General features: G+C 42.0%; 3 protein-coding genes, 1 long non-coding RNA gene and 1 pseudogene across 7 annotated transcripts; 3 read left to right on the top strand and 2 right to left on the bottom strand.

Moving 5' to 3' along the window:
* Positions 1–326: 326 nt before the first annotated feature.
* Positions 327–18,069, top strand: etv5a (ETS variant transcription factor 5a). Of its 3 annotated transcripts, XM_086266351.1 has the most exons (14): positions 327–460; positions 682–744; positions 8,916–9,056; positions 9,231–9,324; positions 9,411–9,458; positions 9,765–9,815; positions 11,337–11,460; positions 11,553–11,855; positions 11,961–12,271; positions 14,703–14,765; positions 15,112–15,180; positions 15,396–15,565; positions 15,652–15,759; positions 16,102–18,069. In XM_086266351.1, exons 3-14 carry the CDS (start codon positions 9,009–9,011, stop codon positions 16,330–16,332), a joined length of 1,620 nt encoding a protein of 539 aa, XP_086122477.1. In that variant the 5' UTR covers positions 327–460; positions 682–744; positions 8,916–9,008; the 3' UTR covers positions 16,333–18,069. The 3 variants fall into 3 exon arrangements, with proteins under 3 accessions (XP_086122477.1, XP_086122476.1, XP_086122478.1); XM_086266350.1 differs by lacking the exons at positions 327–460; positions 682–744 and adding an exon at positions 7,099–7,370; XM_086266352.1 differs by lacking the exons at positions 327–460; positions 682–744 and adding an exon at positions 7,109–7,370 and having other exon boundaries at positions 15,652–15,753.
* Positions 18,070–21,735: 3,666 nt separating this feature from the next.
* Positions 21,736–26,265, bottom strand: LOC147311166 (uncharacterized; annotated as a pseudogene).
* A 3,558-nt stretch (positions 26,266–29,823) lies between these two features.
* Positions 29,824–49,223, top strand: rbm44 (RNA binding motif protein 44). Of its 2 annotated transcripts, none has more exons than XM_086266877.1 (21): positions 29,824–30,465; positions 30,606–30,654; positions 30,732–30,838; positions 36,302–36,376; positions 36,446–36,491; positions 36,561–36,595; positions 38,163–38,350; positions 38,451–38,650; positions 40,968–41,089; positions 41,199–41,554; positions 41,632–41,681; positions 42,899–43,048; positions 43,134–43,299; positions 44,423–44,457; positions 46,336–46,399; positions 46,579–46,657; positions 46,736–46,867; positions 46,952–47,019; positions 47,203–47,273; positions 47,973–48,177; positions 48,674–49,223. In XM_086266877.1, the coding sequence occupies exons 1-21, from the start codon at positions 30,273–30,275 to the stop codon at positions 48,965–48,967; spliced, it is 2,685 nt and encodes an 894-aa protein (XP_086123003.1). In that variant the 5' UTR covers positions 29,824–30,272; the 3' UTR covers positions 48,968–49,223. The 2 variants fall into 2 exon arrangements, with proteins under 2 accessions (XP_086123003.1, XP_086123002.1); XM_086266876.1 differs by having other exon boundaries at positions 46,333–46,399.
* Positions 49,224–51,342: 2,119 nt separating this feature from the next.
* On the bottom strand, positions 51,343–54,589 carry LOC147311164 (uncharacterized). Its single transcript, XR_015125348.1, has 3 exons — positions 54,498–54,589; positions 54,278–54,390; positions 51,343–52,625 (listed from the first exon to the last, which is right to left on the bottom strand). It is a non-coding gene; the product is annotated as an uncharacterized LOC147311164 (long non-coding RNA).
* Positions 54,590–59,938: 5,349 nt separating this feature from the next.
* itgb5 (integrin, beta 5) lies at positions 59,939–102,776 on the top strand. Its single transcript, XM_086265865.1, has 16 exons — positions 59,939–60,538; positions 61,214–61,299; positions 61,453–61,660; positions 61,781–62,030; positions 62,676–62,844; positions 65,086–65,247; positions 66,055–66,150; positions 66,252–66,341; positions 67,844–67,978; positions 75,079–75,253; positions 76,735–76,989; positions 94,893–95,115; positions 96,208–96,308; positions 98,572–98,691; positions 99,332–99,498; positions 99,676–102,776. Exons 1-16 carry the CDS (start codon positions 60,460–60,462, stop codon positions 99,769–99,771), a joined length of 2,412 nt encoding a protein of 803 aa, XP_086121991.1. The 5' UTR covers positions 59,939–60,459; the 3' UTR covers positions 99,772–102,776.
* Positions 102,777–121,896: the final 19,120 nt, after the last annotated feature.

Raw genomic sequence — 121,896 nt, 5'->3', positions numbered from 1 at the left:
TTTTTGGGGGTGCCTCAGCACCCCCAAAATGAATCAAAGCACCCCCAAAGATTTCTTACTTTTTTTTGACAATATTTCCTGTTTGTGTGACACACTACTAAAAATATAAAAAGCATACAGTACTGTACTTGTTTGAGACGTAACATTTTAACAACAAAAGTATAGATAACCCCCCCTCCCAAAATGGTTTGTTCCAGCTCGCCTCTCCCCTGCTCTCGCTCTAGTGCTCTTGCTGCCAGAGCGATGGTGGCTGAGAGCAACGAAGCGGAGGTGTAAGTGCCTGGCTTAAAACAGGACATATTAGCTGCATTTAACCTTCAGTTACTCTTTATATAATTAGGTAGGAGTCAGGCCAAGTTTCTTTTTAGCTGAAAAGCATTACACCCAGGTAACATGCAGTGTTGAAAACGTGTTTTTCAACACTTTTTGAAATTTTTTCAAAAAAAGGAGCCACATTCAGGTAAAAGTGTAAAATCAAATGATCCATCAATCAAGAATAATGTTGGATCAGTGTTTCAATGTTTATATCTTGTATTAGATGTTCATGTGATTTGGTTATCTGCCTTTTGGTTGAAAGTAGACTGAGAGAGGACTTTTTGTTAGTGATCTTAATAGAATTTTTTTCATATTAATGTAATTTTTCATCTAATTGAATACAATCTATTTGTGTATGATTGTCAGTCCGAAGAGGGAGAGAGGAAAGAGGGGAACGTGAGGAGAAAAGGCACGGTCAGGAAGAACCAGGTAAGAAAACAGACAGGGAACAGTGACAGGCACAACACAAACTGTTAAACTGACAAAGAGAAAAAAACTCATATAATCTGGAAGCTGTGTTCTCCCTATATTAAAGCTGCTGTACAGAATCTGCAAAACAAACTGGTTTGAAACATTTTTGACCCTCTTTAACAACATTCCAACATAACATTATAATTGGGGAGATTACAATTAATGATATATTTTTATGTGGTTCAGCCACAACTCTACTAAAACCTCAGTCAGTAATAGGTAGGCCAACTTTTGGACCGTCCAGTTGTCTGTATGACTGGTGCAGTACATACATCACATTTGCACACTATCAGAAAGTGCCAAACGTGCCCTGGTGGAGTGAGGAGCTGTAAAGAGAAGCAGATGCTCTGTTTATATTCTAAAAATGTTTTAAGCTTGTTTCAAAGATTCTGTACAGCAGCTTTAAATGTTTTCCAAAAGCACACACACACTTATCAGTGTTTCTCAAACTTTTTACAGTGTGTACCACCTGATAAAAATGTCAAGCTCTCTTAAGTACCACTATGAATGCATGAAAGTCATAAATCTTACAACACAAAATTATTATTATAGACTCACCTGTTCTCAGCTGCATTTGAATAAAGCACCAAATCCACACTTTAAGCTTAAATTTCAAAACTTACATTTAACTACTGATTTTATCTACTGTTCTGATTTTATCTGTTTTGATTTTATATACTGTTGTTTGTTTGTTTGTTAATTAGTTAGTTAGTTTATTTGCTTGTTTTATTCAATTTTAAATCATGCTTTTTATTTGTTCTTGTTTCTAATGTCTCTGTAAAGCACTTTGAATCACCTTGTTGTTGAATTGTGCTATACAAATAAACTTGCCTTGCCTTGCCTTGCCTTATTATTATTAAATTAGTAAAATTAGTATCTGCAATAAAGATTTTTTTCATACATGGTTTACATTCTACCACAGGCAAAGTTGCCTCCATTTATATAGTTTTTATTAATATTTTGTAATAATTTATTTGTAATAATTTCGCCTTTCTCACCCGACGGCACGGACACGGTCGGGGCTGAAAGCCGACAGCTCGCTGATTCTGATGTTTCGGCAGGTCCACGCTTTGTGTTTACGCCCTTTTTACGCTGATTCTAGAGCTGTTAGTTTGATCTCTCCAAACAATACTGACTGAACCAGCAGCAAAAGAAGATCCAAACTATGCTTCACATAAACACCGTCATGAATTCCCTCTGACTTTTACTGTTTTGCTTCCACCGTGATAAAATCACACTTCATGCACAGCTCTCTCTCTCTCTCTCTCTCTGTATACTTCAAGAACAGTTTCCCGTCTAAAAATCTGTTTTCTGCATTATTCACTTGCTTGTTACGCACAAGTCTATGGTTGTTTACTGCGCTGTCGGCCGCTGTTTTTTTTTCCTTTTTCTTACTTCTGAAAAGAAAACCTAATTTCTGCTGTTCAACAGGCTTCTGAACAAATTTCAACTTTTTTAAATTATGCAAAATGCAAAACGCTCAGCTGTGTCTCTAATAAAACAGCTGTAACGTCAGAGGTAATGTTCATATGTTGATTAATGGTTTTCTTTCGTTTTTGATGTACTGCAGAATATTTTTATAAAATCCCAGGAAAATCACCTTTATGTTTTTCTGTGTTTTATCTTCAGCTATTTTGACACAAAGGCATCTGCTGTGATGCTCACACCTTTGATAAAGTCTTGCGAGTATCAGCTTCCTTTTTATAGATACAAAAATATGTTAATGTACTGATCTGAATTATAATATTTCTGACTGTCTGAGGCAAAATTTCCCAGATTCAAATTGAATTGAATCGAAACGAATCGTGGATCAAATCGATTCGGGACCTTGTGAATCGGAATCAAATCGATTCTAGGAATCAGTGACGATACCCAGCCCTAGTTGTTTCTATCCTAGACACAGTTTGGACCTTACCATTGTGCTCTTGTCTTTTTGTGCAATAGATCAGATATGTTTACTGATGACCCAGTAAATACTTTTCTGATGAGACTGTATTTCATTAGAACATGATGATCCTTTTGTACTCCCACATAATTCAAAGGGCAATACAGCAAACTATACCTTTTTTATTTATTTATTTTTATTTATTTTTTTGCTTACAAGTAATCAGGACTGGGGGGACTGGCCTCCCAGTCCCCGGCCAAGAACAATGCCCAACAGCAAACTAAGCTTTAAGCCACTCCTACCCAGTGTTGGTCAAGTTACTTGAAAAAAGTAATCAGTAACTAATTACTGATTACTTCCCCAAAAAAGCAATCCCGTTACTTTACTGATTACTTATTTTCAAAAGTAATTAATTACTTAGTTACTTAGTTACTTTTTAAAAACACGATTTACAACCTGAATAGGTGATAAAGTGATAGATCTTTCAGCCCAATTCTATTTTTTCTGCATAATCCATCATACAAAATGTAATCAAATTGAAAAGTCTCTTTTTTTTAACTTGTTTTATCAGTTTTAATCTTTTAACTTTATGCATCAAGCAAAAATGTAATTATATGCAACATTCTCTGAGTTGAATAAATTAGTTTAACATTTAAACCTATTTTCTGCACATTCCAGCACATAAAATAAAATATTTTTTGTGTTTACACTCACTCTTTCAAATAGATGCAAGTAAAACACAGCAGAAAATAAATAAAGTCAAAGACTCAGCGGTCCTGTTGCTCTATTTTCGCCTGTAAAGCAGGACTGGGGTAGGCGGAGGTTTACCCTGGTGCAGGTGTGCCGCGGTCAGTTGAAGAATCCGCGAGTTTCTCTGTGAATTTCCCATTACGTCGTTGCGCACTCGGTGCTTGCTTGGAAGTTTAGGGTTTTTTTTTCGCTGTAAAAAGTTTTCTTCCCACGCACAACGGACGCTAATGTTTTTGTCACTTTTTATGGAATCAAACTCAAAATAAGGTCAAAATAACGCTTTAAACGCTGCACGCTCATACTCTCTCCCACAATCAGTAATGCATTACAAGTAACGCGTTACTGCCCATCTCTGCTCCTACCTGACTAGCTACTGAACATTTTTCTTGGTTTCTCAGCGAGGTCATGTCTTGCTTTTCACATCCGGTGTCAAAACACCAAGATTTTCTTGACTATACTATGTGATATGTCACACTAACTCTGTCTCTCTCTTATATACAGTCTATTAGCTTGGGTACACTTTTATTTTCTTTAGATCTTGCTCTGGTCTGATTGTATTGTATTTAATCTCATTTTGGCTTCATAGCTGTGAAGCTCTTACTGAGTAAATGTGGAGATGTTTTTAGCTGAAAATCTAAATAAAAATAACCAACAAAATGGACAAAATTCATTTAAGTACTAAAGACAAACTAATTCTGGTAAGTCAAATTCAGAGACAACAGAACAAACAAATGCTGGATGAATGATGATGAATGATCAGAGGTTGCGGGGACACTGTTCCTCGACAGTCTTCACCTGGTGTGGTGAGGATCAGGATTAGCACCCAGGCAGAGCCACTGACCTGGCTGCTATGCCAGTGTACCACTAACATACAGTTACTGGTACAGTGATGGGAAACAGAAAGCAGGGATGCTGAATCTTGCCCCATTTTCATAACACCCACTGCCACACTGGCAGTCATCCAGAGAGAGACGTATGTACACAAGCAGTGTGTCACCCTTTTACATATGGCACATTTATTTAAGGAAAGAGTAAGAACAGCAACACAATGTGCTTGCTCTCCACACGCCTCCAAGTGACCACCCACCACATCCTCACCAGCAAAGAGGTGCACCATACAGCGGACCTGCAGGCTACTGCCTTTGAAATATGTCCTCTGCTATTTAATGCTTCGCACACATGTACAATTAAGTCTGGCAGTGGATATTTTTAAACCCTCTCACCTCCACATTATTCAGCGTGACATTTCCAAAATGAACCCATGTGATGAAAGACAACCTTTTTGCCTTTGGCTTGGGACTTCTGGACTGGCCAGTGAAGATAGGGCCCTGTCGACTACATGTGTTTGTCTTGTTACTATTATTGCTTATGCAGCAGCTTCTTAATCTCTCTTTCATGGCTCCAGGGATTTGCTGGGGATTATAGTTTTCATACCAGCTGCTGAAATTTGTTTTAACACTGAGTGACGTTCACGTTGGGATAGTTTATTTGAGGGATTCCTAATTTGGTGAAGGAAATGATGGTGTCAATGGTGATTTATTTACAACCTCTGGGTTTAAATAACCAGTCCTTCATACAGATATTTCAAAATCATTTATGAGGCTATATTTATTAAAAGCTTTAAAGACCTCTCATAAGAAGGTGCAGTTTGAAAAGCCTAAATAAAAATTGTCTTAGGGAATAATCCTGATGTGCAGTGTTGGGAAGGTTACTTTTAAAATGTATTCCATTACAGATTACAGAATACATGCCCCAAAATGTATTCTGTAACGTATTCCGTTACCTTACTCAATGAGAGTAACGTATTCTGAATACTTTGGATTACTTAATATATTATCATGCTGTTTACAACTACGTGAATGTACTATTGCTGTGATTTATTTCTGTTACTGAAGGTCCGCGGCTCCGAACCCTAGTAAAGGGACCTCTGGCTAATACGGCGGGTTCTGTGTCGGGCTCGTAGCCGAAAAATAGCTTTACTTTGTTGTCTGGGTCAACTTTGCTTGCCTATGATGCTACATTCTTTAGAGCTATACCTGTAGCATTCTGCCTATTAGCTTAGCACAACAACAACAAAAAGGCGCTCTCTCACCCAGGAAACACGCAGACAGAGAGCGTCACCCTGTAACCATGGCAACCGTAACGCTGCCGCCTGGAACAACAGAACGTAGCTGTCAAACAAAACCCAAACAGTCCTGACCCGCGACAATATGAAACAGGGAAGTACTGCCGTGTAATCCATTTATTTCAACAAAGTAACTGTATTCTAAATACCACCTTTTTAAACGGTAACTGTAACGGAATACAGTTACTCATATTTTGTATTTTAAATACGTAACGGCGGTACATGTATTCCGTTACTCCCCAACACTGCTGATGTGTCAAAAAAGTCGCCCCATTCTGCTTGTCCTTATTTTCAATTACATACTGTGATATTTTTGGATGTCATGGGAAAAGAAAATGGACAAAATTTCAAATGATAAGATTAGTGTGTGTTCAAGAAACATGCAAAGCTAGTCCAAAACCAAAAAACAAACGGTATTAGAAATTAGCATAGTTGGTTCTCTTTAAAGTCACTGCAATAAACATCATAGAGATTATTATTCTGTTATCAAACTGTAGGACAGAGCGACTTTCAAGGAAATGCCTCACGAGAAAGAAAACCAAAGGACAACAAATGGTTAAAAATGTGAAAAAAATGAACTTATATGTAATAATACATAATTACATTATTATGTATTAATTTAAATTATTAGTAATTAGTAATTATAAATGATAATAGCAAAGACTTTTCTTTTTCCTTTTAGGACAGAAACGGAAATGACGGGGAACAGAGTGGTTGTGAGGGGTAAATGTTTGTATGTTGCTAATAGGATAAGATTTTTCAGAAAGAAAAGCTTCGTAACCAAAAAATACTTACAATGTAAAAAATAAATACACAATATTAATAACAAGAATCTACAAGATGCAACAGAGTTACAAACTAAATGCTTAGAAAGCATTTGTCTATATAGGCTGTGTGTTCATCAAAGCTTCTTGCACCAGTTACATTTTACACTAGCATGTTTTGCCTATTTCAGCTGCACTTAACTTCAGCGCTCTGACGGTGCTGCACATTTGCATTGCCAAATGGTTATTGAGATTGATATATAATATGTAAATAATGCTGCTGATCCTATTTTTTGTGAGATAATTCTGTAGGCTCACCAGACGCAAACTATACACACAGTGTCATGTGCACACAGCCATGGTGCAACAGTGTTGCAGCTTTTCATTTCATTTTTAAAATTTATTCGCTGCCATGAAACATTTTCTTATTCATTATCCATATTAATCCTCTGTCATTTGCGTCATTCTCCTGAAAAACTAATCTGTTACATTACTATGGTGTTAAATTTAACTTTAAATGCTCTGTGTCTCAAAAAGCACAGCTAATATCCAATTTGTTCTGACAGCATAATGATCTATCATTATATAGCACAGGAAAAGGTCACGCTGACGTCGCTCCGGCACCCTCTGTGTAGGTTTCGATTTTTTGTATATTTCCACTGCAGCTGGCCCTTTAACAAACACCTCTTGGCATTGATGGTTGAAAAAATGTGAATGAAATCCAGCCATTCATAAAAATAGGCCATCACTGCGCTGTGATTGGCCAAGCCGAGCTTCATGTATAAGTCATGGCTCCGGAGAAACCATTGGCTCTTTACTTAACGGACAGATTAATTCCACCAATCAGAGTGCGTCTCTTGCGTGCTGCTCGAGCCTAGGGGAGAATCGACCGGGCCATTAAAGAAAAAAAGCTCAGTCAAGTTTTGCGAGTCGAAGGGGACACATCAGTCTGTCTGTACGCAGGCGAATACAGGATTCTCGACACGCTGTTTCTTATTTCTGGATATTTTATCTTACTGTTTCGAAAAAGGGGACGTATATATATATATAGACAAACAAGGTAGGCTACAATTTTTATTTTGGCAAAAAAAAACTTGCTTTTGCGAATCCCTCGTATGGGTACATGTTTTTCTAATGCTCTTTTTAGACTACGAACGAGCGCAACGCCATCTTAACCATTTTATATCTACTTATATCCGAGTGAAATAGAGTCGCTGTGCGTGTTGTTTTAACCCAGCATGTGTTGGATTTGACCCCTGGTTTATCTGCGTGGATGTTAGCTTTGGCTTATCAGCACGCTCAGGCGACTGTTTGTGATTTTTATGAATGGACTGGCCGCTTTTTTTCCACACGGATCGAGTTTCACACCATTGAGAAAAACAAGGGAGGGCTTGGTGGGTGGGGGAAGGGCGGGTAGGAGGCGGCAGCAGGGGGGTGTCGGGTGAGCGTAGCCCCCCAGTCCCCGGTCAAGGCTGAAGTGCAAAAAGTTTTCCAAAATATGTTTTCTTCTTTTAGGGAAAGGTCTGGAATGCGCCGAATGAGAGTTTAAGTTTTTTTTTTCAGTTCTGCTAAAGCTGCTTAAATTTGTCTGGTTTTGGCATGTTTATGTCGCACATCGTATTTCACGTTTCTGAGCACCAGCCTTGTGCCAAAACCGACTGCGGTATGCCGCTGTACTTAACGATGGTAATAAACGCTGTATGTATTAATTTCGACACAGCGCGCTTACTATAAAGACAAAGAAATATTCAAGTATACTGTCTGAATAAAAATATTTGAAACGCCTGCTTCGTGCGTACAACTAAATTCTCACTTCGTCTAACAAATCAGTGTGAATGCGGAGGCAAAATGGAGAAAACAAATGCGCCAACTTAGCTTAAAGTTGAACAAAAGTCCCACGTGACATGCTGTACAGTGAGTTCTAATGTTAAAGGTACTATTTGTGCTGGGCGCCTGTAATTATTGCCCAGCAGCTATCCTTTTATTCGTCATCCATTAACGGGAGATAAGAGGAGTGAGTCATGTCTGTGTGCCGAGGGAGAACAGAGGGCAGCGCTCCTGCCCAGTGTTATTGTTTAAAGGGAACTAGTGTCACTAACGGGATGATACTGGACGCAGGGGAGCGAGGAGCTCTGCTTCTGCCAATTGGAACACCACCATTGTCACCCAACAATAGCTCCAAGCTTCTGTAAGACACTAATCAGCTCTGTGACTGGCCCATTTTCCTATCTCATTCAGGAAGCTTTGAGATTTAAAGCATGCCACAGACATCTCTCCAAGTCTTTTACTCAAGATCTCCAAGCTGATTATAGTGGAAAGTAGTGCCCACAGATGGTCAATGAGTGTGGCTTATATAACCATGTTACATGTGTTCTTTAATGATTGTGTTTACATTGGGCCTCTGTGGTTCAAAGAGCTGTTTTGTAGTTCAGATAAAGGGCACAAGAATATAGTGCAAGTACACGTATACATTCCTGTGAGATGAAGTCAGAGCTCAGAAATGACAACAAGGTGTACCAGATTGTAAAATTTGACCGTAACAGTCAGTGCTTCTGAGAACAGGGCTATCCGAGCAGGTTTGTGACACATGCTGTTTGTTTTCCAGTGACCCAGAAAGTCGCTCGACGCTGTCGCTTTAAAGCGAATACCTCCCCCTCCCCTTAATTTTGTGAGCCCCCACCTAATCGACGCAGATAACATGGACGGATTCTATGACCAGCAAGTCCCATTTATGGTCCCACCCAGTGTAAGTGGACACACACAGCCTCATCACACTTTCAAACATTATCTCGACATCATGATTGGACCCCACCCCCGCCACACGCACCTGCCCTGATAGTAGATCATCTGCATTGTCCATCGCCTATCTTCTGGTGCTGCGTGACATTTCGCATTTCTTTGTCTCTGTCCTCTCCAACAGCACAAATCCCATTTGGAGGAAGCAGCTCACAGCAGGCCTCTAAACGATAGGAAAAGGAAATTTATTGACACGGAACTCGCCCAGGACACGGAAGGTAACAGCATTGGTGTCGATCAGCATTTCGAGATAGAAGCTACTGTACTTTATGATTAATATCTTTTTTCTTTTTCTTTTTTTAAGAACTCTTCCAAGACCTCAGTCAGCTCCAGGAGATCTGGATCGCAGAAGGTTTGTTCTCCATTTGTTTTTGCTCAGAAACCCTCAATTCTTCTGGTAGAAGTTACATCAGTAGAGTCATGTGTTATGTGCCACTTTGTTTCCAAATAGTTAACAGGATGAAATTGGTAAAGTTATAACATCAAAGATTAACTGTTTCCGAGTTAACCTTCAGAGCAAAGTACGACTTGTGCAAACTGCTGACTCAGACCCTTTTTTCATGGGGCTTTTTTTTCATGTTTGTTGGAGAGTAGGACACTTACTGTGTGATGTGTGTATTCTTCTAAAACATGCTACATTTTTCCTGTGCTTTTACAGCCCAGGTGCCTGATGACGAACAGTTTGTCCCAGATTTCCAGTCAGATAACTGTGAGTACCTGATATTTGTTGTTTATCTCTGAGTCCTACTGTTGTCGACAGTCTTGTATTCGTCCTGGCTCTAACTAGTGAGCCTGGGCAAACCTGTGCACAGAGTCCTGCAGCGGTGGCACTTCAGGCTTAAAAACCCAACTGAAACTGCAATGTTTGCGTCTTAAAGATCTGTCTTATTCCTCCTACTGTCTTTTTTCCCCTCTTGCTGGTTCATGTCTCTGTCTTTTGTCAGAACGTCTTCACTAACATCGCTCTTTGTCTTCAAAAACACAGCTCTGGGAAAAAGCTGCTCTCTCCTCCCTCCCTCTCTCCCGCTCCTCCATTTTGAGTTTAATCAGCCGATTGGCATGGGGCATCACATGAGCCAAGCTCCTAATCTGATTTCACACTTTCCCGCACTCAGGCCCTGCTGCTGAAGTGGGCTAGATTCCAGTGGATAGAGCTGCCTGTTACAGTCCTGCTCTCCACAAATCATGTCTTTCAAACTGTCTTCATAGGTCATTTTAAAGCTGCAGAGGACTGAGGCAGTGTATATATGTCCAAGTGGAGTACCCCCTCCAGTTCTCCTATCTCTGAGTTTATGTTTTGGTCCAGCGTGTGGGAGGTGTAGACAGGGTGTGGTTAATGTCTCATTGTCAGGGCTGCCTTTCTCAGTTTTGGCCTCTGTGGTCCACCAGCCTGCAGAGGTGGAGAAAATGGAGGTCGATGCATTGATGAGTTTTCATAGAAGGCTCCATCCAGTGTTGTAAGCGCTGTAAAATGCCGCTGTGACGTAGTCTTTGACCTTGTGCTGTCAGTATGCCGTGTGTGTGTGTGTGAGAGAGAGAGAGGGGCACTTGTTGTTGTTGCCAGGCTGCAGCTTGTTCTCTCGCACAAGTTCAGCGAAACCAGCCTTTCCAAAGTCGGCAGGACATCACACGGTGAGCCGCTCCTTCGCTTGCTCAAGTTTCAGAGTGCACTCGGGGGAGCTCACGTGCCCATTGTTATCTCCACACAGGTCCATCAGCACGCCGAGTGATTTATTTGGCTTGTGCTCCCCTGTGCCTGGGGATCTAGTTTCTGCCTGGCTATTATGTGGCGCCCCGGAAACGGCGGCCGATCGGCAGAAAGCTGCAGCTAGTGTCTAATGGTTACAGCACAGGAGAATGAAAATCATTCACAGCCATTACATTACAGCTCCACTGATTCATCAGTATGGGTATTGACAGCTGTAATGGGAATCAGACGAGAGGTTTGATAGCTTTTGTGTGTACAGCGCAGTTAGTATCATGCTACCTAGTGATGGTGGATAGATGGTTGTTTTCAGTCAAACGTCATTAGGGCAGATGATAAATAGCTGCTAAGTGGCTCTGTCAGTCGGGGGAATACAGACATTGTCCATGCATCCATTTATCCCTCACTTCCAAATCTGGTTAAGAGAACTGCTGCACTTATGCTTATGGCTTCAATTAGGTCATATCTGGAGTTTATCTAATGCACTCAGTCGTGTTCCTTGTCTCTGTGTCTCCTCCTGTCTAGTGATGTTTCATGGCCCGCCACCAGCCAAGATCAAACGAGAGCTGACTCCTTCCAAAGAGCTTTCTCCTTGTCACCAGGACAGGAGTCCCATGCCCTACGGAGAGAAGTGCCTTTATAGCTACAGGTATGTTGTGTCATTACGTTCCACATCCCTCTCTAAATGAAGGATTTCTAGCCAGTTTTATGTTGACCTCCGTCCCTTCTCTTGATCCCCAGTGCCTGCGACAGGAAGCCCACTCCCGGGTTCAAGCCACTAACTCCCCCCTCCACACCAGTCTCTCCTTGTGGCCCCACCAGCACAGCAGTAACCCACCCACTGAGTGAACAGACCCCCCCTCTGCACTCCCATGTAGCTAACCCAACCCCAGGCGCTCGTCCAGTGCACATCCAGCAGTCTATAACAGCGAGCACAGCCCCTCCCAACGCGCAGGGCCTTCCAGTCAACAACCACAGCCCACCCTTTGCCGTGCCCTGTGCCCCTGTCAGCCAGGATGCCAACAGCTTCACACCTGAGCACAGGTGAGCCTCCACAGATGAACTTTGCTGTTGCATTCTGTGATTTTGATTTATTTATTTTTTGCTTTACTTATTACATCGTCTCTCTACTTCTTCTTCCGTGTGTAGATTCCAGAGGCAGATGTCAGAACCATGTTTACTTTTCCCCCCATCTGAGAGTCAAGGGCGCCCCCAGTTCTTGCCTCAGCCCCCCAGCAGCAGCTCCAACAGCCTGCCACGCGATGGCCGGCCGCCATACCACAGGCAGATGTCAGAGCCATTGGTGGCTGTGCCTCCCCAGGGTTTCAAGCAGGAGCTCGTTGACCCACGATACACAGAGCAGGGTGTCCCCGCCATGGGACCCCCGGGCCCTCCACGTCAGGCAGCTTTCCACCCCATGGCTATCAAACAGGAGCCTAGAGACTTCTGCTTCGATTCCGGTGAGTCAAAGGGCAGCACTTATAAAATATGTGAAGCGCTCATCACCTTTCCTTGTCGAGTTCTCTGGGTACCTTTCTCTGCGCATCATTTGCAAGCTGTGTGAAAGCAGTTGTTCAGGACTGCAAGTAGGGCCAACTGAGAGCGAGGAATGTGCCTGGCCATGTTTGTTCTGGGCATCAGCACATGCTTGTTAGTTTTAGTATGCAGCAGAGGTCTGGACACGGCTGCTCATTTTAAACACACAATTATCCTCAAAGCCAGAGTCGTGCCAGTAAAAGTGGCTCTTCTAGCTCAACATTAGCTTCCAAGGGAGGGAGAGAAATAAGTGGGTCACTCAGCCAGGTGCAGAGAACCTTGTCTTCACTGAGCCTACCTGGAAAGGATCTGGGCCAGTGCCCAAAACGGACAGCAAAGTTGGCTCTAAGGGCTTTGAAATTGTCAGCTTGAGGCCAAATGATGCTGCTCCTCTTTAAAAAAGTATCGCTATGAGTGAGGGCACAGAGGCTGCTTGCTCACATGGTTTAATTCAAACAAACCAGAGCGACTCCACGCCCACACAGCCAGCTGTTATCCCTGCTCTGTTGCATTAACATCCCTGTTTCCTGAAATTCGGCAACTCTTTATTTATTTTTTTTATCTTTACCCCGTCACTCACTTTGTATTCCTTTTCTGTGTGCGGGCACATCACTGGCTGGCTGGACTGTGATGTAATGACAAATCCTCTTAGGTTCTTATAGCCTTTAAATACCTACGTCACAGTCCCCTCATATCTCTAGATGGAGGGGACATGTTCATGTTGGGCATATCTACATATAATTTATTCTCTTCTGAGCGTTTGCAAACCATAGAAAGACTCCAGTCTTTTCGAGAGAGGAGACCAACTCTTTCAATTGCCTTCAACATGCTTTAGAGTCGCTTCTATGTCAAGGATAGATTTTCCTCAGATGAGCTGTGTTCCTCCACTAAACAACATACATAAATATGTAAGTGAATATAGTGTCAGATAGTATTTTGCTGGCTTTTGAGCTAAGCTAGCTAGCTGGTACATTGGTATTGAGCAGTTTGTCTCCTTTGGCACATAATGTTTATCCAGGAGAAAGCTAGTTTTATGTATTGAAGCTCATCAGGCCAAACAAGAATTTGATCACATGAATGTCGAGGGAAAGCAGTGGTCAGAAAGGCAAAAGGACATTCAGTGCATGGAGTTATTTTGTTTTTGGGATCAAAATTGAGCTTAGTGCTATTTTCTTCTGAGAAATGTTAGCCAACTCTGGCTTGCCTGTTTGCAAGTAGAAATTAGTGGCTTTCTACAATGGGATAAGTAACTTTTAATATGCCACATTTGGGACTCTCACACAGCAAACTACTGTCTTGAGTGGATAAATTCCGTTAATTAATCCAAACTCTTGAAGTCATCTGGAACCTTAGCTGGTCATGTCCAGATTATTATCAGCCAACTGATAATAATGGTACTAGCCATTGCATAAATCCCAAGATTTATGCAACTAGCTGGCTATAGTCACATTGCTTGTTAACTCATTCACTGCCATTGACGTCTATAGCCGTCAATTGCAGTGAATGAGTCAATGGGTTTAACTCATTCACTGCCAATGGCTGGCAGTGAATGAGTTAATGTCATGAACAGGAAAATCGCATTTGAGTAGAAATGCTAGTTGACTACGACAGGTACAGGTATCTGGTAGGGGCTGGTTCGTGTCCAGGTCACTTATATTAATACTTGCATGTGCCCGAGTCTCACGGGTGGACGGTGTCATGCATCACTTTTGACTGATGCTAGCTTGCACACGTTGCAAGCACACCTTCAGTTTACTTAAAGATTATGTATGTTATTAGTAACAGCAGCTGCAGAGCTCCTTTAAGAAACACTTGTTTAAGATTGATGTCTGGTTTTCTTATCAGCAGACAGGAGACAGAGCAATGGAGGTTGTGGTGTGGATGGTTAGTACACTCTGCAGAGATGCTGAAAACGGAAGGCAGGCTTTGACCCCTCAGGGGGAGGAACTGGCGTAACTTGATTGTCATTGAGATTTAATACAGCCACCATGGTGCTAATCCTATTTAAAGGCTTGGAGGACATGCAGGGGATGTTGAGTGCGGTGCAGTGTGCTCTGATCTGGGCTTTAGCCCACTCAAATGTGTAAGCAGACTATGCATTTTTCTGCACAGCTGTTGGACCTCTAGATGAACATAGGCCATGTGTGAAGTGGAGCGAAAATACAGTAATACATTAATTTAGCCTGGACAAAATTAATGTAACCACAACTCTGCTGAAGTACAGCATCAAAGCCGTGTGTCTTTGTGCACAGTGGCCTGAATATATCCATCAGTTGTTAGGTGGATTTTGATGTTTGATGTGAGAACGAGGGTGCTTCTGGTCTAAATTTAGTCTTGTATTTTCTTTGTCTACAGAAGTGCCTAACTGTCAGTCATCGTTCGGGAGAGCTGGAAGCTTCTACCAAAATAACCATGACAGTAAGTTCAGCTTCTTCTCTGCTTTTGAATCGTTTCACATGTGAAGTTTCTCCTGTGACCCTCACCCTCACGACTTACTGAGCCACTGAAAGCGCAGCATGAGGTGGAAAGAGCGGTCAGCAGCATTCATGGGGAAGTGAATCTATCAGTCAATCCAGATGCACATGCACAGTACATTTCTAATATCACCAAGGCCTTAGTGCGCTACATCCATACAAGCAGCTCAGTTCTGTTGCTTTGCATTAAGCTTGGATGTCTGGACTGACCATGGTCACTGGCCTTCATATCAGATCAAAAATATACTCACTCTCATCTGCTGGATTTCTTCTTTTCTCTTCTGTTCCAGGCTTCTCCTTTGACAGAGATGCTCAGCTGTACTTTGATGATACATGCGTGGTTCCTGAAAGATTAGAAGGTAAGGAGAAAAACAAAAGCAGTATTATACGCCCTTAAAGCAGTGGGAATTTTCTACACGCTGCCTAATAAACAAGCGCGCTTCACCATCTGGCAGGAATGTCTCACCACACTGTGGCTGTGCTGGAGAACATTACTGATTGAGCCTTTCTCTTTTTTTCCCTCCTGCTTGGTTCCCCTTCGGCCTCTTTCAATTCCATCCTCTCCTGCTCACAGGTAAAGTAAAACAGGAGCCTTCAGTCTATCGTGATGGGCCTCCTTATCAGCGCCGCGGCTCCCTGCAGCTCTGGCAGTTCCTGGTCACCTTACTGGACGACCCAGCCAACGGCCACTTCATAGCCTGGACTGGTCGTGGGATGGAATTCAAGCTCATTGAGCCCGAGGAGGTCAGTCCTCGCCTTTGTGCAGCATTACTGACATCCTTTGGGACGTTTGTAATCTACAGTCTTTATTTGTCTCTTGTCGTCTGTAGGTGGCTCGTCGCTGGGGCATCCAAAAGAACAGACCTGCCATGAACTACGACAAGCTGAGCCGCTCACTGCGTTATTACTATGAGAAGGGCATCATGCAGAAGGTAAAGGCACGTTCAGTTTTTTTTTTCTTCCCTCAGCAGCTGCGTGCTAAATGAGGCTAATATAGTGACGTTGATATTTAAATACAACCATGAGCCATCCTCTGATCTTAACCACTGGTAAATAGGCTCTCGTGTGTGTTTGTTTGATGTTGTCTGACTCAGTTTGAATTAGTGCATTAAAATGAACAGAAATCATTTATATTTTAATTTGAAAAACACAGAATAATGCTGAATTAGTTTTTTAAATCAGGTTACTCAGTAGCGCAGAGGTTTTGTACAAATAAAATGACACGTTTGTAGATCTAAAGCTCTTTATTTGATCTCAGTGTGTTTTGTCTCGTTGCTCAGGTGGCTGGTGAGCGGTACGTGTACAAGTTTGTGTGTGACCCCGAGGCTCTGTTTTCCATGGCCTTCCCCGACAAACAGAGGCCCAGTCTTAAGGCTGACCCAGACAGCCTGCCGGGGCTCGACGATGACACCGTGCCCCTCACTCACTATGACGAAACTGCTCCCTACCTGCTGGACGGCGGGGAGCAGTGTGTGGCAGGCCTGCCCTTTCCAGATGGTTACGGCTACTAAATGAGCAGTGGGGGTTCCCCAACTCACAAACACACATGTACATGCAAACACTCCCAATAAGTCTGTCGGCGCCCAGTCTTTAGAATCCAGAGCTGGAGCTGCAGAGCTACTTGGATCAACATCCTGGCACTCTGCTCCTTCTTGGTTCCCTCTCCTGCTCGCTGGAAAATAGAACTCTGTTGGCTCCTCAGCTGAGAATGAAGGGAGAGGGCGGGAGGGGGCCTGCGAGGCTCCCCTACTTGCACCATCAGAGAACAAGAGAAGAGAGGGTTGTAAAACCAGTGATGGTGAACTGGACTAGGTTACTCAGTAAGATAGGCTGCTGTTGCTGTGGAGACCAAATGAATTGTGGCCACAGGCAGCCAACTTTAGGTGGACTGATAGATCTCCCACCCCTCCTTTTGTAAGAGATTGGAGAAAAAAAATTGTTACACTTTTGATTTTGTGACAATCTGCTCTTCTTAAAACAATCAGTATAAACATGACGAATCTAATGAGATATTCTAAACTTCTTAATAGTTGCCTTTATGGTCCCCAAGTTATTCATGTCACCACATTTGAACCATGAGATCCGTGAAAGGGCTTTAAATGCATTAAAACTGATTGACAAAACACACAGCATATGTTGAAAACATTTCTGTAGATAGGACAACCTTGTTTGTTTTTGTTTTTGTGCCAGCTGTTTTATGATTCTGTTAAGACTTCAGAGACCCAGAACTCTCAGGTCCTTTCTGAGGCGTTGCTGTATTTCAGGCTAGTCAGTTGGTTGGGCTGCTCTCTCGTGTAAATGTTCTTTAACTGTTCTGCCCGTGTAAGAGATTGTATCCGCTTCCCTTTAAAGACTGCACCCCACAGTAAGAGCCTACGGTCTATACAGTACACTCCTCATGTCCGTTCATCACTGCTGGGTCTGTATTGCTCAAACTTTAGCATAGAACTCCCATCTCCTTTTTTTCTGTTCTTTTTTTAAGCCTAAGAAGTTGTATGATAAATGGTCACATTGCTCATTGTTTTTTGTATTTCTGTCTGGGTGCTTAATGTTTCCTTGGCAGTGTACTAGTTCCTCTGATGCACCAGTATGGCAGGAGCATCAGGATGCTGCATGCAAAAAAAAAAAAAAGAAAGAAAAGAGGTGAAACTTGGACATTTGACACCTCTGCCAATCACAAGCTGTCAGCAGGAGACCTCTGTTTCTCTTTGCATGGTGTAATCTGTTCAAGACTGTGTCCACTAACATATTGCTTTACTGTCATTGGACAAAGAAGATATTTGTGATATTCTCTGCAGTTTTTTGTGTTTATCTGTTTCTGAATGGGGGCAAAGACAAACTTATATAAAGTATATATTTTTGCTATAAGGCTGCGTTTGTTTTGATTTTAATGTATAAGCTGTATAGTTTTGGCTCTAATAGAAATGTACCTTTTTTTTACAAAAACAAAACAAAAAAATCTTTTCTTGTGATGCAACTACTGCAGACTACAACTACTCTTTTTTTTTTTTTTTTGTGTTGGGTTGGAGAAAGGCTGAGATATTATCTTGCCTGTAAAATGTATGCGTATAAAGGCCAGAGTACCAGCAAAGGCCAAAGTGAACACGTGTTCTATCACGTAATGCAACTCAGGCACAGGGTTTGTCTGCACTTGTACAGGCTTCAGCTCCCCCCCCTCACGATGTGTTTCTTACACTGCTGGCTTTCTGATAATCTGTACTGGGTACAATAAACAGTCCTTAATGCTTCACTGCCTGCACTTGTGGTGTGTTTCTTCTTTTTTCCCTTCTCCTTCCATCCACCCACTCCTACTCCTACTTGCAATGAGCCAGTCAGCTGACTGGCTGTGGTGGTCTGGCAGTCACTGCTTGACCTGGCTGATGTGTGAGTCACATGCCTCTCCTGACTCTTTCTGCTGCATTTCTTGGTAAATGATTACTTGCTTAATCCAAATGTGCTTTGAGCAATGAAAAAAGGAGACAAAGATATACATGCATTTTTTTTTCAATGCTATATTTCAGGTTAAGGCTTTTGAACATTTTTGGTAATCTGTTATTCAATTTGTTAAATATTTAGTCCATTGAGACCTGTGTACAAAAAACATACAGTACAACTTGAGAATTCAGACAAGTCTGCATGAAGTTTATTTAATCTGCAGTTTAACCTGTGTCCGCATCGCTAGTTTAAACAATTGTCCTGTTTGTGCTAATAAAAATGTATAGGTTCTCATTCGGCACTTAAGTTGAGAATCACCAGTTAACCTAACATCCATGACTCGGGACTGTGGGAGGGAATCAATTGGCTGATTAACATTAACATTGGCTGATTGATTCAACCTAGGACCTGGGGTCCTAGACGGCTGTAGGTCAGGAGGAAGAGCAGGCCATTGATTAATTGTAAGGTTGGATGTTCAGTCGCTGACTGCTCCAGTCTGCATGACAAATATCCTTGGGAAAGATACTAACCCCAAGTTGCTCCATCAGAATCTGGATGTCTGTGAATGTTAGGCAGAGAGCACTTATGAATAGAAAAAAGTGCTTGTGTGAACGGGTAAATGAAGCATGTTGCACTTTGAGTGTTCATTTGGAAACGAACTACAGTATATAAGAATTACTATTAATTTACCGTCTTACTGTGAGCGTAACAGTGTTACACATTTTTTCAAAGTTACAAATACACTGTCTCTAGATTGGCAGTGTGGGATGGTAGTTTCCATCTTTAAGAAGGGGGTTTGGAGGGTGTGCTCCAGCTACAGGGGATCACACTCTTCAGCGTCCCTGAGAAGGTCTATGGCTCATAATTTTTATAGACAGACTTTCTAGGCATAGCCCGGTAGCAGAAATTTTCCACTTTGGTGGCCTCAGATTTCCATCTCTGCTTTTTCCAGATGATGTGGTTCTATAGGGTTCATCAGGTGGCATCCAAATCACACTGGAGTCATTCACAGCGGCGAGGAATGAGAATCAGCACCTCCAAATCTGAGTGTCCACAGCCAGAAAAGCCAGAAAAAGGTGGCAGGTCCACTCTGGGTCAGGGATGAGATCTGGCCCCAAGTGAAGGAGTTTATGCACTTCAGGGTGTTGTTCACAAGTGAGGGGAGAAGGGATTGAGAGATTGACAGACTACAGATTGTTATTCATGCATTCATTTCATCACGATTGGACTACTGTAATTCACTGTTTACATGTCTAAACAAAAACTCCCTGGAGCGTCTGCAGATTGTCCAAAATGCTGCAGCAAGGTACTCTCATGTAACACCGTTGCTTATACAGCTGCATTGGCTCCCCGTTGAATTCAGAGTCCATTTTAAGATACTGGTTCTGACATTTAAAGCTCTTCAAGGACAAGCACCAGCCTACATCATTGAACTTTTACAGCCCTATGTCCCTAGTAGGTCCCTGAGGTCTTGTGATCAGGGCCTACTTGTTGTTCAGCATACAAGGCTGAAAACCAAGGGAGATAGAGCTTTTGCCACTGTGGCCGCCAGACTGTGGAACTCTCTTCCTCAGAACTTAAGATCTGCGGACTCAGTGATCACTTTTAAATAACAACTTTTTAGAATTGCATTGTTAACTTTTGTCTGTTTTTGTTTTATACCTTGTGAAGCATTTTGTGATTTTTTTTTTATCTAGAGATGTGCTATATAAATACAATTTTACTTACTTACTTACTTACAGTGATGTGACTGCTGTACCAGTCCATTGTGGTGAACAGAGAGCTGAGCGTAAAAGTGAAGCTGTCTATTTACTGGCCAATCTACATCCCTACCCTTTGGGTAGTGACTAAACAAATGAGATTGTGATAGAAATGTCAGAAATGAGCTTTCTGCGAAAGGTGACTGGCTTCTCCCTTATACATATGATGAGGGAGGTGAGATGAGGGCTCTGGAGCAGGCAAGGACACGCTGGAGAGATATTATCTCTCGGCTGGCCTGGGAATGTCTATGTATTCCCCAAAATAAGATGAAGGAGGTGGCAGGGGAGAGGGTGGTCTGCTTAGGCTGCTGCTCCCACCTGGCCTCAGATAAGCAAAAGTAAATAAATGGACAGATGGACAGAAGGATGCCACATCTTTTTATAGAAAATAAATATCGAAAATCACTGAAAAATTATGCGGCAGGCTAGTCTTAAAAATGGTATTGAGTAGTTTCTGGCCCGCAGGTGCTTGTATGCATCCCTGACAACATTGGTGCACACTCTTAATCTGGAGTTGGGCATCACTGAGCTCCTGGACTATCTGAGGTGCAGCCTGTAGAACTCCTTCCAGAGGTTTTCTATTGAACTTAGTTCAGGAAAGTGGTATCAATTCTTTCATCCTCCTGGAACTGCCTACATACTCTCACCACAAAAGGCCAGGCATTGTCTTGTACCACGAGAAATCCATCCAGATACCTGATGGTAGTCAGGCTTCTGTTGGCTAGCCTGTAGAGTTCCTTGCATCCCTCTACGGAGATTTCCCCCTAGATCATCACTGATCACTACCAAACCAGTCACACTGAACTACATCACAGCCAGCATAATATTCTCAACAGCTTCTCCAGACCTTTTCATGTCTGTCAGATGGACTCAGATTTACAGGCCATGCTCAGAATGGCTATTATTGTATACTATGCAGACCACATATATCCCACATATTCCACATATGCTCTTCCTGCTATCATTTTGGACCCTGCCATTATGTGCTGGATTGTCTCAGGGGCATCTTTGCACAGCCTACACCTTGGATCTTACCTTGTGTGGTGGACTCCAGGCTTTATTGATCTTGTGGTACTGTGATAAGGTGCTACCTGTGCACCTTGCCACTAAATATTCCACAGTCAACTGTTAATCGTCTTTAAAGTGGAAGCAATCGGGAACAACAGCAACTCAGTCGCAAAGTAGTAGGTCACATGAAATTACAGAGCGGGGTGAGTGGATACTGAGGTGCTTGTACGCAGGGGTTGCCAACTTTGTGCAGAGTCAATCGCTACAGACCTTCAAACTTCATGTGGCCTTCAGTTTAGCTCAAGAACAGTGGATAGAGATCGTCCTGGAATGGGTTTCCAGCAGCTGCATCAACCATCACCAATTGCAATCCAAAGTATTGGGTGCAGTGGTGTTGAAGCACATATATAGACCTCCTTCTTCCTCTTTAGAGCAGGGACTTGCATGGACCCAACCTCAGCCGACCCAGGTAGAGACAGAGGAACATGCAGGTGCCCAGTCTCCATTGGCCCAGGTAGAAGACCTGATATGGATCTGGCATTTCTCGTTCTCAGCACTGGGAGTGGAGAGGAGCTGGCATGGTCTTTAAGAAGCATAATTTACTTTGGCTCAGGTTTGTGGCAGTTGCAACAAGAACATGCTTCCTCTTTGAAGATGGAAAAATGGTGGAATCTGGCTCAGGCAGGTGGCTAGCTGCTGCATATTTAACCGTTAAATATGGAGCTGAGAACCAGTGACCAGGGAGGTGAGGCTTCTCCTGGACCACGCAGTGGGAGCCCTCACGGCAAGTTCCTCTGAAGATGAGTCACCGTCCTTTAAAACGAAAAGGAAAAGGAAAAAAGGATCAACTGCTGTTATTCATGAAGTTCCAAATCTGTGGGGTTCAACTATAGTCAAAGCGTAGTAGTATTATGATTTTTTTGACCCAAATGTAGACTTGGGAGGCAGACTGAATTTTTGAAAATGTGAACCTGTTCATTCAGGCTGTTTACAAAGTCCAAAAAGCAAGGCAAAACTGAACAGACAAGGGAAGGTAACAAAGAGCACGCCATAATATACACAAACGCCCTGAGGGCTAAGCAGAGGAATGCGACAGTTCCAGAAAAAAACAAGCAATGTAAAGACAAGAGGAATTAAAATTAAATACAAGAAACGAAAGGAAAGAGAAGAGATACATGACTATGAAAATAAAACAGGATGTGAGAATTATAACTAATGGAGAAAGGCAGAGATCTAAATGGACTTATCCTAGGGAAACTGACACAAGAAGGCAAGACGGGGAACACTGAGGGAATAAAACAAATCCAAACTGGAACTAAGACCAAAAAGAGGATGTGACCAAGGGAACACAGGAAGACGAAAAACAAAGCAAAATACAAATCAAAGAGATAATATTTCATAATAAACAGGGCTTCACAGTCTAATCTCAAAAAGCTGCATCAATGGCCAGGACCACGAGGGAACTGCTAGCCTGTATTTCTACAGTGTCTGACTTATAATATGGTTAATGGGTTAAACTGCAACTTTTCTCAAATTCAAGTATATATCCGATAGTATCTGTGAAGCTTTAGACTCAGACTTTGTTTCGATGGCCAGCAGCACTCTGCGTGGTGATGAGTCAGAGCCTTATCAAACCACGGAGTATAAAAGCCGAGCTCTGGCCTCCACTCGCACAGCCTGGTGCTACTTTTCATTGATTGAGAGAGCAGAGTGCCTTTGAATGCTATGAAAGGCCTTTTAGTGAGCTCCAGGGAGGTTCCCCTGCCTGATATCATGTGTATATATGAGTATCGTTTCTAACAGCACTCATAATACATTTTTTTATTAACCTCTTTGTGTTTTCTTCTGCCTGAGGAAAGTAGCTGAAGGAAGGTTTTAGTTGACTAGAATGTGACAAGTGTACAAAAGTTCACTTAAGATGGGTGAATGGCATTGAGGTTGTTGATCACAGCTGAAATTGAGAACTGGGGAGATTAGTTGTTGGACTTTTAGGATGGGGCAACAAAAGGCCGGAAAAGTTAGTGGTTAAGATAACTGGGCAGTAACATAACTGGGTAAAAAAAAACATCATCTAAGAGAGACATGGTTTCTCAGAAGAAAAGCTGGACAGAGGTTCACCAGCTGCAAAAAGAAAAATCCCGGAACAATTTCAGAATAATGTTCCTCAACATAAAATTGTAAAGACTTTGAACATGTCATCAGCTACATAATGATATAGATGATATTGTCCCTTGGGTAGAGAAGTTGCTCTACTCAAGGGACAAAAATTAATATTTAATGCCTGTGATTTTCACTCAGGTGGCACTGCATTAAACACATTCTGTTATGCAAATTGCTACATGGGCTCATCAAAACATCTAGAAATCTCTGAACACTGTTCACCGTATCATCCATAAATGAGAGTTTTCCTGATCCCAAAAACACTGCTGCTTTCTCTCAACCAAAACTAAAATGCACTCAGCCAAAGTGAAAAACTGTTCAGTGATCTGAAGAGCCAAAATTTGTTTTTGTTTTTTTTCTAAAAGGTGGATAGAGTATCCTATGGCCTGAAGAGGAGAGGGACCATCTGGCTTCTTATCAGCGCCCAGTTCAAAATCCTGAATCCTGCATTAGCACATCTGGAATACTGCCATCAGTGCTGAACAGAGATGGGCAGTAACGCGTTAAAAGTAACGTTACAAGTAACGCGTTACTGTAATACGATTACTTTTTCAAGTAACGAGAAAAGTAAGGGATTACTATTGCAAAAAAGGTAATTAGATTACTGTTACTTTCCCGTAAGCACGCTGCATTACTGCGTTATTAAAACCGTGATTTTTTTTTGCGACAGTGTCTCATGACAATGACTAAGCGAGTGCGATATTCGTGGCAACAGCTGTGCAGATCAACAATGGATAATATAAGGAGTGCGGGAGAGAGTATGAGCGTGCAGCGTTTAAAGCGTGGAAGTACTGACCTTACTTTGAGTTTGATTCCGTAAAAAGTGACAAAAACATTAGCGTCCGCTGCTCACTGCATTGGAAGAAAACTTCTTTTACAGCGAAAAAAACTCCTAAACTTCCAAGCAAGCACCGACAGTACGCTGCCACGGGAATGTGAAACTGCCAGATCCTTCCACTGACCGACACACCTGCACCAGGGCAAACCTCCGCCTGCCCCACTCCTGCTATACAGGTGAAACTAGAGCAACAGGACCGCTGAGTCTTTGATTTGATTTATTTTCTGCTGTGTTTTACGTGCATTTATTTGAAAGAGTGAGTGTAAACACAAAAAACTATTTTATTTTATAGACTGGTATATGCAGAAAATAGGTTTAAATGTTAAACAAATTTCTTCCAGTCAGAGAGTGTTGCATATAATTTAATGTTTGCTTCATGTGTAAAGTTAAAAGATTAAAACTAATAAAACTAGTTTCAAAAAGAGACTTTTTCATTTGATTACATTTATATGATGGATTATGCAGAAAAAATAGAATTGGGCTGAAAGATCTATCGCTTTATCACCTATTCAGGTTGTTAATCATTTTAAGTAATTAAGTAACTAATTACTTTCGAAAATAAGTAATCAGTAAAGTAACGGGATTACTTTTTGGGGGAAGTAATCAGTAATTAGTTACTGATTACTTTTTTCAAGTAACTTGACCAACACTGGTGCTGAACGACATATACAGGCCGCAAAAGGTTGATTCTGCTCATCTGGACGTAGCATTTTCAGTGGGACATATGCAACATCTGCTCCCACATGATGAGGCGTTGCATATTACCTCAAGACAATGCTAGACAGCATGTTACATGTTTCATGTATTTCAATAGCATAACTACATAGTTGAGGCTACTTGGTGAACTGGCTAACATGTTTATGGCTACCACATTTTCTTGAGTTGGAGAGAGATGTTTTGATTTCTTCTGGTCAAGCCTCATACATTACTATGTGTTAATAGACCTCTCCGCATTGCATCATACTTGTTATTCATCTCTGGCTCTCTTCCACAGCATGTCTTTTGTCTGGTCTTCCTTCTCTCACCCCAATAAGTCACACCAGATGGCCCCGCCCCTCTGTGAGCCTGGTTCCGCTGGAGGTTTCTTCCTGTTAAAAGGAAGTTTTTCCTTCCCACTGTCGCCAGAGTGCTTGCTCATAGGGGGACATATGATTGTTGGGTTTTTCTCTGTATGTATATCCCAGGAACAACATCGGAGATCTCCAGAAGAGCGCAGGAACAGCTAAGATACTGCGCAGGTCCCTGTCCTTTAAGCTCGTGTCCTCTACCAGAGGCCTGGGAGCTTGAGGGTCCTGTGCAGTATCTTAGCTGTTCCCAGGACTGCGCTCTTCTGGACAGAGATCTCCCCACGTTGTTCCTGCAATCTGCTGGAGCCACTCGCCTAGCTTCAGAGTCACCGCACCTAGTGCTCTGATTACCACTGGGACCACCATTACCTTCACCCTCCACATCCTCTCGAGCTCTTCTCTGAGCCCTTGGTATTTCTCCAGCTTCTCGTGTTCCTTCTTCCTGATATTGCTGTCATTCGGAACCGCTACATCGATCACTACGGCCGTCTTCTTCTGTTTGTCTACCACCACTATGTCCGGTTGGTTCGCCACCACCATTTTGTCCATCTGTATCAGGAAGTCCCACAGGATCTTAGCTCGGTCATTCTCCACCACCCTTGGGGGCATCTCCCATTTTGACCTCGGGACTTCCAGGTTATACTCGGCACAGATGTTCCTGTACACTATGCCGGCCACTTGGCTATGGCGTTCCATGTATGCCTTGCCTGCTAGCATCTTGCACTCTGCTATTATGTGCTGGATTGTCTCAGGGGCATCTTTACACAGCCTGCACCTGGGGTCTTGCCTGGTGTGATAGACCCCAGCCTCTATGGATCTTGTGCTCAGAGCTTGTTCCTGTGCTGCCATGATTATGTGCCTCTGTGCTGTCTTTCAGTCCAGCTTTGTTCAGCCACTGGTAGGATTTCTGGATGTCAGCCACCTCCTCCATCTGCCAGTGTTACATACCGGGAGGGGCCTGTCCTTCCATGATGGTTCCTCCTCTTTCTTGGGTTTTTCCTGCCTGAGGTATTCACTGAGCACGCAGCCAGTCATGGCTATCTTCCTGATGTATTCGTGGATGTTTGTTGTTTCTTCCTGGACTGTGGCTCTGACACTCACCAGTCCCAGGGCTCCTTCTATTTGCTTAGCGTACAGCCTCAGGGTGCTGGACTTGGGCTGAAACCATCCATGCATGGTCAGGAGCTTCTTGGTCTTGATATCAGTGGCTTCTATCTCCTCCTTTGGCCAGCCTATTATCCCAGCAGGGTACCTGATCACTGGCAGGGTGATCTTTGACATGTTTATCCAGATCTTTCTGCATGTTGTAGACCAGCGGTCCCCAACCCCCGGGCCTCGGACTGGTACCGGTCCGTGAGTCGTTTGGTACCGGGCCGCGAGAGTTGAGGCTCAGGTGTGAAATGTATAGTTTTCAGGGTTTTTATCGGTTTTCAGCGTTATTTTGTTATTGTTTTTATCGTTAACTCGGTTTTCCTGGGTCTTTTCAGTGTGTTATCAATAAATTTTCTTTTTTTCGGTACCGGTACTAGTTTTATTTTGTTGAATTTATCTGCGACACCTTAAAGGCCAGTCCATGAAAATATTGTCGGGCATAAACCGGTCCGTGGCGCAAAAAAGGTTGGGGCCCGCTGTTGTAGATTGTCAATGGGTCTGAAAATGACCACCTAATTCTGAGGTGCTATATAGTTTTCTTTCTCCCAGTTACAAACCTGCTGTCCATGATCAAAAATAAGCCAATGCAATGACTGTGATTCATTTCACAGGAGCAAGTGAGGCCCTGAAAAAGTCCTGTCACCTTTGAAACACCTCTTCTTGTCCATCACCACTTAAATTACTTGACAAAGTTGAACAGTAAGTTATGGGCAGGGTGTCTATATGTTTAAGGCAGCATTATAAATATCACTCCAAATCAATACACAAACAGAGTGCTTGATACACTGCCTTTGGCTCCAACAGAGAGAAAAGAGAGCAACAAAATGGGCAGTCCTCGCACATACATACAGTACACAACTGTGAGCTGTTGCATTTAAGTTATTGAACCAAAGCAATTCATTGTGATGTGTTTTCTGCTGTGAGCTTTCAGATGTGTCCATCCACACAGACACACAAAGAATCCTTAAACTGTAGTTTGAGAGGATCACCCGCACTGTTCTGGCTTCAGTTACTGAGAAATTTGGGTCACGCTACCAGGGAACAGCTCAAATCTTTCACAGAATTTGGCTAACATGCTGTGTTTCACACAATGCTCATTACCATGGTGAGACTTTAGTACCAAAACTCTGTTGCATAACTGATTTCTCACAAACACACACACCACCCACATGGCATTTAGTTCTGATTTTTAAGAGGGTCATGCTTACTTTACTTTAACCATTTCTGCCCTCTAGTGGACAAATTCTACTAAAGCACATAAAGTAAGTACTAGGGCATCTGGTTTACCTTCTCATTTGTAATTAAATGACTAACACGATATTGTGCACGGTATGTGTTTACTGTACAGCCAGACGTTTGACAGCCATAACCAACAAAAATAAAGGCTCAGAGTCAGTACTTTAAGTAACAAATATGTCCTGAGTTTGTCATGGCTGAGCAGCTCCTATAGGTGTAAAGTATAGGTGGCCTGTTGCACACCGTGTACAGTGTTGATAAAATGTATTTGCCCCCATTCTGATTTCTTATTTTTTATTGTTTTATTAGTGACACTTGCATGTTTAAGATCATAAAACGAATTTTTATGTTAGAAAAAGATAACTTATGATAGTTAAATTATTATATATACACTTTATCTTAGAATTTTGATTTCAGTTATTAAGAGAAAAAGCTATCTAAACCTACCTGACCCTATATGAAAAGGTAATGGATGAATAGTTCTTGAAAACATGAGTAATTTTCTCTAGCCATACTCAGGCCTGATTACTGCCAGACATGATGAATGAAGAAACCAAGTAGGCTAAAACATAAAAAGAAAAGCAGCACATCATGGTACAATCTAAAGAAACTCAAGAACAGATGAGAAACAAAGTCAGTGACATCTATCAGTCTGGAAGGAGTGGCTGTGGACTCCAGTGAACCACAGCGACACCTATTATCCACAATGGGAAAGACTTGGGGTGGCTGTAGCTCAGTAGTAGAGCAGGTCATACTAATTGGAAGGTGGATGGTTTGATACATGGCTGCTCCAGTCTGCATGCCAAATATTCTTGGGCAAGATACTAACCCCAAGTTGCTCTCTGAGTGTGAACATTAGGTAGAATGTACTTGATCATAGAAAGCAACAACAGTATCCATAGGTGAGTTTCAAGATGAAACCCACTGCTGACCAAAAACAACACAAAGGCTTGTCTCATGTTTGCCATTAAATGTCTTGATCTCCAGGACTTTTGGGTAAATATTTTATGGACCGATTGAACAAATTTTTTTGGAAGGTTTGAGTCCCATCACATCTGCCGCGTTCATGCTCAAAACTCCACCAGTGGGACTGGATTGACATATTAACTTTACACAAAGCAATGTGAAAGAGTCATTGCCATCGAACAGCTGATGCAGTTTTTTCTGCAGAGGGTGGCACAATCAGTTATCATATTTAGAGGGCAATTACTTTTTCAGACAGAACCAGATAGGTTTGGATAGCTTTTGTTCCTTAAGAAATGAAAGGACCATTTAAAAACTGCATTTTGTATTTGTACTTGCATTGTTGTTGATATTGAAATTAGTTTGATGATCTTAAACAAATACTTAAAAAGAAATTAAGAGGGAGCAAAAATATTTTCACAGCACTGTATCTGTTTTTTAGTGTAAGCCAATCATGTCGGCACCATTGCAATGCAGTCTATTCCCAGTAAATTATTCTAAAATATAATGTACATTTTGTACAGTTATGTTAAAAAATATATATATTGCGTTTGTGCCCCATATGTTTTTCAGATATTTAAATCTGGTCTTGGTCTTATGTTTAAATATCATGCCACTGAGAGTGAAACAAGCAAATTAACATGCTGTCCTTTGACCTCACAAGTCTCACTCCTCATCCCTGCTGTTAACACCATGCTCATTACCTGAAACTTTGGCCATGTTTAATATGGACATTACCACTGTCCAATATACATATGATAGTAAAGGAAATGAAAACTAGTGATGTGGGATACCACTGATTTCCTTTCCAATTAGATATTAAGTAAAATTCAAGGTAGTATCTGATACTGATACTTTGTACAAAAACTACAAATTTTGATATGGATACAATCAGTACCAATAATTTTAAAGTATTCGGGCAGCTAATTGGGGGAGAGTATGTGCCACGACTTATGAGATGAATTCTCAATTTCCAAATTCTGAACACGTTTTAATCATCACTGTGATCGTTACTTTCCACAATAATTAGTTAACACAAAAAACACACCTTTCACCTTTTCATGTGTTTTTAACTGAGCTTTTGGAGACCTGGAATTTAAAATTTTCTGTCTCTAAAGCACACACAAAAAAAGATTCGGACATTTTTCATATAGTGCATGTTTGAGGTTTACTTTTTCCAAAGAAATAATTAACACAGTTAAAATCAAAGTATCGATCCAATCACGCTAGTATCGATCGATCCATGAAAACTGTACTTGAATTGTATTAGTTTTTCTCAATGTTCAAATAAAATTGTACTGTGTATAAATACATGTAATCCCGCCCCTCAAAAAAAGTTATCTGCTGAGTGCTATTCTCAACTACCAGACTGAGGTAAGTGACAACAGGGTAAACTGACTGTCCTTCGCCTACAGAACTCGCTGCATGTGTAAGAGTGTCGTAGGAGGAGAATGTTAAAGCTCACAAATGGCAATAGCGAAGATTAACTAAAGGTAAAATTAGAGAGTGGACTATTCCTGTACTTTGACGAACCAATCTTTCTCCGGCATGGCTAAAATGAAGTGGAGTGAGAAAATATATCTTCCATTATTGTAGTTATGAGACAACTGAAGGCCTCGAGAGTAACGCGGGGTTTGGATGTAGCATAACTAACAAGTTAGCAAGCTAACTCCGAAAACTAAAAGGAGAAGCGTATGTGCCTTTTTATTTTCAGAAATATTAAACGAGAAACCGAAAATTCAAATGCTAACAGATAAACATTAGCTTTGCTTAATGCTAACATTAGCCGTCATTACGTTCACGTGTTTAGCTGACGCCATTTCGCGGTCATAATGGAGCCGTGCTACACGCATGACCCGTGGCGGACGTCGTGGCCTGGTTACGTTTGGGCGACTGCAATAGACACCCAACCCATGACTTCTTATCAAACATCGTGGCGTGGCTTTCACGAGGCACCTCATTACTCTGCGGATGTGTGGGCAGAAAGCAGTTTTTACAATCCTTATATTAAAAGACCCAGTCCACGTAAGTATAAAATCATGGGTAAAAGTAATCCCAATTTATGTCCTAGCGCAATGATATTATTCTGTGTCCAGGCTTTGTGTTCTGTACCGCAAACTTGACCAGTAACTACATTTTACTAGTTTGTCATTTGTTTGTCTTAGCGTCGGTTTCTGCATCAACAGAGGGGCGCAGGAAGTTCTTTCTGGACAGGTATGTAACCACGACAGTTTTGTGTCCAGCTAAATAACCTGAACCAAAAAAAAAAAGAGACGTGGTTCTGCTTTCAGGTCTGTGTATGATTTGGTGGCTGCTTATCCGCAACTGGCCTTAACTGACTCCAAGCTGCTGGGCTGGTATCTGCGTTTGTCACCCGAGGACAGAAAGCTCATACAGGGTATGTGTCGGTACTCCCACTACAGCAGTCCACAACAGTGTTGCCAACTTCTCAGTAAGGAAAATCGCTATTGGTTGTCCTAAAAGTCGCTAGAACTCGCTAAATGACGTCATCGCCTAATTTGCATAATTGGTCATGCTAATCTAATTGTAACTTATGTTGTTGGAGAGAGAAATAACATCGTGGAAGAGACAAAGTGAGTAAAAAACGTCCTAAATGCATTTAGAGTTTATTTAGAACTACAAATTAAATTTCTTTTAGCAATTATTGGGTTTTTTTTTTTTTTTTTTTTTTTTTAAATGTCACAATTCCAACCCTGCTCCTTTACCCGGGCTTGGACCGGTGTTCCAGATCTACTGGCGTTTAGATCAACTGGCGTTGGTCGAACAGATGTGTGGCAGTCTTGCGTTTCAGGAGCTGCTACCGACAAACCAGCAAAAAAACGCCAAATGTGTCATCTGTGACACTTGTGAGGTTATCTCAAACACACTCCGTCAGTCTTGATGCTGTTGAACAACAAAATGTTTAAAAATGTGGCGAGTTTACCTGGTGATATCCTCATGCGCGACGCGATCGCGAAAACAGCAAACAAGTAATACCACGCCGATGTTGTTCACAGGACAGCAAGAGTAAACGATCGGGAGACTCTAGTCGTCGTTATCGTTCCCCTCGCACGGTTTATTTCTCCGAATTCAGCGTTTTTGCTTCACAACTACAGCTGCTGTGTGATAGTGGATCTGCTACAAATTGAAGATCATATGGAAGTTTTGGAAATTAACCCTTGTATTATGTTGAAAAACAAAAGTGACATTGATTTTGTTGCGGGTCATTTGACCCGTACTGTGTAAATCCACTCAGAATTGTCAAGAAACTGCAATAAACTGCAATAAAACAATAGCAACTTTATTTCCCATCAGATTAACATGTAGAACACAGACATACAACAGTGACTTTCCATAACTATTTTAGGAACAATTTGGTTTTTCGTTCTTACAAACACATTTCTGTTGAACTTGCCCAGCGTTCTCAGTTTTTCAATGCTCAACATTTTCGATTTTGTCCACATGATGGACAGAATGTAACTGTGTGCTTTCTGCAGATGTACTTCTTGCATTTCTCACAAAAAGTGCTTGTTTTCAAACAGGAATCTTCCTAACTAAGATTTAAAACAAAAGATTTCTACGTCTCCTCCAGTCTCACAAACAGATGACAAACCAAGCGACACACCTGAGTCACTGACTTTCTTAAATCCATTCACTCTCACTGGCTCTGTTTATTACTAATCACTGTGTAACTGCTGTGAATTCAAAGTAACTGCCGTCTCCTTACAAATCTTCATTGGATTAACCACACTTATACAGACTGTATATAACTACCAACTCTCCAGCCATGTTGATGGATTGCCTATATTGGCTGGAAATATTAATTTCCAGAGAAAGGACACAGACAGACGATGCTTACAGGATGTGATGTGACAACACTAATGAAATATTGATGTGTCATATTTGTCCAAGGTGTACTTCATTGTTATGGAAAAAGAGAATATCAAAATCATGATGACCAATTGGAGTGGTGATTTCTATGACTTTGTGTATATAATTTGGGATTTTGAACGAATGTAGGCCAATAAGGAATATATGATATCATTTCATTCTTTTCAAAGGTTTATTTGCATGACGCACAAACAGACACAATTGAAAGGTACAAATGTATCGTGCATGACACGAATTCAAACGTGCTGCAGATGTGTGTCACAAGTTGATCTGGCTGTAGGCTGTGGCACTTGGCCAGAGGTGGCGCTGGTTGACTCGAGTCCATGTTAGTGCACAAAGTAAACTGCTCGCTTTAGTTGTGAAGCAAAAACGCTGAAATCGGAGAAATAAACCGTGCGAGCGGAACGATAACGACGACTAGAGTCTCCCGATCGTTTACTCTTGCTGTCCTGTGAACAACATCGGCGTGGTATTACTTGTTTGCTGTTTTCGCGATCGCGTCGCGCATGAGGATATCACCAGGTAAACTCGCCACATTTTTAAACATTTTGTTGTTCAACAGCATCAAGACTGACGGAGTGTGTTTGAGACAACCTCACAAGTGTCACAGGTGACACATTTGCCGTTTTTTTTTTTTTTTTTTTTTTTTTTTTGCTGGTTTGTCGGTAGCAGCTCCTGAAACGCAAGACTGCCACACATCTGTTCGACCAACGCCAGTTGATCTAAACGCCAGTAGATCTGGAACACTGGCAAAAGTGACCCGAAATAGGCACTCTGGTGGAGTTACTGTGTGTGTGTTTATAAGTAATTTTAAACCTTGTGATCCACAAAACAGCATAAGAGTAAAAGACATAAAGAGGTCAAGAAAGATGTGAAAGAGAATGTATTAGGGCTTATAGTACTATGCATGTCTTTGCCACACCACACCATATTTTGCTTTCAATGCGCCAGTTTCTTGTAATTGCCAATGTGATTTTTGGGCAGCAGACTTCCAGGCTTTTTGAATGACTGTCTTTTTGAAAATGTTTTATTCCCCCAACTATAAGCTTTGATAAAGCTTATAGTTGGGGGAATAAACTTTTCTTTTGATAAAAGAAAAGTTTTAAGCCAGTCTTGAAAGTAGGGAGTGTGTCTGTCAGGATTCAAACTGGGAACTGGTTCCAGAGAAGAGGAGCCTGAAAACTGAAGGCTATGCAGGTTGAAAGCAAAGCGCTGTGATGGGGTAAAATGCCCCTATGAGGTCTTTCAGATAAGATGGGGCCTGAATATTCAAGATCTGGTATGTGAGGTGGATTTTAAATGCAATTCTGGATTTAAGAGGTTGCCATGAAAAGATGCTAATATAGGGGAAATGTACTCTCTGTTTCTAGTCCCAGTACTCTTGCTGCAGCATTTTGGATTAGGTGAAGGCTTTTTGGGAGCATTTGACCTGATAATGAATTACAATAGCCCAGCCTAGCTGTAATGAACATACAAACTAGTTTTTCAACATCACTCTGAGACCGGATGCTTCCAATGTTATGCAGATGAAAGAAAACATTCCTACATTTTATTTATTTTTTAATGCATGTTGAAGGACATCTTTATGCCCTCGTCAGGCTTCATAGATAAATAAAGCTGCAAATCATCTGCATAGCAATGAAAATGTATTCTGTTTTTTAATAATGTTACTTAAGGGACGTATATGTTATGCTAATAGTACTGGTCCCAACACCGAACCCTGTGGAACTCTACGATTAACTTTCATATGTGAAGACGGCTCTCCATTTACATAAAGCATTGGAATCAGATGTAATTCAGACTATTTCCTTTATATATCAGTGGTGTGTTCTAATCACTGCAGTAAAATACTGTGGTTGGTGCTATTGAATGCTACACTGAAGTCTAACAGGCGAGGCAGTCCACTATGACGGGCCATAAAAAGATCATTTGTTAACTTTGCTAGTGTTGTTTCTGTGCTATGATGCACTGTGAATCCAGAACGAAACCATTCAAATAAAACCATTCCTTAGTGGTAGATGATAAATGTGGTTGCACTCACCTGTTCACTGCGCCTGATGTTGATGAGCAGAAAGGTAGGGTGAGCATGAGGCAAAACTTTCTGTTGACCGCAGCTTGATGTATTTTAACTGGAACTTGATGGGTTTTTGTATATTTGTGCACTAATTGATGCCATAGCCTTAATTGTAAGTTGGCATTGTAATTAGTGCAGTTATTGGTAAGTTGCAGTTATTTGTTTGTGCAATCTGTGCATTTGTTTAATAGTTAATCCCATGTGCTGATTTATATATTGGACAGTTGCATGTGGAAATAAAAGGAGCAAATGGTACAGAAGTGTATTTTATGTGTTTATTGTTGCGCGTCATCTGTGTCCTCATGTTTAGCCTGCCGCGGCCATAGGTTGGAGGAGCCGCAACAGCAGTAATTCTTTCAAGACTTTTTAAGATAAAAATGGAGGTTAGAAATTGGTCTGTAGTTGGCTAAAAAAGCTGAATTGATTAAAAGCTTTTTAATTAGTGGTTTCATTGCAGCTAAAGTGAAAACCCGTGATACACATCCTGTTAATAGAAACTGATCATATTTAATAATTGATTAATAGTAGAACTGAAGAGTTGTGTTGGAATGGAGTCTAAAAGACACAGTGGTTTAGGAAAAAATGAATTAATGAAGTTGTTGCATGTTCTTTTTATCTAAGGTAAAAGAGGGTTTCGGTCCCAATCCATGTTTTTCTCAATCCAGAGAGATGATGCTAACCAGCAGTACTAGTGGTATTTGTAAAAGAGAATGTGCTTCTGATTGGTCAAAACCTGTTGAGAAGTGCGGTGGTTTAGACTTTAGCCCAGGGATGGGCAATTCCAGGCCTCGAGGGCCGGTGTCCTGCGGGTTTTAGATCTCACCCTGGGTCAATGCACCTGAATCACATGATTAGTTCGTTACCAGGCCTCTGGAGAACTTCAGGACATGTTGCGGAGCTAATTTAGCCATTTAAATCAGCTGTGTTGGTTCAAGGACACATCTAAAACCTGCAGGGACACCGGCCCTCGAGGTCTGGAGTTGCCCACCCCTGCTTTAGCCCATTGTTCTCCTCCATTGGGTGCAGCTTCACCTAGGGATGGACACACACAGACTTTTCCCTGACCTGTTACCCAGTTTCATGCGCCTAAGGTACCATCTTACTGTGAGCGCTACTGTTTCTGGACCTTGCTCCGGTTCACTACCGCATTCCTGCACAGAGCCTTCCACAAAGGCTACACAAACAACCCTTGATCATGGGAATCTATAACTTTTCTTCTTATTTTTATTTGGAGTGCTCAGTATGCAATTAACCATTAAAGTGATCTAAAATTAATTGCAGTCCCCATATAATTTGCCAGCACAGGTTTTGTAAAGCAAACTTTTCTAGTCCTCACAAAGTTAACTCGGAAAGATCAGAGAGAAACTGTTAAACTAAATATAAGCAGCTACTCCAGTTACTGTACTTAATGATATATCTGTGGGGAGGTTTTGAATTTTTTTTTCTTTCTTTAATAGTTGAAACTAAAAACAAAACAAAAAAACAATGTTTAAATAATGACACTTAGCCAAAACAAGCAAACTTAATCTGGAAATAACTAATCAAATTACAAATGAAAATACAGAACTTTGATAGCTGCTGTCAGTACATGATTGGCTAATATGTTTCCTGCTTCAACTGGGGAGTCGGGGGAGGGCAACCATTCAGAGCAAATGCCAGTTAACGTAACAAAGTTGTTCTGAGAGAACCATACAGACACGAGAAGAGCATCAAAACTCTCTAGATTTGTAACCTTTGTAACAAAAAATATCACCTAGAGTTGTCACATTGATGAGCAAATTAAATAACTGGTAGAACCGTTCTAACAGTTTCAGCATTTTTGTGTATAGGTGTAGGCACATTTTCATGCATTGAAAATGAATTGTAGTTACCTTATCATGTTTTTCTTTTCCCTAGAAGGAGGAGGGTTTCATCAGTTCTTGCAAAGACATCCTGCCTTAGAAATACATAGGCATCATGTTCATGTGAAGGGTAAGTATGTTATAGTACTAAAATCTTGCACTAGGTGTGCTCAGACTAAATTTATTTTTAAATTTACAGATGGCAGCAGTCCTGCCCAGTCAGCTGTGACAGCCAGCCAGCACGTGTATGTGTTACTGTGAAGACACATATCAGACAAGTTCTATCACTTCACTAAAATTCATTTTCTTTACAGGTTTACAACTGCAGGAACAGAGATGGATGGATGTGGTAATATAATCATCTCATACACTTGAGTCAGAAAACAGAAACCCCTTTAAAAGCATTAATCAGATTGGTTTGGACATTGTGCTATTGGTGGATAGTTCTGGGACTCTGCCAATTAAAAAACATAACTAATATTCATTCTAAGGACCTCTTCCAAAATAGATGGTATTTTCAGCTCCTGTCCATTAGCTGTCTACCTGTTTTACTTTATTTTTAACTACTTTTTTTGCTTGAATTTTTTAAATAAAAATTAACAAAATGAATATTTAACATGCCTGTTAGTGACCTTGTGCTTTGTCAACGTTTGGTTGGCGTCAGCACAGTAAATGGATACGCATTCCAGCACATTCAGCTGTCACTAATGCTGCCGGTGCACTCACCTTCTGGCTTCACTGGATGTCTCTGACTTAGACAGATAATAGCCCAACTCGAAGGTGTGATTTCCAACCCTCTACCCATTTTATTCTCTCATTCCAACTTCTGTTGGGTTCCTCAGCTGCTCAGCCATGGAATTGGAAACCAATTCCACGAAGCTTTCTACACACTGTTCATGAGCTAATCTGAAGGCAACATGAAATTTGGAGGTCTGTAGCAACTGACTGTAGAAAATTGGCAACCTCTGTGCACTGTGCGCCTCAGCTGCTGACCCCACTCTGTAATTTTGTGTGGCCTATCACTTTGTGGCCAAGTTGCTGAGAAGTGCAATGACTTGCACTTCTTTATAATACAGCTAACAGCTGACTGTGGAATATTTAGTATTGAGGACATTTCATGACTTGACTTATTGCAGAGGTGGCATCCTATCACAGTGCCACACTGGAAATCACCGAGCTCCTGAGAGTGACACATTCTTTCACAAGTGTTTTGCAGAAGCAGTCTGCACTCCTAGATGCTCGATGTTATACGCCTGTGGCCATAGAAGTTATTCGATATGCTCAAAACTTCTTCTTTTTTTTTTTTTTTTTTTTTGTTCTTTCAGGCCTGCCATCAATAGCTCTCGTTCTCTCTCTCTTGTTCTTTCCTTTTATTTTACAACCGAATAACACTTAATAGATATTAAAATATCTATTAATTTAGACAGGATTTTATCTTCTGTGTGAAATCCATTGCCAAGAATCAAAATGTAACATGCATGTCTCTGGGTTGTGGAAAGAACCCAGAAGAAACTCACACAGGCACATGCAGACCATGCAAATGGACCAAGAGGAGTTAGTTAAGTGATCTAAAAACGATAATCGTGCTGAAAGCGGGCCACAGTTGCACAGAAAGATGACTTTGAAGAGAAGATCTTTAAATCTGGAATCGTTTTTTAATTAGTGAAGTCCTGGAACTTTCGGATAATTCCTGGTATAAGTTCAGGTTACTCATCCTGCGGTTGGAGATATCCCACAGACAGGCAATGACAACAAAATTGTAGTAAAAATAAATTTCACAACACGTCTTAGTATAGAACAAGGCTTATTTCTTGTCTCAAACTGTCAAATTTAATGAGTATTAATTGAAGATTACCAAGTTCCATTCACATACTTTCAATCTTGTAACAGTTCCATTTGTTTGCTTTTTATTCAAGAAACACCCAGCACTCACCTGGACTTGGAGATGCTCCCCAGTAGGGAGAATTTAACTTTGCTTGGCTGTAACAGGAACGAGCATCAAGAAAAGCTGTTTGGGCAGGCTCACATGCCTGTTGGCTTCAGTGCAGCTTGCAGCAGCCCCGTCACACAAAAAACAAATGATCAGAAGGCCTGCTATAGACCTGTAAGTGTGTTTAAAGAGCTTTAGTTTGTGTAGTCAAAGTTGTATTTTTTTTTTTTTTTTTTTTTTTTTTAAAAGACAAATCACTGTTGTTATTTGAAAGGGACTGCCACTGTGCCAGCTGAATGAAGATAGGTACTCATTTCAAACGGGCAGCTGTGCAGCTGTGTGCAAGGAACCAGCCGGCCTGGTGAGCGTTTCTCTGGACACGGACCTCGAGGTATGTCGACAGAGGAGAAAGCCTGAGCCCTGGAACCAGATTTCAGGGCTACAAGGCCAGAGTGCAGACTTCAGTCCATCACAGTAAGTATGCATCTTATTTCACTGAGTCTTCGACTTAGAGCAGTGTTTTTATTGAGTAGGTGTGAGTCATGTCAGGACCTGGTCCTGTCCAAACTCTTCATACTTGAGACGTTCTTGGATCCTGTTCAGTAATGTTGCTACGGTATGCTGAGCTCTACTAATCGCTGAGAATTGTTGTTATGTGTTGCATCCTTCTCCCAATGTTGCTCAATCTTCAGCCTTGGTGAGGCTCTTACTGCTTCTGTCTCTCTGGTGTACCTTTTCGAGCTGGTAGCCAAGGCTGGCTTGGTTTAGCAGTTTCTAAGGCCACAGGTGTGGACAGTTCTTAGGCCCCGCTTTTTACATTGCGCCTTCCTGCAGTTCCGACAGTTAGCTTACTTCCCTTCATGCTCCATCTCCACTGAGGACACTGTTCTTTGTGGCTGTTCATCATAGGATGGACTAGAATAGCCCTTTATTGTCAATGTACATGTAAAATGAAATTATGGGTGTTCCACACCAACTCTGCAGGAATAAAATAATAAGACATTAGGAATAAATGACAAACAGGAGAAATGTAGACAAACTTCTTGAACAAAGTTCTTGGAAACAGTGCAAAGGACTTCGTCTGAGTATAGATTGTATGCGAGTGATGAGCGTTACTCAGACTGTGGCTCAGATTGGTGAGGTGAGTGGGGGTAGTATTTGTTAACAGTCCAGGTGAAGAAGCTGTTAGTGAGTCTGGAGGTGTGGGACCTGATTGACCTGAGGTGCCGACCAGACGGTTCACACAAGTGGTGAACGGGTGCAAGGAGTCACCTGTGAGGGCCCTGCTTTTCCTGAGACAGAAGGATCTGGCGGTGGCCTGCAGGGGTGGCAGAGGGTAGCCAGTGACTTTTTTTTTTTTTTGGGGTGGTATTAATTACCATATAGCCAAATACATTGTGACAGTGGCCGTTGACCGTAATGCTGCATTCACATCTTCTGGTAGACTTTCATCAGGTACTTTACGTAGGCTTGGTAATCAGCCACTGAGGATCCAGGTTTCCAGCTTAGTCATAAACTTCAGGTCAGCTGCTCTTGCATTCAACAGCAACCCACCAGTTGTTCTTAGAGCTTGGTAACCAATCTTGGAGGGTGGGGATGTTGATTTCTCAACCCTTGAGCTGATGTCCTGGGTTCCCTTTGCTGTAGCATTTGTGTTGTACCTCATCAATCTCTAGTTGTGATAGCAGTTGCTTCTTCTGGATGTTGGAACATTGAGCTACTATCTCACCCTTAGTCTAGATGTTTGGTGTTACCAAAGCCATAAGTTCCACATCCTCTTCATGTAACCCCTTCCCCTGGGATTACATGCATGGTAGCATTAAAACAGCTATTCAACACCTCACACAGACCTTGTTAATATGAGCAACAGACAAGCCAGTATGGCTTGAGTTAACTGTAGCACATACACATTAGGTAGCATGGAGGGCCTAGCCTACCGTTTACTGGATTTGAACCCCTGACCAGCAAGAAGGTATTCTGAACCATGATTTTGCCACATAAGTGCAAATGACAGTGCATACCTGTTACCAAAGGCACAGAGGCTGGTGTATACCTGCCTGCTGCTCTCACTGATGTAACTCTAGACTGGAGCAGAGCCCAGCCCCTCTGAGGAGACTAGTTTCAGACCCTAATATGTCAGTTGAGGTGAATCAGCTACATCTACTCTTTCTTTCTGTCAAACTCTCATCACTTCAGTTTCCTTCCATACCAGACAGATGACATTCCCTTTTCCCATGGCCAGCTTGAGTAATCAAATTGCAAGGGACCTGCCCTTGACAGTGACCTGAAGCACCTTGCACCGGACCCCTACGCCGCCTCTGGCGGATGGTGGGCCCACAGGATGTGTGTTGCATGTCTAAAATCCATGTTGCTGCTGACAGTGTCCAGCTTTTTGACTTCAGCTTTGGTGCTCCTGTCTGTCTACGGACATCTACTTTAAACCAACTGTGGATTTAAATTATCCCCAACTACAGAGTGAATGAATTTATTTTAGACATCGGAAAGAAATGTAAAAAATATTTAAAGTTACCTAAATCTGCAGCATATTCAATGTCGTGCATATGTTGCCCCCTTCCTGATTTTCTGTTATTTGTGTTTGTCAAACTTAAATATTTGAAATCATCAAACAAAGATTAGATATTAGACCAAAATAACCCAAGTAAACACAAAATGCAATTTCCATAGACCAAACACTCTTACACCACTCTAATTATATTTACAAGAACTTGGTTTCTATAACAGCACTACCTGTTAGGCTGAGAGTAATGAGTAACATTATTTGATGTTACAGGTCAGAATGGCCAATGGCTACCAAAGAGTCTCTCCTAGACTCCAGCAGTACTGACAGGATTCAGATGATTGATCCAGAGTACACCGATGGAAGCATTGTGCAGGCAGTGGAGCCAGAACAGGGTAAGTTTCCTCTGTGCCAAGCTGAAGAAAACACCACAAAACATATATGCAGAGATGAGGATATGCATGGTACTGACCATACTGCAATCAACTCTCTTAACCTTTGAAGATCAAAGCGACACCTTTCATAGCCTCATGGCGGATGATAAGAGCATCCTTGTCTGTCTGGCTAATGACAGTCTGAAAGAACAAAACCGGAGCGGTCACTCGTGTCCAGTCACCACTAATAATGATGTTACAGCAGAAGCCAGCACTGAGACCTTGAGGTCATATGAGTCTGCCACCAAGGTAAAAAGTGTAGATAAGCACACCTCCCCTATGCCCTGCGTCCCCACCTGTGATGCGATGATTGGCACTGAGGTGGTGCAGTGCCTGTCAGTCTTTACTCAAACTGAGGACCTGGAAACAGCTGACAAACACATTAACACTGAAGTGCGCATGGCAGATCTGGACTATATCGCCAAGGTAAGATTGGAACCCAAACAGCTGTCATTCATAGAAGCTCCAGCAAAACATTTTTAAATAGTCTATTAATATTTCAGGAATTTCTCAAACTGAAGAAAACACAGGAAGGGAAAGAGAAAACAAAAAGGTGAAGTATACGCTAGGGCTGCTCAATTAATCGAATTTTAATCACGATTACGATCTGGGCTTTCAACGATCATTAAAAATGACTGAGCCGATTATTAGCCCCTCCCTCATTTATCCGCGACACCTTAAAGGCCGTCTGTGAAAATATTGTCGGGCATAAACCATCCGTGGCGCAAAAAAGGGTGGAGACCGCTGATTAAGAGGACCCGAGGGAAGCTCGGAAAGCTAAGCAGAAGTTATTTGGAGAGTGACTGCTGTTGGTTGAAAAGAGAGTTTAAAAAAAAAAAAAAAACTTCAGTGGTGTTGCACACCATTTTATATTATTTTTTTTAAAGTCATTGTTAACCCTTTAAAGCCGGTCAGAGCAGCATGCTCCGTTTTGCGTAACTATTTTTAAATCCCTGTAGAACCTGAACCGTGTAAGCTAGCGCAATAATTTGTTTTGCATATGAAACCGGAGGAGTTGTACTTACATCTGATGCCATCAGCTTGTCCTAGGTCACGGTTTCGTTCCACATATAGCTTTGCAAAAATTGCATAAAAAGCGCTTGCAGGAACAAAAACATAATATTCCAGAAACAGGCTTTGCCGTTCCTATCAGCTGTTCGTAACACTTCCCACAGTAAAATGATGCACATGCTGTTTTCTTTGCAAATTTGCATCATAGGATTGTTTTTTGTTTTTCCTGCAGTATATAAAAATTGCTGTATCTCCAAAATAAAACTATGAAGACACTCAAAATAAATTTCCTGTTGTTGTAAACTATTTTTTGCAACTTTATTGTATTTAAAGTTTTGAGGGATAAACCTCTTAAACTTCTCCAAGTAGAAATATATGTAAACAAAACAAAAGCGATTTTCAATTTTTTTTGTAGTTTATTGCACTTTTTTGCAATTTATGTAATTACTATGGACTTAATGCATACATATTATTAAAATATGGGCTATAACAGTTGTATTGATGTATAGCAACTTGAAATGCTCCCACAAATGGCACTACAGCATGTAAAAAAAATAATATAAGCTCTGGTGGACTTGGTTCTATGGTAGGTCTTAAAGGGTTAAATAAATGTCGTCAAATAATCGTGATCTCAATTTCAGTGAAAATAATGATTATCATTTTTGCCATAATCGAGCAGCCCTAGTATACGCACGCATGACCTGTTTATGCATGATCTGTATAGTATAATGTGTGTATGTAACCCCCCCCCCCCCTCAGTGTTGGCGGCAAGTTGAGAAAAGAGTGTGAGTGTATGGACCGTGCTCAGCAAGCAGAGCTAGCCCTCCTGGCACTGCAGTACAGCATATGCAGACAGCACTGCTGGAGACTATACTACACCTCTACTGAGGGAAACCAGCTCACCCTAGTGTAAGTATGCACCAAGTTACAATATGTGTCTGAGCCTATAAGCCTCTGTCTGAGACAAGAGTTTTTGTCCTGAATCTCACTGCAGGGCAAAGAATCCTCCTTCAAACATTATATCTGCTCTCCAAAAACTGGAGTTGGACTATAATGAGATGAAGAGTAAGATCCAGGCAGGGCTTCCCCTGCAGCAACTGAAGCCTTTATCTGTTGACTCTGGCGAGATACTCACAGGATCAAGTTACATCCCTGCACAGGTAAACATTAGGGGTGCAATGATACACAAAATTCACGTTTCGGTTCGATACTTTGGTGTCACAGTTCGATATTTTTTTGATACAAAAAAATGTTCATGCCTTTTTTAATTTGTCATTTATTAAAATTATAAATATTTTCTCTCAAAAGTACAGTTTTTAAATTTTAATGTTTCTGAAACAACAAAATAATAAAGAAAATAAATCTATCTGATCGAGAAATCGCTCATCTTTGGAAAAGAGTTTATTACAGAGAAATGGCTCTTTCCAAAATAAAAGCTATACTATATGCTTCTTCTGGGCTATATTCTCAGCAGCATATTAAACATATCAGGTCCCCATAAGGAGAATCATGTGCTAACGGCTGTCTAAATGACTCGTAAAGTTTGTAGTATGCGTGCTTTTTGTTTTGTCTGCTTCCACTTGTCTTTGCACTAGGATGATGTCGGCGTAAATGTGCAGTCATATTCGTTGTGTTCCCACTAGTGCTGTCGGAGTTAATCTCGTTGAAATGACATTAACACCATAACGCGGCAAATCTCCGTTAACAAGTTACCGCAGATCGCCCCGTGCGTGGGGCTGGACGACGTCAACACGTTAACGAGCAAACTGCGCTAACGCACTAGTTCCCACCAATTGAGCATTGCGTGGCACATCCGACATACTGTTTTACTTTAGTCCATGACACGCTTACCATCAGGGTCATACGTCACATGAAAACCAAGATGGTTCCAAAGGCCAGATCTGAATGAGGGTGGGGGAGGTTCAGTTTCGGGTAGCGTTGAGGCATTTGCCATGTTGCAGCAAGCTTAGCTTCTGTCTTGCTAGCTTGCGCTGTGCTAGTGGATCTGCACTCGACAGTGCAGCCTAGGCAGAGTAGTTGAACGCAGATCCACTGAGCGCTCAACACAGACGACATCGTCAGAAGAAAAGTTGATAAAATAAATTAAACATGTTGTATTGTTCGATACATATGCGTACAGAACCGAAAGCACTGTATCGAACGGTTCAATATCGATACATGTATTGTTGCACCCCTAGTAAACATCTGCCAGCTCTGTGGTGGGGCTGGGTGATGAATTGGACTTTATTTGGAAATAACTTCTTTTTCTGTCTTCCTGTCTAGATCATTCGTGAAGTTTTGGGAGAAATCTCATCTTGGTACATTAAAACACATGTGCACGCGCACACACGCTATCATTTTGCTATCTTAGTGAGGACATCTAATTGACAGAATGCTTTCCCTAGCTGCTCACCCTAAACATAGGTTATGGTTTGGCATTCATTTTTTAATTGTAACCCTGACACTAAAACGGCATTTTGAGTCTCAAAAATGCCTTCAAACTTGTGGGGACGGGCACTTTTGTCTTCATAAAGTGACCGTGGCTTCCCACAAGTATAGTAACATGTCAATTTTGGGCCCCCACAAAGAGGTCTAAACAGGTACACCGCGTTCCAAATTATTATGCGAATTGTGTTTAAGTGTCATAATGATCGTTTTTCAATTAAACCCATGGATGAAATTGTGTCTCAGGGCTCTTTGGATGACTAAACTCAATCTTGGACACCTGTGATCATTAGTTTGCCTGGTGAGCCCAATTAAAGGAAAACTACTAAAGAAGGATGTTCCACATTATTAAGCAGACCACCATTTTCAAGCAATATAGGAAGGAAAAATGATCTCTCTGCTGCTGAAAAGCATGAAATGGTTGAATGCCTTGGACACGTAATGAAAACCTTAGATATTTCACGAAAACTTAAGCATGATCACCATAATGTAAGAAATTTGTGGCTGAGTCAGAGCACAAATGGGTTCGTGCAGATAAAGGCACAATGATGAAGGTTTCTGCCAGACAAATGCATCAAACTAAGAGAGCAGCTGCTAACAAAGCAGCAAACACATATTTGAAGCTGCTGGTGCCTCTGGAGCCCTGCGAACATCAAGGTGTAGGATCCTCCAGAGACTTGCAGTTGTGCATAAACCTTATATTTGGCCACCCCTAACCAATGCTCACAAGCAGAAACGGCTGCAGTGGGCCCAGAAGACTAATTTTCAAACAGTCCTGTTCACTGATGAGTGCAATGCAACCCTGGATGGTCCAGATGGATGCAGTGGTGGATGGTGGACAGCCACCATGTCTCAACAGGGCTGCAACGTCAGCAAGGACGTGGTGGAGTCATGTTTTGAGCCGGAATCACGGGGAGAGAGCTCGTTGGCCTCTTTTGGGTCCCTGAAGGTGTGAAAATGACCTCTGCAAAGTATGTGGAGTTTCTGACTGACCACTTTCTTCCATGGTAGAAAGAGAAGAACTGTGCCTTCTGCAACAAAACCATCTTCATGCAAGACAATGCACCATCTTATGCTACAGCGAACACCTCTGCATCATTGGCTGCTATCGGCATAAAAGGAGAGAAACTCATGGTGTGGTCCCCATTCCTCCCTGACCTCAATCCTATTGAGAACCTTTGGAGCATCCTCAAACCAAAAAATAAGAGGGTGGGAGGCAGTTCACATCCAAACAGCAGCTCTGGGAGGCTATTCTGACATCCTGCAAAGACATTCAAGAAGAAACTTTCCAAAAACTCACAAGTTCCATGGATGCAAGAATTGTAAAACTGCTATCAAATAAGGGGTCCTATGTTAATATGTAGCTTTGACCTGTTAAGATGTTTTTGATTTCAGTAAAATTGATCTACTAATGCTGCAAATTCAACAAATGACCATTTTCAATTCTCTACTATCTATAAAATGTTTTGAAACTCTGTGCGTAATAATTTGGAACAGTGCATTTTAAGTTTATTATTTTTGAAAAACACTTTTTCATTGGCAGTTTTGTTGAGTAACATTTGAGTTGTACTCTAATGGTTGACTCGAAAATTATGCTGACTGTCATTTGAATCGACTATTTACAAAAAATAAGGGGAAAATATCATTTGCATAATTGGAACGCGGTGTAGTTGTATGTTATTTTGCTTCAGCTATTGAGTAGATGAGACCCCCCCCCCAAATAATGACAAATGTTTTCTAATCCAAAGCAGCTCCCAGGAGAAGCTGGATGCACCAAGTGGAGATGGTGGACGTCCTGATGCTCAAGGCGGAAAGGTTCTTCACATTGTTGTTTTTCACGTCCTTTTTTTCAGCTTGGTGTTTTGTTTTTGTGTGTGTGTGGGGGTTTTTTTTGTTTTGTTGTTTGTTTGTTTTTTTTTTTTTTTTTTTTTTTAATTTCCTGTATTTGGGCCTCATTACCATGAACAAGTCAACTTTTCCCCCTCTTTTCTCAGGTTGGTCAGGAAAAGGAAAAACTCAAAAATAAAAATGACAGTACAAGGAGAGCTCCTACCCTCATCCCTCAAGATGGAGGTTCGAACCATAATGCGCAGAAGCGTCTGTAACCAATTTATGAATACTGGTTATCTGAGGAATTCTTTTTGTGGACAGGGTCTGCGGGTCAAGAGGTGAACACAGGTGAGAAATGGTATGATGCTGAGGAAGAGCTGGAGCTTCCAGAAGATGATGTAGCTACTGCTGTGAGGCAGGACCCCACACCGGTGACGGCACATGTGTCTGATGGTGAGAGAGCAAACAGTGCATTAGGGCTGAACGTTTGGAGAATTAAAATTCTAAGTAGCTGCAGTTAAGTTGTTTTCATTCCAGAATCAGCCAGTCAGGAGGCCATGAGCTCCGTACTGTGTGTTTCCAAGCTGCCCAGCAATGTGACGGAGGTGAACATTTACTCATCAATGTTGTTTGAGTAGTCATTTAAAATTCATTGTTTTTTTTCACATTGGAAATTTTAATTGACAAGTTAAATTGTGTAATGATCCTTTTATGTAAAACCATTGTACTGCAGTGTGATTGCCAGCAGAGGGCAGTGTAGACTTTAATTGAAACTTTGTCCCTGTCAGAGTGACATGATGCTGTTCTTTGAGAAATACCATCCCACTGAAGTCAGCATTTCTGCTTTAAAGGATTTGAGGTGAGGTCCTTTTTTCCCCACTATTCAGGCTTATGCTTGTTTTATTAAGTAGTCACACATTCAGGTCTTTATATCAATTCTTTCCTTAAGGAAAACATTATTATGGGCCCAGTTTCCCTGTGTTTTTGGCTTTAAATCGTGACTCCAATCCTGAGTATGAATGCTTTAACTGCATCAAAGTAAACCTGCATGTGTTTGGCTGATTCCAGGTGATCTGTGATATTATCCTGTCATATTTTTTGTGTACTGCTGTCAACACATTACTTTACCCTTGTGTCCACTCCACCTGCAGCAGGTCTGTTTACTCTTGGGCCACCAGTTTTCTTTAGGGAATTATGTTTTGCCATGTGGGATTTCTATTCTTGTTAGACTGGCAGTACTCACCCTGCTCCATGTAATCGCTGGAGTCACAGTGGTGTGCAAAGTGATACAGTAAATCATCTACCTGGTCAAAAGCAGATGTTAATGTATTGCTTGTAATGTAAAAGTCCAGTAGCAATGTCATGCTAGTGTTTATCCAACATTAAATGACACTGAGATTAGAATTAAGTCCTGGGCTGTAATTTTATACAAAACTGTAAAATGTTACATTTCTACACAATTCTAGAAGGTTTACTTATGTGTGGTTGTAGCAGCGAATTCTAATGCTTCACAAATCAGCACACGCATGCCAGTTTAACAACTCGCTATGTTCTGAAGATTTGCCATAGTTATGTTAAGTGGCCCCCAGTCTGCTGAGACTGCAGTGAAAGAGCTAAATGGATGCAGAATGCAAGGTCGCGTTTTACATTTGGAGCACATCAGCAGACCCACGAACAACAGCCAGAACTCGGCCTCTGAACCTGATTCCTCACAGGACGCTGCCAAACCACAAACCTCCAAGACTGACTCCAGCAGCACTGAGGTGAGCAGACGAGCATTAGGCATTCTAAAACAATCAAACTTTAAGTGTGCATTCAGATCTTTGTTAGAAGCAGAACATACAGTCCCGATCAAAAGTTTAAGACCACTTGAAAAATGGGGGGGAAAAAATCTGATTTTGCATGGTTGGATCTTAACAAGGTTCCAAGTAGAGCTTCAGCATGCAACAAGAAGAGCTGGGAGTGGGACACAACTTTTCTTTTTTTTTTTTTTTTTTTTTTTGAAAGCATGCAATTCATTGAAAACAACACTTAAACTGAAACGGGCTGTTTTAAAGCTGAGCAAAAGTTTGGGACCACATACCCTGTGCAAGGCTAAATCTGTGCAAAAATGTCTATTCATTGTCATTTTCTGTCAGCTGGCTTGTTTGCCATTTTTCAAGTCTTAAACCTTTGATCGGGACTGGATCTATGCTTGTTTGTTTTGTTTGTTTTTTGAGTGCATTAATATGGAAATGTGTGCTCCTCTGTTCTCTCCAGCTGATAACCCCGCCTCCTGTTAAGCCCAGCATCAGGAACAGGAAGGTGGTGTGCATCTCCCCTACAGCAAAGGGAACCTTTGTGCCACAACACTATGGCACCATGAGCAGCTTTGATACTCTGATAGCAGAGCTGACACAGCTCCACCCAGAGGTGGGGAGGCAGAGGATTGTGGATGCTATGCTTGAGCTGAGGGCAAAGCATCAGGGCGTCCTCTGTGGCATGCCCCTCAGGACCATCAGGGAGATGATATCTGAACTTCTGACCAGGCCGCAGACTGCTAAGCAGTCATAATAAAGAAACCAACAGCTCTGATTTGTTATGTGACAGAACCTTTGATTGTTCATTCCATCATATTATTTTTAAGAAGAGGGAAAAGCTATTAATCAGCCTGCTATAAAGAATATAATTTTTGATCGAAGAGAATTTATGAATCTCTCAATGTTGCTGCCTTAAAGTTAGAGGCATGTTCAGGCTGCTACTTCTGTTATCTGGCACGTGAATTCGTTTGTTTTCTGTCATTAAAAAAAAAAAAGCATCCTTTGAAAAATGTCTTATCCTCTTTGTTTTGCCTTTCTTTAACCAAGTATTAGCAGAGTCCTAATGTCGAGGCTCAACACTGTGCAGTCGTCTTAGTAGATGTGAAGGGCTGTAACTAAGGCACTTATTCTGAAGTAGTATCTAAACTAGCTTTAATGTCCGCTGTCACCAGAACTGAAAGACTGTCTAGAATATATATATATATATATATATATATATGCAAACTTTAAATTAGATTTATTTTTAACAAATGGAAAAGGTGACTGTCCTAAAAAAAACAAACAGCTTTTTAATTCTGGAAGTTCTTTTTCTAAGACTGTCTTCTGGTGTTGACCCGTAAATTTCCACTCTAGCTAAAGTTAACAGTGAATATAAATTCTAAAACTGAATATATTACATAGTGTTACCCCCCCCCCCCCCCTCTCCACTATTAACAAATGGTTCCGCCAATAGCGCTGACCGCTTTCTTTTTCTTTTTTCCAGTAGCAACCGATGCTTATGATTGTGTCAGAGCACATTTTGAATCAAAACCTTGGGCATTTCACACAGGTGGTTGGTTGTTACGCTCTGGAAATGGAATGAAGGTGTCTGTTTTTAACCTTCTGGGGTACACGGACACGCAGCACCTCCAAATCACGAGTGATTTAAGCTGACATAAGCTGCAGCTTGTGTTGAAAGTTCGGAGTTCAAAGTATACACAAATTTAAAAATGTTAATGACAGACCACTAAGTCCACAGTTATGATTAAATATATATATATATCTGAGCTATGATCTTTTTCTAAATATTATCGTCATGGTAAAAAAAAAAAAAAATATGTTCCTGTGCTACTGCGAGTGTAACTACCGCCCCTCCCCCCCTTCCCAGCGCAAAGCACAAGGCTGGCGTGCGGAGTGAAGCGGGAAAAAAGTGCGACTGAGATATGGAAGAAATATAGTATCATCAGAATTCAAGTATTTTTAGACATTGAATTTATGACACTGAATTTTTATCCTCCAAATTTCCCTGCAAAAATATTCACCTGCAAAAAATTCACCTGCAAAAAATTCACCTGAAAAAATGATGAACTTTAATGACCCAAGCCAGAGCAATCAGCACCAGATGGAGTCGAGTGGCTCTCAGCCAATTAAATTACGCTGTTTGATCACATGACACCGTTAGCCAGCAGTGTGTCTCCTAAAAGAGAGCTGTTTAAAGAATCAGAATCAGAATGGGGTTTATTGCCAAATGTTGAGCAGGTTTACAACATTAGGAAATTGCTGCGGTGCTTCAGTGCAAACATGCTGTCATAAATAGCACTTAAATAGACATGAAAAAATAAAAGTAGGGATAAGAATTAAAAGTGCTACGTGGAAAGATATGTGCATGAGATATACATGAGAATAAGAATTAAGAGTGCTACGTAGAAAGATATATACATGAGTGCAGGTGGTGATCAGTGCCAAACATAGAATGATGCAGTGACACAGCGTAGGGTCATGTGTTAGTGGCGGGTAGAGGAGAAAGAACACAGCCCTGAGGGGAGCCGGTGCTGATGGTCCGGGAGTCCGAGACATTCTTTCCCAGCCTCACATGCTGCTTCCTGTCCGTCAGGAAGTCAGTGATCCACCGGCAGATGGGATCAGGCACATTCATCTGGGAAAGCTTGTCTCGGAGATGGTCTGGAAGGATGGTGTTGAAGGCAGAGCTGAAGTCCACAAACAGGATCCTGGCGTAGGTTCCTGGGGAGTCCAGATGCTGCAGGATGAAGGTGAGTGATTAAGTTTTTCTCCTAAATAGAGATCATTACAGAACGCCTAGTCCTACTTAAAATCCCATTTATTATTATTATTTTTTTTTTAATCATCTACTCGAACTAAGGAAAACGTTTGACTAACTCAAAGACAATTTCCACGCCTCCCCTGCCTGACTGCAGAGGCAGTTTTGAATTTAGGAGCGCCAAGATGGCAGCGGCAAACCCTGGCGGCTCTCCGGTGAGTATATATATTTTTTTATCTTCAAGTTAAATCCGTTGCTCACGTATAAAGTACACAGATGGGGTCTTTGCTCAACTCGTCTGAGGCGTGTCTCACTAAGCGCTACATGCTAGCATCCTGCTAACCGAGCTACCCTTTACATGCTGTGCTTTAGAAAATAGGATACTCGTTAAAAAAATACTCCGCAGATATTGATAGATAGACGAACACTGCAAATATAATGTTGGAAACGAGAACGGCCTTTGGTGAAGGGGTAAAATACACCATGAATAGAGCCATAGAGTGAATGGCTGCCATGGTTGCAGAACAGCCTGATTTAATGACAAGAATGGGGAAGAGTGAGGTGAAGTGAACCATAGCCACAAAACACGGTCAGACAAGGCGGCAAAAGGGCAGTGATCTGTCCGTCAGTATGAAGTTGGTGTGTGCTTTGGTGAACAAAAACTCCAGACTGGTAGCAGGAAGATGGGAGACTCGTGTTTCACTGGAATAGTGGTGAATTAAAACATCCTTTGTTGGGGACATTTCGGTGTAAATGCATCCATACAGGCAAGACAGAGGCAGACTAGACAGTGAAGAAAACAAGGCAAACATTAGAAATATAAAAACGGAAATATAGGATGAGTCGGGGATGAGTTCCTGCCCCAAGTGGAGGAGTTCAAGTATCTCGGGGTCTTGTTCGCGAGTGATGGGAGAAGGGAGCCGGAGATCGACAGACGGATTGGGGCTGCAGCTGCAGTAATGCGGACGCTGCACCGGTCCGTCGTGGTGAAGAGGGAGCTGAGTGTAAAAGCGAAGCTCTCAATTTACCGGTCGATCTACGTCCCTACCCTCACCTATGGCCACGAGCTGTGGGTAGTGACCGAAAGAACGAGATCGCGGATACAAGCGGCAGAAATGAGCTTCCTCCGAAGGGTGGCTGGCCTCTCCCTTAGAGATAGGGTGAGAAGGTCGGCCATCCGGGAGGGGCTCAGAGTAGAGCAGCTGCTGCTCCACATCGAAAGGAGCCAGCTGAGGTGGTTCGGGCATCTGACAAGGATGCCCCCTGGGCGCCTCCTGGGTGAGGTGTTCCAGGCATGTCCCACCGGGAGGAGGCCCCGGGGCAGACCCAGGACACGCTGGAGAGATTATATCTCTCGGCTGGCCTGGGAACGCCTTGGTATTCCCCCGGATAAGCTGGAGGAGGTGGCTGGGGAGAGGGAGGTCTGGGCCTCTTTGCTTAGGCTGCTGCCCCCGCGACCCGGCCTCGGATAAAATCATATGGAGACAATATTGGACACAAAAAATATATAACAATTTAGTTAAATGTAGCATTAACTCATAAGTCTTGCTAAAGTAAACCTTGTATTCTGATTCATCACAGCAGCAGTTCAGTTGGATGATGTCAGCAACTGCAGCAAGTGTCTTGCTGACTGAATAATTTCATCTTGCATAATCTGAAACAAACACATAAAGACAGAAACAATTTATAAATTAACGTTCGATAAAATCTAAGAATTAATCATTTATTAGATACCAATATGAATATGTCTACCATAAAACTTGTGTGGAGCGAAGTTACATTCAATCAAGATGGTCTGGCATGCTACAACTTTATAGTATTCTGGCTACAAGTATACATACCCATCTTGTACATGTTTTTTAACATTATTATTGTTATTATCCTACCCAATTATGTGTTTCTTTTAATCAGAGTATGCTGTTTTAATGACTTTACAATATCATTTACATTGTGTTCCTTACATTTTCCCTAATTGTATGTTATATTAATCCTATATTTCCATCCATCCATCTTCATCCACTTTATCCGAGGCCGGGTCGCGGGGGCAGCAGCCTAAGCAAAGAGGCCCAGACCTCCCTCTCCCCAGCCACCTCCTCCAGCTTATCCGGGGGAATACCAAGGCGTTCCCAGGCCAGCCGAGAGATATAATCTCTCCAGCGTGTCCTGGGTCTGCCCCGGGGCCTCCTCCCGGTGGGACATGCCTGGAACACCTCACCCAGGAGGCGCCCAGGGGGCATCCTTGTCAGATGCCCGAACCACCTCAGCTGGCTCCTTTCGATGTGGAGCAGCAGCTGCTCTACTCTGAGCCCCTCCCGGATGGCCGACCTTCTCACCCTATCTCTAAGGGAGAGGCCAGCCACCCTTCGGAGGAAGCTCATTTCTGCCGCTTGTATCCGCGATCTCGTTCTTTCGGTCACTACCCACAGCTCGTGGCCATAGGTGAGGGTAGGGACGTAGATCGACCGGTAAATTGAGAGCTTCGCTTTTACACTCAGCTCCCTCTTCACCACGACGGACCGGTGCAGCGTCCGCATTACTGCAGCTGCAGCCCCAATCCGTCTGTCGATCTCCAGCTCCCTTCTCCCATCACTCGCGAACAAGACCCCGAGATACTTGAACTCCTCCACTTGGGGCAGGAACTCATCCCCGACTCATCCTATATTTCCGTTTTTATATTTCTAATGTTTGCCTTGTTTTCTTCACTGTCTAGTCTGCCTCTGTCTTGCCTGTATGGATGCATTTACACCGAAATGTCCCCAACAAAGGATGTTTTAATTCACCACTATTCCAGTGAAACACGAGTCTCCCATCTTCCTGCTACCAGTCTGGAGTTTTTGTTCACCAAAGCACACACCAACTTCATACTGACGGACAGATCACTGCCCTTTTGCCGCCTTGTCTGACCGTGTTTTGTGGCTATGGTTCACTTCACCTCACTCTTCCCCATTCTTGTCATTAAATCAGGCTGTTCTGCAACCATGGCAGCCATTCACTCTATGGCTTTATTCATGGTGTATTTTACCCCTTCACCAAAGGCCGTTCTCGTTTCCAACATTATATTTGCAGTGTTCGTCTATCTATCAATATCTGCGGAGTATTTTTTTAACGAGTATCCTATTTTCTAAAGCACAGCATGTAAAGGGTAGCTCGGTTAGCAGGATGCTAGCATGTAGCGCTTAGTGAGACACGCCTCAGACGAGTTGAGCAAAGACCCCGTCTGTGTACTTTATACGTGAGCAACGGATTTAAATAAAATTAAGGTTTCAAAAGACAAACTTGAAGATAAAAATATATATATACACTCACCGGAGAGCCGCCAGGGTTTGCCGCTGCCATCTTGGCGCTCCTAAATTCAAAACTGCCTCTGCAGTCAGGCAGGGGAGGCGTGGAAATTGTCTTTGAGTTAGTCAAACGTTTTCCTTAGTTCGAGTAGATGATAAAAAAAATAATAATAATAAATGGGATTTTAAGTAGGACTAGGCGTTCTGTAATGATCTCTATTTAGGAGAAAAACTTAATCACTCACCTTTAAACAGCTCTCTTTTAGGAGACACACTGCTGGCTAACGGTGTCATGTGATCAAACAGCGTAATTTAATTGGCTGAGAGCCACTCGACTCGATCTGGTGCTGATTGCTCTGGCTTGGGTCATTAAAGTTCATCACTTTTGCAGGTGAATTTTTGCAGGTGAATTTTTGCAGGTGAATTTTTGCAGGTGAATTTTTTTCAGGTGAATTTTTTGCAGGTGAATTTTTTTCAGGTGAATTTTTGCAGGTGAATTTTTTGCAGGTGAATTTTTGCAGGTGAATATTTTTGCAGGGAAATTTGGAGGATAAAAATTCAGTGTCATAAATTCAATGTCTAAAAATACTTGAATTCTGATGATACTATATTTCTTCCATACTGAGAGAAAGGAAAAAACAAAACAAAAAAAACCCATGGCTCCCAATAAGGAGCAGGCTTGCGTCGTTCACTCGCGACCGACACATCACTAGAAAGAGAGAGACAGCAAGTTTTGAGATGTGAGAGATTTGTGACGTTTAGCGTATAGTTAGTGCACTGTGTTGTCTTGTGTAGTCGTTGTTTTTTTGTTTTGCGTAGCAGTGAGGGCACTAATGAATGTCACAAAGGCAGATTGCAATGTAAACGCTGTCTCCAGGTGGAAAACCAGAAGAGTGATACACCTCCTGTTGTCAGGCCTGCAGGGTTTATCCCTGTGGTGGTCTCTTCTGTATTGTGTTTTTATTGGCACAAATAATTTGTGGGACATCTTATTGTGACACCTGATTGTTATAGTTATAGTAGTATTTTTCAGTTGTTGTACAAAATTTAAAAAAACAACAACAACAACAACAAAAAAAAACCATGAGATGCGTGGGCTGAATTACTAGATAAATAGTTGCATATAACTTTGTTTACAAAATGTATACATAACTTTACAAAAATTACTATTTATATTTCCATTTCAAGTTCTGAAAGTAATTTACTAAATATGTCTGTGGGTTTCACAGTAAAAAAAAATACTACGGTACTAGGATTTCATGTTTTTTGTGTGATTTCAGATCAGTTGTGTTAATACAGAATGTCAATGAAAAAATTACTGTAGATTCAGACACATGAGGTTGTGCTGAAAAGAATGATACCAAGCAAGGCAAGGTAAAAAATCAAATCAAATAAAACCATTTGAAGGTGAAATACAAATGTAAAATCAAAAGTAGTCAAAAATGGCCAATTATATTTTGCACCTCAGAGTCCAAAATATAATCCCAACAAATCGTGAAAAATAAGGTTTTCATTTTTGTTCATGACAGTGTAAATTTGTGTGAATTCAAGCATGTACCAATCTGATTTTTTTCTAACAAAAAAGTGAAACTTAAGTTAGACCTGTGTTTGTAAATCAACTGCCCCATGTTGGGTTGCTTTCTGGATTTTATACTTATTGGTAGGGCAGGGCAATATGGCCAAAAATATTTATCACGATATATATTTGAAAATGTGCGATAACGATATAATTGACGGGAGACAAAATACTTTACAACTCCACAACTTTATTAGTGGGGGAAAAAAATCCATCAATCTATTTTCACTCAAACAAGCTGCTGTTTTTTTATGTGCATTAAAGTTATATAACAATCTAACAGTGCAAATGCAAATTCCTTGATGACAGTTTGGAATTTCCAGTGGATATTGGCCGACATATCCTGAGCATAACCATGTATAATATCCACAGAACTTAAAAAGAGGTTATACACACAATGCGGTAGTATTATGTTGAAGCACAGTACATATCACTCCGCGAGGCTCCTGACTACAGTAGCTGTAATTAGGGATGGGTATCGTTTAGGTTTTATCCGATACCGGTGCCAAACCGGTACTTTTGAAACGGTGCCGGTGCTTAAACGGTGCTCAAACCGGTGCTTAAAGAATGGAGAACACAAAATTGGTCCAAAAACCTCTCATGTTCAGCTGGTTTTTTGTAAAAAGATAACAATGTTAGCCTTTTCTGCAGCTATGGGGCATATATGGTATCACTCTTGGCTGGAAGCAGTGCTTAAACAATGGAAAAAACACAAACTTTGTCCAAAAACCTCTCATGTTTAACTGTTTTCCACTTTTTCTTTGGTCATTTTAGCCTTTTTGGCCAGGGTGAAGGGAGTATCTGCCATCAAACAAGAAGACAGCATCATGTAGCTATGATGATGTTTGCTAGTTCACCTTACATGCATTAATGTAATAACGTGGTTAGCCTACTCAACGGAAATTACACACGAACAACATTAAGCTACTCACGCAGAGAAGAACGGCTGCTGCTGCCTTCATCATCCGTCATCATTTCTGCTGCACTGGCAGGGCTAGGGGCCAGGACTCTCCTCTTCGGGTTTTTGGGGGATGTTGCTAACTCCGGGTCCGATAACAGGCACCACACCCGCAGTAGATGCGCTCGGTGTGAGGTCTCACAGCAAGCTATCAAATACGGCACATTTCTCGGCTTTTAAAAAAAAAAAACGCTATGCGTTGCCAGGTGTTTCATCGGATTTGAGGTGTTACCTCCTTTGACAGTATCACAGTATCAGCTTAAAGCACTTGTTGCTGCTGAGTTTGCATATTTTGCTGTGAAGTACAGCCAGACTTTTGACCGCTTCGGCTTGGGAGTTTTTAATCTGTAGCTCTGCTCTAAAAGAACGCAAGTACCTGGCCCCGCCTACTATCCTCGGAAACGTAAAATGATTGGCTAGAATCTAAAGTGTATCACAGCTCAGGAAAAAAAAAAAAGCAAATGTGCGCTGCTTTTCGGTCTGGTTACTACAGTTTATGACAGGTACCGTTGGTACCCATCCCTAGCTGTAATGCTCCGACAATCCATCAAGCGGTGCAGCTTCATAGCTTAGCAAAGTCATACTAAAACATTTTTTGACAGATTTTTGAGCGCCGTGTACCACATAAAATCAGTTTGGTAATAACAATGGCCCGCTTGCATGCGCTACCAAAAAATGTGCTTTGGTGTGTATCTGACGGACGCAGCTGTTTCTATGTGTTTGGACCTTTTGTCCACATGTAAACGGCTTTTCGAATCACCGAAAACTGACATTTTTTAAAACTCCTTTTTTGCGTTAACGTGTGGACCAGGAATACAGAGTTGGTCACTCAACGTGAAAGGTATGTGCCATGTCACGCTGTGCGCCACGCTATTGTTTACATGAGATGAATTGCAGAATGGCAGATATTCAGATTAACAGTATTTTGTCTCTAACTGCAGGTTTACACGCTTACATACTACATTAATGTCCCTCTATTTAAAAAGGCAGAGGCGTCACGGTGCAATTATTTTACGTGTAGTTGTTTTTTTCCTGTGTAATAATATTCAACATTGCTATCGATACATTTTTCAAAAAATGCCTCTCTGTGAAAAATGGGTTTAAAAACATAAAGAATTGTGGGATACTGTTTGTCCGTGATTTGAACCGGGGGAACAAATTGTGGCAGGATCAGCCTGATATTATTTGTATCCCGCTGTAACTTTACTGTATAAAGAGCTAACATCTTGAAAATGTCAGGAGTAGTTAGTCAAGAACTAAAAAGTGTTTGTGAACAAAAAATCCAGAATGTGGGATACTGTTTGTCAGGACTTGGACAGCCCAGCGCGTGCTCCCGACACAGGGGAAAACCAATTCTGCCGGGGAGACCTACCTTGGCACTTGTGCAGGTGAAGCCAAAGGAAAGATATGCTTCACCATATTTTCTAGTATTTGGCTTGGAAGGAAGTTGGTTTGGAAACATATTTGACGATGCTTTATCTTCTGCTTTGAGTTTGTGTGGGAGCCCCATCAAAAACCTGTCCTTTATGGTAGCAGTGTCCAAGCGTTTTGTTTGTTTGTTTGTTTTTAATTCATTAATTGCTCTGCGCTCGCCTAGGGAGCGCGCCCCACACTTTGGGAACCCCTGGAAGAATCAAATCAATCAAATCACTTTTATTGTCACATCACATGTGCAGGCACACTGGCACAGCACATGCGAGTGAAATTCTTGTGTGCGAGCCCCACAAGCAACAGAGATGTGCAAACACAACAACACAAACGAGCAAAATACAAGAATGGCCAACCTGAAACTAATAAATATATGTACAATATATAATAGTGTATGCATTTCTGGATGTGTATACTAAATATTTTCCTACGTGTGTGTGTGTGTGTGTGTGTGTGTACACATTTTTACAAATTAAATAGTAAAAAATAATAATAATAATAATAATAAAATATATAAAATATACAGAGTTGAATATGTGCAAAACAAGTGGCATTTATATACAGTGTGGAGTGCATAATGTTGAAGTTCCAGTAGTGAAGCTGAGGTGTCTATGATGTGTTCAGCAGTCTGATGGCCTGGTGGAAGAAGCTGTCTCTCAGTCTGCTGGTACGGGACCGGATGCTGCAGAACCTCCTTCCTGATGGAAGCAGTCTGAACAGTTTATGGCTGGGGTGACTGGAGTCCTTGATGATCCTCCCCGCTTTCCTCAGGCACCGCTTCCTGTAGATGTCTTGGAGGGAGGGAAGCTCACCTCCAATTATCCGTTCAGAGCACCGCACTACTCGCTGGAGAGCTTTGCAGTTGTAGGCGGTGCTGTTGCCATACCAGGTGGTGATGCATCCAGTGAGGATGCTCTCAATGGCACAGTGATAGAAGGTCCTGAGGATGCGGGGGCTCATGCCGAATCTTTTCAGTCTCCTGAGAAAGAAGAGGCGCTGCTGCGCCTTCTTCACTGTTTTGTTTGTGTGTACTGACCACGTAAGATCCTCAGCCAGGTGTACACCAAGGAACCGGAAGCTGCTCACTCTCTCCACAGCAGCGCCGTTGATGGTGATGGGGGTGTGTACTTCTCTGCACCTCCGGAAGTCCACTATCAACTCCTTTGTCTTTGCGACGTTGAGGGTGAGATGGTTGTCTTGACACCAGTGGGTCAGGGCGCTGACCTCCTCCCTGTAAGCCGTCTCATCACCATTGGTGATAAGACCCACCACTGTAGTGTCGTCCGCAAACTTCACAATGATGTTGGAGTTGTTAGTGGCTGTGCAGTGGTAGGTGTAGAGTGAGTATAGGAGAGGGCTCAGTACACACCCCTGTGGAGCACCAGTGTTCAGTGTGATGGGGGATGAGGTGATGCTGCCCAGTCTGACCACTTGGCGTCTGTCAGGCAGGAAGCTAAGGATCCAGCTGCAGAGGGAGCTGCTCAGTCCTAGATCCTGCAGTTTCCTGTCCAACTTCGAGGGAACGATGGTATTGAATGCTGAGCTGTAATCTACAAACAGCATTCTCACATACGTGAGAGGAGGATTATGACAAGAGCAGCCTTTCCTTGTCCATGCCTCCCAGCTGAGGCTTTCTGTGCATTCACCGCTAGATGTCCCCACGTGGTCGACATAATGTGGTGCCGACAACTCCATAAGGCAGTGAACGGGTTAAAGCAAGTGGGCGGAGATTCCAGCTGGAAGCAAACCGAGAAAGCAACGCTCAAATCTGGAAAGGAAAATCACAGTTGAGCGCAGTTTTTGTTCATGTAATTTGGGACGGGATTTTTTCCTCTTTTAGCGATCTTTGAGTGGATTTGAAACGAGAGGTGCTATGAAGCTGAAGTGTGAGAGCAGTTGTCAGCTGAGGGTAGAGTAGACGTGGAAGGCTGCAGAGGCGTCAGACACCGAAGCCTGAGTTAAGAGAGCAGATCAACAGGACGGTGCAGAGCGCTGACTCTCACACTTGAAGACAATGGAACTGCTGTCCCTCACCTCACACGGATCATTCACTGTGATGAGCCCCAAACCCGCGTGTCTGTGGATGTGAAATGGTCTAAACACGCCACACTGTTTTGATTTGCACGGATCAGCTGGACTTATTCTGGTGAGCGCGCTGATGGGAGAGTAACACGGTGCCATCGGTTCCCGAAGAGATACGAAGCCGGTGTTTCCCTAAGCCTTTAAAAACACCCACAGGGACACCATGTGGAGCCTCGGGACGTGGATGTTGCAGGCGGCTCTGTGCTGCGTGCTTCTGCAAACAGTGCTGCCCAGTGCCAGAGGTAGGACGCAGGACTGTCTTCTTCTCAGCACAAATCACTGCCTGTTTTTGCAGCGGCCGTTGGGTTGTGTTTGGATCACACACGCGGAGCTGGAGCTCCTCGAAAAAACACTTCGAAGCCTCTGACAGTGATAAATGAAAGGACTACAGGCCCTCGGATAGATAAGGATTATTTTTAACTGTGAATCATGCAAAGCTATTGTGGAAATAAGATTGGAGCAAGATAAGATTTTTTGTTATTTATTCCCCATTCAGTGCCAAGGAAATAAACCTTATGTCACGCTTACCTTTAAATGGCCACACAGTCAGTCAGACAAATGTTTGAAACTATTGATAAATTTAATTAAGAGCTCACAAAGGCCATGATCACTCCAACTGATGTTCAGCTGCTAAATCAGAGCCTCCATGATTTCATATGAACAAGCAGCATGTTAAGAATATTGGCTGAGATTTTCATATCAGTTCTTTTTTTTTTTTTTTGTTACATCCCCAAAAATCAATGTTTGCATCAGCCTCCAAATTCTGTACTCAGAGTTATTCTAATAAATACGGAAAAGATGGAAATGAGCATCTGTTGAGGGTCTGTTTCCTTGGTCATTAATTTGAAATAGAAGTGCAACCGTGATAGGGATGAAAGTAGAAATCTAGCCTCTGCTCTGTTCCCGTCCCCCCTCAGGTCTCAACATGTGCATGAGTGGCAGTGCTACTTCCTGTGAAGAATGCCTCCTGATTCACCCCAGTTGCGCCTGGTGCGCACAAGAGGTATGGCTTAGTTGATCGATTATTTTCATCATGTACATTTACTTGTACAGGTCCAGTGAAGTGTGGGATGCATTCAGCACTTTTTTTTTTTTTGACCTTTTGGAAGCAGTATGAGTAATCAGGAATCTGAGATTTGTTGCTTTCTATATGCAGGATTTTGGAAGGGGGCGCAGTCTGACATCACGGTGTGACTTTAGTCAAAACCTGTTGAAGAGAGGCTGTGACGAACACTTCATTGAATACCCAACCAGCAGCATCAACGTCCTGCAGAACATACCCCTAAGTTCAAAAGGGTCTGGGTCAACCCAGTATGATGTGGTCCAGATTATGCCACAGAAGATCTCTCTCAGCCTGCGACCCGGTAAGAATCATAAACATTTCATATTTAGGATACGAGATAACCTTGGAACATTAAAAAAAAAAAAAGTAATAAAAGCATCTCTTATAAATAATGCAAAGCTCACTGATTTTTTTCATGCAGGAGACCAGACGTGGTTCAGCCTGCAGGTGCGGCAGGTGGAGGACTACCCGGTGGATCTCTACTACCTGATGGACCTCTCTCTTTCAATGAAAGATGATCTGGACACCATTCGCAACCTGGGCACTAAGCTAGCCCACGAGATGGGCAAGCTCACCAGCAATTTCAGGCTAGGCTTCGGCTCATTTGTGGACAAAAACATGTCCCCGTTCTCCTACATGGCACCAAAGTACCAGGAGAACCCATGCAATGGGTAAGTGGTGGCAAAAGGAATCGAGCTCTATAGCTGTAGGTGAAAGAGATTTACTCTGTGGCCACACTCTGTTTTTGCACCTTTCTGAATCCTGTACTCTGCATCTTTTTTCTTCATATTTAGAAGGCAGATGGAATAATGTAGTTCTTAAAAATGGCCCTAGTACTCCCACGGTCCCCTGGGGCTGGTGATGCAGGCAAACTGAAAGGGAGCAGAAGTGAAAGAGTAGAGAAAGCTGTGGTACACAATGTTTGCCCTGGAGGTGCGGCTAACTCTGTGCGCATCACTTCCCATTTAGGTTATGGCCTGGGCTGTGTGTGTGTGCCATGTTTAGATATTTTTGTGAGTGTGTGTTTGTGCATCAGTCACAAAACAATAAGGCACTTTAGGGAAAAACTAAAGCGATTCCTGCTAAAAGATCTCCCTTCTTTCATAGCTATCCCATTCAGTACATTAGAAAGAGTCTACAAGTACTGTATATGAAGTGAATCATAAGATACGCCATATTTAACATTTAAGCTTCTCTTCAACACAAACAAACCGTCAGAGCCAGGATTTATGCCTTTAAAGACACTTATTGTGTTTTTTAATTTCCAAAAATGTAAATAAAATCTTAACATGCAGTGTGTCTGTCACCCTGCACAGGTACAAGCTGTTTCCCAACTGTGTCCCCAGCTTTGGTTTCCGCCACATCCTCTCGCTGACTGACAAAGTGGACCGTTTTAACGAGGAGGTGCAGAAGCAGATGGTATCTCGCAATAGAGACGCACCGGAGGGCGGCTTTGACGCCATCCTTCAGGCTGCTGTTTGTAAGGTGATGATCTTTTTTTTCTTGTAGATGTTTCCATTCGCCCACCCCTTCTGTTCATTTATGACTTCATACTTTTATTATTGGCCTAGCTTACACGTAAGCTTTCCTTTACATGCAGTTAAATGATTTGCTTGTATTCATTTGGCTTATGGTGTAAACTGTATGCAATAACCTGAAGGAAGAGAGGATTATTATTATTATTATTATTATTATTATTATTATTATTATTATTATTATTATTATTATTATTATTATTATTGAGCAGTATTAGGAGATTTATCCAGGACTTCATCATTTCTTTTGTACATGTGCTCAGAGGTTGTTTGTAGAATATGAAATAATTAATGAACCCCACATGTGTGAACTGTTTACGCTAAGATTGCATGTGTACTGTTTGTGAATGGGGCCCTTTTTTAGTAGCAAAATCCAACCGTGTCTTTGTTCTGTGTGAAGCTGATGTACCTGGAGAGAGCCCACACAGGCATGGGGAGAGCATGCCTGTGTGGGCTCTCTCCGCGCAGAGAAGTCTCTGAGCTTGGCTGGGAGTCAATCCTGATGTTAGTGATATTAGTGAACTCAGTTTCTGTTTTACTGTAGCTAGTCTTGCAATTGTTGACTTTGGCAGTGAGAGAAACACATGTAGGCTATGCACTTGTGAGTTAGCATAAACATCACATTGTTTGTATTCTGAGGGGAAGAAAAAGTTGTCCTTCACACATTAGTCCACAGGCGTTTAGATGCTACTGAGAGTCAGGGAGGTCAAATGTTGCGGAGTTGCACTACAACCAGCTCAGTGTTCAATACATAGAAAAAAGTTTCATAAAGTATGTTTGTGTAGTCTTCTATTGCACCCTTTGAAGATTTATTTGTTCACAGTTGGTAACAGGTCTGAGGGACAGCTCCTGTGAGAGCAGCCCCTGTGACAGGCATCCTGCCTATGTGCTTGTTAATTAAAAACATCGGGGGTGGAGATGACAGGAAGTACAGTCTGGTGCAGCTGGTTAAACATGAGGATGAGTATCTTGCGGGCCCAGTCATATCCCCGTGTTCCTCTTCCAGTTTAATTACTTCTAAAGGAGGACCATGACTCCTTCCAGTTGGCTCCTCTGTTGTAATTTACTTAATTTGCACTGTTTTAGGCCACTACTGGTCATTTATCAGTCTCACTCACTGAGGCAGTTTTTTATTTAGGTTTTTATTTACAAGCAGCATAAATGCTTCCTCTTCTACAGTACATCCACAATAACAGGAAAGGCCACCCATCACACACCTAGATGTAGATATCAGTCTTATGACACAGCTGTGGTTCATCTTCAGAGAGGCCTCTGATAGGTGCATCCACGGTTCTATTGTGCACTGCACAGGGCAAAAAAATGCCGAGCCCTCTTTTGTCATTGGCTGAAAAGCTGTTGTCACGCATCAGTCAGCACTCTGTCAGCGTTCTCGGTGCCCCCGCCTGTTGTTTCCTGTTGATAAAAGCAGAGAAAAGTCTGGCTTGTTGTACAGTAGTGGACTTGGGAGCACATGAGCTGTGTATCATTGCTAAGCTTTACCAGTCTATCAAAGAGTCAGCATCATGTGATTCAGACGTGGGTCACTTGTTCTTCGTGACAATGGAGTTGGAAGATGCGGAGTGAAAACTGACATCCAGCTCAAAACTCCTCTGACGTTTTTCTAATTTCTCTGCACCAACACTTAAATAAGAATCACTGAAGCATAAAAAGGCATCTAACTCAAGGGAGGCCCTTTTCAGCTGTAGCTTAGAGGCATAATGACCATATTATGGCTGCAATTGGCAGCTTGGTATATCTCGGCATGTTTTGCAATGTGTCCTTTAAAAAAAAAAAAAGAAGCAAAAGAAGCTGACTGAAGGTCAAAACAATCTAGAGCAAATGAGCACTATCTGAAAATCATGTTTTTAAGAAATAGGAAAAACACTGTCTGCTGAAGCCTCCTCAGGGCTGTGTAGTCTCAAAAAGCAGTTATTATTAAGTAGGAAAATAGCCACAAAAGCTAAAACCATGTTGTACCTCTCTGTAAAGATGCACATTTTAACGTGGGGGTCTGTGGGGATCATTGGACTCAGTCCCATTAGTGGAACGGCACTTTTCAACATTTCTGGGTTGGTTTCTTTTTCAGCCTTGGAAGCTGCTGCTTGGTTCTAATGATGTTGGCGATTTGGATGCTGGTATTTGTTTTTTGTAGCTAGAATTAGCTCCATTAACTTACTCCTCCCATTTACAGGAAAAAATAGGCTGGAGGAAAGAGGCCCTTCACCTGCTGGTGTTCGCCACAGACGATGTACCTCACCTCGCTCTGGACGGCAGGCTCGGTGGACTTGTCCATCCCCACGATGGACAGTGTCACCTCAATGACAACAACGAGTACAGCGCTTCCACAAAGATGGTAAGAAGACTGAAAATACAAAGTAGTATTCAGGGTTCAGGAATTTTCTGTACTGTGGTTCATATTGCTGGTGTTCAGTAAACGTCAGGTGCTTTTCACTGCAAAGCCCACCCGTGAACAGATGCTGGAATTTGCAGCATTTGGTCACTGAAAGGCAAAAAAAATATGACATGATGAACATCCTGCATACTTTCAAGGCTTTTAGGATAGTTTGCTTCCCTTTTCATGGCCTTCAGTCTCCACCCAGCTTTTAGCCACACTACATTACTAGATTTGAGTACTTCTTTTTTTTCTAACTAATTCAGTAAATAAGTAATTCACTAAGTTCTCAGGTAAGCAGGTAATCACAATAAAATGCTTATTAATGACAAGAGCCCGTGAATGGTCCAAATACACAAACAAACCTGGAAGGTTTTACAGGAGCATGCAGAGATGTGTGTTGTTGTTGTTGTTTGTTGGATTTTAAGCATCCTTGTTCAAATAACAGCTGATGAAGAGCAGTATTGGTATGAGATGCGTTATCCTTCTGACATCAGTGGATTCGTTTCTTATATTCGGTAAAACTGCACAAAGACAGGCTTTCAGACACAAGTTCATTAAGGATTTCTGTAGATGCCAGAAGACTAATGATGTAAACATGGATCAAAATCATGTGAAAGGCACTCGCTTCCATTTAAAGTGGAAATCATTTATTTGTAGCTCTGGTTTATTGACCCCTTAAGACTTTTTGATGCTGTTTCATGGTGAACTATACTCTGTACATATAGAGTTGCCTTGCACACTCCAAATCCTTCTCTCTTATTCCAGGACTATCCTTCTCTGGCGCTTCTCGGGGAGAAACTGGCAGAAAACAACATCTTCCTCAACTTTGCTGTGACAAAAAGGCTGTACGTGATCTACAAGGTACTCTGAATGTTTGTCTATACAAGCTAAAGATCACACATTCTAACAGTATTTAAAATCTTAAACCATCAGTGGTGCCTCCTGTTTTTTTTTCCCCAAAGAATTTTACTGCACTCATCCCAGGGACCACAGTAGAAATCCTTGATCAGGATTCCAAGAATGTCATCCAGCTGATTATCGCAGCCTACAATGTGAGTAATGCAAATCTGTGCAGCTGAGCATCTGCTTTCCCGCTGGTGGGAGTGAGAAACCATAAACCATACCGTAAAAAAACCATAAGCAACGTAATTTGTGTGTTACCGATACGTACGTATACTTAAAGGTAGCCGTGTTACAGGCGCTGTTCGAGGGGGAAAAAGCTTTTGCAGTATGTATTTTTGTATGTTACCATAACGTTTATGTTACCATGTTTATGTTACCTTACGGATTAAATTAAACGTTAAAAATCCTCACGTGTAATGTTTCTGTGTAAATATCTCATATTACAAGTGAAACGCATACGGCTTAAAATCCGGTGCGGCCTGTACAAGTACAAAATTGATTTTCTTTCTAAAATTAGAGCATGCGGCTTTTAATCAGGTGTGCTCTGTATTCCGGGATTTATGGTACTTCCATGCTTTAAACGCTGCATGGTCGTACTCTCTCCCCCACTCCATCTTATCCATTGTTGATCTGCACACATCTGTTACCATGGACATCACACGCACTTGCGTCATTGTCATTAGACACTCTCACGAACAAAATCACGGTTTAGTAACGCAGTGTGTTTCGGAAAAGTAACAGTAATCCAATTACTTTTTTTGCAATAGTAATCCCTTACTTTACTCGTTACTTGAAAAAAGTAGTTGGATGATCCTTTGCTGCCCATCTCTGCTTATATGTTTAATACTTTCCTCTAGTCTTTGAATTATTTTTTGTGAATTACGTGACAGTTCAGTCTCCCCTCTCCTCTAATGAAAGTTAGTCAGCCTTAGATCTACATCAAGTGTCGAGTAAGCAGCGACCTCTGAGGCAGACGAGTGAAACCAACCTAAATTGCAGAAAGTTGTAGTTCCTTTAGTGGCAGAAAGTTGTGTCAAATGCACACTTGACATGCTCAGTGTGTAGAAGCAATGCTGAATGAAGCGCTTTTAACTCGGGGCCTGTTAACATTCCAGCTGCCACGTTATATCCACCTCTGAGGTTTGATCGATGGACGGGCTTTTCCAAGCACCGTGAGGTTCCTCCTCAGGTCTGACTGAGGGACAAAGCTGCTTCATGCTGTGATTGTGTTAAGGGTGATGAAAGTGCAAGTGTGCGAGAAAGAGAGAAAGCGAAGGGTCGAATGAAGTCATGCTTATCCATGTGCACCAAAGAACTCTCCTGATTTGTTCCTGGCACTTTTGCATTGCAGCGCTGAATGAACAACTGCAAACTGAGCAGGCAGCTGTGGTATTTCTTGTCCCCACACAAGCCACCTGCATCCATGCACAGCACTTGATGTTGTGGTGAGATTGGCTATAAAACAGTGTCTAACCAGAGAAATGCTTTCCTCCTGTTTCACTCGGTTTTCCACTTAGATGCTCAACTACTGTTAAAAGTGCAAAAAGTCCTGCTGTTGATGGCGTATTTTACTTGACCTTAAACGTTTCTGTTTTAAACCCTGGGTTTATTACCACATATGACTGAACTCTCCTGGCTGTGTTCTCCTTAGAACATCCGTTCTAAAGTAGAACTGTCAGTGTGGGACCACCCAGAGGACCTCAGCCTTTCCTTCACTGCCACCTGTCAGGATGGAAACCCACTGCCAGGCCTCAGGAAGTGTGCTGACCTGAAGATAGGAGACACTGTGAGTTCTTCTCCACGCTTACCTCATGTTATAAATGTTTCATGTGTCCTGCTGGCCCAGAAAACGTCTGAGTGCTCGCTCACACGCTTTTATTCTCTTGGATTATGAAATTCAGTCTGTGATTTTTAAGAGTTTAAAGAGAGAAGCGATTGCTTTTTCTCCATTGGATGCCTGTTTTTGAAGATTTCCCAATGTGTAGATGTTACTTGGGCAGAGCTGCACAGTTACAACAATAACGCAAATCATTCAGACATTTCAAGTCTTTTTATTTTTTCCATCTATGGGAACCAAAAAAACTGCAAAGCCCTTAGTCTTATTTTGAAGGTGAAGTTGCAGATAAGTGTTTCACCACTTGCTTGCTGTTGTGTCGGCCCTTCACAATTCAGCCAGGTCTTTAGATCAGTGTACATACTGAGTGGTGCTCTGAATATAGCGGATTGTCAAACAAATGAAGGTTTTGATTTAGATCTCTGAGCTGCTTTTGCTCTATCTGAATTTGTTTTTTGTTTGTTTGTTTGTTTGGTTTTTAAAGCATCTCTGCTGCTGTTGGGCGTAAACATCTAGAAGTTGCGGTCACATGATTGGGTGTACATATCATGGCACACCTAATCTATATCTTTCAGTCTAGGCACAGGCACAAACTCACGACTCACATCCTGTTTTCATTTTTGTTTTATTCTGGAAGTTCAGTCGGGAAGTGCCGATTACTATCTCAGCTGGGAAAGTGATGTTTACAGCACCAAAATTACTTGAAAGCAAATGACAAAAGTAGGGAGGAGGAGAGTTTAAACAGCGATGTTATTGACATTGATTGTGCATATCATATGGCAAATGAACTTTAACCTCCTAGGACCTGGCGTCAGCATATGTGGACATCACATTTTGGGTTGTCTAGACTACAATACAAAATTTTGCTCTACAAGGGCCTGATATCTCTTACGAGGACATTATCCTGCCACTGTTCTATTGAAATTTTAAACAAATGTCCTCATATGTAGATATCAGACCCTTGTAGAGCAAAATCAGGTAAAAAGATAATTTTTACATTCATCTGGTCCCAGTCAGACCAAATAGCAAAGAGAAATTAAAAATGCATGCCATGAAAGAGTTCGGGTCTTGGGAGGTTAATATCGTCCACATGAAAAAACTGGAAGAATGTCCATATTTGTGCACAAACGTGATTCCTAATCTGTGGAGCTTGTAGCAAAAGGCAGGATAGATGGAAACAGTGTTTGAGAATGTAAGACATTGCACAAAAAAATAATGATTTTCGAAGTATTTAAAGTTGCTGGTGTCAGAGTATTATAGAGAGAGACACATCAGTCAGTCCTGAACTGAAATCAATGGGAGAGTTCAGCAACGGCAAAGATGGAGGTTCAAGAGGGGAAAAAGCTTGCAAAACATATTTTAGGGTCAAAGTTAATAAACTTTATATTTCTTATTTTTTTTGTTTTGTTCAGTTTTGACTGGTATTTATCTGCATGGACAGGTAAATGGACTGATTCTTATACAGCACGCCACATTCACACAAGCACTATCTTCTATGCTTTTCTTTTCTTTTTTCAAAGTGCTTTCTAACTAACCCATTCACACACTCTCATACTCCAATGGATGCAAGGATATTTGGCATGCAGACTAGGTGGAGCCAGGGATTGAACCACCAGATCAGTAGATGACCTGCTCTCGCTCCTGAGCTACAGCATGTAGTTAACTGTCCCGAGCCACTTAAAATGACTGAGTACTGTTATTTTTGTTGAAAGTAGGTCATAGCCCAATTTAAGATTTTCCAAAATAAAATCGACAAACCGCAAACAACTACATTAAAAATGCCATCTACGAAAGTATACTTCTTTTCAGCACACTTCAGCTTAATGTGACACAGTTCACAAAGTTAAACACAACCTAAAAAAAGTCCCTGACTGCTTCTGCCAGGGATCGAATTATGTGCAGCAACATGCAGCTCTGATGGAATGGAAAACATTCATTTTGGTTCATGTATTGGAAAAGGTCACTGCTGGCAAATTTGTTTGTTTGTTTGTTTGTTGAAGTATATCATTTCCAGTGTGTGGTATAGTATCTAGGAGGCTGTCTAGGATCGTGTGCATGTTTTGGTTCTTAATGGTTTTTGGTACTCAGCCTGAAACAAAATAGTGGATGTTATGTTAAGGTTTCAAGTGCCAGTATTGTATTTTTATGTTTTTTGTCAATTAAAAAATCGAATTCTTTTCAAAATAGAGGACCCAGTCACCCTAAAATCATCATATTTAATACTTGATGGGTCATACTTGCACTGAGTTCCTGCCTGAATGCGTTCAGCCAGAGGCAGCATCTGCACACTCTTTGCGTCCTACCTGGTAGTTCCTTCTCAGGTTCCACTGCAGACGTCTTAACACCTACGGCCTCTGCCTTTAGTTTAAACTTCAGCAGGTGCACTGCAGTTCAGTTAGTGATATCAGGTGATTGTTGACGGTTACTTGCTGAAATAATAATAAATCTGAGTACACAGCAATGCCAAGTTATGGCAAACGTATTCTATTCTGGCCAAAGTGATATTAATAATTCCTGTCAACACCTAAGCAAACAAGAAAACGCACAGTGGGACCCTCTTGGGGTGACTTCCTGTGAGTTGGAATTGAGACTGGATTCAGTTCACAGTGGATATAGCTGTGGGAAACACATTATGGTTCATCCCCGTCTCTATCCTGTGTTCAGACCAACAGTAGTACTGAAACAAAAACCCAGCTCACCAGTCCCTTACTCAAACTGGACTTTCTGGATTTTCTTCCTACCTGCTAGTAGTACCTGCTGCAGCATGCCCTGTAGCAGGTACTAGACTGAAAAGTTTGTTAAGATTGAGAAGTTTTATTTTTAGTCTTAACTCATCTTAAAGTTAAGACTTTCAGCAATTTTAAGATTATTTAATATAAAAAGAAGATATTATATTGATAAATATACAAAGAATAGAGTGTAATTAAATCTTCCAACAAACTCATGCATACTCATAAATCAATGCCTTTGAGCACTGGTTTGTGGAAACTGCAAACAGTTTCCCTATATATTTATATTATTATATATATTTAAATACAGTGGCAGGGAAGGTTTTTATATAGAGCTTTTATACTCGCACTCAGTGCCCTCAGACATGCTCATATATTCCCAACAATGTCATGATTACCTGCAGATTAAACATGCAACTGTTGGTTTCTGGACAGCTGACAAGAACCAGCTAAACAACAATAACAGCTGGTTATAAGTTTACATTAAGCTTGCTAATGTTAGGCTCAAGGGTCTTTCCCTCAGTTAAACAGTTTGATTACGTTCTCACGTCGCACAGGAGTTTATTCACCAAGTATCAGAGTACAATGTCAGATCCACTTCAAGCTGCTACCCTTCATCTCCTTTCACTGCAAAGGACAAAAGACATGAGCAGGCCTGGCTTGAAATTCCAGTGATTTATTGCTATATTTTTTGCATTTTTTTAGCTGGTGTATGTTTAACCTTTATAGTCTATGAGAGGTTGTCTCTTATGTTAAGCACTTTGGTATACCGCTGGTTTTTAAATGTGCTCTATAAATAAAGATTGTTGTTGTTGTTGTTGAGCAGTCCTTCTGGGTTAGCTGAAACTTAGCTATCTGGTTATGCCAACCTCAATACTTCATTGTGTTAGTCCACGAACCAGTTTGTGACATTATAGTATTTACATCCATCTTTTATTCTGAGTTAACCAAGGTGAGTTTTTTTTTGTATGTTTGGTGACAACATACAGAGTAATTTTAATGGACTTACACTTTAACATTTTGTGTTACTTATGTGTTTTTCACAGCCTTGCCTTTAGCAGTTGGGGGGTCTTTTCAGGTGACAGGTGGTTACAGTACATCTTAATTGTTTTGAGTTTTGCACTGGGCTCTTCGTGGCAGTCACTTTGTATTCTGTACAGGCCTCAATTGAGATCTGAATCTTTTGAAAATGTTAGCGAGGGGTAGTTTGATACATGCGTCACACAGCGAGACTTCAGCAGGGTAGAATGCTTCTCTGAAAACCCCCTGTGCTCTTCTCTTGGCCACTTTATTTTCCTGGGAAAGTTTTGGGATGGGAATGAGCAGTTTAGGGTCATTGTGTCAGGGAAAAAAAAAACTCAAAACAGTGAATGTAAGGGAGCTCTTGGGTGATGGGGCTTGCTCATGTCTTTTGTCCTTTGCAGTGAAAGGAGATGAAGGGTAGCAGCTTATTCTGCTTGGGGCTACGTTTCCCAGTCTTTACTGAGGGAATGGGCCATTGCAGTGCCCAGGTGTCAGTCACTGGGACCCTGTGAGTCTGTGACGGAGCTTGTCGTCGCATCTCAATGACTTTGCACAAAAGTAGGCATGAGGAGGCCTGTGAAACTGCACAGCATGAAAGAGCGAAGCTGGCAGCAGGAGAAATGCTAGCTGGAGTATAGTTAAAGGAGCATGGTTTTCACTGTTTCATTCACACAACTGCAGGACTGAAAGGGCTCATGCATATGAATGAAAGTCTGTGCTAACATACCACGGGTTTTCCAAATGAGGCAGAAGCATTTGAACCTGGTTATGTGTGGTTTTGTTTGACCATAACCACTGTTTTTATCCAACTTAACTGAATTCAGGCAGTCATAAGAATTCCATCATCAAAACAGAGCTATCCACAGCAACGCTGCTGTGTTTTTCTGCCAGGAAGAAATTCTTGGTGAAACTGTTGGATACAATTTTGTCACTTCCCCATTCTGACTCCCTGCATCTCTCCTTGAATTGGATTAAACGATCAACTACATAGTTTTCTCAGTGAGCTCGGTCTTTCTGCACCCATCTCTCCTAAAGTGCCCTACTACGACTTCCTCTCACATTTTTGCCCATTTCCGTTTCAGCTTCATAGTTCTCCTAACAAGCCACATGACTGGGTGAACTGGCCTCCTCGCGACTCACATTTACAGTAAATTTAATTGTGTTCCTCATTAACTTGTTAATGTTAGAGTAGAGGGGCTTTTTGGGCAACATGTGATGTATTCTCTTCCTGTATGCTGGACTAATGTGACAAGCGTTCCTCTGGTGCATTCCCCAATGGTACTGCGTCATATCGTCTTTTTTATCAAGCATCATAAACAAGTGAAGGAACACACAGAACTGGCTATGTAGCTATCTGTAGCAGATGTCACTAATGTCATCCTTTTTCGTTCAACATCATGATACTACCAAAACTAACGTTTGCCAACTCTGGACAGAATCTAGTTTGCTGCCTCTAATATGAAGAGCTGTTTTCACTTGTTTCTTTCTACACTAATTATTTGCTCGCTAAAACGCAACATAATACTAAATAATAATAAAAAGTGTACATTTAAAAAACAAAACAAAACCAAAACTGTATGGTTATCACATACATTGGTTGCCTCTGTAAATGGTTTATGCCTTCATAACAACTCTATGAAGAGTCTGTTTTGTTTTTTCATCACATCCATTTGGAATTTGTTGATGTTTAAAGCTTTAGGCCTTGGGCAAGATGCTAACCCAAAGATTAGCTTGTAGCTTATTATACAGACGAGATGAGAAACTTTACATTGATTGCAAGTTTACATAGCCCTGGACTGCTTGATTTGTGGTTGCTAAAGATGGTTGTACCCCCCCCCAAGCCTCATCCCTTCACACCAAAACAACACCAACAACCACCACCATCATGTCTCAGTTTCTCTAGCACATATGCAACAGGATAGGTCTCAGGATGAGATGATCCAACTTATTGAGTCATGATACTAATATCATGATACAGATTTGTCCCTTTTGAGGAAGAGGAATCATTCTTTCGAGGCAACATCAAGCGTGACATCATCTCACTTGACCACAGTTTGCTCAAAGCTGCTGCAAGCAAACAGCACTTGCTGGTGTAGCATGCCTTGAATGCCTCCCTAAGTCTCCCAACCGCTTTGCTCCCCCCATGCCTGACAGAGCAAAGGATTGGTGCATTTCTCTTTGTGCGAGACATCAAATTTTCAGGTGCTTCTAGTTAGAGCTTTGAAGCAGAAAATGTTGCATCCCCTCTGGTCAGTTTTCATCTTAAAAACAAAATAGTTAAGAATTTCCAACCCTCTTCTCTCTTTGCCAGCTGCGTGCACTTCAGACTCACTAATCTCTTAGCCTATCAGTGTAAAAGTCAGCAGGGTGTGTTTATCAGATATGGATGTGAACACCTGCCAATTACTGTTGAACTCTGGCTGTTTAAGTCTGTGAAGGTTCTCAGTTATCCAGGTCATCGTAGTCAAAGGAGCTTGCAAAGAAAAGCGTCTGGACTTCTTTAAGTTACTTGAAGACGTAGGTTTATATCTTGGACTCTCCACCATTTGACCTTAGAACTGAAGAAGCTTCTCGGATGAGAGGTGAAACGTCTTCAAGTAACTTAAAGAAGTCCAGACTCTTTTCTTTGCAAGCTCCTCTGGCTGTTTAACTTCATAACTTTTGTTTTTATTTCTGCTCCACAGAACTCAAGGACAGAGCCAAACCACTGGAACACGTATCACTGTCCACTTTGTGCTTCTCTTTATGAGACTCTGTCATACACTTGTACAGTCTCTGGATCATTTAAGTCCAAAAAAACTCTTGTCAACAGGACAATTTTAATCGCAGAGAAAATTGAACTTTACACTGAGCCGACTGTCAGGAGAGTGCCAGAAAAACAGACTTATGTTTGATGATAAAGGCATGCCTGGGGTTTGGTTTCTCTTGTCATAACTTCCTTCCTCAGAGCAATCAAATGGGTGTAGATCTCCTGTCCCAGTTTCTCTGCAACTGAGCTATGTAAATTAGTCTCTGGAGTGAAACAAGCCCACTGATGTAAATGTGACACCACGGGGTCATGTGCTGGCTGGCTGGCAACTCACTGTGTTTGATGCAGGGTGGGATCAGGTCATTTGGGAGTAAGGAAACAAAAGCTGAGCAGAGATATCAGAGATAAATAAGGCCTCATGAGGCTGCTACTTTTTAAAAAAAGCACATTTGACCATTTGAACCTGACATGAACTTCCAGCGAGTGAACAGGAGGTCAGTTTGTCAGTATTGGTATCTTTCCTTTCTGAGAACATCACTCTGTTTTTTAAGGTCTCGTTCAACGTCAGTGTGGAGGCGAGGAGCTGTCCTCCCCGTGGGACTGACCGCAGATTCACAATCAAGCCGGTGGGCTTTAAAGACCGCCTGGAAGTGGCCGTGGATTACGAGTGTGACTGCGGCTGCAGCCGGAATGCACAAAACAATAGCGTCATCTGCAGCTCCATAGGTATAACTTTAACAATTCATATTTATTTACTACTTTTAAATCTTCATTTATAATCTTCATTTATGATCATGTAAGAGTTTTCATGTTTTTTTTGTTTTTTTTCCCGAACTTCCAAGAAGAATAACTGCTCATCTTTTCTTCCCCTTACTCCACTTGGAAATTTGACTGATAGTGTTGTTTACTGTAAACTAAAGTGTACAGGCCAACATATTCGTGCTGCAGGAAACTAAAGCTTGAAGGAACATGTGGGAATCAGTCCAAAATGACATGACCCCTTTTTACATTCAGTCCTGCCTTTTCTTTAGTTAGATTAAAAAACACGAAATGCAGAGAAACCACTGCTGCGCTGCTTTCTGAAACACTGTTAGGAGGTTAAAGCCATTCATCCAAATGGCTCTCAAACTTAATCTGGCATACATCTTACAGAACTGCCTGCTCCAACCCGTATAATCTGCAGAACAACACAAAAAATAGGTGAGAAGGTGAGAAATGTTCAACATTTCAATCACAAGCATGAGGCAAATAAAGTTTATTTGAATGTGCTAACTTCTGTCATTAGCCAATCAAACTGGGCTATGAAAATCCAGAGAATGAAGCAGTTTTTTGAAAAGCTTGTTATTAATTTTAAAAACAATTATTACGGTCCCCATTAGATGCAGCAATTCTTCCTGAAGTCTCAAATCTTTGCAACTGAAGGTGAGTTGAGGATTTTGGAGAACACAGTTACAGTGGCTAGCTTGGCCAAACCAGATTTGGCTAGCCTGGTTTATACACATTGTGAGTTGTCATTAGCATGTTTGGGAGTAACTGGTTATTGTTATGACAGTTACACCAGTAAAGATGGTCCCAGATGTCAGGCATGTCAGGTGTTAAAACACAGGGACCAATTGGTTGTTTCTGATATATTGTTTGCTTTATGCTAATGCCTGTAAGCTAACAAAGAACATCAATGGAAATCTAAGCGAACATTCAAATGTGACAAAATAATTCCTCAGTATAACTTAAAAGTAGACCCTTTAAGCTCATTTCCAGCTCCATATTTTTAGTAGCTTTGCATTCACTAATATAAGTAATACCTAAGATATCTTGTTCTGTTCATTCTTTTTCTGAAACAAGCTGTTTTAGCTTTTAAACTTTCCTTTAATTTTAACCTTTCTCTGATTAGCAGTAGCTCCTCGCACACAGTGCATTTCAACAGCAGGTCGGTGGCGCTTCTGCTCTCACAGCCAAAGCCGTGTGCCTGAGATGACCATGGGGTACACCATTAAAAACTTCTGCTCTCACTGACCTTATACAGAGCAAGAGTAGAAAAGAACTCGGAGTCTCAGTGTGTGGAGCCGTCTTAGCTTTTGGTTGTACATATGCTGACCTCATTATTTGAATCTGACTATGTTTAATATGAGCAGTCATGACTGTAACTGTGTGTGTGTGTGTAACAGAAATGAAGGAAAAGTGAAGTTAAAGAAACCTTTTCCTTGCAGGTACTTATAACTGTGGGACTTGCCAATGTGAGCCCGGCTACCTGGGTGCCCGCTGTGAATGCCAGGAGGGTGAGACAAGCAACATGTTTCTCAGCGCCTGCCGGGAATCCGAGGGCAAACAGATCTGCAGTGGACGAGGCGAGTGCAGCTGCAACCAGTGCCTGTGCTATGAATCGGAGTTCGGAAAGATCTACGGCAGCTTCTGCGAGTGCGACGACTTCTCCTGTGCTCGACACAAAGGCATCCTCTGCTCAGGTAGGAAGACCTCCGACATATTCCTTCGAGGATCGTGCTTGCAGGGTGATGTTAGGGTAATTCTTGTATGTGATTCTGTGGAGTTTCTGTACTTGTCATGAAGGAGTAGTTTGAGCTAAAGCTGGCGAGAGACCACACCTCAGAGGGCACTGAACAGGAACACATCAAGACTCTTTAGATCTGAGATGCTTGTTGTGGGTTGGGTAATCCACATTAACAATAGTGAGTCACGTCCCATGCCTGCTCTGGGTGTGTCTTGGTGATTTGACCTTGTCCTGACCGCATTGAAACCAACCCAGCTTTTCTGGGTAAACTCAAACAGTCACCTGCAGAGCTGCTCTCTTTACTCACCAAACTAGATCAAAGGAGCAGCTGCAAAAGTAATGGGTCTAATGTTCATCTCCTGTTTTCTTTGCCGTCTGCCTCTGGGGGCATGTCTGTTGAAAAGATTCAGTACATGTTTTCTGTTGGTGTGGAAAAAGGAAACCAATGCGTGCAACAAAACAGCAGTTCCTGTAGTAGCCACATAAGAAAAGAGGACCAGTGGTCCTCTGGTAGGTGTCCAAGGGGTAAAGAGTTAAATGTGGTATCCAGAAACCAATGCACTGTGACATCATTTAGTTGCAATCAAATCTTAGCTAAGTATTCAGACTATATAAGAAAGATCTCTTGTCCTCTCATTGACTGTCCCAGCTGTAATCTGATGCCCAGAGAGAACCAAGACTTGGTATGAAAATCCAGGTTTGGCTCAGGGTGTATCTGCCGTTGTGTTCCCAAAACACTCGGTCCAAGACTTTGAGTTCTGATGTGAGACCTCCTGGCTGAAGGAGACCCACTGGCTCATCCCCAAGCCAACGGCTGTTCCTGTGAAACCACAGAGAGCGCTTTGTGCCAGTGGGGCCGGCTTTGGCGCGATCCTGTTACACAATGCCTGCCTCTATTTGTCTACAGTCAGTAGAAACAGAAGTCTTTCGTTCAGTCAGTGGCGAGGCTGGACACGCTCAATACACAGATGCATAATGGCTGTTTGTTTGTACTGATCGTCCATAAGCAGTCATTAAATGTTAACAGTCCACTACCTTCTGTCCCTCTCCTCCTCTCTCCTGCCTTTCTCCCTGTGTTAAACTGTAATGAGGTCCTAATGATTCTAAACAGGACACCTCCTCCATGCTTTGCTCCTTGCACTCCTCTAAATGTGTCAGTTAATTATTGTGGACCTTGTGTAAGACACAAGAATTACAATAATAATAACAATGTTAATATAACACCATTAGGTGACCACTGGAATACTGCTAAGGGGTGCTTTGAGCCCCTCAGCTCTTGTTTCACTGAGATTCATCACAGAGAGTGAGCTGCTCAGTCTGACACCTGGGAAAATCAGGCTGATAGCTCATTTTTTCTGTGGATGCTCATATCAAAGTTTTTGACCATTTTGAATAATGAAGTCAGTTTATTTAAAAGTAATCTCTGTGAGTCTAAAGCTCAGGCTTCAGACTGCTTTAAATACTCAATTTCAGAACGTTTTGCCTCTGTGTGATGTCACTGACAAGTGGAAGGTCTTCAAGGTCTTCTTAGACACACAGCTCTGGTCGTGAGCACAGAAGACCCATCCACTTGCTGTACAAACTTTGTTTGTAAGGGACAGCCATTCAGAAGAAATCTGGCTCCAGTGAAGGGTGAAGGGAGCTGAAACGGTTTGTTTCGGAGAAGATTAGTTGAATGGCTTCAGTGAGACCCGGTACAAGATTAAAAAAATATTTATTTGGAACAGTTATTCCTGCAAGTGAGGCTGCAAGAAAATTTGCATATTAGATCCACATTTGAGAGAGCTGGAGCTATCAGCGAGTTAATCTGACATGTAGTTTGAAGAATGTGGTGATAGAGGTTTGATTTCAGTTGATATAACTTGCGATGTTTATTAGATTATTGCTGCTCTGCAGTGTGGAGGCTATAATCCCGACCGGTCTATCTTATAGTCAGCCTGTGTTCTTGGTTACCATCAGTATTTAACTTCAGTCAAAGGCAACCAGATTGTGTTTGTGGCGTCTTATTCACTATATTGCTGTAAAGTTTTTATCACTTATTGATTTTACAGTTGTGCTGTTGGGCTATGTCAGCATGTGAATGTTGGGATTGAAATATTGACCAGACAAGTGTGTTAATGTTGCTGTCATTGCAGCCATGCTGATGAAGCCACTAACATCACGTCAAGTGGCTTCGTCAGCAGGTTAAAGTGGCAGCTCTCTCTCACTCAGACATGCTCGACAGTGAAACGTCCCTGGGTAAGAGTCACACCCACAGAGCTGCTTCCACTTTAGTATTATGATGGCTGATTCTCCAGAGACCTGCAGTCAGCACTTCCGTGTTACTTTGTACTGTCAGTATGTTTCCTTGATCTTTATACAAAATAATCCAGTTCGTTAAAGAAGAAATGTGTCAAGCTGGATTACATCCTCTGCAAAAGCAAAACTGCAGTAGTGCTGGACATGTGTGAGATTTTGAGATGAGCCAAGTTTAAATCTGAACACGTTTACTCCAGGAAATGATAAAACATTGTTAACGATTTGTTTAGGAATGTAATAGGAAATATGGCCTGGTGACCCAGTGTCGACACAATCAATGGTAATCATGCTCTGGACTGTTTTTAACCACCATTTTTTTCCAGTGAAACAAAGTTTTCAGTTAATACCAGTGGTTTGGTCACTCTTGGAAAGCTGCTGCTAATCCTCTCACAGCTGAACGTGAGGACACAGAATCGGGCTGCACTGTACATCCAGCTGGAGTTCACACCTGCTGGGCAGACCGGCTGTTTGGTTGAGCTGTAATTGTGTGTTGTGTGGGCGTGTATGTGCTGTGGTGGCACGAGGCAGTCAAAACCACTGGAACAGTGACATCATTCTACATCCTAGAGCGCCTGTGCTGCTCCGCCTCTGTTCCAAGGTAACAGGGATTCATGAAGACTTGGTCGTCCTCCTGCCCCTCTGACCCACATCTCCTCTGCCGACTCTGCAGCTGGTTCTAAATAATGATCTCAGCACTCAGCAGGCTGCAGGAGCCAGAAATAGCGTGGGTCTTTTTTCCAGACTTGGACAGGCCATCTTTTACCTCATAAATAAAAGCGTGCATACACACCATGTGTATTCACTCGGAGGACTGTGTCTCCTTATGGAGTAAACGGAAACATGTGTGTTTATTCACTCTCGTGCAGAGCATTACTGGAACTGTGCTTGAATATAGAAAACAGTTCTCTTCAGCCTTAATTGGTCTATTTGTTTTGTCACAGAGCCGTTTGGTTAAAAGCAAGAGATTGACTTTTCTTTGTGCTGCGCTGAAAACAGACCAGTTTGACACAATAGGACTGCAAGTGTGATTGATGTTGTCCCAGCTGCAGAAAATACATGTTGAAACGGCTCTAACAGTCCTGGAACACCTTGCTAAAATATGCACAGTTGCCAAAAATATTTGATACTAATTACATGTTGTTGTAATAAGAAAAGCCTTGTCCCAGGTCAGCTGTGTCAAAGATAAAATCCTCAGATCCTGTTATGATATATTTTTCCTCTGATCAGTGATGGATCAGAGTAGCTCATCAAAACCAGTAGCTTGTCTCAAACACCATCTGTGGAGCAGAAGCATGCAGCTGTGGCTCTAAAACGAACTATTGGACTTATCTTCTGTCAGCTACAGTTGTGATCAGAAGTTTGTGTACTCATCATGGGCGTGGATATCACGGTAATTTTGGTCTTTTAATGATTTCTTTGAACTGTTTTTTTGTACAGATTGTACAGCACACGTCGTTAATGCCTGACAAACACAAGAACTGGACGCACATTAATTTATTTTGGATTTTCTCTAATCATTTAGATCGACTGTAACGTGTTGGCCATCTGTCATCATTCATAAATTAGATGGCAGTTATTTGCAAAATTCCATCAATCTGTCTGAGAGTGATTACAGTCGGTCTGAGTCTGACAGCTATTGTTTTGAGAGCAGTAGCTTGCCATCAGATAACCTGAGCCATCACCCTGTGATCAAAGTGTTGTTGAGGGTGTTTCATGCTCAGCCTCTGGGCAACGACTTGCAGTCAGTCTCCAACTGCCAAAGAAAAGGGAAAAAATGAGCACAATCACTGGGGAAAGATGGACTTTTCCAAATTGCAGAGAGGTTGGTGCTTTTACTTTAATGTAACTGAGCTAATGGTGAAGTTGATGACCTGAGCTTTGTATTAGAAAATGTTCTGTTCTCTCTCACTCGCTCTGTTTGTGCACATGTTTCTGCTTAAATACAGAATAGAGAAAAGGAACACTAGAATTAAATATGCTAAATACAAGTTTAGTGAGACTTTAACAACGCAACCAACATAATATAAATGTTATATGTAGTACATTGTATTCATTCATCATATTGTTTCTTCATAATGTAATGGATGATGAAGGCTTTTAAATAAGTTTTTTCATGGATAATTAACTTATATTTGTTACTAAAATGGAAAAACCGATACATTCAGTCATGTATTTAATTTCTGCCATATATTAGATATGTTTCTCCCTTTTTTATCTTTTATTTTGTAAGATTTTATTTAGAGTCCAATTCGTAATTCCTTTTGCATATTTTCAACATCATTTCAACAGCAGTGCATATGCCTTTTTATTGTGAAAGGCATAGAACGAACTGATTTCTGAATAGGCAGTGACAGTGGTATTAAAGGGACACAAGTGAATTGTGCTATTTCTTAAATTTCTTAAATTTGTAACATGTTGTGTTGCTAAATAGTTTAGTCTGTTACTGTTATTTATACTGTAGCAACTGTAACCCACATAATTTCCTTAGAGATTAATAAAGTATGCTGATTCTAATTGAAACATTTTGTTTCAGACAAAAGATGAACTGAAGTTCTGCCACCAGATAAATCAGGATTATTTTGGACATGTAATCAGAGTTTTAGTCTGTAGCTATAGCAGAGTATAAGAATGCAAATGTGGACGTGGAAGAAAAAAAAATAACAGTAGGATGACTAATATCTGTCCTGCAAAGACAGTTTAATTCAGTGGCTGTGTTTCTCATTAATGTTTTATGTGTCAGTACTTGAACATGCTGCAATTAGTGTGCCTGGTGTTCATTAAAGCTGGGCCAGCAGCCATACCACCAGTTAAAGGGTCACAAGCAACACCAGTCTCATGGCTACAAAGAAATGATTAAAAGTAATGCTACTGTACATATTTCTGACACTTTGATGTCAGTTTGAGTGTTAGCGGAATGCTAGTATCCATTCGACTATTGACTAGGAGCAACATTTTTATCATGCGCTGAATTTATGCCAACATTTGAGTTAATTCTCTGTGAACTGTTCTGTGTCTGACTGATCAAAGCTACATACCCTGCACCTGGGAACCTGCTCTCATTTCTCACACTCTGAGGTAAAACAAACACCGGACGACTCCTCCCTCTTCTTTGAGACTTGACTGAACTTGACCGCTGCAGACGAAGACCTCAGATTTCTGCTCTGAACTACTATAACACAGATGCACAGGATCACACACTCTGTGGCTGTAGCTGGAAGAACACAGCTACAGGATGGACTTATAGATTAAGTCCTTTAACCAAGTGTTGATATCCAAAATGATCTGTGTGCAATAACTAAAAGGTTATTAACTAAAAGGTAAAAAAAAAGCTTTTATTGAAGTGCAGTTTTCAGATTTATGTGCTCTTCACGTGTTAAATACTAGTCCAAAAAAACCCAGATAAAACCAGAGTAAAAGTCACTAGCAAAAATTTTCTTACGTATGACAGCACTGGATCTGTGTTATTTTTCATTTTGAGTGATCATGTGGGAAAATAACACACAAACACAGAGGAAGATTTTCCAGCTGTGTTTGGGGCTCACTCTGAAGTCTGGCAGGGGTAAAGCTAGCTCAGCCTCTTGGGTGGTTTGTCAGTTAGAGGTCACTGCTTCAGCCCCTGGGTTAATATCCTTAAGCTAAACAGCTGAGTGTGGGATGAATACAAGAAATCAGCTTGGTTGTTGCTGGGTGCATGCTGTGCCATCCACACAGTGCTGGGCAGAGGAGAAAATAACCACAGAGCAGCTTCTGAATTCAGATTTGTGTCCGGCAGATTCCAGTAACTGGAGCCTTCTGATGCTGATTAGAAGGTGATCTGTTGCTGATATGTATTCTCACACACGACAAATGAATGACAGGAGGACCTCCAGGGCTGGAGGCAGTGCTAGAGTATGCCAAGTGAAAGTAAATAAAAACAGAATGCAATGATTCTACAAAAAATACATTCACGAGTTGTGGAACAATTTCAAAATAATGTTCCTCAATATAAAAATACAACTCTGAATATCTCATCACCAACAGTACATGAGATATCAAGATTCAGAGATTTTGGAGAGAGGACAGAGCTCAATCTCCCCTGAGCTCCGGAACCTCATACGGCACTATACGTGAAATCAGCCCTGATTCTGTCATGGAAGTCAGTGCACTGACTCACACCACTTACTGTGTTATCTTCAAATCCAGCTTAAAGTTCTACCGTGCAAAGATCAGCTGAATTCAAATCTTGAAATAGTTTTTGAAGAGCCTGGGTGCTGTTGTTTTTAAATGCTGCACAGTGGCAAACATGACATGTTGCTACCATCAAATTTAAAATGTGCTAATGGGGTTTTTTTGGTTTGTTTTTGTTTTTTAAATAATGCATTTTCTCATGCATAACGGCCCAACTTTTAAAGTTCATGTAGTATTTTATTCACTGTTTAAAAGCATCACATTTTTTAGGTGTGTGTGATGAGAGATGTGTATACCTTTTCTCATGATCTTCCTACACTGGAGCCACATATACGTGACTGATAATAAGAAAAAGAAGAAGCCGGTCTGTCTTTTTCTTTCCGTGTCTATGTTGTGTCTTAGTGTGAGTAATGTTGATCGATGCAGAGTCATTCTATGACTTGCAGTCTGAGGAGAAGAAAAGTAAAGACTGTTTTCATGGTTGATAATGATTGTTGTCATCTGTGTGCTGTTATTCACATAATAATCCCAGCTACCTGTAATTGCTGCATGCTCTGATAGTTTTAGCGAGCTCTGCAACAGGCTGCATGTCTTACGTTACCTTTATTCTTCTTTTACTGGAACTCTTAAAACAGCCTCACGAAAGAGGAAGTTTGGTCTCCTAAGGTTTTTACTCCCCCACATCTCATAGAGACCAAATCCGGTTGTTCAGTGATGACGCGACGAATCCTACTTCCGGGTCTAAAGTTGTCTGCGTTTAATATGGCTTTTGTGTTGTTAACATGTTTAATGTTATGTATTTTCTTCTATTTGATCTCAAAAAGCTCCTAAAACAGTCAGTGATCCCTGTTGACCTCCCTCGGCTTTTATTACCGCTAATCATTTATTTAAGCTCAGTTTTTAAAACCTTAGGATGTAACTACAGCCCAGCCCATGCAGCAGTATATGAATGACTAACCTCGTATTGTGGATGGATTATCTCAGTTGTTCTCCTGGCTGAAGTTTGGTCCTTTTACAGCATCCTGCCATGCGATTACATTTGTTTCTGACCACCGAGAACACTCACGTTAACTTTTATCGAGTGGAAAAAAGGTTAGCTTGTTTATATTATGCTAACATAGCTGTGTCGCTAGCGGTCACGTAGCACATCATTATATACCAGCTAGCCCAACTTCAGTAACCCTACAAATGTCACTGCTGTTTAGTTTTCTGTCTTCATTTATGCTGGAAGTGATAACAGAGCTGTACGTTTTAATTTGTTTCCAAAACCCTGCAGTCAGGACATGCTATATTGTATTTAGATAGAAGCTAGCGAGCTAACTCCCTGCTAACTTCTAACTCCGTTAAATGTCATAAATTCGGTTTTCATGGATGCCTGGATGTTAAACTCAATTGTTACACCTGGTAGAGCAGAACGCTGATCATTTTATTAAAGATGAAAGACTTTAGACAGTTTTTCAACTCTCAGTAATGCCATAGTGATCGTTTGATATATGGACCTGCAGCGGAGTTTAGACCCAGACACGGCTAGTGACGTCAGACTGAACAACCGGATACTCTGTTTATTCCTGTTGATGAACTTTGCTTAGCTCAGCATACATGAGAGAGCTTGTCTTGGCCTGCACATTTTAACCCTTTACAGCCGATCGGAGCGGGCACGCTCTGTTTTGCGTAACTATTTTTAAATCCCGGTAGCTCTGCAACCACGTAAGCTAGTGCAATAATTTTTTTTGCATATGAAACTGGAGGAGTTGTACTTACATCTTATGCCATCAGCTTGTCCTAGGTCATAGTTTCCTTCCACATATAGCTTTGCAAAAACTGCATAAAAATCACTTGCAGCAACAAAAACATGATATTCCAGAAACACGCTTCGCCGATCCAATCAGCTGTTTGTAACACTTCCTACTCCATCAGTGAACTATCACATGACCGCATGACCTGCCCGAAACCGGAAGTGATGTCATTTTGCGGAAATGTAGTTTTTTTTACCATCGTACCTCATGAGCTTATACTTGTGTTTTTAAAAGTTATGTTTGATTTCATGACTTTCTGTGTCGTTTCTGGGATGCTTAGGACTCATATTCCACTGCTGGAAATAGTTTATTGTGATGCATATGCTGTTATTTTGCAAATTTGCACTATAATATTTATTTTCGTTTTTCCTGCAGTATATAAAAATTGGTGTATTTCAAAAATAAAACTATGAAGACACTTAAAATAAATTTCCTGTGGTGGGAAACTAGTTTGTGCAACTTTTTTGTATTTACAGTTTTGAGGGATAAGCCTCTTAAATTTCTCTAACTAGAAATATATGTTAAAAAAACAAAAACGATTTTCAATTTTTTGTAGTTTATTACACTTTTTTGCAATTTATGTAATTACTATGCACTTAATGCATGCATATTATTAAAATTTGGGCTATAATGGTTGTATTGATGTATAGCAACTTGAAATGCTCCCAAAAATGGCTCCACAGCATGTAAAAATATAATATAAGCTCTGGCGGACTTGGTTCTATGGTAGGTCTTAAAGGGTTAATAGCATACATATTTTAGCTGTTTGACCCGCTCACTCAAACACTCACACAAAGATACGCTAGCAACATTGTTTAAACTGCCTTTTAAATAGAAGGCATATTGACTAGAAAATGGATCCCATACTGAAGTAAAGATGTATCAGATGGTTGAATCTGAGAGAGAATAACTGTGCTCTGACAGTAGTGTGGCCTGTGACACCTGTAAAGCTCATTTTGCTGACTTAAAGTTTGACGTGTGCTTATTCTGTTGTGTTTCTAGGAGATGGATGGAAGTGTTGATACCAGTCTCTGGTGTGAGTAGTAGTGCTGTAGGCCGAGTGACTGCCTGGAGTGTGCTGTACTGTATATTGTCACAGTGATTGTGACAAGCCAGCAGCAGACATGCTGCCCAGATAAAGTGCAGTACTTGTATCCTTATTCCGTATGCACACCAAGTGTTCCTTGAATTCAATTCAATTTTATTTATACAGCAACAGTTCTGAATAACACTCACCCTATAATTTTAGAAAGAATTGCACAATCCCTTGTGAGGAAGCACTTAGTGAAAGTGTGAAGGAAAAACCCAGGCAGTCACAACCAGTTGGAGGTGAGGTGATATTGAAGAGAGCAGAGAGAGACAAGGGGAAAAACAGGGATGGATAGTCAGACTGTCAGTTGGTCGGTCTGTGCGTTGGTCTGCCACGGGAAGACGCCTGTTCTCTCAGGATAGTTTCATGTCTCCTACTATGGCGTTATTTTTGTGCCACTATTCTGAGCGCACGTAAAAAAAAATTTGAGCGGACTTAAAAAAAAAATTGCAGGTGCAAGTGTTGCATTTTGAGGAGAAATGTATTTTGAGCGAAGAAAAGCTAAATTTGAGTGAACAAAATTCATTGCTGCGTGCAAAAAATGTATTTCAGTGTTTGCTATTATCCACACACAGTAGCAGCCCATCTCGCTCAGTTTTTGCATTTGCGCTTGCTCGCAATGTGTTGCTCGCGCTCTCAACATTTCTGCCCGTGCGCGTTCAACTCTTTCTGTACACCGTTATGTTTGTGCCACAAAACCAGCCAATCACAGACTTGGATGCAAAAAGAAAAATCTGATTGGCTGTTTTGGTCTTCAATCAGCTCGAAATGACGAAATGCAATATCCCAGAATCCATTTCGTCAAGAACAACAAGACAGTGTACATCACTGTGACAACAGCATTTATTTTAGTTCAAAGGCTTTATGGTTTTTCCTGTATTACCTGGTGGTGTAGCCGGCAGATTTTTATTTTTATTTTTTTTTGTCGTCAGTTCAGCCTTATATATTATGTTTAACCCGAGTGACCAGCTGGTGGGTAACAGGCATCTCCGAAAACGTTAGAGCACTTTTGCAAATATGTGATGTCTTGATAAATCGAGCAGATATTTGAAGTTAACACAGCACCATTCTCGTATGAAAATATCTTAAAAGTTTATTTTGTGACCCATAAAGAGTAATATTTCAAACTCCGCCACTCTATGTTCCTCCGCCACTGCCTCGTTTGAGTTTTGAACGAAATGGATTCTGGGATATTGCATTTCGTCATTTCGAGCTAATTGAAGACCAAAACAGCCAATCAGATGGTTTTTTTGCATCCAAGTCTGTGTTTGGCTGGTTTTGTGGCACAAATATAACGGTGTACAGAAAGAGTAGAACGCGCACGGGCACAAATGTTGAGAGCGCGAGCAACACATTGCGGGCAAGCGCAAAAACTGAGTGAGAGGGGCTGCTAGTGTGTGTGTGTGTGTGTGTGTGTGTGTGTGTGTGTGTGTGTGTGTATGGATAATAGCAAACACTGAAATACATATTTTGCACGCAGAAATTAATTTTGTTCACTCAAATTTAGCTTTTCTTCGCTCAAAATAAATTTCTCCTCAGAATACAACAGTTTCACCTGTAAATTCTTTTTACGTGTGCTCAGAATAGTGGCACAAAAATAACGTCATATCCCACCTGCTCTTGTGTTTTGCTGCTGCAGTCACACTGCACAAGGCTGAGGTTGTCACTGTTTAGGCTTATAAATCATCAAGTACTCTTGAGTTTAACAGTTCTTTCATGTCACTGCATATGACTTAAATTCATGGAACCCACTGACAGTTTCAGCCTTTAATATTTGTTGGTCTCTGGAAGTATTTCATTCCTCCTGCTCCAAATTTCCACATATAGACAGAAGTAACTTGGTGTGTTTGATCTTTTCCTCTTATCTTGTGAGAACAGTGTGTCTCCCAGATCCTAGCCATGACAGAGGATTAAAAATGTCACTGAGGGTGTTTAAACCGTGACAGCAGTGATAAGTGATAACATGTTTTCATTTCTACTCACTGGGGACACAAACTGAAGCCTCGTCGGCACTTTTGCTGCTCACCGACTCCCTGCAGTCACTCCAGATGTTTCGCAGGACCCTCTTAGAGGATTTGTCTGCTGGTGATACTTTACAGTTTTTGTTACTGTCATGAAATCATCACTACTGCCATTTTGTGTCTGGCAGGGCGACATTTGCTGACGTGTAATTGATGTGGCTTGGTTTCAATGAACCATAAATGGGGAGAAACGTCTACCAGGCCCATCCTCTAAACAATAACCGTGTGTTCTTGTAAGCCCGTTTTAGAGTACAGTCAAAGAACCCTTGGGAATATTCCTTTCAGCACATTGAAACCTTGAACTCACAACACGAGCAGCTTCTGTTTAAAATAAGACACATTCCGAGGCCAGTCTGAGCCTGTGACTAAACAGTAATCTTATCCTACAGCCTACTGTGTCATTAAGATGAATGGTTTACAGAGATATTGTTCTCCTGTCAGAGCACTCATTTAAAGTGGTACACTCATATTTTGAGGTTCCTTCCCAGGGTCAGGGAGGTGCTGCCTTGCTGTGATGGATTTGTCTCGTCTCTGAAATGAGTGTACAGAGCACTCTGTCATTTGCTTCTTCAAATGATGTCAAACAAAAGAAGTGCCACCACAGGCATCATGTAAGATAGTTATCAACTTAAATGTTGTTATGCATAGATTGTATTTCTTTTAGTACTTTGTATTCACTGTAAGCCGAAAAAAATTGACCCAGAACTACTTTTGTGGGTCCTCTGGTTTTAGAATAAATAATACTTTAGATCAAACGTGGAAGACAGGACTACACCCAGACTGATATTTGGTCATTCAAAATCCTACATATCCAGTTTATTTTATGTGTGTTTTGTTGTTTTCGAGTGGCGTCCAGTCTGCAAACTATACAATATCAACACATGTTTGAAGGGTGTTTCTTTAGGGTCTTCTTTACTTTTTATTTTTTATTTTTCAATGATCGGCCATTAAAAATACCAATGCCAGTATACTGGCAGATAACTAGCAGAGCAGTCCTTCAAGGTCTGACACCTCCCAGCAGGATCAGGTGTTTTTTGGACAGTCACCTATCAGGTGCTGTTGGGGATAAAGGGGTAGGATCCTGCGTGGTAACGACTAGATATAGTGTAGGTGGATGAATCTTTGGGGACAGTACTATTCTGGTATCCAGCTTTGGGGATCCTGAGTGAGGAGCACTGGAAGTTCTGTGCGGAGCAGCCGTGAATCGCTGCCAGGGTTTCCACCTAAGAATGAGTGGCTGAGTCATGATTGGAGAAATTAAAGAAAAATGACTGGCACTACCTGCTCGTGGCAGTACTCATCATCACCCATCAGATCTAATTGTGGGCTCGTGGGTGATTTGAAGGTCATTTGGGAAGATGGGGAAAACCTAATGCTGGAATTTGACTGATGTTTTTGAAGGAAAGGACGTGTGTGTGGGTCACCATTTTTTTTCCAAAAATGACGAATAGGTATGTCAAACATTAACCTTCTCCTCTCTCCAGCATGCAGTTTTTAAAACTCTTCTGCGCTGTCCCCTGCAGTATCCTAAAACACTGCGCTGAACTCAGCGGTGAGCGGAGTGCATGCCGACACTGGGAACTGGGCCCAAATTACCCTCCGTTGACTGGTTGTGGCAGCTTTACCTGGTGGAGATGTTGCTGGGATATGAATGAGTTTTGTTTTTACAAAGATTTCTTACTAGCTTTTGTCTCCTTTGGCTTTCTGTGTTCGTCTTTTTTGGACAGTATCTCATCTCACAACAATAAGCGCTTCACTGGTACATATCCTCTTTAGCAGCATGCTTCTTCTGTTTTTGTTGTTTAATAAAAAGGAAGTGTCTACGTCTGTATTTAAAGTCAAGAAATAGTGCCAGAGGAGGCTATTTTTTTGACATCCTGTACTGTGCAGATTTATAGCACATGAATGGATAACATGCTTTGAAAAGATGTTTCAAACTGTGGATTTTTTGGTTCTATCTTTACTTTAATTCATATTTTTGTATCAACTTTATTTAGAACATTTGAACTCAACTATGCCAATTATGTACTGCAGGATATCCCACAGGAAATGGAGCCTCTCCAGAAGGACACTTTTTACCTCCACTTTTCTTTTCAAGGCAAAATAGCTTTCTACCACAAACATTTCCGATATTTGGTGAAGCCTTTGCACAAGACCACAATATAGATTCAGACTGCAACTGGAGACGTTGGAGGTTGCCGGCTTCGTTTTCCTTCCAAACATCACAGCCTCTGGGACACAGGCTCCTCTTTGGCCACCGCTGCAGGAAGTGACTGTTTCTCTCTCTGCAGTGGGAACCAGAGGGAGTGTTTCAGTCTTCCTCCACTCCTGCTGTAAGCTGCCACACCATATCACACATTCACTGCATTCCTGCCGAGGGTTACTGAGTTCAGTTTGTTGACCTCCAGACTAGAAAAAGAATCTTGGCTCGATGTAAAGCTGATGCTTTCCACTTAATGGGACAGCTAATTGCTGCTTGATGTTGCTGCTGCTGTCATAAACTGTTTGGTTTCATCTTCAGAGCTTATGGCATCATTTGAAGGCTTTCATTTTGAGCCAAATGTTCAAAGTGTCAGAGTATTGAGTAATTCCAGCTCACAGATCTAGAAATAATGTCCAGCTGTTCAAAAACAACTGGAACTACAACTGCAACCATCTCATGAATTGTACATCTGTGTCGAGTCCATCGTTTTCTCTCTCTCTCCTGTTTTCCACCCACAAAACACGCAGAGGGAGGGAGAGGCTGATGTGTCAAATCCTTCTTTGTACACTCTGGTTTGCACAGACATGCACAACAGTTCTCCAGATGGCCAAACAATTCACTCTGTGGACTTTTTATTTGTCTGTGATGCTTTTATTGAGAAACATTAGTTGAGCTCCCGTTTAAAGCCCAAAGCTCCTGTTGTCTGTATGATATGATGGAAGAATTATCCTTCTAAAAATACCCCAGAAGCTCATTTCCGTTTATATAATCTCCAAATATTTATTTAAGCTCGTTTACAATGTGATGTCACTCTCTCACAGCAAAAATAATATGCACAGGCCCTCACAGGCTACATGCAATGTTAGGATCTACTCTTGATCCTGTCATGCCTATAAAAGCCACCAGTCTGACAGAAGGAACTAATTATTTATTTTATTTGCTTGTTTTCAGCCTTTGTAATCCTTCCAAAGATATCCCCCTGATGTTTATACTGCATATTATATGCTCCAGTGTTATGAGAATATGTAATGCAGCGTATTGTGGTGTGAGATGATCGTATACTCCTGTTTTTGAGGATTTCTAAAGAATAATTATAGGTGCGCTTTTTTTTTTCTTTCTTACCTGTCTAATATTTTACTAAGAACTGTAATAGCATTTTTGTATAAATTCGAGTGAGTCTTAGGCCATGCTACATTAGCTTATGTCTCTGCACCACTCTGCAAGTATATCTATACAATACTAGATGGCAGTGTTATTACCATGCTATGCGGATCTGTTCAGACCTCAAACACTTTGCATTTACATAAAAGATGAACTTACGTTGTTGGTTTGCTTTGGTGAGGCTGAAGCAAAAGGCCAGAAGGAGGTGACTCACTGTTGTATAGAAATATAGGAAGACAAAACACACCTAGATGTAGACAGAAATAAGGCCCAGGTGCCAATCTGCAGCTTCCCCAGCTTTCCTGTCAGTTCACAAAAAGAGAAAAAAACTTAGATCCTTTGTAATATGCCTTCACTAACCACTGGTTAGAGCTGGACCTGAGAAATGTTGAAAAGCAGACGCTTTCGCTGATTTTACTGCAGCAGTTGACTGCAAAGATGGGTAAAATTGTGAAAATAAAGATGTATGGCAGATTTTAGGCTAGTGCATTACAGTGAGCAAGATATAGACATATGTAGTATGCGTTCATGCTTCATTCATTCATGTGGTATTCATAGTCAGTAGTGTGAAGACTAGAACACTATTCTTTCCATTTTTTGTTTTTCCTTTCCATTTTGAATTTCCTCTAATCTTCTTATGGGAATCGAGCAACATGAGGGAGTATAAGTAATAAGTATTTGACGGCCTGAGATGGTGGTAACGAAACAGAAAGCAGCCTAATGTCAGAAATGAAAAGTCTTGGATGTCTCCAGAACAACTCCTTCCTCTTCCTCATTTTAACTCATCTTGGCTGCTGTTCCAGGCTGACAGAATGTCTCGAGAAACGTCATGGAAAAGTTGCAAGCTAAAGGGGAAGGTCACAGCTCTGAAGGATCTGAACACTTTCCATGTTCCCTCCTCCGCTACAGCTGTGTTTATTGTGAGTACTGCTTAATCTCACAGCAGAGAAGAAGAAGTGAAACAACTTACCAGCTAAATCACAAGACGGAATGGCAGGATAAAGAGCATGTGCACTTGCTCCAAACATCTGGTTCAAGGCATATGGTGACGGTTAGCTGTTGTAGACTCGTGAAGTGTTGATCGCTGGTATTTTCTGCTGTCGGCACGCCAGTTCATTTCACGATTGGTGCAGTGGTTTAAAGACTGTCAGCATCTAGGAAAAGAAGCGGTGCCTAACATATGACGAAACAAAGACATCTTTAACTTGGAGTTTGGCCAATTTTAAGCTTGTTTAAGTTGAGCATGAACATCTCCTAGCATGAATTTGTCTTGTTGCATAGACTTTTATAAAAAGATCCCCACATAGCTGATCTTCTTCTTTTCTTTATTTATTTAAAGAAAAAAATTGCAGCCATGCAGTGTGATGCAGAAAACAACATTTGTATACAACAGGAAATTCCAAAAGCTCAGTCATAAGCGCTGGGAAAGAGCACAGACATGAATATTTCACATAAATATTAGAGGAGTATTTGCACACAGCAGATCTATTAGCAGCTCGCCAGGACATGTTGAATGAGAACACAGCTACACTTCTTTTATCCTCCCCATACTGTCAGGAAAAGATCCCAGTTCGTGCCCTCTGAATGCCCACAAAGCAGCGCAGTCATCTAAGGACACGTTCCCAGTGTTGGTACTGTGAGTCAGCCACATGCCACTCATCGTGGTAGCCTCCAGTGACTGAGGGCTAGGAGTGGTTCTCTAAACAAATTTCATTTGACTGGTCTCAGGTTTTCAACCTTGAGAGAAAAAAACATGCACAGTTCTGCAGCATGCACTGAATAATTAGGAAGTGTTTAGACAAGAATAGGAAGAATTTACTGCATGTCTGTGATTCCAGACAGTGTGTTGCACAACCCTGACCACTTGCTTGATGATTAGAAAAAATGTTTCCTCTTGGTTTTGAGAAGTCTCTGTGTCCTCTTTCAGGATCTGGCTGCAATCAGAGGCTCAGTTTTTCCTCCTAGTTGTGTCTGATGTTGACTGGCAGTATACTGCGATTGTCTTTCTTGACTGCCAGGAGAGCCCCTTTGACAGAAGTAGGAACCACTCCTACAGTGATTTCATTTGTTAGTGACCCAGTTATTTCTTAGTCTCCACAAATAACTGTCTTCAGTGTTTTTTCCATTTTAACGGCTTTGAAATAGGAGGACTGGAAAAGTCAAGTGTTTAATGTACCAGCCTACTCGATTAACGTGCTACATAAGAACCAGTCCATTCCTTTTCTGTTGATAAAGTCTGTATTGGTATAGTTTGCCTACAGTATGTCCTTCCTCTTTCTTATCATTCTCTGGGAGCAGATTCATGAATTTGGTCTTTGTGGAGGGTCTTGGAACAGCGGGTGTGAAATCAGCTTGTCAGTAAGGCTTCTTTGATTGCAGCTGCTGTCCTCCTTATATCAAGGAGTCTTCTTGTCTCTGACTGCTCTCTCTTTACCACAGGCTGTTCTTAGACAACCAAACCAAATCAGAGTTATAGCAAGAGCTAGAGCCCGTTCTCGGACTCATTCCAGTGTTGATAAGTCAATGAGTGCAGTACAAACAGGGCAGTTTGCTCAGTGCTGATAGGAGAAGAGCATGATCAACACTGCAATACTCCAGATGTTTCAGTTTCCCACTGTTGCAAAGGAGAAGCAAAACCACCTCTATGAACTGTCAGCTAGACTCTGTATATGTTGCTCAATCTCATGTCACACGTGAAGTTTAGCCAGCGGCTTCTAGTGTAGTTTTTGTTCCTCTAGCTAAATCTAAGTCCTTCAGTTCTTAGACTTAGCCAGTAATCCACTCTTCAATGATATTCAAGTTTGCCAACAAAAGCATCTCAATATATTTCCAAAGCCATGAAATGAATCGCATAAAACTCCAATTTTTGCTTTTTATGAGGGTTGCTAATTATAGGGATCTATGTCCAGAAAACCTTTTACCCCACAGCTCTAAGAGGCCAATGGGGTGTTGTCATCACCCTGCTGGGCGTTCAGGTGGTATGGACGCCCAAAATTGAATGTGACCTAGGTGTTTCAAACTCAGAGCATCTGCTAAAAATATCTCTTATCACATACAGTGTCCGAGCTGCCTCGCTGTAACATTGTTTCTCTGCTGACCTGCTGTGTGTTCCTCTCACGGCAGGTCATGGTGAGTGTCACTGTGGGGAGTGTAAATGCCATGCCGGTTACATTGGCGACAACTGCAACTGCTCGACGGAGACATCGGGCTGCATTTCAGATGACGGGCAGATGTGCAGCGGGCGAGGCAGCTGTGTGTGCGGCCGCTGTCAGTGCACTGAGCCTGGAGCCTTTGGAGAAACCTGCGAAAAATGCCCCACTTGCCCCGATGCCTGCGGCACAAAGAGGTAAGTGCCGTGCTGCGGTTTATACCTGTGGTTTACACAGTCCAAGTTGGAGCTTTACCTGCTTGTTTGGGTTGCTAATATCCGCTGATAGATGAGAAATAAGGTGGAAAATTGAAACCTTCAGGCTGTCTGCAACTGTAAGCTCCAGGAAAAGCTCTAAGTAGTCTAAAACCAAGACCTCACATACCTCTCTCACTTGAAGACTGATCAGAAAACTCTTCCCATGCCTTCAAAGCTAACTCTCTTGTCATTTGTGACCTGAAGACATGAAACCATTTGTCTGCTGTTTGAACTCGGATCACTCCGTGTAGCAGCTCGAGCTTTTGATGGAACTACAGTTTCCTCTCAACGGGCTTCCTGTGAGAGATAAAGTTCAGTTGACAAACTAATGTTGTTTTTATTGTGCAAAAGCGCAAGTGCTGGTCAGAACTGATTTAAAAACAGGATTTTTGCTTCCATAGTGGAAGTCAAAGGCATCACTGTGCATTTGCTGTGCCAGAGAATTGATGACATTTCTATAACTGGACAATCAGTGGTCCAATCCCTGCTTCTTTCAACCTCTGTGTCGAAGCATCTTCTGACATGATACATAGAACAAGTTTTGCCTAATCCATCCACTGGAGCCATCCACTGGGCATAATGCTTAGAGGCATATAAGAATAGTGTTGTATCGATCTCTTTGTGAATGGGTGTCTTGTAGTAAGAAAGCGCTTTGAGCTCTCAGAATAGAAAACCATTTCTTTTAAGAACCAAATCAAGTTTAAAAGCAGCGTTTAACAAACTTGAAGCATCTGTGAAAGGTTCCTGTAACCTGCACCAGCAACAGTTCATGCACTCATCAGGTTCTTTGTTCTGTGTGCTGCACGGCTCACTTGCTGTTTAGTCGCAGTTTGTAGTAGAGACAGTTCCAGTGTTTTAGCAGAGCACAGTGGGGCACTTTCGACAGCTGATGTAGCAGAGCAAAAATAACAAACTGAAGCACAGTAACAATGTCATATGATTGGCTTTTGGGTTGAGTGATCTCTGCCTCCTGAATGTAGATATAAAAATGTATGCATATGTTTAGCGTGTCTTTGCCCTTCTCTGATTCAGGGAGTGCATTGAGTGCCGGCTTTTCAATTCTGGAAGGCTTGCGGACAATGAGACTTGCCAGCGACAGTGCAAGGATCACATCATCCCTGTGGAGACTCTCAGTGAGTAAACACAAATACATACACACACACACACACACACACACACACACACACACACACACACACACACACACACACACACACACACGCTAACACAGAGACCAACTTGCTGGCAGAGAAAAGTATTCACATCTGTAGCATCTGCAAAAGTTTCATTTTTCACATTCTGCATACCGTTTATTGTTGTTACTGTGGGACTTTGCTAAAGTAATTGTCTGACTCCCACTAATGAGGCACTATTAACACCTGATGTAATAAAGTACATTCAGATGCTCAACAGCCTGAATGCACGCGCAAGGACTTTTCCATTCCAGGAAAAACGATATTTTAAATATCAATACATAGAAGAACAGCTCGAAGTGATCTTCTACCTTTAAGCTTTCATGAGAAGCAGGATACATACACCAGACAGAAACGACTGAAGCAGCAGAGCTTGAAGCGGCTTAACTGATTAGCTGAAAGTGAAATAGTTGGCCATCTTTTATATACAGTCTATTTTAAAAACAAATTATAGGAAAATTCAAGTTTGTATTTTGGCAACAGAAGTGACCATTTTAGCAAATGGAGGGACTGGACTGTTTGATTGGACCTACAGTATTTTATTTCAGCCAAGAGTGCATTCGGCATGGACAGATGAAGTATAGTACATGTCGAGTCCTGACAGGTGTTTACGGGATTGTCTAAAGTAACGTTTTTAGTTCCAGGTACTTTGGATGGACATGTGACATGTCACAGCTGATTTAGATTTGTGCTGTGAGTCTCTGACTCTATGCAATAACCTGTAAAAGTAGCCAACTTTGTTACCAGCATTCATGCTTGTGCGTGTTGTTTCATGTGTGGTGCAGCCTCGATAAGAAACAAATAAAATGTTTGGTTCCCACTCTTTGTTGTTGTTTTGGTTTGGCTCTTTTTCATTTTCAGAGACAGACACATTTGTACTTCCCTCAGGTGCATTCTGATCGTTTCAGCAATCTCCCTCGAGGAATATGCCGACCACTGGGAATTCTTTTATCGAGGCTGTGATTGTTCTTCCTGTACTAGGACGATAGCCGTTATTCTTTTACTGATAAATTTAAAAACAGTGTAGTTACTTTTCCACGTCAGCTTACATCATATTATGTGGCAGGGTTTTGGAGCTTTCTGGTTCCAGTAGCTTAACACAGAAGTATAAATCCCCTGTTAGCATCTACAGGTACTACAGCCTCTGAGTTTCTTTTCTAGTATGGCTGTCACCTCTGTTCCACTCTCTGTGGTTGTTTGAGGCTTTGCTGCTTGCACCCTTTCTTTTTTCACACCTCTGTGATTGCTAATGAAAGCACACCCAGTGCTCAGCGGTCAGGCTTGGCCTCGTGTTTATGTTATTATGTGGAAGACGGCGGTCTGGACCTGTCGCAGCTCCACACAGCAGGCAGCTACACCATCTCGTCTACAACCCCTCATTTGGTTCAGAGTTCAGTCTATTTTAGAATCCAATCCTCCGCTGACACCTACCTTCTCTACAGGGAGAATCCACCCGCTAAACAAACCAAACCTGCAGTGCACTGCCTGTCTCGTGGTTCATTGTAAAAAGCCAGGGGACACCATCCAAAATGTTTGGCAGTGCATCTTTTTTTTTTTCCTCACAGCCTGGTGCTGAACACTCGGGGGAAATGTGAAATGTTTTAAGTGGCACTGTGACACTGCATGGCCTGAGTCTGTGTTTAGCCATAGAGACTATTATATTAGCATTCCATATTGGCCCAGCATGGCCCTGGCCCAGGTCTGATGTGTTTCATAGCATTCTCTACTAGTTCAGCCATCTGACTGCCCTTAATGGTCTCCACATGTACATTCCAGATACTTTGTGCATGAACTAGAGGAGCAGGGGCTGATGGGAGGGGTGGACCAGGACGGAGTGACCTCATCCTCCCTTGTGAGGTTTTGAATCTGGTCAGATAATGATGATCGAATGCAAACAATGGCAAACAGAATGTCAGCATATCAGTCAAGGCTGTCTTTTTTGTTGTTGTTGTTTTTAAATTGTGACTTCACAGCAGAGACATTGACCGATGTGTTAAACATTCATAAGTGGTTCCGTTTGCCCCTGAGCGTGAGATTCCTCTTGGATGTCTTTTGTTCCAGTATCTGAAGCCAAACCTTAATAGTTTTTTATAATATCAAAGTCTCGCTTTGTTAGAACAGCAGTAGAAAGTGAGAAACTTGCATTTATTGAAAAATGTGTCTGTGTTTTCTCCCACCTCCCATCTCTCTCTGTCGTGCTTAGAAACTGACGAGCCCGGCGCTGTGCTTTGTTTGTACAAGACAGACGACGATTGTGTCATGAAGTTCACATATTCTGAGCACGCCAGCGGACAATCTATACTCTCAGCTCTTAAAGAGCCAGGTCAGTGCTACAAACAACAATACATAATGTTGTCTTTCCTGGGTTTTTTGTTTTGTTTTTTAGCAGCACTTGTTGGTAAATTTGACAGCTGGTAATGATCAGGTGCTTTTGGATTGTACGTAGGTATCAGCTGCTTGATTTTCACCACCATCTTTAAAGATTCTGGGTTCATTGCTCCCAACCTTACCTCACATTATTCCCCCTCAGTGGTTACAGACAATGAACCTGTCACTACAAAGGAAGCTTAAGAGTGTAGTACTGAGTGACTGTCATTCTATGTCCAGAGTCAGGGGTGTCGAATTTATTATTTTTGGTCTAATTTGTTTTTACAAATTGAACCAAAAACAACTAGAAATTTTCAGGCTGTACAGGTGGATTAAAACGGTCATATTCAATACAAACATTTGTTAACATTACTGTTACTCAAAATAAAAGACTGACTGCAGTGGGGGATGTCAACTGTTTCATGTTACCTGAGTTCGCTGTCTCCATTTACACACTGGCTCCAGAAAGTCCACACGTCTATTTTTAAGTGGGCAGAGTGACACCCTGGCCCTCTTGCTGTGTTTTCAGTGCCGCCTTAGCTGTGACTTAAGTTAAGTGAGCTTGTGTTAAATGTTGTTTCCTGTGCCTGCTTCAGAGTGCGTCAGGGGACCAGATGCCCTGATGGTGCTGGTGGCAGTGGTTGGGAGCATCTTGTTGGTAGGACTGTTGCTGCTCGCTGCCTGGAAGCTGGTCATCACTATCCACGACCGGCGTGAGTTTGCCCGCTTCCAGAGCGCCCGCTCGCGTGCCCGATATGAAATGGTAAGGATGAGCCCAACTCATGAGTATTACAGCCCCATCATGTATACTAGCAATAAACTGAGGCTCATAGTTTGAGGCTGAAAAACCTCAGCACCTTCTATGTAGGTGAGATAAACCAAGCCAGTCAAGTAAAATGGGCCCTTCAGGTATTAAAAGTCTCATCTCTCTCCCCCTCAGGCCTCTAACCCTCTGTACAAGCACCCCATCTCTACACATTTTGTGGAAACAGATTTCAGCATGTACAGTAAGTCCTACAATGGAGGGCTCCACTGATCCCTCAGTACAGGGCGCGGCGGGACCGGTCCAACAAGTAGATCAAGGAGACGTGCCTGAGGTGGATGGTGGACTGAGCACACTCACCCGTCTGCACAGTGCACACCCACGGCGATGGCAGAAGAGAAATGACTTAGTGTGTTCAAAGAGAAGTCTGTGGCCTTTTTTTGTTTTATTTTCACCCGGGAGATTCAAACCACCTGTGTCTGTGCTTCACCGAACAAATTAACACCACCCTCGTCGTGATCGGGATACAGAGTGATTAGGGTTAGAAGTGAGCTCGTCTGCAGTTATTCATCATAGACCAACTTATGGAAACCATAACTCCAGCCACATAAAAGCACTGCTCATTCTGTACAGATCAGGCAAGATATTGGCTTCTCTTTGTATATTTTTGTAGGTGTTGAAGATGCATTTTTAGCACAGACTGCGCACCCAGCACGACTCTGAACTGCAGATGATTCCAATTCACATGATTCTTAAAAAGCACATATTTCTGAGGGGGCCGGGGCTATTAAAATGTTTGGTACTACTAACTTTTACTAAGCAACTTTTCTTACCTTCATTTTGCACAGAAGTTATTGAGTCAAGTCTTGGAAAGATTTACATAGTTTTTTTTAATGTCTTAAGTGTGTGTGTGTGTGTGTGTGTGTGTGTGTGTGTGTGTGTGTGTGTGTGTGTGTGTGTGTGTGTGTGTGCTCCAGTTGCACTCAGTTGCAGGGTACAAACTCACCCTTCAGCATCTGAACACTGACGTTTCAGTCTGGTGTTGCTCTGTAACAAGAAAAGAACAAATCTGGCAACATTTTGGTCTGTTTCTAGAGCTGCTCTGGCCTCCTTACCACCTCTAAGACACTGCTAAAAAAACCCATTCCCAAACATTTAGCTTTCTTTAAATGTACAACTAAATAAATAACATGCATTACATTCTATACGTTAAAACACATTCAGCAGGGGTCAGCAAGTATTCAATCATGGGCTCTTTAGTATATTTATATACAGTATATATTATGGGTTCATTTATTAACTTCCTTGAATATAGGCAGGACTGGATTTAATGTGGTTATGTTTATTGATATAAGCCCAGTGTTAATATTTTTAAACACGACTATTAAACCTCATCTTGTGTCGGGGAGGCTGAGTGGCCAGATTTGGCCCCTGGTCACCATTAGCCTGCCCAGTTTATTTTATGTTGTAAAATAAATGAGTGTTAATAAATTAATAAGCTTAGTATTGGGAGGTCACAGGTCAAGGTCAGTCAGCTATCGCCTGACGGTAATGCCAGTCCAGATCAGTTCATACCCATCTGTGTATCTTATTGGCCAATCTGAGTTGCTGCTGCCACTGCAAAAGCTGTTTTTGCAACCCACCTCAGCTCCTCTTTATCATGTATGTCATTTGTACCCGGTCACATTTTGGACAGAGAGGACAGATGGTTTGAAAGAGGAGTAAAAGAAGCCATCTATGTGCACTGTGGCTTACGACACCAACTGTCTGCCATCTATAATCCAGTTTTGAGATCCCTTCCCAGACGCCTTAACGCCCACACACATCCTGGGCCATTTGACCTCAGGACATCGCATGAAAGGGTGGGGCTAGGTCTCACAGTGAGTTCACCCGAAACCTTGGCTGATTGTGACCTACACCCGTTTTCACACCTTGGCTCATGTAGAGGATCATTAGGGGGTCCATTGTCCCTCTTGGGGGGGACACTCCCATAGGGCTTAAATCTGGGACTCTTAGAACTGAAGAAGCTACTCTGATGAGAGGTTAAACCTCTTCAAGCAGCTTAAAGAAGTCCAGACGCTTTTCTTTCCAAGCTCCTTAGTCTACACTGACCTGGATGACTGAGAACCTTCACAGACATACCTGGTTCAGTATCTTGCTTCTGCAACGTCCTTCTATTTAGGCTTTCCATGTATGACAACGAGAGGGTGGGAGGTACCAGAGCCATGCCGCCAAATCCAACCTCCTGCAGATAATTTGGATAAAGTGTTTCTTACACAATTATCTTTTTGACTGTTTAGACAAAACAAGCAATATGATGATGTCACTGTTACAAAGTGACAGAACTAATAAAGTGCTAGAATTCCATTCACCAAATATGAAGCACAATCTTCTTGGAAATATTGTGAGATAATTTTACTGAAAAGCCTTAACAAAATCCAAATAGATAAGTTAAATAGGATACATTTTTCACCCATTATCTAGTTTGGTCCTTTCACTTTTGTTTAATTTTTCAGTCTATGAATATGCCGCTGAGTTGAATAAAATGTATATATGCAGAAAAAAACATTAATTATAATCAACAGTGTCTTTTTAAATGTATTGACAGTAAGGAAAATCTCAAACATCAGCAGCCTCTGATTCTCTAAAACCAGCTCCCAAACACAGGGTTAGGGGTCTGCGCTGTGTGAAATAGCCAGCACTGTGGTAATGACGTTCTCAACGTTCACGTGCAGTGGAGACACAGATCAGTGTGACTGTGACATGTGCGGTGCTGTGTTAATGTTATTTGGGCACATAATATGACTGGCTTATAATATGACTCTGTATTCACCCTGCCAGCTGTGGGAGTGGGTGGAAGCAAAGTGTCCAGGGTCATAAATCAGCAGTCGTTGTTCCCACAGGAAGAAGCTCTGTCTGAACCGTCAGAGGGAAAGCAGGACGTGTAGGGAGGGGTGAGCCTGGGGGAAGAAGGTGCTCTGTGGGCTTTTTGGTAACAATCTTAAGTGTAAGTGGCAGGAACTTGGAGTTGGCGTGAGTGAGTGATGAATCTTAATAATATTACATGTGGGCATGCGAGGCTAAAAGTGCCTTGCAGTTTTCACTTGGCTCGGGTGTGCTTCTTGGCACAGCTGACTGAAGTTCTCCCACCACTACCTTTTCCAGCTCCTCCTCTTTGTACAGCCCTGAACATTTACACATGGAAAAACAGGACTCGCAGCACTCCCTGTAACACTGCACGCACACACAGCAAAACAATAAATCTGCTTTTGTCAAAACTCCGTCAGTCTCTTGTGTTTGCTTCAGTCCATTGTTGAATTTTCTCAAAGGCTATTTTAGGACGAACATTGTGAATCAGAGTTCTATTCCAGCACATGCGTGTGTGCACACTTCAAAGTTTGGTAAAACATCTGTTTGCACCACTAACTCTGCTCTTACATGTTTGATGTGTAATTGCTCAGACAGGACTGCTTCTCTGATGCTGTAATTTACACTTGGTTAAACTCCTCCCACACATTATCATAATGACTCTGTAATTAGGTTTATTCCATGTGCTTCAAATTAACTTTTTTTTTTCATTTTTAAAGAACAGCAGCTAATTTAGTTCATTCTCTCTGTTTAATATGTCACTAAATGTTGCACTACACATTTGTGCAGAGTTAATTACATGTCCACACATCAGAATCCATACAGAGATGTGAACATTCGCATGTAACAGTCAGTATTTTTTGATTTGTTATTTTTATGTTAATGATAAATGATTATAAAAGATCTTATAAATGACAGTTTTGTCTCTCACAATAAAGTGAAATGTGTTTAAAAATTTTACAAAGGGATTGAAGACACTTTGTACTTTAGGGGAACCCCTTTAACAAAGCTGTTAATCTCCACTGCTTTTGCATTGTCCTCAGTTTATCCCCGTCCCCAGAAGTGTCTGTGATATGCTGTATGTACACACACCAGAAAAAAATCTTAAAATGCAACAAAAGAAAATACTTTTTTTCTTTTGAGGTTTTTTTTTTTCATATTTTCACGATTACCTCCATGCTCCTGGGACAGAGTTTTACAAAGGGCTGATATCCTTGTCGATAATACAGAGGACAGTGTAGTGTTGTCGGTGTTGATACAGTGTTGTCTGTATGTAGGTGAGTCTTTCTCAGCTCCATCCAGTCCGGCCAGTTTGCCACAGATACGGGGTCTGAGTTCTTCTAAAAGGGGGAAAGTTCCACCATCAGTGACCCTCAAACAAAAAGCTTTTTTCTTACATTGCAAAGGTTCAGGATAACACAGCACACATTGACCGGCTCACTCGTGCCTGTGGTTAAGATTTCTTCGAATGGGAAGGAAAAACTCTGTCCTGTGTGTTGCCCTGCTCAAGGTGAGCTCATAAATCTCCACACCCACCCTGGGTGGTTTTGAGTTTGTCTCTTCTCGCCCTCCTGCCTCGTTTGTAGCACCAGCACTGTGAGACACTCGTGGAGTCACAGAGCTTAGGTTCAGCATGGCTGCCAGAGGACGGAGGGAGGGGGAACTTTAGTGTAGATAACAAAAAGAGTAAACATGGGAAAATAAAGTGTTAACAGCTGGAAGATGATAATGGAGGCTAATTACTGCTGAACAGACGTCTGACTTCATGTTCTGATGAACTACAGCTCGGGGGGATAGATGGTCTATTTACTCCAGTTCTGTTAAACTGACATTTTATCATTTTTAAGTATGGTGATCCCTGGCGCATCCCACTGGTTATATTTGTGAAGCAGGATCCATGTGGTTTTTAAACCGTCCAGCATTTTCTGACAGGCCTTTATGGAAGCGTTTGCTTTAATATGGCTTTAATGCACTGATATAATGGACAGCTAACCGAGGTCATATTTGAATATTTCACTTCCTTTTTTGCCATCTTTCCTGTATGAAAAACAAGCTTCCTTCTGCTTTATTGCCACAAAACATTGTGTTTGTGCTCGCCCTGCATCATTTCACTGTCCTTCTCAGACTGACACCTACAGCTTGGAGATCTGCTGCAGCTGGAAAAGTGTAACTGCTTTTGTTTCATGTTGTATGCTTAGTCATTTAAAAAAGAAAAACGGGGGGAATAAAATCCCACACTTACAATAAAGAGTAAAGCTGGACATACAAAGTGAATGTACCAAGTCTGTCCCATATTCAGCAAGTGAAAATAAAATAAACAAAAGGTGAATCAAATGGACCATTACGGCAAGCCTGGGATGGTCAATTTGGTAAAGTAAATCCGTTGGGCACAATCTTACTAGAGGCATCATCAGCTAGACTGCATCCTTAAACAACCATGAGCACCTCACAACTCCACAAATAGTTAATTCTAGTATTCCTTTAAGCAGCCGTGTCTTGAAAAGTGGCCCATTTAAGGGCTAATGACCCAAATGTTTCATGCAGGTATGGTCCAGACTGGATTTATTCTCTTGATAATGTTTGAGTGCTCGATGTTTTGGCAATAACGGTTCACACTGAAGTGCTATTGCATTGATATTTGAATCAGTTGGGTTTTTTTTTTATGCCTCAGTAATGCTGGTAACAGCTAGCCTTGTCAGAGATTCCCAGACTAAGTTATGCCACAGGTTTCTCCTTCTGCACACACAAATGTATCTTTCCCTTAACACTAAAAAAAGAACAAGTGCGTTGTGTGTGCCTTCCTTGGAGCGTTAATCTGTCTCTAATGTAAATGTTTTGTGTAAACTGCTGAGTTTAGTTTAGATCTGTGTCTGGATGCTGAGACAGTTCAGTGGGTGGTAGATCGTATGAGTGGGAGTAAGCAGCTCACTCGTCAGCACTCTTCTTTGTTGTTGTCCACGTGCTTCAGTGAAACTGTGTGAACCAAGTGGGAAAATATCGGAGACCTCTGACCTCCACTCCTGAAGACTGTCATTGTCAGCCAATCTGAGACTTAGGTGAGATTTAGCTTTTGATGCAAAGCTGCATATTTTTCATACATTACAGTATACTGTTTAACTAGCAAGAGGCTTGTGACAGGCAAAACAAAAGGTAACACCATCTTCTCATCTACTGTATGACGCGCACGCTGCACTGTCAGCTGTGCTTCCTCTCAATGATTTATTCAATGTATTACAGGCTGAATGTACGCCCAGTGTGCTGTTGCATCTCTCTCTAAAACTTTAAGTCTATTGCCGTCTTTCATTCTCAAAAGAGTTTTTGTATGGTTTATGGTCTGTGGCTGTTTTTATTTTTTGTGGTTTTGGCATGGCTCCTTGTTTCCACTAAAGGAATTTGCTACAGCATATAAGAATCACTTGTTTGCAGCAGGACAACAGAAATTCCTGTCTGAAGATAATAAAGTTGGGTCCACATAGAAGACTGAGCAGCAGAAATGTGGGCTGTTGACATGTATGTAGATTATTAGTGCCTGTGTATCTGTGCTCATAGTACAGTCACAGCAGATCAGTCCCCAATATCCAGACTTCTGCTGCCCTCTAGTGAGTAGAACCATGTTAGTACAGTTGGGGAAAAAAAGAAAGAAGACGTTTTGTCCTCATGCTAAATAGACCGTTTTTCAGAAGACTACACTTCAAATACTGTCAGTTACATTCTGGATTTTGAATATTAAAATATTTTCCATGCATGTGTTGAAAACATGCAGAAACCTGTTAAATCCTAACCCTAAATGGCCACAGGTGACCTAGTGGCTGTCACAAGGTTAGCAGATGAGATGTTCTTGACAGTTTTCACATTTAAGTCAAAGTCTTCTTTAACAAGTCATTTAAAATACATATTTGAAGGATGTGGGTAATTTTTTTTGATGCTGCTTTATATTTTCCCTGCATTTCAAGGAAGGAAAATATAATACTTTTGAGCTCATTACAGTTATTTTACAGCTGTGGTTGTTTTTCTCTGCAGTCCACAATAAATCACAGCATAATATAATTAAACTTTCCAGCTGCATTTCCCTAAGGAAAGATTACTTGAAAGAAAGAACATAACATGTACCGAAGTTTGAGAAATAATCAGTTTGGCGATTAGAGTCAGATGTAGCAACAGTGTGGTGTCCCAACAATGGATGGTTGTAATAGAAGAGCCCCTGATTCTGGGCACTGCTGGTGGTAGTGACGCACGCAGCTGACAGCTGGAGACTTGGATTGGAGGCTTTGTGAGTGACCAGGTTGAGATGGAAATGGTGAGGAAGCGGTTCACCACAAACATGTCTGAAGGACTGAGAGACAGAATAGTAGTGATGGGCAGATGAAGCTTCATGAAGCACTGAAGCTTTTCATCCATTTGGTTCACCCCAGCGCAAAGCGTCTTGAAGCTTCATTTGCTCTAGCAGGACACCTACTGGACGTAAAAATATTAGTTGGCATGAATTTGAAGAGTGTGGCCTTTTGCACACAGCCTGTAAATGTCAACAACAAAAGGAGTGTGTAAAACATCTATATTGTAGTGATGGCAGTATACTGTGTATATTTACACTGGCAGTATGGACAATGATCATTTGGAAATGCTTAAAATGGAAACGATCATTTACTGTGAGGTGAGGTGTGGTTGGGGTGTGGACAGTGGTTGTGCTTTAGTAACGTTGAGGTATGGACAGCTACACACTGAGGCTTTGAGCCTCAGTCCTGCCTGTTCACATTTTATTCTGTAAAAACCAAATTTTCACTGCTTTTATGACCTTTTTAGTGGGGAGAACATAGCTAGGATTTAATGATTTAACAAATCTTTTAAATCCTTTGTCCTCCACAATGCTAAATGGCTGGGAGTCCTCAATCACCATGCTGACCAGGTCTTCATCTATTTGAGATTGTTCTCCTGAGGAAAGACAACAAAAACAAAGCACAAATATAAATATCACACACGTAACTTATAACAGTTGTATAGTATTGTTATATCATTTAGTAACATTACTGCATGCTATATTATCATTGCATTTGATGGCTCACCTGGTCTTGCTCCACAATCGGTGTTCCCCCTATTCTCATGCAAAGCTCTGTAGTGCCTAAGCATGGATGAGGTGTTGTTGTTATATCCCAGCTCCCTGGCACACAGCAAACACTTCACCTTGTACAAAAGTAAAAGCTGCTTAACATAAGTTTTATTGCACCATCAGTATTATGAAAATACATCTTCTGTAGAAATTTACATACCTTGTTGGGAGGAATAAAATCAAAATGTTCCCACAGGACATCCTCCTCTTCTTAGCTGCCTCCATTCTCTCCTGACTTTCTCTCCTCACTCTCATAAACCTCCAAACTGTCTCCAAAATCTCACTAACCGCAACTCTCCATCAAACACCCACATTTTGAATGAAGTCTGAGGGGTTTATATCGCTGTCATAGCTCGTGGCAAATTTCGAACCACTTCATGAACCAGTCACGTGGTACAGCCGGGCAGCTCCCATAAATGAAGCAAGCCTCGATATGCGCATCGCGGAAACGCCCCTCAATTACTCGACACAAGCTTCGAAGCCTCGATACAGAACGTCACCTCACTACAGAATAGCACTGGGATGGAAAGCACAGAGAAGAGAGGCTGATTGGCAGAAGGCAAGCCAGAGTGATCCTGCAGGGTTTCCTTCAAATTGGAAAACATCTCTAAATTGGCTTTTGGCTTTAAGTAAAACAAGCAAGTACATCGTCTGTAAGGTTCTCAGTCATGGTCATGGTAATGTAGGGAGCTTGGAAAGAAAAGTGACTGGACTTCTTAAGCAAATACACAGTTTACTTACGAAACACACAGTGTTTCCAAGATGGCGCCAGTGTTCACGGCGGAGCGTCTCTTCAACTTCTGTTTGCTGTTTGTTATTTGTTCTTTTTTGTGTTGTCTTGATGTGTACGCGGGTTTCACATATCAAACTCTTCTGAATCTTAGGCCTTTGCATCACCAAACACCTGCTCTGAAGTGGAATTCAGAAAATTTTCCCCTGCTTCTGCCGGACTTTTCTAACTGCCTACGCCGCTTACCTTTTTCTCCTCCACACAAGAAGCGATCTAGGAGACGGGGTAAACGAGGCGGTCTCCGTGTTAATCAAGGCTTTTCTAAATTTTCATAATGTGGCTACTCGCAGTGCTTTCATGGATACCCTGCCACCTTCCCATGCTCACTGGGATCACTCAAGCCACAGATTGTTCTGTCATCGCTGGATTCGCCATGTTGGAGCTCATGCTCCCGTGGACCTGCCGGCTGAGGCTCCACCTGTTCAGAGTTGGGTACGGTCTTCCAGAGGCGGTGTGAACCACAGCAACCTTCGTCAACTGAGATATGTTCCAGCCAGCAATAATGCGACCCCTCTCCGGATGGCCCTGCTAAACACAAGATCACTGGCAAATAAAACTTTTGTCTTAAACGACCTTTTTCTCTCATCGGAGTTGGATTACTTTTTCCTGGCGGAAACCTGGCTTCGTCCTGGTGAGTTCTTCTCCTTCTCGGAACTTCTCCCTCCCTCCTGCCAAGTCTGCCTTCCTGTCAGGTATAATTACAAAAAACAGTCCCAAGCCTCGAGTCCTTTTTAAACTCTATGATTAACCCTGATGTCATTACTCATAGAGATGCGTCCCCCGCACTCTGTGATAACTTCCTAGGTATTTCACTGATAAAATCTTAGTCCTAAGGGCTCCATATTTGCCGACATTGGCTGGCCAAGTTCCTGCTTCTTAAGTTCAGATTGTTTTTCAGCAGTTTGAGCCAGTGTCTTTCTCCACCTTAAAGGAGATAATTGGTCACCTTAGAATTTCGAACTCCCCGCATGATATTCTTCCCTTCTTCTATAATAATTCTTGATATTATTATCAAGGCTGGAGCTTGGTTTAAATCATATTTTCAGAGAGGACTTTCTCTGTTGCTATGGGCCAGTAATTTTCTTCTTCTGCCCCTATCCACTGTGGTGTGCCTCAGGGGTCTGTTCTTGGTCCTACTTTGTTCTCCCTGTATATGCTGCCTTTGGGCTCTATTTTCAACAAATATAACATCTCCTTCCACTGCTATGCCGACGACATCCAAATTTACTTCCCCTTGACCTTGGATGTCTCTGACCCACTACAACCTTTGTTCAATTGTCTTCATGATGTTAAAGTTTGGCTATCACAAAACTTTCTCACTTTGAATGAAAATAAAACTGAAGTAATTGTCTTTGATAGTCATACCCCTCTGGGTCAGTTAACAGACACCCTTGGTCCTCTTGCCAGCCATCTCTCTCGCACGGTAAGAAACCTTGGAGTGTTTTTGGATAGCTCTCTTAAATTGGAGAAGCAAGTGTCCTCAGTGGTAAAAACTAGCTTTTATCAGTTGCGTTTGATATTGTTACGGATTCAAATATTGGAGATGGATACAAGAGGAAAAACCACAATAACAACACTGGTCCGGCCGGGTTGAGTCAAACGATGATTTTAATGATCACACGCGTGGGAGATGGACACCGTACGCAGACAGCATCAGATCTCGAAATGGTGGAGCATTGATCAAACTCTTATAGCCTCTAGTGGCCCCCACCTTATCATAAAAACCTAAACATTCACATGCTTTCTCTCACACGGCGCCTAAGCTACGACCTTGGCTCCTTCTTTATCTGCTCCTGCTGAGATGGGGCAGAAAACTCCAGTATGTTCTGTTCTCTTCCAATCAGACAAATAAGGCGATGACTTTCTGCAAACAGTATTTCTTATAACTCAGCAGTATAATGCATCATAAAACAATATCATTCATTCACAATAAATCAGCAGTCTAATGTAATGCAAATCAGTTTAACAAATGCAATAGTTATCCGCTTCTTCTAATTCAGGAGAATAATGCAAACCAAAACTACATAATAATTCACAATCTTTAATTAAGGGTCTAACATGGCATAAAATAATATTATAATACCACAATATCAAAGGCGAAGCCCTATATTCCTTTAAAAGTACTTGAAAAACTTATTCATGCATTTGTCACCTCTAGACTGGACTATTGTAACTCTCTATACCTGGGCCTCCAACAATCCTCCCTCTACCGCTTGCAGTTAGTTCAAAATGCTGCTGCACGCTTTCTGACAGATACTAGAAAGTATGATCATATCACCCCAGTTCTAGCTAATTTGCATTGGCTAATTTGCGCTAATTTAGCAGTTACCTGACTGAACTCCTCCGCTTGTATAACCCCAGGAGGGCTATACAAGCGCCCTCCTGTCAGATGCTCTTAGAACAACTTAGATCCTGGCTGAAGTCCAGAGGTGATCGGGCCTTTGCAATTGCATCACCTAGACTCTGGAATAGTCTCCCCGCTTCTATTCGCACTTCTGAGTCTATACATTCTTTTAAAACTCATTTTTTTTTACTTTGGCTTTTGGATCAAATTAGTTTTAACTATCATCAGGCCTGTTTTATGTCTGTGACCTTTGATGTTTGTTGGTGTGTTTGCTGTTTGTTTGTTAACTTTTAATCTCTTGCTGTTTTTTTGCTGATTGTTAAGGACTTTGATCAACCCTGTTGTTTGTTCTGAACCTGAACCTGAAATACATCTTCCACCCCTGCCTGCCTCCAGACCACCTTTCATCAACTTCTACTTCTTTCGGCTGCTGTCTTTAGGTGTTGCCACAGTGGATAGTCTGCCTCTATCTCACCTTGTCTCTAGCATCCTCTTCTGTTACGCCTATCCTCTGCATGCCTCCTTCGTTGCATCCATGAACCTCCTCTGAGATTTTTCTCTTTTCCTCCTGCCTGGCTGCTCCATATTTAACATCCTCTGTCCAATATATCCACTAAGCCTCCTCTGCACATGTCCAAACATCTCAGCCTTGTCTTTAACTTTGTCTCCAAACTTCTCAGGCTGAACTGTCTCTTTGATGTCCTCATTTCTAATCCTGTCCAGCCTGGTCACTCCCAATGAAGATCTTTTAAATTCCTGTCCACGTCTCTAAACCATGCATCATAGCAGGTCTCACTACAGTACACTACAGATCACAATGTCATCTGCAAACATCACAGTTCAGAGACTCCTGCGTAACATCATCAGTCAACCTGTTCATCACACGGCAAACAAGGAGCTTGAAGCCAATTTCTGATGTAATCTCACTCCCACCATAAAACCATCTGTTACTCCTACACCTCAACACTGTCCTCATACATGTCCTGCACCATATTAACATGCTTCTCTGCCACTCCTGACTTCCTCATACAGTAGCACAGTTCCTCTCTTTGCACCCTATCATCTGCTTTCCAGACCTCATCTTGCTGAAAGTGAAAAAGTGCAGCTCAAAACTTTCAAAACAAGACCATCCTCTTTCTAAAGAAGTTTTCCTTTTGGACTCAAAAGAATCCCCTCACATGAAGATGGGAGAGGACTGTAAAGCCAGCTGACTTATCTGCAGTCTGTAACTGAGCGTTCTGATGGGATAGGGAAATCTCCGAAAGAGGCAATGATGAGAGTTTTATTACAGAAAACATGTCAGGTTGGGGGAAATGGGGAGTGAGCTGGTAGATATTTCAGAACTGAGTTTTTCATCCAAGAGAGATGGCCTATGGCACAGGAAAGCCAAAATTGGTCACTGGAGAAAACAAGGGAAATACAAAGAACTAGAAGTTTCTGTAGGGAGATCAGGAAGTACTCCTGCTGAGGAGTATATACACTCTTCACCATTTAAAGAGGGAGAGAGGGGGTTGCACCAGAGGAAACAAAAACTGAAATTAAAAATAAATAAATATATGGAGATGCACAGAGTAAGTAAATCTTCAAATTAAGACTGACAAGATTGACAAAATGGAAAACCCCCACAAAGTACAGAGTGAACACAAGAAAGAAAGTTAATCAGAAGCCATTAAGTTACTACAGAGAGAATTGCCCCTTAAGGTATCACTCCTGTGTTAGCTCAGTTGGCCACCTGTGAAACTGGGCTAATTTAAAATTTTTACCCCTCCAAGGAGTTGCTATAGCTCAGTTGGTTCAGCCAGTGATCTGCATGTTGTACATTTGCCTTGGATCAGTCCTGTAAGCCACCCCTCTGCCTGCTCTCTACTGTGGATGTCTAAAAATGGCCAAAAAGGTTTTATTATTATTTATGTGAATCAGCCCCACAGTATATCATGGCTCTTTAAAGTTCATATTTTGCCTCCTGGTCCCTGAGGTGTTGAGCCCCAGCGCCCTCGGTATGGGAGGCATGTACAATATCCACAGAAACCTCAGAATCTCAGCTAAAAGCTCATATAAACCATTTCTACGACCACCAAACACAGTGAAAATAACAACAATTAAAAGAGCAGGTATGTCACTTCACAAAATGTCCATAAACACAAACAACCGAGCCTTATGTGCACAGAACCATGGCTAACCAAGTGAACAATACATTTTCTAAAAGCAGAGATCTCACAGATTCCAACACTGGAAGTTTCATCACGCTCCGACCAAAATTCACTGAACCAGCTGCAAAAGAAGACCACAAATATGTTTGATGCTCGACAAAAATTAACGTGAAATCAGACTTACCTTTTCCACCACTTCCAATGCGGGGTATGATCCTTGGTCATGGCATGTAGTTACTACTTTAAGACACTCCAGGTACGTATAAATCAGCTGTGCAGACGTGAAACCAGTGATCGTTTGATCTCCACTTGAGAGTGAGCGTGTGTGACAGCTTGTGTGTGGTGCCTCTGTGTGGTACTGTGTGAGAGTGTTTGTGTGTGGCTCTAGCTGCTGGTGCCATGTCTCACGGTCTCATGGGTTGCACACGTAGCGCTCACCTAGGGTCCTGCAGCCAGCTGTTCACCTGCCGTGTTGCCTGTGGTCTCGCAGGTTCACGTAGTCATTGGGTCCCTTCTCTCCAGGGAAGAGTTGCTTCTGCACGCTGTATTCCCCTGGCGCATTGCCTGTGTTTCGCCAGTTTACGCAGCCAGCAGGGACCCGTTCGGTAGCTCAGTGAGCCCAGCTTCCTAGCTGTAAAGCACTTCACACAGTTCAGTACGAATAAAGAATAACAAGAGGGAAAAAGTGTTGTAGCTTGTAGCTGTTGCTTATCTGGTAGCTGGAGGAGAGTGTGTTTTTTTTGTTTGTTTTTTCCTTCTGGATTCGGCTGGCCCTGCCCCCTTGTTACACCAGAGTATGGCCACCCTAATGGGCCATAATGGTGTCGAGTGCAGCATATCCATGCCGTTGGAGGACGGGCAAGATAGATGCATTTTGTGCGTTGGTTCTGAAGATTCCTTATTAGCCAGGGAAGCTCCATAGTCCTGCTTAGACTGTTTATTTTGCCAGCATGGACTAGAGAGGCCGTTTTTTTGCCTCTAAGCACACCGGCCCCCCACTCACTAACGTTCGTAAGGCTAAAGCAGGGAGAGTGGCTACCTCACAGGTGTTTGCCCCTCCCTTGGCCCCGCGTCTGAGCTTGAGCTGGTGAAGAGTGAATATCACCAGGAGGATGTTGACGCTGGGTCTGTCCACTTGGCCCGCTTCTGGCTGGCTCCCTTTAGGTTTGACCTATATTGGTTTGACCTATTTGATATCATGGAGCTGCAGGGCCCTCGAATGGAGGTGCCACTGTTGCCTGATTTCCAAGACCTGGTGCACGGCCACCAACACCGGTGGTCCCCTGCCTGCATAGGGTTTGCTGCTATGCACGGCCAGGAGCAGATCGCCTGTGGGCCCCTTACCCGAGACAATCGCTGTGCTGCTCAGGATGTCACGGCTGTGCTGTGCGGCAGGCAGGATGAAGGACCCAAAATGCAGGACAAGGAAACAGAGAGTTAATTTAGGGTGCAGCTTTATTGCTGGATAAACCTCATTACTCATTACATTATTTGAGGTTCTCGAAAAGTGCTATATAAATGCAATCCATTATTACAACAAACGTGACAAAACAAACTTCAAATGCTGAATTAAAACCTAAACTGGGGAACAGATACCTAGAAACTAAGAATACTCTGGACACGAGGAGACGCCAAACAGATGAAAACACAGACAATAAATAGAAGAGGAAAACGAGGGAATGAGGACCGGACGGGGAACACAGCTGACACTAATTAACAGACGGGACCAGTGAGACGCAAAACTAGAAACATTAACATAGGGCACAGACTGTCAAAGTAAAACAGGAAGTAATGAGAAGACACACACAGACGAGACCAGGAATAGCAGATATGAAAACATAACAGAAACATGAGATACAAAAGCACAGGGAAGGCACCGTAACAGAACTGTGAACTATAATTACAATACAAACAGAAAGCCATAATTCAGAAGCTATAACTTAACTCAAAAACCTGAGCACTAGATCACCAGACCCAGGACCGTGACACAGGAAATGTCACGAGGCCTGCTTAGGCGCTTTGCGAGTGTGTGGAGGCTGTGCCTATTATCCTGTTGATTCCTCTGTGTCAAAGACTGCTTCTGGCGGGGGATAGCTGAGGACTTTAAGGCTGCATGTTCTGAACCTTATTCTAGAACCCATTGTGCTTTTCAGCCGCAGAATCCAAAGATACGTCAGTCCTCTCTGAGACTGTTTTTTGTGTGACCAAACCAGCTGCCTCCGAGACTAAGACTTGTCATGGTCTGGTAAAAAATGTTTTCATAGACATTTGCATGGAAAATGCAAATGTCTATGAAAACATTTGGAAAATGCAAATGTGACAACCCTGCCTTCTTGCCGTAAACCCTGTCCGACTTCCACCTCTCCCAGTAGGGCGAGCTGCAGTAATCTCCCACTGAGGGCTTGAACTGAGAGTCAGCTTAGCATCTGGTGGCCTATCCGATCTTTGCCGCGGTATGTCAGGCGTACCCGGCCAATTCGGACAACGGATTAGCTGTTCATTGCCTTCCATGCCAGGATCCTGAGCAAGTCCAAATCCTGGTTGTCCCACTGGGTGGTAGAGGCAATCCAGCAGGCTTATGCCTCTGCAGGAGTTCCCCTCCCCTCGGGAGTGCGGGCCCATTCAATCCATGGGGTAGCCAGTTCTCTGGCCTTGTGAAGGGGCCCTCCCTCTCTGCCATTTGTGCGGCGGCAACATGGTCCTTGGCTACTGCCTTTACTAGGTTTTACCACTTGAACGTGGCAGCCAGCCCCTCTTTCGGGGAGCAGGTGCTGGGTGCCCGTCAGCAGTAACCTTTGTCTCCTCAGTCGGCCTAGCATTTTGCAGGCTACAATGAGCAGCTGCTTAATTGCAGTCCTTGTGTCTTGTGGGACTCGTTCACGTCAGTCTTGCGTGTGGCAGACTGATGCCTCTGCCCACCTTTGCATTTGGCGGGGCCTTGACAGCGGTGGCGTGTATATATTTGCATTTGTATATAGTTTGTCGGTACACTTTCACTCTAGGGTTTCGGTTGCACTGTCTCCTTGCGGGGGTGTCTTAAAGAGTTACCCCGTACATATGGAATATGTAACGGAGTGGAGAGATAGTCTTGATCTGATAGAGAATGTACGGTTACACTGTAACCTTGGTTCTCTGAGTAAGAGCCTCTCGCTCCAGCTTCAGGCCACTCGGAGACGCGTTATGATCAAATTGTCACCAGTTTCACATCTGCACAGCTGATTTATACATAAGCTTTGGGGCGTGGCCAAGCTAGCCAGAGTGTCTTAAAGAAGTATCCGCACGCTACAACCAAGGGGGGGGGGGGGGGGGGGGGGGGTCACACTCCATGCATATGGAATATGTAATGGAGTGGAGAGCTAGTCTCTCACTCAGATTAACTCCAGATTAACTTGAACACACCCATCAAAAATTATCGGCCCAGTTACAGACATTTGATTAGACAAGGGCAAGTGTCATAAATTTTGGGTGTGTTTGTCACCTTGCAAGTTCTTATTGGTGGAACTGATGTAAACATGGTGATTTTATTATGATTCTGTGGGCTCAAATGATTAAAAAGAGGGGTTAAATATTCCAAATCGGCTAATAGAAGCCGAAGTTACAGCCCTTCATTTTTTAAAGGGAAAAGGCCTATTTCCAAATTGCCATTACACAAAGGGAACTTTGTGTAAAAAGGGCCGATGTGTGCGTGTCTGGGTAATTCCTCCAAAAATATTCAAAATACAAGCATTTTTAGGCATGTAAATAAAGTTAAATCATTTCTGCTTTTCAATACCTATGAAATTTGAACTGACAGATGGTGCCAGAATGTGCTCAATGGCAAAATACCTGACTATGAGTTTATAAAACCCACTGTAACATTTCTGTTTCACTTCAGCAGCATCAATCTTTGCATGCATATTGTCCATTTGCTGACTCTTGGTTTTCTGGAGCCTATTGTTTTCTGAAGCATATTTTCAAAGTGGTTTTATCCGATAAAATCCAGCCTCAGTTACTTTGACACAGTAACATCTGTTGTAATATTACACCTCTGATAAAATCTCACAAGTGTTAGCTTTATTTTAAAACCAAGATTGTTTACACAGAGTTTAAAATTCCAGAGAAATGCATTTCATTTTAGACGTCATTTTCGAGCAGGAACCTCAGAAAGACCCTTGGGGCTTGAGAGGTTCTGCCAATCACCCCCCAGGACACTTGGAAAGCACTTATAAATATTCTACGTAAATAAAAATGACTCCACTCTCTTTCAAAGTCACTGATTAGTTGGTCCTGGCTTCACACACATCTGTTCATTCTAAATGTTTGATACAGATGATGAAGCAGTGAAGTTTTCCTAATCACTTCGTTGATGTAGATGGTGAATGCCACGAGGTCAGTGAAAGATGTGAGAGTTCATACAGACTGAGGAGAAGATAAATCAAATCAAATCAAATCAAATCACTTTTATTGTCACATCACATGTGCAGGTACATTGGTACAGCACATGTGAGTGAAATTCTTGTGTGCGAGCTTCACAAGCAACAGAGTTGTGCAAAATACAATAATGTAAACAAGCAAAATACAAGAATGGCTACATCTGAAACTAATAAATACATGTACAATATATAATAGTATATGCATTTCTGGATGTGTATACTAAATATTTTTCTATGTGTGTGTGTGTGTGTGTGTGTGTGTGTGTGTGTATACATATTTTACAAGTTAAATAGAGTAAACAATAAATAAAATATATAAAAAAATATACAGAGTTGAGACATGTGCAAAACAGTGGCATTACTGTACAGTATGGAGTGCATAATGTTAAAGTTCCAGTAGTGAAGCTGAGGTGTCTATGACGTGTTCAGCAGTCTGATGGCCTGATGGAAAAAGCTGTCTCTCAGTCTGCTGGTACGGGACCGGATGCTGCAGAACCTCCTTCCTGATGGAAGTAGTCTGAACAGTTTATGGCTGGGGTGACTGGAGTCCTTGATGATCCTCCCCGCTTTCCTCAGGCACTGCTTCCTGTAGATGTCTTGGAGGGAGGGAAGCTCACCTCCAATTATCCGTTCAGAGCACCGCACTACTCGCTGGAGAGCTTTGCAGTTGTAGGCGGTGCTGTTGCCATACCAGGTGGTGATGCATCCAGTGAGGATGCTCTCAATGGCACAGCGATAGAAGGTCCTGAGGATGCGGGGGCTCATGCCGAATCTTTTCAGTCTCCTGAGAAAGAAGAGGCGCTGCTGCGCCTTCTTCACTGTTTTGTTTGTGTGTACTGACCACGTAAGATCCTCAGCCAGATGTACACCAAGGAACCAGAAGCTGCTCACTCTCTCCACAGCAGCGCCGTTGATGGTGATGGGGGTGTGTACTTCTCTACACCTCCGGAAGTCCACTATCAACTCCTTTGTCTTTCACCGTTGGTGATAAGACCCACCACTGTAGTGTCGTCCGCAAACTTCACAATGATGTTGGAGTTGTTAGTGGCTGTGCAGTGGTAGGTGTAGAGTGAGTACAGGAGAGGGCTCAGTACACACCCCTGTGGAGCACCAGTGTTCAGTGTGATGGGGGATGAGGTGATGCTGCCCAGTCTGACCACCTGGCGTCTGTCAGACAGGAAGCTAAGGATCCAGCTGCAGAGGGAGCTGCTCAGTCCTAGATCCTGCAGTTTCCTGTCCAACTTCGAGGGAACGATGGTATTGAATGCTGAGCTGTAATCTACAAACAGCATTCTCACATACGTGTCTCTCTTCTCCAGGTGTGACAGGGCAGTGTGTAGTGTCAGGGCTATGGCATCATCAGTGGACCTGTTGTGGCGGTATGCGAACTGTAGAGGGTCCAGTGAGTCGGGTAGTGCAGAGCAGATGAAGTCCCTGACCAGCTTCTCGAAGCATTTGCTTACGATGGGGGTCAGGGCTACAGGTCGCCAGTCGTTCAGTGAGGAGATGGTGGAGGATTTGGGTACAGGGACGATGGTGGCCATTTTGAAGCAGGCTGGGACTACAGACAGAGAGAGGGAAAGGTTGAAGATGTGCGTGAACACTCCAGCCAGCTGAGCCGTGCATGACTTGAGGACGCGGCCGGGAATCCCGTCCGGACCAGTAGCTTTGCGTGCATTCACCTTCCTGAAGCACTTCCGCACATCCTCCTCAGACACAGTGTGCGCACTGACGTCATCCGCGGTGCGCACACTGTCCGGTCTCATGGTGTTCGCTGTGTTGAATCTAGCGTAGAATACGTTTAGATCCTCACACAGAGAGGCCGTGGTCTGCGGTGTGCTGGTTTTCCCTCTAAAGTCTGCGATCGTGTGGGAAAACCTAACCTAAGATAACCTAAGTATCCAGAGAATCTGGGTACTAAGGTCCATTGCTCCTCCCTTGTTGATCGGTGGAGGTTTAACTACACATTTAATCCTGGAGATAGCTTAATATAAGAAAAAGAAGTGCAAGTTCAACAGTATCTCTTAAATTTTTCCACATGCTGCTGTAGTAAAGGAAAGCACAACTTTCAGAGCTTACAGTTTAAGAAATAAAATTACAGAAAAAGTGTGGTAGCTCATTGTCTAGACTGCCCTGTCATTATAAAACAGAACCTTTCTGTTAATTCAGAGAAATCTATTACTTAATTACTGTCCTGTAGTATGCATGGCCATTGTGGAGGTCTTTATTAGCAGAATAATCTGTAAAATGTATGAAAATACATCGGCCATATCTTTGACACCTGTGGTATATGCTGTTTAAAGAAATGGTAAAGGAAACACTGAAGCATGTTTGCTCTTTTTATGGCTGCTATGCAGATACTTCTGGAACTTCACTCAGTTAGAACCTTCCTAACTGCCAAAATCACTGTTTTTTCTGGTTCCCTTCATTTTTTTTGCTGTTTGAGTCGAACCAGTTAATCACTTCCACCACTCTAAGGACTCCCCTCTTTACCTTTGTCGGTGGCAGACTATTCTGTTAATAGTCACAGTCAGGCTTTCTGGCAATTTGCTGTTCTTCCTTGTGTCCAACCTACTGCCTGTCTGTGGACTAACTTGTGTATGAGTATTCATGCATAAGTGGCTGTGTGTCATAGACCACCAGAAAGAGGAACACCCTGACCACCACTAGCTGTATTTTGACATAAATTTTGCCAAAAAGTGAAGTCATGGAAGTCAGTTAGCACAGTCGTAAGAAAAACAGGGTGAATAAACCAGAAACAAAGCTTAATTGTCCTCCTGCGTCTGCCTCTCCATCACTCCATCTTTTACCAATCTGGGTCTGTTGTATTTGATGTACATGTGGAAGTAGTTGACAGTTATACAGACCTCTGAGAAATAAAACTACCTCTGTTCCAGAAATGTGTCTGACATGTGTGGAGAGGGTGTAATGGAGTAATTACTCAACACGTCCTCAGGGACAAAATTTCCAGGAACTGCTGATCGTTTCCAAATTGAAGTTCCTCAGAAGGTCAGGTAACACCGTTTGACCTGATCTTTTGTTTTATGTTGGTGACAGCATGTTCTTAGTAACAACAGTAAGCTTGAAAACGCAGCACCAACACATCATCACTATGATCAACACATCATTGCTCAGCATTAGTACTACTGTATGTGTATTAAAGGTCGAAAAGACGTCAGCATCCTGGCCAAATGTCACTCCAGTGTTAACTCTCGTCTGAGAACACTTAGCAGTGAACAACATGCATAACCTTCATTTTTTTTAATAAACTTACTTCGGTTTTTCATTTCCAGTATCTCTGAGCCACTGGGAATCAAGCTGATGGACGCTTCTTCTTTTACACCTCCTTCAGCAGATCATCTGCCTCCATATCATCCTATCTCTGTCCCTCTCTCTAACATCTTCTTCTGTCACAGAAGCCTCTGTATCCACGAATCCTTTCTTCTTGATTGGCAACTCTACCTTCAGTCCAATATATCCCTCCTCTCCTCCTCGTCACATATCCAAACCAACTCAGCCTCACTTCTCTAACTTTGTCTCCAACTTGCTTAACCTGAGCGGTCCCTCTTACATATTCTTTTCTAATCTGCTCCATCTTGCCACCACTGTCACACTTTTATCTTTCAGATCATTAGACAGATTTTATTGTTAGATAAGGGTAACCTAAGTAACCCTTATCTAACCTAACCTAATACAAATTGTAGATTTTAAATAATAATCTCATTTATCAATGGAGAAAAACTGCTCAGACTTACCTGGCCCTGTGTGAAAGAGTAATTCATTCATTCATTTTTCAAATGAATGAATTCTACGTGGAATTAGCTCGTTTGTGATTTGTGTTTACAGCTTAATCAAAACAGATTTAAGTGACCAGTTTGCATTGAGTTAGATTTTTAAAATTTTTTAAATTGGTTATGTTTTTGTAGCATTTGTAGCATGTGTAAACACCATGGCCATATTATTTTCTGCTTTGGTCATGAAAAAAAAGATGCTTTAAGGTTTAGATACATGCTAAATTAAAAAAATAACTCTGTGTGGTCAGCATTGTGTTGCCCTTCCTTTTTTCTGTTTACATTTAACATGTTTTTTCGCCCTCATGACAGACATGATGTCAGTAGTCTAAATAATTTCGTACACTTTTATTGTTATTTCATCATGACGCAGACTACTCACTCTGAGCAGTGTAACCACTTTTGCTGCTGCAGTTGTAAAACACATGGAAATGATGATGAATCTCGTGGTTAAACGTGGCTGTGATGTACAGTATGACACAATTATGTTGCCTGAGAAGGACTTTCCATGTGTGGGATGGAATGGGAGGGGCACATGGAGAATTAAGACCTATACATGATTTCCTCCCAGATCTGGAATCCATTCAGACAATTTTGCCTGGAAGCCATTGGCGTGATTGTGTGTGTGATTCTGAGGTTAAGCGATATCATGTTGCTTATGGGGGTGTCAGTGACTGGATTCGGTGTAGAGTGCTTCCTGTAAACCATGGACTATGTTTAACTATACCTAACTATGTTTATTATATTTTAGTCAGTGAGTTGTCGCTTTGCCATTCAACACAAAAAAATCCTAAACAGATACCTTGTTTAACCCTTTAACGTCCCGTTCTTTTTCTAGTAGCAAACAATAATCTCGAATTTCTTCTTCGGAGTCTCATGATGCAACATTAACAAGAGTAGCATTTACTTCCATAGATGACTAAAAAGGTAAAAGACCAG

Source organism: Aulonocara sp. 'chitande type north' Nkhata Bay, linkage group LG16, assembly GCF_057382095.1.
Source record: "Aulonocara sp. 'chitande type north' Nkhata Bay isolate Kocher_YH1m ecotype deep benthic linkage group LG16, A_spYH_male_GT1.1, whole genome shotgun sequence".
Taxonomy (NCBI): domain Eukaryota; kingdom Metazoa; phylum Chordata; class Actinopteri; order Cichliformes; family Cichlidae; genus Aulonocara; species Aulonocara sp. 'chitande type north' Nkhata Bay.
Note: the sequence above shows the minus strand (reverse complement) of the source record. Positions and strands in the feature narration are given on the sequence as shown.

Coding starts and splice junctions, on each gene's coding strand:
- etv5a (XM_086266351.1), top strand. CDS start 9,009: ATGGACGGATTCTATGACCAGCAAGTCCCATTTATGGTCCCACCCAGT. Junction 11,856..11,960: donor AGCTTCACACCTGAGCACAG/GTGAGCCTCCAC, acceptor TTCCGTGTGTAG/ATTCCAGAGGCAGATGTCAG. Junction 14,766..15,111: donor CTACCAAAATAACCATGACA/GTAAGTTCAGCT, acceptor CTTCTGTTCCAG/GCTTCTCCTTTGACAGAGAT.
- rbm44 (XM_086266876.1), top strand. CDS start 30,273: ATGGAGCCGTGCTACACGCATGACCCGTGGCGGACGTCGTGGCCTGGT. Junction 36,492..36,560: donor GTGACAGCCAGCCAGCACGT/GTATGTGTTACT, acceptor TTTTCTTTACAG/GTTTACAACTGCAGGAACAG. Junction 36,596..38,162: donor AACAGAGATGGATGGATGTG/GTAATATAATCA, acceptor TTTTTATTCAAG/AAACACCCAGCACTCACCTG.
- itgb5 (XM_086265865.1), top strand. CDS start 60,460: ATGTGGAGCCTCGGGACGTGGATGTTGCAGGCGGCTCTGTGCTGCGTG. Junction 76,990..94,892: donor CAAAGGCATCCTCTGCTCAG/GTAGGAAGACCT, acceptor CTCTCACGGCAG/GTCATGGTGAGTGTCACTGT. Junction 99,499..99,675: donor CGCGTGCCCGATATGAAATG/GTAAGGATGAGC, acceptor TCTCCCCCTCAG/GCCTCTAACCCTCTGTACAA.